This window comes from Trichomycterus rosablanca, chromosome 13, assembly GCF_030014385.1.
Source record: "Trichomycterus rosablanca isolate fTriRos1 chromosome 13, fTriRos1.hap1, whole genome shotgun sequence".
NCBI classification, from domain to species: domain Eukaryota; kingdom Metazoa; phylum Chordata; class Actinopteri; order Siluriformes; family Trichomycteridae; genus Trichomycterus; species Trichomycterus rosablanca.
This window is the reverse complement of record NC_086000.1, coordinates 14,532,839-14,677,017: the sequence shown is the minus strand read 5'-3', so window position 1 is coordinate 14,677,017 and position 144,179 is coordinate 14,532,839. Positions and strand designations below refer to the sequence as shown.

Below are 144,179 nucleotides of genomic sequence, written 5' to 3'. Positions count from 1 at the left end.
CTCTCCACCTATTTTATGGAGTTTTTTGGAAGAAGATTCAATACGTACGTGTGTTGTGGATTTGTATTAATGCTAAGCCATAAAGAAGTACATGTAACTATCGGATCTGAACTTCAAACTGGATCCACCAGTATGTGGATTACTGTGCAAGATACCAACCGCAGAATGAAGCAGGTAATGAGTCCATCTTTAAAAGACCATCAAAGGAAGTGATAGGAAAGTGAAACAAGTAAAAAATAATACATTTAGGAAAGTGGAAAATTTCAAACCAATAAAGGAGGACAAGGAAATTCCAACCTGGATGAACATACAGCATTATAATGAAATAATAAATAATGAAGACTGTTGAGAAACTGAATCACTTACTGAATTACACATGTGTTATTTTATATAACCTATAAGGACTAGATTTTATAGGCCAAGTGGGTAGCACTGTCGCCTCACAGCAAGAAGGTCCTGGGTTCAATCCCCAGGTGGGGCTGTCTGGGTCCTTTCTGTGTGGAGTTTGCATGTTCTCCCCATGTCTGCATGAGTTTCCTCCGGTTGCTCTGGTTTCCTCCCACAGTCCAAAGACATGCAAATGTAAATTGGAGACACTAAATTGTCCCTGTGTTTGATATAGTCTTGTGTAATGAGTAACTACCGTTCCTGTCATGAATGTAACCAAAGTGTAAAACATGACGTTAAAATCCTCATAAACAAATGGTTCACTTTCAGTACATATTACACTGAGATTACATTGATCAGGCATAACATTATGACTACCTCCTTGTTTCTACACTCACTGTCCATTTTATCAGCTCCACTTACCATATACAAGCACTTTGTAGTTCTACAGTTACTGACTATTGTCCATCTGTTTCTCTACTTACTTTTTTAGCCTGCTTTCACCCTGTTCTTCAATAGTCAGGACCTACACAGGACCACTACAGAGCAGGTATTATTTGGGTGGTGGATCATTCTCAGCACTGCAGTGACACTGACATGGTGGTGGTGTGTTAGTGTGTGTTGTGCTGGTATGAGTGGATCAGACACAGCAGCGCTGATGAAGTTTTTAAACACCTCACTGTCACTGCTGGACTGAGATGGTCTAGAAGATGACCAACTCAAACAGCAGCAATAGATGAGCGATCGTCTCTGACTAGGAGGACAGTGAGTGGACACGGTATTGAAAAACTCCAGCAGCGCTGCTGTGTCTGATCCACTCATACCAGCACAACACACACTAACACACCACCACTATTGTTACTATTGTCACCACATTGTCACTGCAGTCCTGAGAATGATCCACCACCCAAATAATACCTGCTCTGTAGTGGTCCTGTGGGGGTCCTGACCATTGAAGAACAGGGTGAAAGCAGGCTAAAAAAGTGTGTAGAGAAACAGATGGACTACAGTCAGTAATAGTAAAACTACAAAGTGCTTCTATATGGTAAGTGGAACTGATAAAATGGACAGTGAGTGTAGAAACAAGGAGGTGGTTTTAATGTTATGGCTGGTTGGTGTATATGAGATAACAATAACAATATATGAACTGTTATTTCAAAACCCATTAATCTAGGATGTAGTGCCGGTTATTAGCATACTATAGCGTGTGGAAGCTTTAAATGTAAATGCCAGTAAGCAGTGCACTAGCCTAATAGTATGATTTCTAAAATCACAGCCTCTACACACCATGTAATAAAAACCTAAACAGCCTAAAAGCTGCTGAAAAAGCTTTTTAACTCTCTTTGTGCTGCACTTCTGAAATGAAATTCACGTGTTGGCCACACGATGGCAGTAATATATAAGTGACGGCTTTTACTGGATAAAATTCAAATCGCTGCTTACTCACTGCGCAGTATTTACTGTTTTAGTGCACTAGCATATATCGACTTATAAAAGCATAACACCTTTAGTAGTGCACTTAGTCTTGGCTTATGAAGTAATAGGTTATTTTGTTTTTATAGTGTAATAGCCGCATGCCTTCTGAAATAACAGCTTTTAGAGCTTAATAATTCTTATTTGCAAGGCATTATTTTTAGTTGCTGTTTTATAGGGTGTACAAGTCAAATAAAAGGTATTATTAGTCATGATTTTTATAATTAGATGTGTATCTGTTTCATTGGCTAAAATCTAAAACCAGAGTTAATGTAATGTTTATTTGTGTTGTAGATGTGTAAAAAAAAATACAAAATACAGTTTTATTAAATAACAAATTGTGAAATGTAATATCCAGGCAGCCAGTCTATAAGCAACCTCCAACAAAAGAAAATTTAGAAGTGTGTAAACATAAAGTACATTCAAAGCTGCTCAGGTAGCGCAGCGGTAAAACACACGCTGTTCACTAGAGCTGAGATCTCGAATACATCGTATCGAATCTCGGCTCTGCCTTGCCGGCTGAGGCCGAGCGGCTACATGAACAACGATTGGCCTGTTGTTCAGATAAGGGACGGGACTAAGCCGGATGGGGACACTCTCTTAGACTGGTGCGATTACGACCTCTGCTGGCTGGTTGGTGGCGCCAATCAGGAGCAGGGACCAGCATAAGTGAGAGGATGATTGACGGGTAGAAATTGGATGCGCTAAAGTGGGAGGAAAAGGGGGAAAAAAAAGGAAACATTCAAGAATAAAGAATAATCCAGTGCAGATATGAGATGGGGAGTTCAGAATCCCCTCTGTCACCAGTTTGGACATTTTTTCATTTGATCACATATAATAGGTCCATGATGTAGCGTTTGGGGAATGTGGGAGCAGTTTGGATGACGTTTCTGTCCTAACTGAAAAAATATCTTTTAGCCGTTTAACATATGACTTTTATCACATATTTCAATTCAATGTGTTTTTATTTATTCAAGAGTTTATATGGGTCAGTTATGTGTTGAAACACACATATATTTTTATTTGTTACTTTTAATATGGTATAAATTTGTAGCTGAGCAAGGTAATTCTAATGTTTCATACTTATGCCAACTTCTGAGTGCAACACGAACATCTTTTGGGGGCCAACTTTATGATAAAGCACCGGTTCATTCTTTTTCTTAAAAGCATACCAAACAGAAGTCTATTTTATTCATTAGACTAAGTTAGAAGACTAAGTTATTCTGCATGACCAGAGTTTACAGACAAAAATGTCAAACTGCAACTGTAATTGTGCTGAATTATTGTTATTATAATTTTTTCCAAGGACCTTAATTTCCTCCTACCACGCATGCAAAATATAAACTAGATCTTCTAAACTGCACCTGCCTCAGAGTGTATTTATGTCTACTAAGCCACACTTTTGTATCTCGTGCAGAATGAGGCCTGACATCGTCCAGCTGAAATAGACATGGAATGTTTGAGAAAAGGCGTCGTCTTGGTGGCAGCATGTGTCTCTCCAAAATACCAGTATAAACCCTGCATTAATGGTACATCCACATATATGCAGATCACCCATGCCGTGGGCACTGATGCACCCCCACGCCATCACAGATGTTGGTTTTTGCATTTTTTCACCTGACTCCCTGAATCTTTTCGTGATATTATGAACTGTAGATGGTGAATGACCTAAATTCTGCTGGGAAACATTGTTACAACAAAGTTTGGCACAAAGTGGTGAACCACAACCCATCCTTGCTTTCAAAGACTAAGCCTTTAGTGGATGCTCCTGTTAGACCTTACCTGTTATAAGTTAAATAAAAGTTCAAAATACAGTTTTTAGTTTTCATGGCATTTGTATAAAAAAACGTGTCCCAACATTTCTCTGTAAATGGGGTTTGTACCTACCTACCAAATTTACAATCATCAGCAAATTCTTTTTGAACTGTATATTTGAATGTATATATTTTAATTTATTTTAATATATAATGCAAATTTTTTTTGCAATAGTTCAAAAAAAGTCAGGCAACTTTACAACATCACCTTTTTTTTGTTAACAATGTTCTGTAATCGTTTGGGAACTTAGGGAACCATTTGTCATAGTTGTAAAATATGCATTTCCCCCTATATATCCTTAATATAAAACATAAGCTGCTCAACAGTCTGGGAGCTCTGTCAATTGTGTATTGGTGAACCTCGACCCATCCTTGCACATGAATAACTGTTCTTTTGTTACTGCTTTAGCATGACAGTATCACATACAGCAAGTTCACCAGTGCACCTGTGTTTGTTTGTTTGTTTACTAGGATTTTAACATCATGTTTTACACTTTGGTTACATCATAACAGAAACGGTAGTTACTCATTACACAAGGTTCATCAGTTCACAAGTTTTTACGTCAAACACAATTTAGTGTCTCCAATTCACCTCACTTGCATGTTTCATGTTCCTATGGGAGGAAGCCGGAGCTCCCGGAGGAAACCCACGCAGACACGGGGAGAACATGCAAACTCCACACAGAAAGGATCCGGACCGCCCCATCTGGGGATTGAACCCAGGACTTTCTTGCTGTGAGGCACCGTGCCGCCCCCCAGTGCACCTGTGAAAAATGCCAAAACATTGTTGGCTGGTTTCTGAACATTCAACAAAGGAAGTCTAGTATGGCAGGCATTACATTAGGAATTAGCATATTTTTACAAAATTGTTGTTAAGGTCAAACATGTTATATCTCTTACATTTACATTTTTGGCATTTAGCAGACACTTTTATCCAAAGCGACTTACAGTACTGTGACAGTATATTATCTGGCAGTGATAGGGCTTGAACCAGCGACCTTTGGATTACTAGCCCAGTACCTTAACCACTAGGCTACAACTGCACTAGGCTACAGAGATGCTCGTCCGAGCTGCCTGAACTTCTTTCCCTTGTAAATGCGTGTTTAATAAAGAGGAATTGATTAACTTATCTCGGTTTGTGTGTGTGGTTGTTCCAGCCTCCAATCCGGACCTTACCGGGTTAACAAAGGTGGTGGCAGCATTACGCTACCTCGTTAAATCCAAATTATAAAACGGATAGTTCTGGTCCTAAAATCGGATTGGCTGAGCCGCGTTCGAAGCTGTTGTAAAATCCCCGATATACGCACACCTATGACCACCTCACATCATTCCATATTAATACGCCACTGAAAAGAAAAAGTACAAACTTGGTTGAACACTATTTTAAGTCATGTACTATAAATGGAAATGTCCAGATTAATATAAACAGTAATCCTAATCATTCGTCCAAGAAATAGTGTAATAGTGTTTGTGGAGGAATGTTTATTGCGAATGTTATGTTCGCCCTCATGTTGCCTAGCAACACTGTTAACGGACTACCTGATTTCACGGAAGAATGCTTTTTGTAAGTGTTTTTGTAAATAAAAACATTTATAAATTGAACATTGTTGTATTTTATTATATTTTATGTTGACCGCCGTTTTATAAAAGCAATAAGCCACGAGAGACCGTGCGTTACTGCTATGATTTTATCACGGGGAAAGACGTTTTAGGCACTCTGCTTCGCGTCGTGCCAAAATAGCCTTCCCCGTGATAAAATCACAGTAACGCACGGCCTCTCGTGGCTTATTGCTTTAACGCACGGTCTCTCGTGGCTTATTGCTTTAGTTTATTACATTGGACGAGCATCTCTTCTATGTACAGTTTAAATGGAATACCTGTAAAAGACAGTTTACATAAGACTGCTTTTTGTTTTTATTTAAATTTTAACAACCTTTTTGGAATTGAAATTGCATGAATATGATGTCTGTTAGCCATTAGAACGTTATAAGGATGCAGGTGGAAGAGTGTACAGTAGTTAGGCTAGGCTGGAACACAGCAGGAAGCACGTGTTGGACCTGCACACACACACACACACACACACACACAGAAAGAGAGAGAGGAGAGAGTCATCTTATTCCTACCCATCAGTGAGAACACAGAAGTAAGGTTGCATCACTCTCTACTGGTCGCTTAAACAGAACAGCGTTATGTTCAGTTGGGTGAACAAGGAGCAGGGTGGAAGAAACAAGGAAGGCGACATGTTTCAAACAGTGACTGAGGGACTACATGGTCTCTATACTAAAAAATTACTCCCTTTAGAAGAAACCTATCTCTTCCATGAATTCCACTCGCCTGCGCTGGAAGAAGCGGATTTTCAGAGCAAACCGATGGTTCTTCTGGTGGGACAGTACTCTACAGGAAAGACCACCTTTATACGGTAATTATATTACTAAATCTAACTATATACTGTATTATTACAGGTGAGGTCTTAGTGTTTCATGCATTTGAACTTCTGTACCACTTCTGTACTGTGTAATGTGATTTATAATACATTAAAGAGCAGTATAACAACAGAATTGGATGTGTTTTAAGGTGGAACGGTTATGCACTAGATAAACGCATGTTAACCCCACCAGCGTTATGTACAGTGAGACACGAAATAAATATATATTTTTTAATTTGACTGGTTGAAATGAAACAAACCAGGTTTTTAAAAAGGGACAAACTTTATGTTTGGTGTTTTAGACCGTTAATTCAGGTGTTGTGTCGTTTCACTAACCAAAAGTAAATGTGTACGGAATACAGTGACTATTCGTTCCTTTTATATTCCTGTCAGTTTTGTCTATATTTTTCCAAAAACAACAACAAAAGTGAAGTCAGTCGCTGGTATAATGTTCATATAAATGAATAAAACCTAAAGTTTGACAGAATTAGACGCTTAAACCTGAACAGTCAGCACGTTTAAGGCGGCTCCTCACAGTATTGATGTATAAATAACAGCTACCTCACAGTACTCTCACAGTCCTCACAGAGGAGGAAAAACATACACAGATCGGTGTACACTACATGACTAAAAGTGTGTGGACCCCTGACCATGATCTTGTTGGACCTCCCATTCTAAACCCATGAACATGCATAGGAAATTTGCTTCTAAAATAGCCTCCAGTTTTCTGTGAGGTAATGCACTAAGTTTAAATTAGAATTATACGGTGTATCACAAAAGTGAGTACACCCCTCACATTTCTGCAAATATTTTATTATATCTTTTCATGGGACAACACTATAGACATGAAACTTGGATATAACTTAGAGTAGTCAGTGTACAGCTTGTATAGCAGTGTAGATTTACTGTCTTCTGAAAATAACTCAACACACAGCCATTAATGTCTAAATAGCTGGCAACATAAGTGAGTACACCCCACAGTGAACATGTCCAAATTGTGCCCAAATGTGTCGTTGTCCCTCCCTGGTGTCATGTGTCAAGGTCCCAGGTGTAAACGGGGAGCAGGGCTGTTAAATTTGGTGTTTTGGGTACAATTCTCTCATACTGGCCACTGGATATTCAACATGGCACCTCATGGCAAAGAACTCTCTGAGGATGTGAGAAATAGAATTGTTGCTCTCCACAAAGATGGCCTGGGCTATAAGAAGATTGCTAACACCCTGAAACTGAGCTACAGCATGGTGGCCAAGGTCATACAGCGGTTTTCCAGGACAGGTTCCACTCGGAACAGGCTTCGCCAGGGTCGACCAAAGAAGTTGAGTCCACGTGTTCGGCGTCATATCCAGAGGTTGGCTTTAAAAAATAGACACATGAGTGCTGCCAGCATTGCTGCAGAGGTTGAAGACGTGGGAGGTCAGCCTGTCAGTGCTCAGACCATACGCCGCACACTGCATCAACTCGGTCTGCATGGTCGTCATCCCAGAAGGAAGCTGACGCACAAGAAAGCCCGCAAACAGTTTGCTGAAGACAAGCAGTCCAAGAACATGGATTACTGGAATGCCCTGTGGTCTGATGAGACCAAGATAAACTTGTTTGGCTCAGATGGTGTCCAGCATGTGTGGCGGCGCCCTGGTGAGAAGTACCAAGACAACTGTATCTTGCCTACAGTCAAGCATGGTGGTGGTAGCATCGTGGTCTTGGGCTGCATGAGTGTTGCTGGCACTGGGGAGCTGCAGTTCATTGAGGGAAACATGAATTCCAACATGTACTGTGACATTCTGAAACAGAGCATGATCCCCTTCCTTCGAAAACTGGGCCTCATGGCAGTTTTCCAACAGGATAACGACCCCAAACACAACCTCCAAGGTGACAACTGCCTTGCTGAGGAAGCTGAAGGTAAAGGTGATGGACTAAACCCAATTGAGCACCTGTGGCGCATCCTCAAGTGGAAGGTGGAGGAGTTCAAGGTGTCTAACATCCACCAGCTCCGTGATGTCATCATGGAGGAGTGGAAGAGGATTCCAGTAGCAACCTGTGCAGCTCTGGTGAATTCCATGCCCAGGAGGGTTAAGGCAGTGCTGGATAATAATGGTGGTCACACAAAATATTGACACTTTGGGCACAATTTGGACATGTTCACTGTGGGGTGTACTCACTTATGTTGCCAGCCATTTAGACATTAATGGCTGTGTGTTGAGTTATTTTCAGAAGACAGTAAATCTACACTGCTATACAAGGTGTACACTGACTACTCTAAGTTATATCCAAGTTTTATTTCTATAGTGTTGTCCCATGAAAAGATATAATAAAATATTTGCAGAAATGTGAGGGGTGTACTCACTTTTGTGATACACTGTATATGTTTATATTATAATGATATGTATAAGAAGGTGTTTTTTTTTTTTTTTTTAAATAATTAAGGTGCCATGTTTACAAACCTATTAGTGGTTTACCAATTAAATCAGAAATATATGCACAGATAGTATAATTATTTGTATTATACTGTATTATTAATCATTTTCACTAACTGCTTCATTCTGGTCAGGGTCATTGAGGGTCTGTTGCCACCCAAAACAAATTGGTGCATAAATAGAAACACACCCTGTACAGGGTGCCAATCAATTATAGAGGTTAGAGGAAACCAGCGTACTGTACTTAGAGGAAACCCACACTGACACTGGTAGAACAAGAGGTGCCCAGTCCTTATTTAGCTGTGTGCCACTCACTCTACAAGCTGCGGCATTGTGCTGCCTTAGAAATGTCATTTTTACCTTAATTTTCAAGTGTGTATAGTAACAAAACAGTTTCAGTATTTTGTTTCTAAAAGCACAACAAGCAATAAGACATAGAAAACCCTTAATCTGTAAACAGATTGCCTTAATTTTCACATAGACCAGATCCATTCCTCATCCATTCATTTTCATTAATCAATTTATTGGTCACAATTGTTTTTAGAAGGAGTCAAAGTTCGTCTAAGGCATCACAAACATACATATTTATTACTTGTATCACACCCTGAGACATTTTAAAGTAGCCAAGTCCCCTCCTGTGTGTTTGTCCTACAACAGAGTAAACAGTTTACATAACACAGGAACACAAGGAAACCTGTTTTTAACAGCAGATTAGTTCTAGCTTACTAACAAATAAAAACCTGCATGTAAAGTTCCTAACATTGTTTGCTCAAACAAATTTATTTCCCAAACTTTCTAAAACATGTATATCTAATTATTAAATGTCACCATACAGACTTAACATAAGGTCAGAATATGTTAAAGCAACATACTGTATATCCACATTTATAAACAGTAAAAGCTGCAGTAGGGGTGGATTTTAGGATGAAATGTTAATGTAAAGGAAAGATTAACCAGGTTTCTTTAAATTAAACAAATTAAGTGTTAAAATTTAAAAGTAATTCAGACTTTAACACAGCCCTTCTATTTTTATGTAGGCTTGGGACCAGCACTGAGTGCGCAAGTGCACCTTTCAATGACTAGGCTGTTTCAGCCATCCCCCCTCAGACACTAGCCAATCATGTTTTTTCAGTTGCTCGACCGTTTAATAGCACCACTAAGATTTAAAGCCCAGTTCCCCAGGTCTCCGGATCTCAGCAGTAGTGGGCTAGTGTACTTTAGCGGCCACGTGAGCACCCAAATACTGTAACTGTAGCGGTGCAGTAAAACGTCAAAGTGCGTATATGAGACAAATCTGCATTTGTGTGTAATAACAGTCAAATTCACTCTGAAAGCTCCACATGTATCTGTGTTTAGCTGGATTTTTTTCTCCTGTTTCACTTTTAAACTTGTGTTATAGCTTGGGGTTCTGAGAAATTGTAAGAATCAGCTTTGAGTTTAAAACGCTTGTTATTAAAAAGCAGTGCAAAAGCTAATGTGCTGCTTCTCATGTGAATGCGCATTTATTGAATGGAATACAGTGTTGCAGGTTTTATTCTATTTTTTGTAGATTTTTAACTGATCTCAATTGTATTTCAGTGTTTTATATTATATTGGTGTAATTTTCAGTGTATAAGTGTTAAAAACAACCCCATTATTTTACATAATCCTAAAATATATGCAGTTCCACTGGACCAAGAAACGCATTAACAGGTTTCCCATACATCCTTATGGGAAAAAATACCTTAAAACTCACCACTGTACCTAGAAGTAAATAAACTAAGATACATTTTTATATGACATGTTGTAGCAGCATTATAGCAATATAACAGACAGGTCTCGTAGCAGCAGTAAATAAAACATTTAACATTTAAGTCTAGTGTTTTTCCGGCCGCTCAGGTGGCGCAACGGTAAAGTACGGTAGCTCAACAGAGTTGGGGTTTCTAACACATCGTATCAAACCTCAGCTCTGCCTTTCCGACTAGACTGGGCGGCTGTATGAACAACGATTGGCTGTTGTTCAGGGTTAGGGGTAAGAAAGTCGGATCATAGGTCCTCATAACTGGTGCGACTGCGGCCCCTGCTGGCTGACTGATGGCGCCTGCACAGGGCTGTGATATAATGCTGATGGGGGTGTGGCCCTCCGTGCACAGTGCCCGTCAAGTATATGAACTCGACTCGTGCAGGTGAAAAATGCTCTATCTGTACTGACTGTGCGTACCGGAGGGGCGCATGTCAGTTGAGAGGCGTCCTCAGTCAGTGGTGAAGGGTCGAATCAGTATAGAGGACGCATTCAGGGTAATTGTACACAACTAGACTGGGGGACAAAAATTGGGGGAAAAAAGAGGGGAAAAAAAAAATATATATATAAAAAAGTCTAGTGTTCTCCTAAAATAAGGCGTTAAATCCAAGTGCCATTTTATTTAACTTTAATATATGTGGTAAACGAATATATTATGTGAACTAAAATTCTCAGTTTGGTTTAGATCATTTAACATCCAATAATGCATGTCATAAATGTAATAAATAGTCTATGTGTATGTTTTGTAATTTATATCACATCATATTTGCACAATACATAATATATATCTTGTAGAGGTTTGCAACATCAAAACAGCTGATCACACGTACAAGCAATTTTTTCCTCATGAAAGAAGATACTTTATAAATTTGCTCAGCACTGTCATGTTCATTTACTCACATTCCCCTGTTAGAGCACCTAGAGGTCATTGTGAGTCTGAGCACGGTGAAAACTGACTCCTGTAAAACAAACTGACTCTTTATATTCTCCTGGCATAAGGAAAAACATTAAAGAGCATGAAATAACTACTCACTCTGTTATAGGGCCAAATATATATTTTCCTTGCTCAACCCACCTAATTTATATATATATTGAATAAGGGTTGGTTTACCAGGGCAAGTGTTATTACTGAAGCGCAAAGTGAAGCCCTATACCTGCAAATAAGTTGAAAAACACAAGTGCAGGAACTACTGTGGCTGAAAAGACACTAACAAAGAAGGGACAGTGGAGAAATAATGAAGGTGGCCAAAATAACAAAAACTAGGGATGTCCGATCAAGGCATTTTTTAATTGATCGGAATCGGCTTTACTAAACCCGATCTTAATCCCGATCTTTTGTTTTACGTCAGCATGTCCGCTGTGTGGAAATACTTTAAATTGAAAAGTAAAACAAGTCCAACAGTGAAGTGTAACGTCTGCAGTGTGAGCGTTTCATGAGGCGGTGGGAGCAGAGCTGCGTTCATGTGTGAGAGTGTGTGTGAGTTAAGGATCACACCGGTTTACAAAACAACGTAGTGATGCACTCGTTTAATAAAGAATAAATGCACAGTATATTCACATATTGTCGGGAGCAGAACAGTTTATTAACTTCTTCTGTTACGGTACCGAATAGCCGACAGTTGAGTCAAGCACGCTATTTCATGTTCTATGGAAGGCCTAAAGGGTCAAAACACACTTACTTCGTGTACAAACGTCCATCAAACCATTGTCACAATACAAGCACTTTAAGAACTGGCTTTCCTTCATAACAAAAGAGCCTTTCCATTTTATTTTGGTATTCAGGTTTTACTGTAATGCTTTTAAGTAACTTTTTTTCTTATATTCAAGTTAAGCTGCTACACAGATTTCTGTTCATTTTTAGTGTATCACTGCATTAAACATCTTTTTTCTTTGAATGTAAAGTAAAACTAATTATCTCACTCATTTTGATTGATTTTGTAAAAATACAAAAACATTAAGCAATAGCTTGGATGCAGCATTTTTCCCTTCAGCACTGCAGAGCTATTCAGTTGTTAAACATATACATTGGATTAATTTGAATAATTGTAATGTACTTGAAGTGTGCACTGTGTGAACAGTATTATCTAGTTCTTATCTAGACAATATCTAGAAAATACAAGTATCGGTTTGAGAATCGGTATCGGATCGGGATCAAAATTAATAATCGGGATCTGTATCGGGAACAAAAAAACGTGATCGGGACATCCCTAACAAAAACCAAACAAAGTAACAAATGAAAGACACAAAAACATAGACAGCCTTGAAGATTGCTACGCTAGCAGAAAACTAGACTGTACCAAGCCCGGCATTACGATTCCAGAGAAAGGCAGATTTGCCAACAGAGGAGCTGGCAAATCTGTGAGGAAGAAATTGTGATAAATAGAATCACTCCCACCTGAAGCAAATTAACACTCATTGAGCTGCAAATGACTGACTGTTAAGAGGACCGACATGTCAATCATCCGTGCCTCATCAACTGGCCAAATTTAGAAAGGCATAAAGACGTTATTCTGTCACCGAATATTTCAATAAATAACCTGATGTATGTGGTAGATGTTACTGTTAACAGGGATTATTCACATGTGATTACTTTTTAGGCTGTAACAAGCAGTTCCTTATTGAGGGTTCGAACCATGTACTTGGCATTTAGGCTGTGCAGTTTAAATTTGTTACTAGGTCTGGGCTGGGCGGCCACATGAACAACGATTGGCGTGATTACGACCTCTGCTGGCTGATCGATGACGCCTGCGCAGAGTTGGGGAATAATGCTGATCAGGGTGTGGCTCTTCGTGCAAAAGCTGATCCGCATATGATCTCGCCTTGTGCAGGTGAAAAGATGCAGTCGGTACTGCACACGTGTCGAAGGGGGCGTGTGTCAATTGCGAGGCTCCTCAGTCAGAAGTGGAGGGTTGTATCGGTAGAGGTGAAACGTAACGCAATCAGGGTAATTGGACACGATTAGGGGAGAAAGAGAAAAAAATGGTTACTAGGCAGTTAATTTAAAAGTGTTTAGCCTTACCTAGTTAATCTGCGTAGTTTTAGAGTACTACTAGATTTCTTTTGCAGTATTTTGGCTAGTAATAGGCTCTTAATCTATTCAGTACGTTTAGGGTAATGTGTAGTTTTTAATGTAGAGATATTTTAGACAGATATTTTATGCAGCTTGTAGGCTAGTAGTAATATTTTATGTAGTGTTTAGTTGTTTGTAGGTAGAGCAAAAAGATTTATCCCGATATTTGGGGAATATTTATGCACATTTCATATTAGTAATGCACAGGTAATTTTATATATTAGCCCCTTTTCCTCAAGTATTGTTGTCCCATTTATCCTACATCCATATTTTAAAGAAGTTTAGAGAAACAAGAATTTTTAAGTACAGTGTAGCCATTGTCTAGTCTAACCATAGTCAGTTAATGTAATGTACTCTACACACATGATTATGTCTGTGCAGACTAAGGCATCTCAGTAGGCATGACATATTTGTATATTGAATATTGAAGTTTTTAGGCTAACACTAGGTAATCTGTTCTATATTACTGAACAGGTAATCTATACTGTGTTTGAGTTAAAATTAGGCACTTACTCTATGTATGGAAAGTCTCGTTAGGTTATGTAATTTTGAAAGCCTGTATGTTTTTTTTTTTTGTACATTTGAATGTGGGATGTGATTTATTAAGGGAGTTACATGAAGAACAAGGTCGAATATCTTTTAGTGTTGTAACTTTTTTCCAAGAGAGTAAGGAGTAATATTCTAGGCTTCTCACTATAACGAAGCCTGTAGTAGCTGGTGAACGTGCCCCGGGTTCCCAGCGAAACAGGTCTTACAGAGCTCAGAAAACAAAGCCCTAAGTAGTGGGTTACTCATTAGGGCTGATCGCCCGCAGCTGTGGGGCTGACTATTTAAACCAGCTCCACACAGCTGCGGGTGTCGCACCTTCTGTTTGTTTTCCGTCTCCTGTGGTAGCTCGTCCACACTATTTCTTAGCCGTAGGTGGTAGCCCTGGTGGCGCAAGGCCATTCGGGCAGGTAAAACCGCAAGGTTTGAGGTAGTGAGGGTTTTCTTTACTTCTTAGAAATTGGGTGGTGCGACGCCGGGCAGTCCGCGAACTGCTGTTTGTTTATCGCTTTAGCCATTAGCATTAGCGGTTGCACGCCGTGCCTCTGTGTGGCGCTGGTGTCTAGCTCCGCTATTAGAACTCTTATTGAACGCTGTAATCGAATTCGGTAACCGTTGGGTGGCGACCCCGTACAGCGTTCGGTCGGTCTGCCAGCGATCCCGGTTCGAATCCGCAAGTTAACCTTGCCTAACTGTGCTTGTCTTTTTTTCCTCCTTTCAGGTCGGAGTGCCTCTGCCCCGCGACCGTGAGCTCGTCGCACTCCGAATAGTTTTCCCCGAATGTCTACCGCTGTTCCGGGGTTGGCGTTAAGCGGAGCCTTTCCCTCTCGCCTCGGCTTACAGCAGCGTCTTCAGCGCTAACGCGCTTTCGTTTTGCAGTGCCGCGTTAGCGCGGTGTTAACGCTCCCGGCTCTCACTACGGAGACCGGGGTTCGCGTCCGTCCTGTTGTGCCTTTTTGTTCGCTGCACCCGCAGCCTTCCGTCGGAGGTTCCGATCGGTTTTTTGGTTTGCTTTATTATTTCTCTGTTTTATTTTTCTATTGATTATTATTTAAAAACAAAAATAAAAGCTTTTTTTTATCTTATTCCTGCGTTTGAGTCCTCCCTTCTTCACCCACGTGACACTCACTAGCTGATAGCCATACACATACTATTTTTTATCTCTTATTTGACCTAGAACTTAGTAGTGTAGTAGCTCGCGCTTTGTTTTGTGCTGTTGCTCAGTTGTTTGGCGTGTCTCTAATCTCCTTCTTTGCAAAGCGAATAATTCCTGCTTGGCAATATTGGAAAGCAGCTAATCATATGTGCATTATTTGCTTTGGTATTGTTCTTCTTGGATTTTATAAATGACCAGATTATCTTTTTGATATGCAGATCATATGATATCATACTGCAAACTGGTAAACACATGTAGTAAACTGCCCTTTTCTATACACGAGCTCAATGATGTTTAAAGCAAAATTACAAAGATTTTTGCCGTCATAGATAAAAGTCAGATTGTGAGGTTTTTTGTTGTTAATTAAGATTGGTGGTTTTGGAACTCACCAGTGGCCAATTTAGTGCCATTGCAACAAGAAGAAGGTTTTGACAGTGTCTAAAATTGTGTAATTTTTTCAAACAAAATAATTTTGCATTCTATTTTCATATATAGTATATGGCTGTAGTACTGTTAACACAGATGTTGATTTAAAATCTTCCCTTTTTACTTAAACATATAATTTTTAGTAGTTTGTTAGAGTAGGACTTGTGTTTCTAAAAAAAAAAAAGTCTGCAATACTTTTTCTAACTGGTAGATGTTCTCTGTTTGCTTCATCTGACTTCAGATATCTACTCGAGCAAGACTTTCCAGGTATGCGGATTGGGCCCGAGCCAACGACAGATGGGTTTATCGCTGTGATGTATGGGGAGAGTGAAGGAGTCGTTCCTGGAAATGCCTTGGTGGTGGACCCCAAGAAACCATTCCGCAAACTTAATGTGTTTGGAAACTGCTTTTTAAACAGGTAATGAGAATAATGACATTTACTGTTATTTGTTGAATGCAATGTATATCAACTTTACTATTAATAGCATTCTGTAATCATTAGCTAACATCAGTTGTACATCGATAGTTGTGAAAGTAGAAAGTTTTCCATTCTTGGCTGATATCAGACTTTAGCTGCTCAACAGTCCATTAACCACACATTTCTAATGGAAGGCCAGAAAAGCACCTGCACTCTCTTACTACAAAGCCACGGCAAAATGAAGCTTGGCATTGTCCTACTGAAACAAGAAGGGATGCCCCCTAAATAAGTGTTGCATAGACAGCTGCATATGCATATGCTAACTTTACAGCATTAACTTTGCTAAAGTTAGGGCACTCACTATTGCCTTGGCTTTTGGCCTTGATCTCTGCACACTGACATTTCTGTGGATTGTCTGAATCTTTTAACCATGTTATGGACTGTAGATGGTGTAATCCCAAAATTCCTTGAAATAGTGGCAAAACTTGATGCATTCTTGCTTGTAAACGAACATTTGTCTTTTTTACCCTATCATAATAGCATAATAGCAAGTGTTTTCACAAACCTTTTGACAAAAATCAGTGTTTATGAGGTAAAAAAAAAGTTTCTGTTTTTTATTTACAAATACTTTGCTTTCTGTTTTGAGATGAAATTCACCTACTGTACTATTTTTTAAAGTTGGGGTTGTATAAAAGTTAAAACTAGCATATATATTTGCACATTTAAAAATGATTAAAACCAGGTAGCCATATGTACAGTTCAAGTCAAGTCAAGTCAACTTTATTTATATAGACATTGTCTCAAAGCAACTTTACAAAATCCAGGACCAACAGATACAAAAACCCCTGTTGAGCAAGTCGAGGGCGACTGTGGCAAGGAAAAACTCCCTTAAAATTACTGGAAGAAACCTTGAGAGGAACCAGACTCAGCAGGGCCCATCCTTCTTAGGTGGCCTGGAGGATACTTTAAATAAGTAGGATTTACAGAAATAAATAAATAAATAAATAATAATAGAGTTATTATTCGGTCTAGTCTTCAATAAAGTCTGTAGTGAGTTCTTGTCATTCTTGGTGCAATTACTCCATTCCCGTCACATCCGGCAGGAGCAGCATCGTTGTCACGGTAGTCTCGACTTCAATCCTTAACCTCGGCGGATAAACAGGTTCCATCAGAATATGGATTCAGTGATATGTCATTTTAGACAGCTTCATCATTCACAGTAGATTGGCAGATTGGCTGTTTTGCATTGGCTTTATGTGTGAAAGAATATGTGCCTTGGCTCCCTTTCCATGGTGTACTCCTGGGTGTGCCTAGTGTTTATGGGTGGCTCAAGACCTTTTTCAGATTTAAGCAGTCGCTAATAATGAATGAATGAACAAATAAATAAACTACTCAACACAACGTATACATTTAGCTTCTAAAAGATTTGCATTTCCCCCCCCCCTTGGTGACATCATACGTCGGCATGGTTTACATTTCCACTGCTATGCTGATGATATTCAGCTTTACATCTCCTCCAAATCCATTAATACTGAACTTCACTCCACTCTGACAAATTGCATCACTGAAATGAAATTGTGGATGAAAGCTAATTTCCTCAAATTAAACTGTGAAAAATCAGATATGATCATCGTAGGTCCTACAACCCTGGCAAAAACCACAAAAAATTTTCAAATTACCATTGATAATGACACTTTGTCTCCGTCTTCTAACATCCGAAATCTTGGTGTAATTTTTGATAGCAACCTCTCTTTTGACCGCCATGTAAATCACATCACCAAAACTGCTTTCTTTCATCTAAAAAACATAGCACGTCTACGTCCATCACTCTCCTTTTCTGCCGCCGAAACCTTGATTCATGCTTTTATTACATCCAGAATTGATTATTGCAATAGCATCCTTTATGGTACATCTAACAAAATCCTAAAAAAACTTCAGTATATCCAGAATTCAGCTGCTCGCCTCCTTACTCATACTCGCTCCCGTGATCATATTACACCTGTTCTACAAAAACTTCATTGGCTTCCCGTTGCTCAACGCATTCAATTCAAAATTCTTCTATTCACTCACAAAGCTCTCCATAATCAGGCCCCATCCTACCTCACCGACCTGCTCCATCAGCACATTCCCTCCCGTAGCCTTCGCTCTTCTGAGGCTAACCTACTGTCCATACCCTCTAGGACCAAGCACCGGACCTGGGGTGACAGGGCCTTTTCCATAGCTGCTCCATCTTTATGGAATGCTCTCCCCAAACACCTACGAGATTGTCCTGACCTGTCCAAATTCAAGTCACTTCTCAAAACTCATCTATTCAGAGTGGCATTTAACTTGTAACAACACAAAATAAATGCTTTTATTTTTGCTATTCTTTTTAATAGTTTTTATACTTAGATCACGACAGAAATGTGAAGTCCTAGATCCTAAAACTTGTAAAGTTTTCAGTTTCCTGATTGCATGTAAATCTGTCCTGTTTCTGTCTAATTTTAAGAAATTGTTCTATATTTGTTGTTCTCTCTCATAATTTAGCTAATTTTTAATGAACTGTCTTATGCTGCTCTCTTTGTTTTTATCTTAATTATTCTTGATGTTGATGTACTATTTTGATTTTGTACTATGATTTGTATGGTGTATGTACGTATTTGTTTTGATTATTTGTCTTATGTAAAGCGTCTTTGAGTATCTTGAAAAGCGCTATATAAATAAAATGTATTATTATTATTATTATTATTTATTTCATGCAGCTAATAAGCAAAAAAGTCTTAAAACCTGTTAAAATTACTTAACACAAATGCTTAAAACATGCTGTCTATGCCTGCAGACAATCAGGAAAGCACTTCAGGGAGCAGGTCCTCGACAAAACAATGTCAAACAATGCTGCAGACCTCCAACACACACATTACAAATATTGTTTATGAATGAACACAAACAAAACATACTTTCACCTATTATGACATTCCATTTACTTACTACCCTGTCTACCCCAGTCTGATAGAACTTCTCATTGTTATATGAGTCTTACATATTGTCAGAAGTATCGTTGAAACAAGTGAAACTAAGTAACAGCTTTAAATAACTTTCACTTCCTTTTTCCTTTTCTTCATCACAATTCAGTAATTATTCCTTGTAAAACTGTACTTAAGCTATTACTGATTTAAGTGGGGGAACATTACAGTGTGCAGGGCTGTGGCTTTTCAGGACATATTTAGCAAAGTGATCTTGTCTGTTAGAGAAAAATTACTTTATTGTCCTTTAAATGTATTACTTCTTTTTCTGCAACACACTCAAAAAGTCAGTACAAAGCATATTTATTACTGTGTCACATCAACTTGCTTATTAATTACACTTTTTATTCATTTGGGATTTAAGCATGCTAATTGTTGCGGTTGTAAAACTTTATTTGATTATTTGCCCATTTCTGCTTGATACAAGACTACAGCTGTCATTCGGGCCAACTGAGATGAACCCAGGCCCAGAGAACACAAAATTTCTGCATTGAACTGCTAAGTGGCTTTCTCTTTGCATAACAGAGTTGCACATGACCATGAAACCCTGTTCTAGTCAAAATAGTGTTAGTGCCTAATGTGGCACTTGTGTGCTTTAAAGAAATAAAAGGCCTTCATCTAGAATTCCATTAAAAAAATTTGTTGGCATAAAGTTGGAGTCTAATTGTACATTTGAGGAATTGGTAGCCCCTAAATCAACTTCAAATCTTCAACTATGTTTTTGGAAAATGTGCCTGCATTGTTTTTAGACAGATCAGTTATAGCTTTAGACTTTTTCAAATGTGTTGCTTTCTAGCCATTGTCTGGTTTATGGTTTAAGGTCAAAACACTCAAATTGAGAGTCAAGGCCTTATCATACATCACATCACAATGCCTGAACTTACAAAATGCACACAGACACACTTTATTGATGCTCATTTGGAGTATGATATCCAAAGAAACTTATACTGACTCTTTATACACATATTTACTATAGATGCCAACATTTTGGGGCTAAATGTACAGTAATCAGCCATAACATTAAAACCACCTCCTTGTTTCTACATTCACTGTCCATTTGATCAGCTCCACTTACCATATAGAAGCACTTTGTAGTTCTACAATTAATGACTGTAGTCCATCTGTTTCTCTGCATGCTTTGTTAGCCCCCTTTCGTGCTGTTCTTCAATGGTCAGGACCCCCACAGGACCACTACAGAGCAGGTATTATTTGGGTGGTGGGTCATTCTCAGCACTGCAGTGACACTGACATGGTGGTGGTGTGTTAGTGTGTGTTGTGCTGGTATGAGTGGATCAGACACAGCAGCGCTGATGGAGTTTTTTAAACACCTCACTGTCACTGCTGGACTGAGAATAGTTTACCAACCAAAAACATCCAGCCAACAGCGCCCCGTGGGCAGCGTCCTGTGACCACTGATGAAGGTCCATAAGATGACCAACTCAAACAGCAGCAATAGATGAGCGATCGTCTGACTTTACATCTACAAGGTGAACCAACTAAGTAGGAGTGGACAGTGAGTGGACACGGTATTTAAAAAAAAAACACTAAATACCATGTCAACACACCACCACCACGTCATTGTCACTGCAGTACTGAGAAGGATCCACCACCTAAATAATACCTACTCTGTAGTGGTCCTGGGAGAGTCCTGACCATTGAAGAACAGGGTGAAAGAAGGCTAAAAAAGTATGTAGAGAAACAGATGGACTACAGTCAGTAATTGTAGAAGTACAAAGTGCTCTTATATGGCAAGTGGAGCTGATAAAATGGACAGTGAGTGTAGAAACAAGGAGGTGGTTTTAATGTTATGGCTGATCAGTCTATATACATTTATATATTACACATGAAGTCAAAATTTTTCTCAAGAAGTGACGTTTTTTTTTTTTTTTTTACTTCAAACTCTCTGTTGGTTGCAGTATCTGTAACCCAGGCATAGACATTCATTCACAGCTGGTACTGGTGTAACTGGCTTAACATTGTAGGTGCATTGTAGGTATTAATACCTTAGACAAAAGAATGCGTTGTATGTTTGATCAGCTGCTTGATACACCCAGTGCTTTCTCTCCTCCTTGCCCAAACATCCTTCTATAACTGGCATCACTTTTTATAAACATGTCAGCTCTGGAAATTGACCGGTCACTACCCTTTAAGTGGCTGTGAATGTTTGTGCTCTATTTAATGTTTAACTTCAGCATGTGGGCAGTTGTGGCCGGACTATTTTTCCACGCTGGCTGGATATTTATGCTCAGGGAAATGGGTAAGTGCTTTTTGACAATCACTGCTGCAGAGGTCAAAGACACACTTGGCAGAAAACATCTCCTCTTTTCCAGAGGAACCTCAAACAATGCACATTGTTTCCTGTGGGCCACTCTGTGCGTCATAAAAATAGCATGTTTTCGAGTGACATTTTTGAGTGTGCGCATGCATTTAAACAGGCTATTTGCTGGCTATCAGTATTTAGTAAATAACATTTAAGCAGGTCTGTGCTAACAATGTGGCTTAATTGGCTTAATCTACAAAATCCACTATTCAGCCAAAAGTATGTGGACACTTGACCATAAACTTATTGAAGTGTGTCTGCGTGTCTTGTGCCCATTCAGTCAAAAGTGCATTTGTAAGTTCAGGCTCTGGTGATGTATGATAAGGCCTTGGCTCTCAAGTCGAGTGGTTTGACCATAAACCAGGCAATGGCTAGAAAGCAACACATCTAAATAGGTCTAAATCTACAGTATACAACAAAATGAAAACAACTAAAGCAATAACTGACCTGCCTAAAAACAATGCACGTCCATTTACTATGGAAGCACTTTTGTAAGTTGCTCTGAATAAGAGCGTCTGCTCAATGCAGATGATCTAAAATGTAAAATGTGTGGCTGAGGGACTATGGTTTATGTTGCAACTTTCAGGTAGGCTCCTTACTTACTGGAATTAAGTAAAACGGAGAACCACACTATGTTCTTTGTATTCCTTTACCACTTATACCTTTTGTTATTCAGTGCCTTTACCCGCTGGAGCAGCTTGTTTGTTTACTTTGTTTGTTGCATTTTTAACATTAAGAATTTAGGCAACAGCTTTTCTGATATGCTCTTGTTTAAAAATATGAATCGTTTTCGACCCCCAAGAGGCTGATAGCTTTAAGAGGTCAAAACCCATTTGTGTAAAATGTGTAGTCTGTGTCTAATTCTTGTACAGACGATTTAAGTGTGCTTGAAGTTCACTTATTATAATTTTATTTGTATGACTATTTCCATATATTTAATGTATCCATGTGACTGATTTATACTAATACAAGAACTCTACAACTCAAACTCTTACCTTTAACATAGACTTATTCACAGTGCTATTCAAAATCGATTAAAACCTAAACAGTTAAAAGCAGTTGCTAGGTACAAATGTATTGAGTGTGTTCAATCCAGTCCAAAATCAGCCAGGGAAAACCTTGTTAATTAGCTGATGTAATCTTGAGCTGTGTTGTGAGCCTCCAGGCCTAAAGACAAACATCCCAGTGGATTATATCAGTTGTTGTACTTACCACAGCTTTCCACTGAGAGTTTACAGTAAACAAGCAGCTGTAGTGAGTATATACGAGTATACATACATCAGCATGCATTTTGTTTATGTACTTTCAGGTTCATTTGCTCTCAGGTGCCCAACCAAGTTCTGCAGAGTATAAGCATCATTGACACACCGGGCATCTTGTCTGGAGAAAAGCAGCGGATAAGCAGAGGTTAGTAACCACAGTGGATATTACATGTGTGGAATGTTTTTTTTCTATTTAGGTCGGTAGTGCAGGTTGGTTGTGGGAATACAACCAATCTACACACACACACACACACACACACATATATATATATTATTTTTTAATTCACAGTGTGCATTATGGAAGATTAAAAGGCTAGCTTTAAGTTAAAGCAACACCTTACTGTTCAGCTGACTAAATTTAAGTCAACATTTGTGTAAAAAATTTGTTTAATCATCCATCTCATTTGTTAGGTCTGTCAGTATGGTAGAGACTGTCCACAGAATGGAAAAAGTAAAAAAGCATTTACTATTAAGGGATCTTATCATAAGTAAAGGCAGATCTGGGGAAGGTACAAGACTAGATCAAACATTAATTAGAGCTCAGTTTAGTTAATATTAGAAACTACACCACACGGTCAGTTCAGGCCACCTCGCTAAGTGTAGTAAACTAACTACAGAAGAAGTTGTTTAGAATTGTACCTTGACTTTAACTGTCAGCCTGTCAGTGGCTGCTAATGGTGGCATTGTTCAAGGATTAACCATATTAAATGTTTTAACAAAAATGGCCTACACAAAAGGGTTGCAAGGAAAATGCCTTTTTTTCAAAACAATATCAAAGGACAGTTTAAAAGTGTGTGCATGTGTGGAGTCAATCAAACAAGACTTATCAGTCAAATAACACCATTCCCTCTATAACATATGATGGTGGTAGCATATATGGTGCTGGCAGTTTGGTTAGGAGTGTTTAGAAAATAAATTGTACTCTGTGCTAAGGAATTTGTAGTAAAACCTGCTTGCATCTGATAAAAAAGCTTAAACTGCCTAGAGCACACTGCCCAAGCTGGTTAATCACGTATGTTCTCAAGTAGCCCAGCCCTAATCTTAGAGTCCTAAGAGTCATAATCTTATACTGTATATACATGTATTTTTATAGTATATTTTTAGAGTCCCTATCCGGCTTAATACCCCACCCCTATATGAACAACAGGCCAGTCGTTGTTCATGTGGCCGCTCAGCCCAGCCAGAGTGTGTTTTTACCACTGCACCACCTGAGCGGCCATAAGAGTCATAATCTTAATTCAACATGGGAAGATCTCTGAGTTGCTATACAGCACCACTACTCAAATTAAATGGCAGAACTTGTAAGAAGATTGAGCCAAATTTGCTCCATCATGTTGTAAAAAAATAATTGAGACATATCCAGTAAAATGTCTGGCTGTAACATCTGTCGTTTGCCAGAGTTTATTATAAATTCCCAGTTCTGACAATCATCTATATAAAAGAAATAGAAGGATAAATACTTTACATTCATAAAGTATGTGGATACCCACCCTAATTATTAAGTGTTGTTGTTTGTTACCACCTTTGCTAAAAGCTGTTTTAAAACAGAAAAATACATAGCATAAATTATATACCTTCAATTTGTAATTATAAACTTTCAAACAGTTTGGTAAAGGCTTTTCCTGCGCCAGGATTACTGTCACTTGTGCGCAGAGAAGTCCTTTAATAGTCTCCACAGAGTCAAAAACTCAACCTTATTGAACAGCTTTGTGATAAATTGAAACTCTGATTTATCAAGCTAGGTTCATCATCAGTGTGAGTCCTCACAAATGCTTTTTTTTTAAATGAATGGGCACAAATTTTCAGTCACAGACCAAAATCTTTTGGAAAAATTTTCCAGCAAAGTGCAAGCTACATACTTTCCATCACATAGTCTATAATATACAGCCATACTTTTAAAACCAAAGCTCATTCTTGTCCATGGCCTATGATAGTGTTCCTATTTGAATGTATGCTAAAGAGCAGTGCCATGTTAGCAGAGGAAAGAGCATGTGACTGGATGTCACATGACCAGCTAGCTAGCCCTATGCTATCAGTTTTGTCACTGGTGCTGTACTGACTCACTTATGCTGTATCATACCAAATTCATCCCATGAAGGCCTTGGTAATTTATGTATGTTTTATTAAGCTCTGCCACCCTTGGTCCACACTATTTCTTTGCAAGAAATGAATCCTCACTCAAAATATGGCTAGATCTTCTGCAGGCCTGGGTCACGGGGCTTTGGTCATTAGTTTTAATCTCAGCCACCAGATGTTAGTCAGCCACTTCGTAACAAGGCATTATTTCCTTCTTTGCCCTACATCCTGTAACCTGGCAGCACAAAAAGCAGCTGTAGCAGCTGTGGCTATTTGCTGTCAGCAGTTCTTACTTTCTATTCCTCGTTTTATTCCATGTCTGCTTTACATTTTTAATACACCAGTAATCTTTATGTGACTTATTCCACACCTAAAAGTAGTACAGTACTATTGATAAAGCTGCTTTGTAATTAGCCACATACTACTGTACAATAGTCCCTGCAGTCCAGCAATTATACTAATTATATCCATTGCTAACCAGTTTATAAAATCATGCTTTAATATCTGTGGCAACAATTAAAGGAAAAGGCTTTTCCTGTTCCAGCATAACTGCTCCCCCTTGCACAGAGCAAGGTCATGCCTATGGTTTTGATATGCCAAAAGCTTATAGTCAGATTCCCAGATACTTTTGTTTATATAGTGTATTTACCAAGGCTGTAATCACAACTCAGTACCCAGTGACCAAATGTTTGGATATGCTGATAATGTCCACCAATATACTGATGTAAAAACGCTAAATAAATGTATTCCACTCACTGGCTTTGGATGATGTTAGGATCTGTCAGTGTTCTTATCAGTTATTGATTGCAGGAATGGAAGAATGGAAGGAAACCCCCCCCCCCCAATGGCTATGGCTTTGGTATTTATCTTTCCCTACAATTGTGTGAACAGATTAATACAATAAAATAGTAAAATATTATAGAACACTGTGCAAAAATATTTAGTATAAATATTAATTTAAACAATTATTTAAACGTGTGCTTAAAGATATGTTTTTTAAATATGATTTTAAGTATTTGGGTGGTGCAGCAGTGCTAGCCCACTGTCACTGGGATCCAAAATTCAAATCCCCAGACGTGCAAACGGCCAGTCAGGCATCTACACACAGACATGATTGGCTGGCTGGGGAGGGTGGAGGGTGTATTACTTCATTGTGCCCAGTGCTTCTGTGGCAAAGCCAGACTTCCCCCGAGACCAAATAAAACATGAAAATGATGATGATGAAGTTTATGCCAAAAATGTTATGCAAGAGTTTCAACATCCCTGATTCTATGTTTTGTGGATTTTGTAAGTAAAAATATGTGAACAAATTCTCTACAACAGTCTAACTCTAGCTGTACAGCACTGTATCTTTTATCCAGCCTAAAGGCTGGATCTGCCCTAAACTTGCCCCCAGCATTATTTGATAACACATTTTTTTGTTGTTGTTAAAGAATACTTACATAAAACTACATCTTTCATCTATAAACTATGTCTAAAAATCTACATTGTACTTAATGAATTGATTTCTTTAGAAATAAAGTTACATTGACTGCTCAACCATTTGGGTGGTGCCATGGTAAATCATGCTAGCCCATCACCGCTAGGATCCAGGGTTTGAAACCCCAACTGTGCTACTGGCCCATCAGCCATCTGCATACTGGCATGATTGGCTATGTCTGATGGCTGAGCCCACCAATAGATAGTGGTAAAACATGAAAATTAAATAAAATAACTGTCAATAGTAATTGCTCATGCAATAAATGTATTAATTCTCTAGTGTTTCTTCAAGAGTTAACACCAGTACTCTGAGAAGTCTGTGATAATGAAGTTGTGAGGTCTACAGGCATGTGTTTAACCCTTATCTTAAACCTTCAGGGCACCAGAAGCACAGTGCAGGCTAATGCTAGTTACCACGTGGTAGAACCTGCTGCAGATTATATCAGACCTCAGTGCTGTTATACTGAGCTTCTCTGGAGCTTTCATATCTGCTCTTGTTTGTAGTAATCCAGCTGAGCCTGCATTCCTTAAAAACTGACCCCTGAATTACATCAGCCTAAGACATATGAAGTATTTAATAACAATTTAGGTCTGTCCTCACCAAAATCCTTCGTAGTAGCCTCAGGGCCAAAGTAGTTAAAGCTTATTAGGCCAGTTCTCAGGGGACATTCAAGTTGACTTTTTTGAATTTTAGACAAAATGTATTTTAACTGAGTATGTTTTTATTTGGAGAGTTTTTATGTATACAGTACATTGGGCAGTTTGAGAGCTGCAATAATTATTTTTACACTCCAAAAAACAAACCCTCTCTATTGTGCATTGGCAGTGCTTCCCAAATATATAAAAAAACCAATATATAATTAATGTAAACATTTTTACAGCTTGTTTATGGTTTATGGTTTGTAAATAATTAACTATGATTGTTATATATATATATATATATATATATATATATATACTGTATATAAACTGCAGCTTTATTTTATTTATTTTATTTATTTATTGGTTTTTTTGGCTTTTAGGATTGAGGCTTTGGTTTCATCTATGGGCAAACCTAATTGGTTGTTAAAATGCTCCATTTAACTTAAAGCCATAATCCTTTACATGCCTTCTCCCAGGTGGACACTTAATATGATAATTATATTTGTGTGCCCAAGTCCTCGCGGGCATAAGCATGTAAAGCATGTAAAGCAGTTCAGTTAATCTGAAACAGTGCACAGTTAACAGGTCAAACCTTTAGTGTTGCCCAGAAATAAACTGCAGCACCAACAAACAAAAACACGTGTTGGCCGCTCAGGTGGTGCAGCGGTAAAACACGTTAGCACACCAAAGCTGACATTTCTGCCATCCGGCTGGGCTGGGCGGCTACATGACCAATGATTGCTGTTGTTCATACACGGTGGGGAGCCGCATAGGGATCTCATAACTGATGCAGTTATGACCTCTGCTGGCTGGTTGATGTCGCCTGTACAGAGTAGAGGAATGATGCGTTGATCAGGGTTTGGCTCTCCGTACACAAAGCTGATTTGCATGTGAGCTCACCTTGTGCAGGTACAAAGATGCAGTCAGCTACTGCACACATGTCAGAGGGGGCGTGTGTTAGTTTCGCTGTCCTTAATCAGAAGTGGAGATCAGCATCAGTAGAGAGGAAGTGTAATGCAATCGGGTAATTGGAGACTAGATTGGAAGGAAAATTGGGAAAAATGCAAAAAAACACATATGTTTATCAGGCAGTTTTGTGTAAATAATAATGTGTACATGCAAACCTTTTACAAGCTTTTATTTTTCAACTTTAGGCTATGATTTCTCTGAAGTCCTGCGATGGTTTGGTGAGCGCGTGGATCGCATCATCCTCCTTTTTGATGCTCACAAGCTGGACATTTCTGACGAGTTTTCTGAGGCCATCAAGGCTTTCCGCGGCCAGGATGACAAGATCCGTGTGGTCCTGAACAAGGCTGACCAGGTGGACACGCAACAGCTGATGCGGGTCTATGGAGCCCTGATGTGGTCCCTGGGCAAGGTGATCAACACACCAGAGGTGGCAAGAGTGTACCTGGGCTCCTTTTGGGCCAAACCACTGCAGAACACAGACAACCGCCGACTGTTCGAGGCTGAAGCACAGGATTTGTTTCGGGACATTCAGGCCCTGCCACGGAATGCTGCCCTGCGAAAGCTCAATGACCTCATCAAAAGAGCTCGACTTGCCAAGGTCAGTTAGACTAACTTTATAAGGATTGCTGTGTTTTGGCCGGCTGCTCTATACAAACCCACCCATTGGGCAGTGTTAGCTCTGTGCATCCTGTTTCACTGAGTTTAGGGCTGCACTACAGTCTCTTCCGTTTCATACATTACATTACGGAATTCCCACCGTTATCTCTTCCGCAACATTTCCCCCAAACCTGCCCAGCAAACAGTGATCCAGGTACTGCCGAATTCCTTCCTAATGTGCAATAGCCATATGAAGTGATTGCCTAAACAATTGTAGCCCTTTTCCTGGTACAAGGAATGCATCTGACCAAGACTAGCCTTTTATTTCCTCCCTTTTCACTTGTACCTCGCCTGTTTTTGGCCATTTGCCCAGTGTGGAAAAAAACTGAAAAAGACCATTCATAGTGTTGTTTTAGTCTTCCTAGCAGCACTATTTTTAGGAATGAGCTGTTCAAACGTTATTAATATTGGCAGTTTTCTTGGTAAAATGCGATGGAAGGTATTTCAGGTATTTCTGGAAAAATATCTATATCCTTTTAACCCTGTGGCTGCTAAGACATAAAATGGTGAGGAAAAAGTTACATTATTCTGTCTATTTTGTTTATGCATTTTCCCCTTTTTCTCCTAATTTAGTGTAGTCAATTCGTCTTCCTCTGCTGGAGAATCTGGTCGTGTCCGAGGAGGGTATTTTTGCCTGCCTCACACTCCCTCCGATGCGTGCGCAGTCCACAACCCCTTTTTATTTGCCCACATGTTCAGTGGATTCATGCCTGTGGCCAGTATTTGTGCACAGAGAGCCACGCACTGCTCCTCCGCGCTCCTACACTTCCTGTACAGGCGCCTAGGGCTACTAACCAAGGTCCTTACACAGTGTCGAAGACTCCACCCACATTAGTCTGGTCTTTTACCCACCTGGCAGACTTTAAATGGCCAATTATGTCTGCTGCAGGCATTGCCAATTATGCCCGCTAGAGGGCGCCCAGCCTACTGGTAGAGCTGAGGTTTGAACTCGAGAGTTCAGAATCCCAGCTTTGGTGTGCTAGCGGATTATCCAGCTGCCCACCTGGGTGCATTGTGTTGGGTTATGGGCTGTACTTTGGTTTGTTTACCCAAAAACAAAAATAATATATTGTTTTCCTGTATCAAGGACTTGAGAAGTAACCCCAAACCATAATGATACCCCCAACAAGCTTTACAATAGGAGATTGGTGTTGATATAAAGTCCATTTTTGCCTCCAAATGACTTTCTTTCTTTTATCTGTTAACAGAACATTGTCCCAGAATTGCAGAGGAACATGAAAGTGGTGTTTTACAAACTTAATGTATAGCAAAATTACATTAGGTGGCACAGCAGTAAATTATGATAGCCCATTATCTATCGACCAGTTGGGCGTCTGCATTGCACCCAGTGATTCTGGAAAAACCGGACCCAAAATGACACTGACCATGATAAACTGGTGTCAAACATGAAAATGAAATGAAATATTTGCATTTATTTTATTTTTGGAGAGCGCTTTTTCTGTTGCATCCTATAATCCTATCTTGGTTTAGTTCTTAAAATTTCTTTGTTTTTTTCCTCACTATTTTTAGTATTACAAACTGGTGTGATCTTTGCAAAATATTCAGCTCCTGCAAAGTGGCAAGTTATGAATTTCTTCCGTTTTAAGATTTTGAGACTTATTGAGGTTTCATAAACATTTATAAACAACAGGTTTAGACTCAGTTGTGTAGCCCTTTTCAGCTTTATCTTCACAGTTCTTCTCCTGATGTCCTGAAATACCTGGTGAAAAGTGCTAATTGGAGTGTAGCTCAGTAAAACATCCAGTCACAACATTTAACACACCTGAATTTAAGTCAAAATTGTTTGCTTAATTGTTTACACCTAGACTGAGAATGTGCTTAAATGTCATGAAATGTAAAATAGTTTAGTAGACAGTGTGTTTATCTAAAAATGACTTAAAGTCATTATGGTGTCATATATTTTGGATATAGGTGCATGCATACATCATCAGCTACCTGAAGAAAGAGATGCCTTCACTTTTTGGAAAGGAAAAGAAAAAGGAGGAGCTGATAACCAATTTACCTGAGATCTATCAAATGCTGCAGAGGGAGCACCACATCTCACCTGGAGATTTCCCTAATGTCACTAAGATGCAGGTGAATTATGTAATCAGTTGCTGTTTACCCCATTGCGGTCCTTGCATTTTATTTTCCTTACAACTAATGCACAGGATGTCCTTCTGAAATTAAAAACTGCATTTCACTTGTCTGTTTTAAATGTTTACTGATGCAATATAACAATACATATGTGGAATAATGATTAAGTGGTAAGTTAACTAGTTCACAGCTTAAAAAAGGAAAAGTATACTTAAAAAGTATACTTAATACACTATTTTTTTTATTTTTGCCTAATATGAAGAAACTTAGTAAGTTCAGGTGGGGCAACGATAAAGTAATCCAGTAACAACAAGCAGTGGTGCTATTGGCCTGTCAGGCATCTTCCCAGACATGATTGACTTAGGTTCAGGGTGGGGATGGCCAAAACAGCCTAGCCTTTGGGTGCACTGGTCAGTGTGCTCTCAGTGCCAGTCCCTAACCCCAGCCCAGATAAAAAGGTAGGTAAGATAGTATCAGAGAAGGCGTGTGGGGTAAAAACTGTGCTAAATCTATATGTAACTGTATATGGGCTAGGGGTGCCCAAACATACAATCTTATACAGATTTTTTGTGCATTCAATTTCTTGATTCTGTAATATAAACTAGTCACATGACTGGTGACAATAATTGTCTTTTCTGCTGACTTTATGATACTTGTATATTACATTATATAATACTGTAGAGTGAGATGATGGTGTAGAATGGTTGCCTTACAGCAGCAATCACTGATCACTGCCTATAAATAGTCTGGCATGTGTTTCCAGACTTTTTGGGCTTCCTCTAATTCACTGTGTATTGGCTATATTGTCTATAGCCGCAAACAAAGTAAAAGGGCAAGTGTAAGGTGCACATAAATGAATTGGTTCACTGTTTAGGGAGCATTTCTGAGCACAGTCAGTGTTTCCAGGTAGACACTAATCCCACAACTGCCCTCATTATGTTTAAAGTTGTTACTGAAAACTGTGGACAATGTCAACCAGGTCCCAGCGGATTTTAACTGATGACAGGTAGTTCCTGAATTACATTCTGACCATTTTTCCTTTTAGCATATAGAGACAGTTTGTGTTTTCCTCCTGACTTTGGCAAGAAACCAGTGTTCCATGTATTTTTTTTTACATTTTCGGTCTAGCTCTGATTAGTTGGCCACAGAGAAGTCACCAGCTATAGTCACTCATTATTACTTAGATGAAATTTGAAAGCCAAACACTATAAAAATACACTGCCTGTCCAAAAAAAAGGTCACCACCTGGATTTAACTAAGCAAATAGGTAAGAGCCTCCCATTGGATAATTACTGCATGGGTGATTATGTTTCAGCTGGCAACAAGTTATTTAGCTTGCTTCTCAAAAGCTTCTCATTTGTTAAACAACCATGTCGAAAGACACATCCTGTGGTCGTGGAAAAGATGTTAATCTGTTTCAGAAGGGTCAAATGATTGGCATGCATCAAGCAGAGAAAACATCTAAGGAGATTGCTGAAACTACTAAAATCTAGTTAAGAACTGTTCAACGCATTATTAAAAAGTGGAAGGACAGTGGGGAAACATCATCTTCAAGGAAGGAATGTGGTCGGTAAAAAATCTTGAATGATTGTGATCGGCGATCACTTAAACGTTTGGTAAAATGAAATGGTAGAAAAACTCCAGTAGAACTCAGGGAAATGTTTAATAGTGAAAGTAAGAGCATTTCCACACGCGCAATGTGAAGGGAACTCAAGGGATTGGGACTAAACAGCTGTGTAGCCTTAAGAAAACCACTTGTCAGTGAGGCTAACCGGCAAAAACGGCTTCAATTTGCTAGGGAGCATAAAGATTGGAACAAGGTCATGTGGTCTGATGAGTCCAGATTTACCCTGTTCCAGAGTGATGGGCGCGTCAGGGTAAGAAGAGAGGCGGCTGAAGTGATGCACCCATCATGCCTAGTGCCTACCGTACAAGCCTGTGGGGGCAGTGCTATGATCTGGGGTTGCTGCAGTTGGTCAGGTCTACAGTAGGTTCAGCAATGTTATGTGCCCAAAGAATGAGGTCAGCTGACTACCTGAATATACTGAACAACCAGGTTATTCCATCAATGAATTTTTTCTTCTCTGATGGCACAGGCATATTCCAAGATGACAATGCCAGGATTCATTGGGCTCAAATTGTGAAAGAGTGCTTCAGGGAGCATGAGACATCATTTTCACACATGGATTAGCCACCACAGAGTCCAGACCTGAACCCCATTGAGAATCTTTGGGATGTGCTGGAGAAGTCTTTGCGCAGTGGTCCAAATCTCCCATCATCAATACAAGATCTTGGGGAAAAATTAATGCAACTCTGGACAGAAATAAATGTTGTGACATTGCAGAAGCTTGTGAAAACGATGCCACAGCGAATGTGTGCCGTAATCAAAGCTAAAGGCGGTCCAACCAAATATTAGAGTGTGTGACCTTTTTTTTGGCCAGGCAGTGTAACTAGATATAATAGTAAATAATTGAAGATGCTGTATAAGTGCTTTATGAAAGAACATACATTGATAAAAGCATTTTCAAAAATTAAAAAAGTGTATAATTCAGTCTCACTTTCCCAATATCACGTCACATCCTTGGATGTTTGTACATTATCGGACATTAAAAAAATAAGATTACTTACATCGATTAGGCATAACATTATGACCACATTCCTAATATTTTTTTGGTCCCCCTTTTGCTGCCAAAACAGCCCTGACCCGTCGAGGCATGGACTCCCTTAGACCCCTGAAGGTGTGCTGTGGTATCTGCCACCTAGATGTAAGCAGTAGATTCCTTTGACTCCTGTAAGTTGGAAGGTTGAAAGGAACCATTCCTGAACCATTTTTGCTTTGTGGCCCTGACTGGTCAACAAACTGTGATGCACTGTGTATTCTGACACCTTTCTATCAGAACCAGCATTAACTTCTTCAGCAATTTGAGCTACAGTAGCTCATCTGTTGGATCGGACCACATGCGCTAGCCATCATTTCCCACGTGCCTCAATGAGCCTTGGCCGCCCATGACCCTGTCGCCGGTTTACCACAGTTCCTTTCTTGGACCACTTTTGATAGATACTGACCACTGCAGACCGGGAACACCCAACAAGAGCTGCAGTTTTGGAGATGCTTTGACCCAGTCGTCTAGCCATCACAATTTGGCCCTTGTCAAACTTGCTCAAATCCTTACGCTTGCCCATTTTTCCTGCTTCTAACACATCAACTTTGAGGATAAAATGTTCACTTGCTGCCTAATATATCCCACCCACTAACAGGTGCCATGATGAAGAGATAATCAGTGTTATTCACTTCACCTGTCAGTAGTCATATTGTTATGCCTGGTTGTGTACTGTAGTGCAAGGTACACCTAAAAGAACAAGAATAGGATCGAGTGGAAATGCCTGAGTCATTTGGGACTGGAAGCTTTCCAGGCAGCACTCATGCGCTTTAAATAGATTTACCCTTGAAGGGCACAATCGATTTGTAGTCTCAGTAATATCTATTGAAAGAACCTGTCGATGTTTGTTGATTTTTTTTCTTTTGCTCTTCTTTCTTTCAGGCTTGAGTTAGTATTGGTTAAATCCTTTTCATCATTTACCACAATTAATTAAGAAAAAAATTTACCTAATTTTCAAAAATCAACTCAAATTAATGTATGTATACTGTAACCTCTTTATACTTTATTAACATCTGTTAATATGTTAACAGGAACAACTTATGCACTATGACTTCAGCAAATTTCCCTCCCTGAAAATAAAGCTGATTGAATCCGTGGACAAGATGCTAAGCACCAAGATCTCACACCTCATGAATATGATCCGAGAGGAGGAGGGCAAGCAGCCGGCTCAGATGGTGTCAGGTGGCGCTTTCGAAGGCTCAAGCGATGGGCCGTTCGGCCACGGCTACGGAGAGGGCATCAGTGCCGGGGCAGACACAGACGACTGGATCGTGAGTCGAGACAAGCATCGTTACGATGAGATCTTCTACACACTGATGCCCATCAATGGCAAGGTAACTGGGGTCAACGCCAAAAAGGAAATGATGAACTCCCGACTGCCCAACACTGTGCTCGGAAAGATCTGGAAGCTGGCCGACTGTGACAGGGATGGAATGCTGGATGATGAAGAATTTGCTCTGGCACAGCATCTCATTAAGGTCAAGCTGGAGGGATATGAGCTGCCCTCAGAGCTACCGCCCCATCTGGTTCCGCCCAGCCACAGGAAGAACCCCACTGCAGATATTCTGTACAACCACCAGGATGACTGAGAACATGATGTTTTTACACCACACCCAGACACAGCTGTTTCTATATTAATAACAGCAACTAACTCACACCGCATAACAAGGATAATCCAACCAAAAAACTACTATTGCTATTAGCCAATAAATCCTACTTTTTTAAAAATACAATTATTATTATTATCATTGTTCAAAAGATAAAGTACAGATCATGTGCGCTACTTCGTGATTTACAATTTTCAAAAAGTATGTAAACAACTAGGGATGCAAATAGTTAACAGTTAATCGATAACCAACCAGCTTAAGGCATCCTATCAAAGTATGAACATATTACAGTTTTATATGAACTAGTCACAAATGCTTTATTGGTTAGTAACAGCACAACATAGTACACATGGCAGTAATGTGAAAGAGTAAGATGATCATAAATACAGTAAGCTGAACTAATTCATTATTCTGAATAAAGATTTTAATCAAAGTGTTAATTAAACATGCTAAGAAATAGAGATGCAGTCTGTATATTAAAGCTCTTCTTGACAACATTAGTGTAATTATTTAAAGAAGATAAGGCTATTTCTACTTTTCTACTGGGGCATGATGCAAAATATACAAACTTCATACTGGTGCAAAACAGCTTCACTGATTGTAATTTTGAACTATATATGTATATATAGAACCAGCAGCGCTCTTTCTGTGGATGTAAACTATCAACTGGTGCCTGTTCACTGAAGGTGGGTGAGGGTGAGTTTAAAATCAGCAGTCTAAACTCTCACTCTTTTAGTTCTGATCATGTGTCAGCTGTTGGAAATGAATTTATTATGACCTTATTTTAACTACAGCATTAATCTAACAATGACGTCTTTGTTGTTTATTGGTTAACTGGTCATTAATTACTATAAAAAAACCTTTAATTATTAAGTGTAAGTGTTTTAGCCACAGCCTTTGCTAACTGGTAAAAGTTTGGGGACAGCACATTCCTGGTTTTTTTAAAAAGATGCATTTTCTCCCTTTTCTCCCGATTTTTATCACGTCCAATTTGTACCCAAATGCATTAAGCTTCCTCTCTACTGGTGAAGACCCCCACCCCGATTAAGGAGACCAACTGACATGCGCCCCCTCTGACATGAACAGTAGCCAACAGCATCTTTTGACCTTCACGAGGCGAGTTCATATGCTGATCAGCCTTGTCCACGTAGAGAGCAACACCCTGATCAGCATTGTTTCTCTACACTGTGCAGACGCCATCAATCAGCCAGCAGAGGTCGTAATTGCATCAGTTATGAGGTCCCTATCCGGCTCCCTACCAGCCGGATGGCAGAGCTGAGATTCGACATGATGTATTCAAAATCCCAGCTCTGGTGTGCTAGTGTATTTTACTGCTCACCACCTGAGTGCAAGTTTAACAAGCTCATGGTCAGGTGTTTGCAAACTCTTGGCTGTATAAAGTATGCAGTTCAATGTTTCTTTCAAACGATTTGCTCTGACAAGCTGCTCAATGACCTGCCACTCATATTTTTTTAAATTGTTCATTATCTGAAAAGGGTTAGGGGAGTTCTTCTACACTCCATGTAAATGTCTGATGCAGCTAAAATGTAGCCAGATTGTAAACATTTACCAGTGACAGATAAACTGACTGACAGCGCTCAGTTTCTCTAGAATATCAATGAAGGTAACATGCATGATTTTGCCTGTCATGAGGCTACAAGCCAATAGTGATGGGCATACAAATACTAAAAACATGTCATACAAAGTCTTAGTTAGTTAGGATTTATTAGGATTTTAATATCATGTTTTACACTTTGGTTACATTTATGACAGAAACGGTAGATGCACAAGGTTCATCAGTTCACAAGGTTATATCGAACACAGTCATGGACAATTTAGTTGGACAAATAGTTAATTTATTTGGACTGTTGGGAAAAAACCCACACGGACACTGGGAGAACATGCAAACTCCACACAGAAAGGACTCGGACCACCCCACCTGGGGATCGAACCTAGGACCTTCTTGCTGTGAGGCAACAGTGCTACCCACTTAGCCACCGTGCCATCAAAGACTTAGTAAAGTACAACATGCAAGTTATGATGTTTCATTAATATTTTGAGCCAAAATCATTATTTCCATGTCTGTATGTACAGGTGGTAATGTACATGCATCTCTGTATTGGGTCACTTTGTTGTAGTTAATCAGTATTAAGATAATGAACTGCTTATCCAGAGCACCGGCCTTGTGTTTTTTGCTCCCAAAGTATTTGAATCCTAATTTTGAACAATGCTACTGACATTTATCTGCTGTTAGTGATATTTATTATACATAATATTTTTTACATTTATTGCATTTCACCTGATCCTAATGGTGTGGTCTAATTACATCTGACTAGATTCCACAATGAATTTTTTTTATACAAATATATGCATATATAGTCATACAAAACATTATGACTATACAACATGGGAGGGACGAACTTTGATCAAGGGAGAGTGAGGCAAACCCCCACACATCTTGTAGAGATGAATTAGAACCCTATTTGCAGATCTCAGTCCAAGGTAATATAAGGTTACAAATATAAGGTTTGTAACCCGCTACAGAGCAGCAAGATTGTACAGGTGTAGCAAATACTGTAGATGAGAGCTGGAATTGGCATTTCAGAGCACCTAAAACACTCTCTGACAGTAGGGCAGGAGAACTTTCAGCTCTTCCTTGCTCTGCCCTCGATGCCTACCTCCTGCCACTGTGGTACATTTACAGGACGAGTCTCATCTCTGGAAACTGGGACCCAAACCACCGAAACCCAAGTGAGTTTCCAGAAACCAGAGCAAATCACAAAGAAAAGCTGCACCAGCTAATGCACTGACAAAAATGATAGAGAGAGGTCAGGATATATAGGAAACCTTACACTTAAAGCGTCTCAGCGAGTTACAAGTCACAGGAGACTGTCATTAAGAGAATGATAGCTCACACTGTCACTCTGTGCTTCTTCCGCCAACCAGACTATGTCATGCAGAAAGGCACATTTCTGAACTGAGTGCTTTCAGCATCCACCCTGCTACATACTGACAATCTATAAGCCTATTTTTAATCACTGTCATCATATTTTTATTAGCAGTTAAGGCCTTCTAATAGTATATACTATCTGTAAATAGGTTTTGTTGTACAACACATATTTAGTAATATTTCAAAAAAAAAATTTAATTGTTTAGTAACAGTGGGTTTTATATATTTCAGTTATTGCATCATGTCTGTTAAATGCCAGTAAGTGGTTACTGGTAATAAGATGTATATGCAGAACTCATGGGAGCTCAGGCTCATAGAGCGGTGGAAAGTAAACAAGAAATACAATAAACTCATTTATTACAATTATTTCTTTTATTCATTTAGTTAATCCAATCCTTTAATACCTAATCATTTTGTTACAAAGTAAGTAATCCTGATGTGCACTGAGACTTCACCTGACAGTTATCATTAATCAGATGAAGTGTGGAGCCATAACTGACTGATACTAAAGTATAAAAATTGATGATAATTGTTGATACAGCGGTTTTAATTCCATCAGACTGTTCATCCACTATCCATTTGACATAAAGACATAAAGATGTTACTGAAGTTAAACAATAATAAATAAATGTTACAAAATATTTAAAGATTACAGTATTCTTTTCCAATAAATATCTACATAACAAAATTGTTTTATTCTGTCACAGGTTTTGTGCATTAAGGGATTTTGTGTTGTGACTAATAAGTTTTAACGTCTTATACCCACTAATCATTAAATTACTTTTCTTTGATACAGTCAATCATCCCTAATGAAGTTCTACAATTATGTTAGTTTTGGTATTACTGTTACAAATTAGAATGATATATAGTTAAATTAATTAGCTGGGTAAAATAATTGAGTTTGTCACACATTGGTGTATTTGATTTCAATATTGCAATGACTGTATTTTTCTACTCTACTTTTATGAGCAATTACTTTACAAAGGTATTTGTGTTGCTGAATGTAAAGAAATGGAAGTTTTATTTAGTTGATGTGGAATAAGGGATTGTAGATATTAAATGATATTACAAACAAAAAAAAACCTTGTTGTTTCTTTTATTCATTAAACAGATTAGAACGCAAGTGATTGGTTTCTGAACATATTGTATCATAATTCTGAATCTCATCATAATGCTAAATCACTAAAGTACAACATGGGGGCAAAACTTTTAATAGTGTTTGCTCCTTAAAAAAGTTTTAATATTGCTTATTTTACTATTTAATATCACTTTATTTGAACATTGCTCAGTAGTAAATGAATTTCTGGGTTAAATATTTCCTTAAAAAGTGCAAGTGTTGAATTGTGTGCAGTGCTAATTATGATTCGACCTTTAAACCTTTCTCTAACCAGAGTCAGGTGAGACAGTTACCTTCCCGTCAATCTACTATCCACACTGGCTTCAAAGTTCAGCTCTATCATTCATCTAGCAGCCTCAGAAAAAGTGCTGCTTATATCATGATTATCTCCACGTCTTAGATATGTCTCACTTTCCTCCGCGAGTGCAGAAGAGGACAGAGGAGGTATGTGATAGTTTTTTGTAACTAGTCTTTATTTAAAGCATCTTTAACATGCAAAGCTACATTACATACTATGCACAGTGTTGCTGTGTGCACTAAATGGTTACTGCACATGTAAATGAACTATGTATTGGGATAATATTATCATCATAGAATGTAGTTTATTTAAGCACATATTGCATAATTAATGCGAGTATCTAATATTTTAAATTACAAGTCAGTCTTAACTGACAAATGTGTTAGATGGTTTTATTGCACCATAGAGTAAGTCTATAAAGTCAAAGTAACTTTCATTGTTACACTGAGAATCTGCCTTAAAACATTTGCTTGACTTAAATATAGCATAAAAAGCACCTCTAAAACTGCCTAAAAGCCAGTTTTTTGTAAAATTATTGTTATATTTGTGCTCATTCTAAAATCCAAAACTTTTTATAGTGAAGGCTGAGGTTGCATTTTAATATGTTAGGTTTAATTATTAAACTCATCATGTGATGAAAGAATTTATAAGACATAGGTCATTAAATGAAGACTTGGACAGAGACTATCATGTTTAACAAGGAAGAAAATGTCCAAGCTTGGCATAATTGGCCACTTGGCATAATTCTGCCCTCATAATGCCAGCTGGCTTTACTTTAAAAATAGTAATATTGTGTACCTTGATGTTTACCAGTGTTGATCAAAATAGGGTAAATAACTTGAAACACACTGCAAAGAGCAGGTAACATGTTACCTGTAATAATTCTATATTGTTTTTGTATTTCCAGTCTGTACTGTATATTATTTTAATATTTAACAGCCACAGGTTGTTTGCTGCTTACAGGCCTTTGTTATGGTGTGTAAATATATAATAACAATAATAATAATAATGATAATAATAACAACAAATTATTTGTATACGAATTTGTCTAGTACATTAGCTAAAATGTGGTCATGTATCCTCCTGTAAAAAATTCAACCCTAAAACCCATAGTGACTATAGCAATTCATGAGAGAGTAAAAACCAGAGCTTGACACTGCAAATAATTTACATGCACATAACATGCATGTTAATACAGACCATGTTGAAGGTGAGAGTTATAAGTACACACAGCAACCAATTACAGGAATCCAAAACCAAAAACTATAAGGGTAAATGTGACTGCTGGACAGACAGTCCATAGAAATGAAGTTAGTGAAGATGAGAATCAGGATAACCCATTTTTAACTGAATTAAACTAGACCTATCAGAATTCTACAATAATCTGTCTTATGACTCTCATTCAAATAATAGTAACTGAAAAAGCCACTTTATCCACTTTAAGCTTTAAAATCTACAGAAACTATGTGATTCGTGTAGCTGGCCAAGGTAAGCAGAAGGTTGCTGGTTCAAACCATACCCTTGCCAGGTTGCCACTGTTGGGCCCTTGAGCAAGGCCCTTAACCCCCAATTGCTTAGACCAGTGGTTCTCAAACTTTTTAGACCGAGTACCACCCATTATCAAACCAAAACTTCCAAGTACCACCTATGTTTCTCATCACAGAACCACATATGGCAGAAATTAATTAGGTGTGTGTGTGTATGTTTATATATATATATACAGTGTATCACAAAAGTGAGTACACCCCTCACATTTCTGCAGATATTTAAGTATATCTTTTCATGGGACAACACTGACAAAATGACACTTTGACACAATGAAAAGTAGTCTGTGTGCAGCTTATATAACAGTGTAAATTTATTCTTCCCTCAAAATAACTCAATATACAGCCATTAATGTCTAAACCACAGGCAACAAAAGTGAGTACACCCCTTAGTGAAAGTTCCTGAAGTGTCAATATTTTGTGTGGCCACCATTATTTCCCAGAACTGCCTTAACTTTCCTGGGCATGGAGTTTACCAGAGCTTCACAGGTTGCCACTGGAATGCTTTTCCACTCCTCCATGACGACATCACGGAGCTGGCAGATATTCGAGACTTTGCGCTCCTCCACCTTCCACTTGAGGATTCCCCAAAGATGTTCTATTGGGTTTAGGTCTGGAGACATGCTTGGCCAGTCCATCACCTTTACCCTCAGCCTCTTCAATAAAGCAGTGGTCGTCTTAGAGGTGTGTTTGGGGTCATTATCATGCTGGAACACTGCCCTGCGACCCAGTTTCCGGAGGGAGGGGATCATGCTCTGCTTCAGTATTTCACAGTACATATTGGAGTTCATGTGTCCCTCAATGAAATGTAACTCCCCAACACCTGCTGCACTCATGCAGCCCCAGACCATGGCATTCCCACCACCATGCTTGACTGTAGGCATGACACACTTATCTTTGTACTCCTCACCTGATTGCCGCCACACATGCTTGAGACCATCTAAACCAAACAAATTAATCTTGGTCTCATCAGACCATAGGACATGGTTCCAGTAATCCATGTCCTTTGTTGACATGTCTTCAGCAAACTGTTTGCGGGCTTTCTTGTGTAGAGACTTCAGAAGAGGCTTCCTTCTGGGGTGACAGCCATGCAGACCAATTTGATGTAGTGTGCGGCGTATGGTCTGAGCACTGTCAGGCTGACCCCCCACCTTTTCAATCTCTGCAGCAATGCTGACAGCACTCCTGCGCCTATCTTTCAAAGACAGCAGTTGGATGTGACGCTGAGCACGTGCACTCAGCTTCTTTGGACGACCAACGCGAGGTCTGTTCTGAGTGGACCCTGCTCTTTTAAAACGCTGGATGATCTTGGCCAATGTGCTGCAGCTCAGTTTCAGGGTGTTGGCAATCTTCTTGTAGCCTTGGCCATCTTCATGTAGCGCAACAATTCGTCTTTTAAGATCCTCAGAGAGTTCTTTGCCATGAGGTGCCATGTTGGAACTTTCAGTGACCAGTATGAGAGAGTGTGAGAGCTGTACTACTAAATTGAACACACCTGCTCCCTATGCACACCTGAGACCTAGTAACACTAACAAATCACATGACATTTTGGAGGGAAAATGACAAGCAGTGCTCAATTTGGACATTTAGGGGTGTAGTCTCTTAGGGGTGTACTCACTTTTGTTGCCGGTGGTTTAGACATTAATGGCTGTATATTGGGTTATTTTGAGGGAAGAATAAATTTACACTGTTATATAAGCTGCACACAGACTACTTTTCATTGTGTCAAAGTGTCATTTTGTCAGTGTTGTCCCATGAAAAGATATACTTAAATATCTGCAGAAATGTGAGGGGTGTACTCACTTTTGTGATACACTGTATATATATATATATATATGTGTGTGTGTGTGTGTGTGTGTGTGTGTGTGTGTGATGGGAATTATGGCTCGGTTCCTTTCAAAGAGCCGTTCAAAGAGTGACTCATCGCGCTACTAGGTAAACTATAAGACACGCCCTATATTAACATCAAATTTGAATTTGCATTAAATGTAGGCCTAATTCAAGCATCACTTAAATTAGAAAGCTTAATTTCAAAACTACAGGGAAGAGACAGACTGTGGTTGCATTTCATTAAGTTTCGGAAAAATCCTCTCTTGTATAGAGATGTGATGTGAAATAATCAGATTTAACAGAATTAAACAAGTTTATAGTTTATTTCTCAATTATTTGTCATTATACTACCAGCTCTCTGTGTGTGTGTGTGTGTGTGTGCGTGCTCGTGTGTGTTTCGCTCTCCGCGATACTGAAAGTGTTTCGGATTTGAATATCGACAATAAACAGCTTTTATTACAACTTACGATCAATTTCCTTTACTGATGGAAGCTGAATGGGTGGATTACAGCCAATAAGAACTGTGCAGGAATAAATGACTCGGCTCCTTTCGTTCATTTCAAAGATCCGTTCAATAGAATCGGATCGTTCGTGAGCGACCCATCACTATATCTGAAGTTAGCACTGAGCATGTGAGTGAGTGCGCGTGTTTAGCGGAACAGCCTTGTGATGTCAGGAACGAGATCAGTGAGCTTCAAATGCAGATCTGCTCTGACAAAAGCAAGAGAGCTACTGATAACTTTACTTATAACTTTACTGATAACTTTTTATTTATAATGATTTATACAGATTTTTTTATTTATAATTATTAAATTATTTATTTTTTCGTTGCATATTATTACTTTTCCGAGATTATCTGGCGTACCACCTCGTGCTGCTTCACGTACCACCAGTGGTACGCGTACCACAGTTTGAGAACCACTGGCTTTGGATAAAAGCATCTGCTAGATGCAGAAAATGTAAATGTAGATATGTTCAAGATAGGTGCACAGTAAGTGTATAATGCATAGAGGTTAGTTTACCTCGTTAACTAGTGTTACCAATAGCAAACAACCCACTAAAGGGTAGTATGTTACAATAAAATAGAATTACAATAATTCAGAGTTCAAACATAAAAATTCTATTAAATTATTTGACTAAACTGATTAAGCCATTGATATTTAGTCTTATGTTTGCTTTGTCTTTGCTTTAAGTTCCGCATGTCTGACTACATAAAATTACGAGTAAATTTGGGATAGTCTAAAGTCTAAATGTTAATCACGACAATTTAAAATAATCACAGGCTTGTTTCTTAGGGCGATCGGGCGACTCACCACCAAAGGGCGAAAGGGAATTTTTCTATCACATTCAACCAGTGTTAAACTAGCTGTGACTGTTCTGGACAGTCTTCCTTGCCTCTGAATATCGTAGTCCAATCAGCGCCGAGTTGTGTTCCGTACAGTACCGCCCCTTTTGGGCGATTTTAGTCTGATTGCTCTCATAGACTCTCAAATTAAGGCACTGCAGTACAATCTGTATGGGTTCTGGGAGGGCTTGCACTTACGTGCTTGCATCACACGTAACCTAGTGTAGCAATAATTAGAGCAGCTAGCGAGCTGACTGAAGTAAATTGTTAGTGTGAAGTCTTTACTTAATTTTATGATTAATGGTAAAGCTGATCTCTTTCCATGTTCAAAGTTATTTGTAAGGGCAAACTGACAGATGACTTAAGATGTTAATTATTTAAGCTTTAATTTACCCATTGAACGGGTCACCCTGACCTTCATCGCAACAATTGCGCCCCCCTGAGAGATTTGGCAGGAGCCGCCACTGAGTAAAACATGCTAGCGCACCAGAGTGGGGATTTCGAATACATCTGGGCGGCTACATGAACAATGATTGGCTGTTGTTCACAGGCTGGGATGAGCCGGACCAGGGTTCCTCATAACTGGTGCAATTACGACCTCGCAGAGTTGGGGAATTATGCTGATCAGGGTGTGGCTCTCCATACACAAGGTTGATCCGCATATGAACTCGCCTCCTGCAGGTGAAAAGATGCAGTCGGTACTGCACATGTGTCAAAGGGGGTGTGTCAGTTGCGAAGCTCCTCAGTTAGCAGTGGAGGGTTGTATCGGTGGAGGTGAAGTGTTACACGATCAGGGTAATTGGATACGATCTATAAATTAGGGGAGAACATTGAGGGAAATTTGGAGAAAGAGGAAAAAAATCACAGTTAGCTCAATTAACTTAAGCTTAAATAATATTGTAATACAAGGGGGAAATAATGATTTAATATGTACTTCTAATGCAAAAGTCCACCTCCAATTTACACACATACAGTACGTGAATTTCTACTTTGTACTTACAAAGTACTTAAATAAAACTTTGTATTTATAAGCAAAAAAAAGCAGGAACAACAGTTACACAGCAAACAATGAGCATTGAGTCACGCACCAATCATCTTTGTTTTTACACCCCATAATGATGCACATACAATTTCAACACAGACATTTAAAAAACTAAAGAACAATGTTTAGATTAAAAGAGAAAGAATGTAGGTGAGAGCATCATGGCCTGCTTCTCTTCAAACACTGGTTGTTTTAACAAGACCCCAAACATACAGCCAATAAATGGATAGATTTTGAAATTGCATCATAGGGAAACTAGTGACCTTAGTAAAGAGGAGTTTAGGAGGAAGATAAAACTGAACCACAAGGCTGCAAAAAAAACTTACCATCCCTTTGTCAAAGCTGTAACTGCTAACATTGACTTTGCTGAAGCTTTTTGTGTGTAAAATTATAATGTACATGCAGCATGTTATATAGTGCCTCAAATAAGAAAAAAAATGTGTGACGTGATTCAGACAGGCTTAAACTTGACTGTTTTTTTTTTCAATACATTTTGCTGTGATCTCACAGATGTCTCAACAAGAAGATGTCTCTGAATATGAACATGGACGCATACGGGAGCTGCAGGAGCAGCATATGGCCATCCAGAAAAAGACCTACACTAAGTGGATGAACAGTGTCTTCTCCAAAAATGGGGTAGGCACAATTTTTAACTCATGTTACTATATAAGGTAAATTATTTATCTGCAAAAACAACTGTAACAACTTTTTGGAATGTGTCCGTAAAATTATGTGGCCATTTAGTCAAAAGATAATTTTTGAGATTAGCCACTGATGTTGGATTAGATTGTCATGTTTGCAATTGACTTTGCAAATAAACCCAAACGTCTTCAGTGTGGTGAAGCTCCGGTGTTATGGACCCACCTTCCGTGGAGATTGGCAGTGGGCTTGACTTACAGAATCATGCCCATCTGCCCTGTCACTAATGGCCAGCAAGGGGTATGGAGGTGTACACTGTCTGTGGCATTCTCTTTATTCAAATGGCAGGTGGCAGAGCCCTTGAAATACGGTTCTCATTGAGCTTTTAATTTCTGGCTAATTGGGGGTATGGTGACCCTCTAAGACCGAAATTAGAATAAAGTGGTTACTAAAATAAATACATTTTCAATTTTCAACTGTATATAAATTTTGATTGGACAAACATACAATACATGCAGCTTAACCAATATTTGATGTTATGAGGCGCTTCTGCACAGACGTCTCTATCCGCTAACCAGGGTATTTGCACAGCGTTTTAAGACCCCACCCACTTAGTCCGGTCATTTCCCCATCCCAGCAGACATGGTGGCCAATTTGTGTCTGCTGCAAACACTGCCCGCTAGATGAGGCTCAGAATTGAGACTGATACCGGGGTGTTCAGAATCTCGGTGCTGGTGTGTTAGCGGAATACCCCGCTGTGCCACCTGGGTGCCACTTAAAATGTTTTTAACTAAATAATAGATATACGATCCATAAATGCCTGCACAGACATACACATAAATAATTCATATATAACATCAGATCGTAACCTGCTGTCTGCATGAATCCACCAAAATATGGGCAAATAAGAAGGGGTCGGTGGACTACACATGCACCGGAGGGAGCGAGTGTCAGGCAAATATATCCTTTTCTGACGCGATCGTCAGTACTGTCGTTTATGAAATACTTGTGGTTGTTAAGCATTCACAGGCTCTAGCAGCTTATTGTTCAGTATGGGCATTATAAAATGCCCTGGCACATACACTCACGAGGAAATCACACTCATTATCATGGAATGACTCAGCTGACCACATATTTTCTTTGTCGAGATGACACATCTGTTATCAACCATGAGGTAATGGTTGTGTCTAAGTCTTATGACTCCTGTTATTATTTTACAGTTACATAATAATTTCAGAAGGTAATCTCTTGTTAGTAGCTTTTCACACTTGATGAACGTCAATCAGCTTACTTTACACTGCCAAGCCAAAACATTAAGATCACTCCCTAAAATAAGCATGGTGATGTCTATTTCATATAATACATGTTGGGCTGATGGTAGATATGTGAAGTACACATGTTCAATGCAGCATATTAAGGCAACATTAAGAACCAAATTACCCTGATATGGGCCAAATATTCATGGCTAGATGACTGATTTCAAGAATCTATGACAAAACAAGACATACTGAGGGGTGGTGAGAACCCACTGACAGTGGTCTGAGGAGGGACAAGCCATGAAAAGCCAACAGGTTGTTTGGCGGCCAAGATTTATCAATGCCAGAGAACACAAAAGCTATAAAGTCTGCAGATAATTTTAATACTGGTGATGAGGTGAATGTGTCACACCACACAGTCCATCAAACCCTTCTGCAAATGAGGCTGCATTGTCACAGGTCAGTCAAAGTGCCCATGCTAACTCTTGTCCTTAATAAATTAGCAGGCAGGCATTAGAACTGGAAATCAAAACAATGGAAGAATGTATATTAATGGCAGATATGGCAGAATGGATTAAAGGACGATCCACCTTACAACATAAAGAGGATGAAGGACCTACTTGTGGACACTACAGGATATAACAGAACTCCTTCATATGTCCTGTGGACACATCCATGGTTTACGTGTTCATCTGAAACAATAACTGTGCTTTTGTGTGTTTTTAATTGTTTCTAAGATGGAAAAATACATGGAATTAAATGGGTTCAGGCATTAGGTTCAAACGTATAGTAATTCTTGACTAAAAAAAGTAGGTGTACATTCATTGTTAACAGGTGTATAAATTTGATTATATAAAATCAGTTATACACCGCTCAGCCATAACATTAAAACCACCTCCTTGTTTCTACCATTTTATCAGCTCCACTTACTGTATAGAAGCACTTTGTGGTTCTACAATTACTGACTGTAGTCCATCTGTTTCTCTGCATGCTTTGTTAGCCCCCTTTCATGCAAATCTTCAATGGTCAGGACTCTCCCAGGACCACTACAGAGCAGGTATTATTTGGGTGGTGGATCATTCTCAGCACTGCAGTGACACTGACATGGTGGTGGTGTGTTAGTGTGTGTTGTGCTGGTATGAGTGGATCAGACACAGCAGCGCTTTTGGAGTTTTAAAAGACCTCACTGCCACTGCTGGACTGAGAATAGTCCACCAACCAAAAACATATCCAGCCAACAGCGCCCCATGGGCAGCGTCCTGTGACCACTGATGAAGATCTGGAAGATGATCAACTCAAACAGCAGCAATAGATGAGCGATCGTCTCTGACTTTACAACTACAAGGTGAACCAACTAGGTAGAAGTGTCTAATAGAGTGGACAGTAAGTGGACACGGTATTTAAGAACTCTAGCAGCGCTGCTGTGTCTGATCTACTCATACCAGCACAACACACACAAACACACCACCACCATGTCATTGTCACTGCAATGTTGTGAATCATCCATGACCTAAATAATACCTGCTCTGTGGTGGTCCTGACCATTGAAGAACAGAGTAAAATGGAAACAGATGGACTACAGTCAGTAATTGTAGAACTACAAAGTGCTTCTATATAGTGACTGGAGCTGATAAAATAGACAGTGAGTGTAGAAACAAGGAGGTGGTTTTAATGTTATGGCTGATCAGTGGATGTTACTCCATTAAACATCTTTGAAATGACCTGGAATGTCGGACAAGTTTATGGCCATGAGTCCATATATAGTTGACAATATAGTTAATGTATTATTGGCAAATATAATTTATTATTGTAGGTATAACAGAATATAACATTTTGCCAACATGTTATGAGGGTTTCAATAAGGCCTGATTTTAAACCTTCAACATCTTCATAACATTCTCTTTTATATCCTACACCTAAACAAGACTCAGGATAATCAGGGTGATTAACCTTTAAACTTTTTTAGAAACTTTAGTTATGAAACCCTTGGGTAGAACCCCTAGAGGAAGAACATAAAAAATAGAGAAAAGGATATAGCTCATAAATCAAGGTCTTGCATAAACATTTCAGCAATGTTAAAGCCAGGAAGGAAAAGGAAACATGGCGAGTGCCATCATTTCATGAGGGACATTCATTGTCATGACACTATGTTTGTGAACAAATAAGGAATGAGCCAGATGAAGATATTTAACTTAAAGTTTGCATTTTGGTGTTACTGTGAATCAAACATGTTTTCACATACAGTTGCTATAGTCATAATGAGTCAAACAATTAAAATGATCTGAGAGCTGGATATGTTGCTGCCATTAATTGTTCCTATTCTATGTTTCTGTTTTTTCCATTTTCATGATTTGTTCCTGTTATATAACACATTCAGTGGAGGGACATAAAAGTAACATATTAACAAGTGGCCATGCTTTATATTGTGCATTTTATTCATATCTGGTCATACGCTTGCAAGACAAAGTTGTTGCATAACTGAGAAGAAATTTTAGACCATTTGTAATTGTTTGCATGACCAGCCCTCTTCAGGTCATGCCACATTATGTCAACTAGGATGGATAGATAGAAGGTCCAGACTGGATCTCTCAAAAAATGCATTCCAAAACAGTTCTTGACACAATTTAATACTTTTGGTTGACATTAATTTTTAAGCATATTTTTAGTTTTTATGTTATAATACAAATACAAAAAATAAACTGTGTTATTAATGCAAGTTTATTGAATGACCATATTGTCTTTTTGGGACATTCATCTGTTGTTTTTTTATTAATTGCACCCTTGGTGTGGTCTTAGCAGGTTGTTCACTCTTTACAGTAGTAAATTCCCCTAATTTGCAGACAGTTTGTGAATGTACAAAAGTTCAGGTCTTTATTAATACTTTACTACTATCTAAGTCAATAGTTTACATACACATTTAAACATACACATTTAAAGGATGTTTGCAATTCATGCTAGTCTTAGGATTTATGTGCTCACTGCAACTGTTTTTCATTTGTAATGAAATACTTTTTTAGCATTTTTTCCGAAACTGACACACACCCCTTCCGACACGTGTGCAGTAACCGACTGCATCTTTTCACCTGCACGAGGCTCGTTCATATGCGAAACAGCTTTGTGTACGGAGATCCGCACCCTGATCAACGCATTACTCCTTAAGTCTGTGCAGACACCATCGACCAGCCAGCAGAGGTCGTAACTGCATCAGTTATGAGATTCCGGCTTTGACTCCCACCCTGTATGAACAACAGCCAATCATTGTTCGTGTTGCCGCCCAGCCCAGACGGATGGCAGAGCTGAGTTTCAAACTGATGAGTTTGAAATGTCAGTTCTGGTGTGCTAGCATGTTTACCGTAGTCCTGACTGACTTTCCTGTAAAATGCAGTTTTAAAGTGCAGTTATAGTCCTTCTAAAACTGAACTTATCTGCTTAATAAAATGGAACAGAACAGCTGAGAAAGTTGGCCCATTGTAGGCCTGTATGTTTACCACTTTGGCTACTAGGCAGTTGTAGCCTAGTGGTTAACATACTGGACTAGTAATCAAAAGGTTACTGGTTTAAGCCTCATCACTGCCAGGTTACCACTGTTGGGTCCTTGAGCAAAGCCCTTAACCTTCAATTGCTTGGACAATATACTGTCACAATACTGTAAGTCATTTTGGATAAAAGCGTCTGCTAAATGCCGAAAATGTAATAGAATATACAGTAGACTTCAAAATGTAAAGAATCCACCATCTGTGTGGAGTATGCATATGTTTCCTCTGGGTACTTTGGTTACTCTCACCTTTTAAAACATCATTGTAGGTTGCTACTTAAAATCACTCTTAAATCTGAGAAAGTAAATGAATGAGTGATACCTTGCAATGGACTGGCACAATTCTTAGGGTTATTACCTTACAACCAGTTGAATATATGCTAGAATCTGAGACATTCTGCACTTTATTTTTGCATAAATAGAATGCCTTTATTCGTCATAGAGGGTTAAATCCTTGCTCAAGGGTCCAACAGTGGCTGCATGGCTAAACTGTTATTTGAACTTTCAACCTTTTAATTGATAGCCCAAAGCCCTAGCCACTAGGCTACCACTGTCCCTATATATAGTAATGCAGCTTAACAATTTGTGCAATACAATACAATAATAATAATGTAGAATTGTACAATAATACATGTGTATCTGTGTGTAGGAAGAGGTGGCCTTAAATGATGTGTATACCGAGCTCAAGACTGGAGTGCACTTGGTTAGACTGTTGGAGCTCATCTCCAGGGAGAAGCTGCCCAACCCTAGCCGACGTATGCTCAGAGTACATTGCCTGGAGAACAACAGCATTGCCATAAACTTCCTCAAAACCAAGGTGCAGTTTGTAGAATGTAATCAAGAGTACAACTGACAATATACACCAATCAGGCGTAACATTATGACCACCTCCTTGTTTCTACACTCACTGTCTATTTTATCAGCTCCACTTACCATATAGAAGCACTTTGTAGTTCAACAATTACTGACTGTAGTCCATCTGTTTCTGTACATACTTTTTTAGCCTGCTTTCACCCTGTTCTTCAATGGTCAGGACCCCCACAGGACCACTACAGAGTAGGTATTATTTGGGTGGTGGATCATTCTCAGCACTGCAATGACACTGACATTGTGGTGGTGTGTTAGTGTGTTGTGCTGGTATGAGTGGATCAGACACAGCAGCGCTGCTGGAGTTTTAAAAATACCATGTCCACTCACTGTCCACTCTATTAGACACTCCTACCTAGCTGGTCCACCTTAGATGTAGATGTAAAGTCAGAGACGATCGCTCATCTATTGCTGCTGTTTGAGTTGGTCATCTTCTAGACCTTCATCAGTGGTCACAGGACGCTGCCCACGGGGAACTGTTGGCTGGATATGTTTTTGGTTGGTGGACTATTCTCAGTACAGCAGTGACAGTGAGCTGTTTAAAAACTCCATCAGCATTGCTATGTCTGATCCACTCATACCAGCACAACACACACTAACACACCACCACAATGTCAGTGTCACTGTAGTGCTGAGAATCATCCACCACCCAAATAATACCTGCTCTGTAGTGGTCCTGGGAGAGTCCTGACCATTGAAGAACAGCATGAAAGGGGGCTAACAAAGCATGCAGAGAAACAGATGGACTACAGTCAGTAATTGTAGAACTACAAAGTGCTTCTATATGGTAAGTGGAGCTAATAAAATGGACAGTGAGTGTAGAAACAAGGAGGTGGTTTTAATGTTATGGCTGATCAGTGTATAGTCTTATCATGTTTTCAACTAGCATTGCTGTCTGCTTGTATTTAAGAGTTTTTACCATCCCAACATTTTTGGAATTGGGTTTGTACTGACCAAATATGGTTCTTTGAAAAATATACTTTCCAATCTGGAATAAGATTAGAAATAATTTTGCTTAATTTTTCCTTTAGATCAGAGTAGATCTGATTGGCCCTGAGAATGTTGTGGATGGAGACAGAATTCTGATTTTGGGCCTCTTATGGATCATCATTCTCCGATTCCAGATTGGGGCAATCAATCTCGAGGAGGTAAAGTCCCAAAACATATTTGTCACATGACCGTATTTTCTGTTAATTCCTGATATAAGAAATATAGCTTATCCGTTGTAGCTAAAACATTCTGCTCTGTTTACAGGGCAGTGGTAATGCCAGCTCAGCACGGCGTTCAGCCAAAGAGGCTCTTCTTATCTGGTGCCAAAGAAAGACTTCTGGCTATAACAATGTTGATGTCCAGGACTTTTCCAGCAGCTGGAGAGATGGCCTAGCCTTTAATGCTCTCATCCATGCTCACCGGTATACTCAATTCTCATTGTATACTCAAACGTACACAGGGATTTTATCTGATTTGTTATAGCAACAGCAACTGATGATTCTATATATACGTTTTGTTTCAGACCAGATCTATTTGATTATAATCGACTCCATCCAGGTGATGCAAGGAGAAACCTGGATCATGCTTTCAGCCTGGCTGAGAGCAAATTTGGCATCATGCAGCTACTTGACATAGAGGACGTTGCAGTGCCACATCCTGATGAGAAGTCCATAATGACTTATGTTTCACTCTACTATCACTACTTCTCAAAAGTAAAACAAGGACAGACCATCCAGAAGAGGATAGCAAAGGTCAGTTAGAACATAGGTGATAGAATTTATAGGTGATAAATCAAAGACAACATACAGTTTAACATCTGGATTAATTTGTATTTGGAGGAAGCCAGAAGGTGTTTTAAGCACATCATTCTGCTGCCAACTGAAGGGTGGAGTATTTATTATGGCATGGGCAGCCATCTGGTGGAAATCATGAGCCCTTACACTTGCTTTGCATCACAGTAACAAGTGCATCACATACCTAAAACACTCTTAATGCCTTCATACATACTAATAAAGAAACTAAAAGTGAATGAAGAATATAGCCATGCATCTTTCAGAGCCTGCCCAATCCCCACATTTAAACATCATAACGTTTCAAAATGAGGTTCTGGGGTGCAGAGTGCAAAGTAAATCTACCACCTCCATGATATATCTACCACAAACATATCTCAAACAATTAAAAGATTTTAAGGAATAGTCCATCATCTGGCACAAACCACTTGAATGGCCTTGTATGACAGCAATCTAAAAGGGATTTAGTAGTTGTAAACCCTGGACTTACTCCTCTTTAGATTATTTATTGTTAAGGGTTTTTCTTATTTTGGTTTGCTAATTATCACATTAAGTGCACCTGTAAGCATCCAAATGCATGCACACTCAAGTGCATGTCTTACACTCAGATCAATACTGTTGCCCCAAATAGACATCTTATTACCTCCGCCCATTAATCCTGAATGAGGACAGCTTATTGGATTTTACAGCAGGACTAGGGGAGGAGTACAGGTCCTAATCACATAAGCATTATCTCAGCTCTGGTAAAACAGACAACCAGGAGAGTTAGACCTTTCCACAACACAGTAGGCTTTACCATGTTTCATCACCATGACAGAAAAGGTTCAGACAGTTGAAGGAAATGCGTAGGATTTGAGTTCGGAGGGCAAAAGATTTCATTTTCATTTTAACTCTGGCCAAGGACTCATGAGAGGGGCTGTAGTGAGAAGTGTCCAGTTCCGCCTTCACTCACCACCATGTCTCTATGTGTGAACAGGAGCTGTCAGAAAGTCGTGTTAAATAATAACGGACAAGTCTTTTGGACAACTACAACAGGTTTAGTTAGAGAGTGTGCTGTTCGGTGATGAGACAAGACAGTCTGCGAGTTTTTTTTGTGACCGGTGCCCTGCTGGGTCATTAAGGGGCCATGTCTTTTAGTGGCAGTTTTAGCCATCAGTGGCTGAGATGGCAGACTATGAGGGAGGCTATTATTAAACCACACAGGAGTCTGGGCAAGGTGTGTATAAGTAGCAGATGTAGTGTGCTGTGTTGATATGAATAACAACTGCTATATTGACTTTACCCAATGTGTTTACCACTAATGAATGATTCTGGTAATGCCACAGACTTGGTCTAGAATGGTCTGGAAATGTAATTGTAAAATTTTAAATTCTTTCTTACATAAGCTTGTCTTAAAGCTTAATACCTGTAAGATGTTAAATACACCATACATACAATGAGTATAACATGCATTGGTTACTAAAATATGTTTCCTATCCTAAAATCTCCATATGTACAGTCCTTTTAAAATAAACGACTGTTTTACACCAATCAGGCATAACATTATGACCACTGACAGGTGAAGTGAATAACACTGATTATCTCTTCATCATGGCACCTGTTAGTGGGTGGGATATATTAGGCAGCAAGTGAACATTTTATCCTCAAAGTTGATGTGTTAGAAGCAGGAAAGATGGGCAAGTGTAAGGATTTGAGCAAGTTTGAGAAGGGCCAAATTGTGATGGCTAGACGACTGTGTCAGAGCATCTCCAAAACTGCAGCTCTTGTAGGGTGTTCCCGGTCTGCAGTGGTCAGTATCTTTAAAAAATGGTCTAAGGAAGGAACAGTGGTAAACCGGCGACAGGGTCATGGGCGGCCAAGTCTCACTGATGCACGTGGGGAGCGAAGGCTGGCCCGTGTGGTCCGATCCAACAGATGAGCTACTGTAGCTCAAATTGCTGAAGAAGTTAATGCTGGTTCTGATAGAAAGGTGTCAGAAGGGTGCTCATGCTGACCCCTGTCCACTGCCGAAAGCGCCAACAATGGGCATGTGCGCATCGGAACTGGACCACAGAGCAATGGAAGAAGGTGGCCTGGTCTGATGAATCATGTTTTCTTTTACATCACGGGGATGGCTGGGTACGTGTGCATCGCTTACTTGGGGAACACATGGTACCAGAATGCACTATGGGAAGAAGGCAAGCCGGCAGAGGCAGTCTGATTCTTTGGGCAATGTTCTGTTTGGAAACCTTGGGTCCTGCCATCCATGTGGATGTTACTTTAACGTGTAACACCTACCACCTACCTAAGCATTGTTGTAGACCATGTACACCCTTTCATGGAAATGGTAGGATAATGCGCCCTGCTACAAGGCAAAAATGGTTCAGGAATGGGTTGAGGAGAACAACAATGAGTTTGAGGTGTTGACTTCGCCTCCAAATTCCCTAGATCTTAATCCAATCGAGCATCTGTGGGATGTGCTGGACAAACTAGTCCGATCCATGGAGGCCCCACCTCACAACTTACAGGAGTTGAAGGATCTGCTGCTAATATCTTGTGCCAGATACCACAGCACACGTTCAGGGTTCTAGTGGAGTCCATGCCTTGATGGGTCAGGGCTGTTTTGGCAGCAAAAGGGGGACCAACACTATATTAGGAAGGTGGTCATAATGTTATGCCTGATTGGTGTATATGTGATAATCTTGCTTCAAATTTATGTTACATCTGTTATACCTTTTTAGTAAACCTATTAAATAAATTAATCTTAGGTATGCTGTTAGTGAGTGTAACCTATCTTGTCTAATATAACTGGAATGATGGATCATTTAAAACAGAAATTATTTATCTACAAATAAAAATGGCCAATGACAGTTGGTACAGATAGGTATGCCTAATAAACTGGTTGCTAAGTATATATCTAGACATTAGAGATGATAGGCTTCCTTATGGTTACAAGCAGCTCAGTAATGTAATTCACTCTGCTTCCCTTGTGACCACTCTACTCTACTTTCAGATTGTGGACTTTCTGAAAGAGCTAGATGACATGAAAAGTCAATATGAGTGCATGGTCTCTGACCTACTTCACTGGATTAAAACCAAGATAATAGAGTTGGATGACCGCTCCTTCCCTAATTCCTTGCCGGAGATGAAGCAGCTAGTGGCTGCCTTCAAGAAGTTTCGCACTGTGGAGAAGCCCCCTAAGTACCAGGAGCGGGGTGCTATCGAAGCCCATCTCTTCAACCTGCGTACAAAATTGAGGGGCAACAACCAGCGTGACTATGTTCCTCCAGAGGGCAAGAGCCTTGGAGACATTGAAAGGAATTGGACCATGCTGGAGAGGGCAGAGCACGAGCGAGAACGGGACCTGCAGAGTGCGCTCCTGAGACTGGAACGCCTTGAGCAGCTGGTGCAGAAGTTCAACCGCAAAGCAGCACTCAGAGAAAGTTACTTGGAGGAGACGGTGCAACTGGTTAAGAAAGATGATCTGAAAGAGCTAGAAAGCTTAGAGAACGCACAAGCTGCAGCTCAGAGGCTGGAGGCCCTGTGCACTGATGTGTTGGCTCGAGAGCCCCGTTTTAAGGCCCTCAGTGAGATGGCAGCTGTCATTGAAAGGGAGGATTACCACAGCAAGAAACATGTTGTCTGCAGGTGAGTGGGTCAGTTTTAGAGACACACAAGGAACAAGGATGCATGCCTGGACACCTAAGTGTTTATTACATATATTTACTGTTATAAATAATTTCACCATTTTTGTGTGTGACAGGCAAATGAATATCTCAAACAAATGGCAAGCTCTGCTCCAGCAGTTGCAGCAAAAAAGAGATTCCATTCGAGATGCCATGAATACACTTGCTGTTCTCAAGGACATTGAGTTAATTTCCCAAGACCTCAATGAGCTACAGGTCATTATGAGCTTAAACAACCTTAGTTCATCAATTTCTATTTAGCTTAAATATAATAAACTGTATATCTATATTCAATTTTGCTTTTAGGTCCAGGCAGGGTCCTCAGAATTGGGAAAACAGCTACCAGATGTGGTGGAATTACTCCAGAAACAGGACCTGCTGGACACCAAGATTTCCTCCCTTGGTGAAATGCTAAGTACCATAAGCAACAGTGCCTTAAAAGGAAAACACAGGGATGTACTGCAGGTTCAGAGCAGAGTCAAAAAGCTCAATACCCAGTACAACTCGCTTCTGGCTCTCAGTGAGAACAGGTGAAGTATTTAAATGTTCCATCACAGTTTTATAGTCTGGTACAAACAATTCCTATCTCACAAACATTTACCATATTTAATGCTATGTTCTCAGCCTGGAATGCCTTACCCACATGAAAATGTGATATAGGACTTATATGCCCCTATTTCAATAATGGTTTTTCCACATATGTTAGCTGTAAGGTGATATGTTATTATAACATACATACTGCCTCTGGGGCAGGTGAGGGCTAGTGGTTAAGTTACTGAACTAGTAAGCCAAAGGTTGCTGGTTCAAGCCCCACCACTGCCCGGCTGACACCTTTTGGGCCCCTGAGCAAGGTCCTTAACCCTCAATTGCTTAGACAATATGTAGTCGCAGTGCTGTAAGTCGCTTTGGATAAAAGCGACTGCTAAATGCCGAAAATGTAAATGTAAACGTCCTCTGGATGTACAGTACAGGCCAAAAGTTTGGACAAACCAGCCAAAAGTTTGGACACAACTTCTCTTCAATGTTTTTTCTTGATTATTTTTATTTTCTACATTGTAGTAGATTAATACTGAAGACATCCAAACTATGAAGAATTATGTAGTGAACCAAAAAGTGTTAAACAAACCAGAATATGTTTTATATTTTACCAACTCTACCTCTGCACAACCCAACTGATGGTCTCAAACACATTAAAAAAGCAACAAATTCCAAAAATTCACTCTAGACAAGGCACAAACATTCATTGAAAACCATTCCAGGTGGAAACCTAATAAAGCTGGTTGAGAAAATTTCAAAGAGTGTGCAAATCTGTCATTAAAGCAAAAGATGGCTACTTTGAAGAATCTAAAATATAAAACATATTCTGGTTTGTTTAACACTTTTCTGTTTACTACATAATTCCATACGTGTTCCTTCATAGTTTGGATGTCTTTAGTATTAATCTACAATGTAGAAAATTTAAAAAAAATTAAGAAAAACCACAGGAATGAGAAGGTGTGTCCAAACTTTTGGCCTATACTGTATGTAAATGTAAGTTTATACCATATATGAAATACCCACAACAAAAGTGTGTATGTACATATACTAAATATATCTATAGGATTAATGTTTATATGGTATTATATGTTGTATCCATATATGTTTTATATATATATATACACACTACCGTCAAAAGTTTGGGATCACTGTGAAATTTTCTGTGAACACACATGAGATTTGGAAATATAGCAAATAAACAGGACATGCAGACATTGTCAGAGTAAGAAATTTTGATTTTAATGGAAATGATGACTGATGTACTGATGTGATTTTGTCTTCATAAAAAAAGCCACCTTTTGCAGACCAACTGCTCCCACAACAGCTCAATAGGGTTCAGATCCGGAGACTGGAGAGTGCTGGCCACTCCATTACAGTCAGAATTCTGGCTGAATCCTTATTTCTTAAATATTGCTGGCACATTTTGGAGGTGTGTTTGGGGTCATTATCCTGTTGTAGGATGAAATTGGCCCCAATCAAGCACTGTCAACAGGCATGGCATGGCGTTGCAAAATCTTGTGGTAGCCTTCCTTCTTTAAGGTCCCTTCCACTCTATATAAATCTCCTATTTTACCACCTCCAAAGCATCCCCAGACCATCACGCTGCCTCCACCATGCTTGACAGATGGCATTAAGCATTGGTCTTGCATCTTTGCATTGTTCCTGCGCCTCACAAATGTTCTTCTGTTTGATCCAAAGACCTCAAACTTGGACTCATCTGTCCACAACACCTTCTTTCAATCTTCCAGTGTCCAATGTCTTTTCTCTTTGGCCCATCGCAGTCTTTTCTTTTTATTGGCCTGTGTGAGGTATAGCTTTTTCTTGGCAATTCTGCCATGAAGTCCAGCATCTTGAAGTCGCTTCTTCACCGTTGATGCTGACACTGGTGTTTGATGGGTTCCATTTAGTGCAGCTGTCAGTTGACAACCTGTGAGGCGTCTTTGTCTCAAACTGCACAGTCTAAGATATATATCTTCTTGCACAGTTGTCAATCGGGGCCTCCCACTCTTTTTTCTGTCCTTGTTAGAGCCAGTTTGTGCTACTCTCTGAAGGGAGTAGTTAACAGCATGGTAAGATATTTTCAGTTTCTTTGCAATATCTCGCATTGAGTAGCCTTCCTTTCTTAACACAACAATAGACTGACGAGTCTCTAAAGAAAGTTGTTTCTTTCTGGTCATTTTAAGCCTGTAAGCAGGCCAACAACTGCTGATGCTTCAGCACTACTAAACTAACCAAGAATGTCGTGCTCCCTTTTAAGCTCCCTTATTAGTATAACGTTTTATAGCTGTGCAACAAAATTAAAAAAGGGTTTCCTAACAATCAATTAGCCTAATAACATTCTTAACTTGGATTGGCAGCCATACCAGGAGATTGAGGCCGAGGACTGAATTGCTGATAATAAAACTATATGCAAAATAGGCCTCTATACAAAAATAGGCTTTAATGCAAACATTTTCATTCTTAAAAAAATCATCGGATACATTTAAATTAATTGTGTAATAGACAAAATTGTTTGTGAATGAAAATGTGTTTTTCTTTGGAAAAGAGGGAAATTATATATATATATATATATATATATATATATATATATATATATATATATAATATATATAGAATGTTTATATATATATATATATATATATATATATATATATATATATATATATATATATAGAATGTTTGTATAATATTTAAGTATAAATAATTGGGCATAAATGTTTTTTTTTTTTCTTGTTTTTTTTTTTTACGTATGGGTTATTTCCATCACATTAACATTTCATCAATTTCGGAACTAGTCATGTACCCTGGACCCTTGCATTCAAACCAGAGATTGTTTGGCAAGGTCATTGTACCTAACACTGTTCGTCTGATCAAAAGCAAGCATCACTGAATGCTAAATGCGGGCATGATGCAATTTCTGCCAATAGTACAGTATTTGCCATAAACGCTAATAATTTATTTCTTTTTTTTTTACTGGAATCTGAACCTATTTCCAAAAGGAGGAAAGCACTTGAAGGGCAGCTGAAGCTCTTTGAGTTCTTCTACGACTGTGAAGAAATGGAGGCATGGATCTATGAAAAGTGGCTGTTGGTGCAAGCAGCATCTTTAGGCAGAGACCTCAGTCAGATTCAACAAGCAATTCAAAAACACAAGGTTTGCATCTTTACAAAATTATCATAAAAATGCCAAAGACGGCCTAATAAACTAGAATGAAAATCTGACCAAATAATCGGAAAACAACCTTGAATGACCACAAGAGTTTACTGTAATATTATTCGGATCTAATCTTGTTTGTAGACTCTGGAAGCCGAGGTGCAGTCACAGGAAGCTCTGTGCTCTAGAGTTGTGTCCAGAGGTCAGGAATTGTGCAGAGGGAGACACCCCAACGAACGAGACATTCAAAAATGGATTCGGACCCTGCAGAAACAGTGGCAGCAGCTCAGTGACCAAGTTACAAACCGCAAGAACAGACTGCATGCAGCCATAGTCATCAAACAGGTTCCATTAATTGCTAATTTCTTACAACTTGTGCAGAATATGTATCTGCAGCAAATGCATATTATTAATGTGTGTGTGTGTGTTTGCCCTGTGATGGACTGGCAACCTTATTGGGGTGTTTTCTACCTTTTGTCCAATGTATCAGGCTCACTGTGATCCTGACCAGGATAAAGAAACCCTAAAACAAATAAATGAATGAATTAATAAATACATGTATATACAAACTTTTGGAAAGGCCATTTCTTGTTTTAGCATGACTGTGCTCCTGTGTACAAACAAAAGAGCCAAAATGACGAGTTGTGTGGTGAAACTCCAGTGACCTGCACCTTCACAATGAACTGAAACATTGAACATTGATTGCAAGGCCTTTTCATCCCTGACTTCATGAATGTTCTTTCACGTAAATGTGTACAAATTCTTATAGACACACTTCAAAATCTTGTGCAAAGCCTTTCAAAAAGTGTAAAGGCTATTATAGGGCAAAGGGGCAACAACTTTATTTGAATGCCCATGGTTTTGAAATAAATTGTTCGACAAGCCGGCATGGTGGCTCGGTGGGTAGCACTGTCGCCTCACAGCGTGTCTGCGTGTGTTTCCTCTGGGAGCTCCGGTTTCTTCCCACAGTCCAAAAACATGCAGTCAGGTTAATTGGAGACACTGTATACAGTCTGTTAGAACATTAAACACTGTTTTCCTTACAGTACTTTGCTGATGCAATGGAGGCAAACTCATGGCTAAATGACTGCAGGCCATTTCTCATAGATGAGGATTATGGGAAGGATGAAGTGAGCGCTACCACCCTGCTTCAGCGACATCAGAGACTGGAGAAAGACATGGAGGCATATGCTTCAGAAGTAAAGAGGCTCGGGGAACAAGCGCAAAGTGCGGCCCAACTTGCTACTCTAACTGTAAGTGATAATATCTACAGCCCAAAAGCATTAGTATTTACATTACAACCACAGACCAGAAGCATTAGCATTTACATTATATTCACAGCCAAAAAGCATTAGCTTCAGTCTATTAGGTAATTAAGGTGTAAATATTGTACAAAGCAAGTCTTTGGCAAAAGCCATCTTTCACCATAACAATAAGAAACGTGTTGTGTAACAAGCACACCTGCCGTGAACCTCAGCAGCGTAGCTCTGTTACAGAATCATGTCCTTCTGCATTCCCAGTGGTAGCCTAGTGGGTGGAGCTTTGAGCTATCAACTGAAAGGTTGAGAGTTCGAATCCCAGCTCTGCCAGACAGTCACTGTTGGGCCCTTGAGCAAGGCCATTAACCCTGTCTGCTCCAGAGGCGCCATACAATGGCTGACCCTGCGCTCTGACCCCAGCTTCCAAACAAGCTGGGATATGCGAAGTAGAAATTTTGTTGTACTGTATACCTGTATATGTATATATGACAAATAAAGGCATTCTATAAATTACGTGTAACCTGTAACTACCTTTTGTAGGGCAGCTGTAGCCTAACGGTTAAGGTACTGGACTAGTAAGCAGAAGGTCGCCGGTTCAAGCCCCACCACTGCTAGGTTTCTGCTGTTGGGCCCTTGAGCAAGGCCCTTAACCCTCAATTGCTCAGACTGTATACTATCACAGTACTGTATGTCGCCTTGGATAAAGGTGTCTGCTAAATGAAAATGTAAATGTAAATTTGACCAGCAAATTGGACAAGGAACTGCAAATCACTGATGTGTCCATTTTTCCTGACTTTCACATGCACCTTGTAGATAATTAATTCTATATGTCACTTTTTATCTGCAAAAGTGATGCTGGGCCCTTCTGGTCCAGTTTTCAGCTTGTGTATAAGGCCATCACACTTTTATCTATTTCGGGGAACTCACCTGGTGTCCCCACATGACAGAACTGCCATGACAGAGCAAGCTGCCTAAGAGGCAGAATGACAGCACTTTTAAGGACATGTACCATTTGGTCATGTGTCCCATAGTGACTCTTCCCTGTATCAGCCACTTTTAATAGCTATCACCAAATTTCTGGCACAGCTTTGGCCACTATGCTTGGTGAAATTGGTTGGGGTTCAACACAATTTGCTGGTTATCAGACCCCACCTGTAAATCCACATAGGTTGGTAGGGCTGGGGTGCTACGTGTATATTGCTGTCCCATGCTTGTTTTGAGGGTTACCTTTGATGTTTCCTCTTTTCCCAAAAACTGGGTTGTCGCAGATGGCTGAAATAGCCTCTCATAAAGTGACAACCAGTTCCCAGTTCCTTGCTATTCTTTCTCTATCCACTTTTTGTTGTGGACTCCATGTTCTACCCTGGTTAAGCATCCTACACTTGGACTTATTTTCATTCTTCCAAGTGCAGGGCTTTACCTTGGGCTCTAGTAGTGAGGTGCGACCTCCCTCATTACATTTTGTTTATGGTTCAGAAACAACCTTTCCTAGAAATATACACTATAAACCACCATATTACATCTTTTAAACATTGTTCTAGCACTATAAAAGCACTAACAGTAATGTTTATGCTCCAATTTAGACAGAACTTCAACAGAGCAAAATGGTCCACTACAGTGATTCATCAGGAGATGAAAACGACGCTGTGAAAGTAAAAGAAGCAATTACCATTAAAAACAAGGAAACTTTTAAGGTCTCACCACAGATGCAGGAGTTTAATGCAAAAATTAGGTTTAAATACAGAGGTATGAAAACCACATTCTTAAAATGCGAATTTGCTGCTTTGATTGTGATGTATTCTAGGTTGTACAGCAAATAACTATGTTTTTTAAAGGTACGTTGCTGACCTGGGATCGTGGGGAAATGCTGACGATTTTCAGCAGAGAAAACGATGACAAGTTTCTTGTGCAAGACAGTAAAGGAAATAAACAAATAGTGCCTTCTACATACATTACAGTGCTGCCTTCAACTGTAAGACTCTTACATTCCACAAATCATTATTTTTCATTCTTTTCTACACTGATGAGCCCAAACATTATGACCACCCTCAAAGAAATTTAATGTCAACATTTTTTAATGACCATTGCGCATGGTACAGTCAGGGGTACATTATTAATGTTGGGGCTGATAGTACTTACTTATAGTAATGTCCCATTGCCCTGACTAAGACCTGACTAACTTTAATGAGAGCCAAATTGTTATAGCCAGATGACTGGGTCAAAGTATTTATTAGTACCTATTGACAGACTACCACAAACTACCAACATGGTGTTGGACTGCCAAGACTGCTCAAGTTGCAGATAATTTCAATACTAGTGATGGGTGGCTTGTGTCAAAAGTTGTGTAATGAACCCTTCAGTGTATACGGCTGGAAGGTTAATTGTTGAACGCACCTACAATGGGCATGTGAAGGTCGGAACTAGACATTTAAGAAGGATGTGTACGACCTTAGCCCACATGTGTCATTTGCTTAGAAAGAAGGCCCCAGGATGCACAGTGACGCACTCCATCTCACAATGTACAGCATTTGTAGGACCTGCAGCTAATGTCTTGGTGTCACCCTCAGAGGTCTTGTTTACTCTATGCCTCTGTGGGCCTGTGGGTTTTGACAGCATATTAAGGTTCCGTTCATAACATTTGGCTCATCAGTGAGTAATCATTAACATTTTAACATGACCAACTAATAACAAGCCCTTTATTATGAATTCTGAAAATGTAGCAAGCACCAGCTGTGCCTAGAAATGGGGTTCCAGAGAGCCCAAAACAGAAAGTAAACCGACCACGGCGTACACGTTCCATGCGCCGGGGAACTGCTGAAATCTCAGTTACATCGATGCCTGACCCACACTTCCAGAGGGATACTATAGAGAATACACAGAGCAGCTTAGAGAAAGACTTCAACAGTGTCTTTCAGCTAGTACAGGTAAAGTATTAAAAATTAAGACCTATAAATAAACTTATAAATGAGTACAATACTTTAAAATACTTAGCACATATGGCATATCATCCAATATGTACTTGATTATTATAGATACCCTTATTTATTAGATATGAGTAAAAAAGCTCAACGGTCAAATGGCAAGTTTAATCTAATACAATACAGTGTAAAGGCTTGGCTCCATCTGTTGGTGGAAGTGGTGAAATGCAAGTTCTGTTAAAACGTAAATAAAGAAAGAAATACAAATTATATTCAGTTACAGATAACAGGTAGCTACACAATTTTGGAAAACCTGCATTCCTAGAATTGTTTTTTCGTAGGCTCATAATATCTGTTTTTTCACCTCTAGTCAAAGAGAAAGATCCTGGATGAGACTGTTAGTTTGCTTAGGTTTTACGGTGCTTGTGAGGAGTTTGAGTCCTGGATGGAAGACAAGGAGAACATTCTTAACACCTTTAGCTCCAATACTGATGATATTGATATTGTGCAGGCCAAATATGAGGTGGGTGTTAACAAAACAGGAAATATACACTTATCAGCCATAACATTAAAACCACCTCCTTGTTTCTACACTCACTGTCCATTTTATCAGCTCCACTTACCATATAGTCAAGTCACATTTATATAGCACTTTTTTACAATAGACATTGTCTCAAAGCAACTTTGCAGAATCCAGGACCAACAGACCAAAACCCCCTATTGAGCAAGCCGAGGGCGACAGTGGCAAAGAAAAACTCCCTTAAAAATACACGAAGAAACCTTGAGAGGAACCAGACTCAGCAGGGACCCCCATCCTTCTTGGGTGGCCTGAAGGCTACTTTAAATAAATAGGATTTACACAAATCATACAAACACAAAATTAAATTGAACTGAAAGTTATAACTAGCAAAAAAAAAAAAAAAAAAAAAAAAAAAAAATAGAAGCACTTTGTAGTTCTACAATTACTGACTGTAGTCCATCTATTTCTATACATACTTTTTTTTAGCCTGTTTCACCCTAATCTGACTCCCACAGGACCCCTCCCACAGGACCACCACAGAGCAGGTATTATTTAGGTGGTGGATCATTCTCAGCACTGCAGTGACACTGACATGGTGGTGGTGTGTTAGTGTGTGTTGTGCTGGTATGAGTGGATCAGACACAGCAGAGTTTTTAAATACCGTGTCCACTCACTGTCCACTCTATTAGACACTCCTACCTAGTTGGTCCACCTTGTAGATGTAAAGTCAGAGATGTACTCATCTATTGCTGCTGTTTGAGTTGGTCATCTTCTAGACCTTCATCAGTGGTCACAGGACGCTGCCCACGGGGCCCTGTTGGCTGGATATTATTGGTTGGTGGACTATTCTCAGTCCAGCAGTGGCAGTGAGGTGTTTAGAAACTCCATCAGCATTGTTGTGTCTTATCCACTCATACCAGCACAACACACACTAACACACCACCACCATGTCAGTGTCACTGCAGTGCTGAGAATGATCCACCACCCAAATAATACCTGCTCTGTAGTGGTCCTGGGAGAGTCCTGACCATTGAAGAACAGCATGAAAGGGGGCTAACAAAGCATGCAGAGAAACAGATGGACTACAGTCAGTAACTGTAGAACTACAAAGTGCTTCTATATGTTAAGTGGAGCTGATAAAATGGACAGTGAGTGTAGAAACAAGGAGGTGGTTTTAATGTTATGGCTGATCAGTGTATTTAAAATATACATTTAAATATCATCTATTTTAACTGTGCTAAATGTATAATTATTTCCAAATGAAGAATTTTCTTACTGAACTTGCAAGTGGAAAGGGGCGGCTTGATGACATCACCAAACTGAGTGAAGAACTTGTGAAAAAGAAGCACAGCAAAATGAAAGAGATTCTTTCCAGACAAGCTCAGGTTGTTCAGAGGTAGGAGGAACTGGTTATATGACAACATTAACTTGAAATATATCTGCTATCTATGTGCAGCTATCTCTGTCCTGCTGAAGTTCAAAAGAATTCTAGAAAACAAACCACTAAAGTTGGCAGTAAACGTTGTGAACAATAAGAAATAGAATTAAATTCACAGGTTTGCATACGCTTGGGGTCTATGCATCAGAGCAGGCTTTGGACAATAATGATTTAAATAAAACTGTTCTATCTGTTCTATAATGAAACAAATACTTCTTTGTTAAAGAAAACCAACAAACAAAAAACAACTAAAAACTTTAGTTACAGTTTAGTTTACAGTTTCTTCATAACATATTAACAAAGACCAAATTACAATATACAATAAACATAAAAATATAAAATGCAAAGAATATAAATACAAAAATACATAAATACAAAAAATATTAAACAAAATACGATATACAATGTCAAGTCAATTATATTTGTATAGCGCTTTTTACAATGGACATTGTCTCAAAGCAACTTTACAGAATCCAGGACCAACAGACCAAAATCCCTGTTGAGCAAGCCAAAGGCAACAATGGCAAGAAAAAACACATCAGACACAGCAGCGCTGCTGGAGTTTTTAAATATTGTGTCCACTCACTGTCCACTCTATTAGACACTCCTATCTAGTTGGTCATCTTCTACACCTTAATCAGTGGTCACAGGATGCTGCCCACGGGACGCTGTTGGCTGGATACTTTTGGTTGGTGGACCATATTCAGTCCAGCAGTGACAGTGAGGTGTTTAAAAATTCCAGCAGCGCCGCTGTGTCTGATCCACTCATACCAGCACAAAACACACTAACACACCACCACCATGTCAGTTTCACTGCAGTGCTGAGAATGATCCACCACCCAAATAATACCTGCTCTGTGGTGGCCCTGTGGGGGTCCTGACCATTGAAGAACAGGGTGAAAGCAGGTTTAAAAAGTATGTAGATAAACAGATGGACTAGAGTCAGTAATTGGAGGTGGTCATAATGTTATGGCTGATCAGTGCATATTGTCTTTCTGTGATTAGTAAAAAGCTTAATACATTTTTCTATTGTAATGCATGTAATTCAGTCTAAAGGCACAGTGAAACCCAGCCTTATTTATATGGCCACAGAGAAATAACTAGATGTTGTCAATCAATTTTAAATAACAAGGAAATATTATAAGTCCATAAGTCCAAGTTAAATGTCATTACAGAACTTTTTACCACCAAAATAATCTTATTGGCTGTGCATATATTTTTGACCCAAATTCTGTGACATTTTCAGAAAACGCAAAATAAATTCAGAAGGTATTCAATTATTTAATATGTATAGACAAAGTATGTATGTCCCAATCACTTACATTTACTAACAATCTTATTATTTTTTATCGTATGCTCTTTATCATCAGATGGCAGCACATTCAAACCTTGAAAGATGAAAAGGGTCACAAACTACTCAGCTCAGCTGACATCAACTCTTTCTTGCATACCTGTAAAGATGCCAAAGTCCAGCTCCTGGACAAGCTGGACCAGCTGGATACTAGCGATGTGGGCAGTTCTGCTTCAGCCCTACAGGCTAAAGAACGCAGTCAGGTTCAGGTTGAAAGGGAGATAGAGGCACTTGAAAGGAAGATTGAATACCTAAAGAGTGTGGCAAAAATGTGAGTCTCACATCAGTCAAATGATTCACCCTTACTAATTGGTTCATGTATAAAGTAATATTATAATTTATTTATATGTTATATATCTTATATATAAATTTTATAGGAAACAGGATTGTAACCCATTGGAGAGTGCTGCCATCATGCAAGAGGTAGATGCTTTGGAGGAGTTACTGCAGCAAGTCAAGGTCCAGGCTGCAAAAAGACAAAGCCTGCTGGACAAGGCACAACAGATGCAGCTTTTACAGAAGGAGCTTAAAGACTTGCTGGTGTGGACTGAGACAGTGGAGGAGCGCTTGGTGGAAGAGGAAAACAGCTTCGACGTAGCCTCTGCTCAAGCCCTGTTGAAGGAAAACCAGGAGCTAAGGACAGAGATTGATCAGCAAAGAGAAAGGTTTTGTAACAGATTCCAGCATTAAAAGTAAAGTAAAAAGAGTTAACTAGGTTAAAAATTAAGAGGAAAAAAAGAACTGTTTTGAAATTTGTAAAAATCAAGGCAAAGAAGCACTCCCACCATCCAAGTCAAATTGCAAGCTGTAATGGCTATTTGTTTTCAGGTTGAAAGAGCTGGAAAAGCTTGCTGGCTCCTTGGAGATGTCATCCGGAGGTCGAGACACTAAAGATGTTCAAGAAATTCTGAACAAGTTAAACCATGAATGGGACAGGCTGGATAAACTGTGGTCCAGTCGAAACAAAAGGCTACAACAAGGACTTGAATTCCAGAAGTGGAACAAAGAAGCAGATAGGATCGATGCGACAATTGCTGGTCATGACGGCAGGTTAAAAATCAAAGAACTTGGGGTGAGTTATACTTAAATACAGAAAGGACTTACTTAATATCATTCACATTGGCTAACTGATAATAAGGTCTTGTGTATATGTAGGACTCTGTGGATGGCGTTCACAGTTTACTTGGCAGGCAAGAAGAACTGGAAGGCTTGCTTGGAGCTCTTGAGCAAAATATAATCGTTTTTCTAGACAGGAGCCAGGAACTTATCAACAAACACCACTACGCATCCAAACAGTAAGGATAACCCTTATCTTCTATTTTAGTGTCCATTTATTGTATACAATACATACAGTGGGGTCAAAAAGTATTTAGTCAGCCACTGATTGTGCAGGTTCTCCTACTTAGAAAGATGAGAGAGGTCTGTAATTTTCATCATAGGTACACTTCAACTATGAGAGACAAAATGAGAAAAAAAAATCCAGGAAATCACATTGTAGGATTTTTAAAGAATTTATTTGTAAATTATGGTGGAAAATAAGTATTTGGTCAATAACAAACAAGCAAGATTTCTGGCTCTCACAGACCTGTAACTTCTTCTTTAAGAAGCTCTTCTGTCCTCCACTCGTTACCTGTATTAATGGCACCTGTTTAACCACGTTATCTGTATAAAAGACACCTGTCCACAGCCTCAAACAGTCAGACTCCAAACTCAACCATGGCCAAGACCAAAGAGCTATCGAAGGACACGAGGAAGAAAATTGTAGACCTGCACCAGGCTGGGAAGAGTGAATCTACAATAGGCAAGCATGTTGGTGTGAATAAATCAACTGTGGGAACAATTGTAAGAAAATGGAAGACATACAAGACCATTGATAATCTCCCCTGGGGTCAAGATCTCATCCCGTGGGGTCAAAATGATCATGAGAACGGTGAGCAAAAATCCCAGAACTACACGGAGGGACCTGATGAATGACCTGCAGAGAGCTGGGACCAAAGTAACAAAGGCTACCATCAGTATACACACTACGCCGAGAGGGACTCAAATCCTGCAGTGCCAGGTGTGTCCCCCTGCTTAAGCCAGTACATGTCCAGGCCCGTCTGAAGTTTGCCGGAGAGCTTATGGATGATCCAGAAGAGGATTGGGAGAATATCATGTGGTCAGATGAAACCAAAATGGAACTTTTTGGTAAAAACTCAACTCGTCGTGTTTGGAGGAAGAAGAAAAACCCAAGAACACCATACCTACTGTGAAGCATGGGGGTGGAAACATCATGCTTTGGGGCTGTTTTTCTGCAAAGAAGACAGGACGACTGATCTGTGTTAAGGGAAGAATGAACGAGGCCATGTATCATGAGATTTTAAGCCAAAACCTCCTTCCATCAGTGAGAGCATTGAAGATGGAACGTGGCTGGGTCTTCCAGCATGACAATGATCCCAAACACACCGCTCGGGCAACGAAGGAGTGGCTACGTAAAAAGCATTTCAAGGTCCTGGAGTGGCCTAGCCAGTCTCCAGACCTCAACCCCATAGAAAATTTGTGGAGTCCGTGTTGCCCAGCAACAGCCCCAAAACATCACTGCTCTAGAGGAGATCTGCATGGAGGAATGGGCCAAAATACCAGCTACAGTGTGTGCAAACCTGGTGAAGACTTACAGGAAACGTTTGACCTCTGTCATTGCCAACAAAGGTTATGTTACAAAGTATTGAGTTGAACTTTTGTTATTGACCAAATACTTATTTTCCACCATAATTTACAAATAAATTCTTTAAAAATCCTACAATGTGATTTCCTGGATTTTTTTTTCTCATTTTGTCTCTCATAGTTGAAGTGTAGCTATGATGAAAATTACAGACCTCTCTCATCTTTCTAAGTAGAAGAACTTGCACAATCAGTGGCTGACTAAATACTTTTTGGCCCCACTGTATACACATACACCGATCAGTCATAACATTAAAACCACCTCCTTGTTTCTACACTCACTGTCCATTTTATCAGCTCCACTTACCATATAGAAGCACTTTGTAGTTCTACAATTACTGACTGTAGTCAATCTATTTCTCTACATACCTTTTTAGCCTGCTTTCACCCTGTTCTTCAATGGTCAGGACCCCCACAGGACCACCACAGAGCAGGTATTATTTAGGTGGTGGATCATTCTCAGCACTGCAGTAACACTGAAATGGTGGTGGTGTGTTAGTGTGTGTTGTGCTGGTATGAGTGGATCAGACACAGCAGCACTGCTGGAGTTTTTAAATACTGTGTCCACTCCCTGTCCACTCTATTAGACACTCATCTATTGCTGCTGTTTAAGTTGGTCATGTTCTAGACCTTCATCAGTGGTCACAGGACGCTGCCCACGGGGCGCTATTGGCTGGATATTTTTGGTTGGTGGACTATTCTCAGTCCAGCATTGACAGTGAGGTGTTTAAAAACTCCATCAGCAATGCTGTGTCTTATCCACTCATACCAGCACAACACACACTAACACACCACCACCATGTCAGTGTCACTGCAGTGCTGAGTGTGATCCACCACCTAAATAATATCTGCTCTGTGGTGGTCCTGACCATTGAAGAACAGCATGAAAGGGGGCTAACAAAGCATGCAGAGAAACAGATGGACTACAGTCAATAATTGTAGAACTACAAAGTTCTTCTATATGGTAAGTGGGGCTGATAAAATGGACAGTGAGTGTAGAAACAAGGAGGTGGTTTTAATGTTATGGCTGATCAGTGTATACTGTATATACATATACAATATGCTGTGGTGGCTTAACCCCCATTTGTTCTCTTAGAATTCAACAGCGTTCTTTGACCATAGAGGAACGGAACCGAAATCTAAAAGAAACCTGCAAACAGAGAAGACTGGAGTTACTTGCCTCCAAAAAATGCCAGGTATTACCGTGTATAATAATGAAATGGCACTCAAGTGGCATAGTGGTAAATTATGCTAGAACCACTACCGCTGGGATTTATTATCCCCAGTGGTGCTACTAGCCTATTAGATGTCTACATAGAGACATGATTGGCTATATTTGGGGGTGGGGAATCATGCCTTGCAATGGATTGCCATTCATTCTGGGGTATATTACTGCATTGCACCCAGTGATTAGGGGAAGCCAGACCCACTGCAAAACTGAGTAGGATAAAATAATGATATAACATGTAAACAAATAAATCAAAGTATTAAACAGTTAGAAAGCGGTCAATGGATGTATACTCAAGAAAGTTTTAGTGTAATTAATTCTCTTATAAAAAGAGAAAAATACAAAGAAGCTTAATGCTTATATTTAAATATTTTCTTCCTGGTAATGCTAGGAGTTTCACAGAGATGCAGAGGAGCTGCTGATTTGGATGGAAGAGAAGTTTAAGATAGCTGAAGATGAATCATACAGAGACCCAACCAACATTCTTCACAAACTCAAAAGGCACGAGGCAGCAGAAAAAGAGATGCAGGCCAACCAAGTCCGTCTGGACAGATTGATTGAGGTATACTAAGAAAACATACTGGAAAATACACTGCTCAAGAATTTAAGGGAACACTTAATCATCACAGTATAACACAAAGTCAGTTAAACATCAGGGATATTAATCTGCCCAGTTAGGAAGCATAAGCGATTGTGAATCAAGTTCACCTGCTTTGGTGCAAATGAAAGTGACAACAGGCGCACCGGAGAGGCAACAGCAAGACAACCCCTTAAAAGGGAATGGTTTTGCAGGTGGTGGCCACAGACAAATACTCTCTTCTTATCCTTCCTGACTGATTCTTCTCTAGGTTTGCATTTTGCTAGTGTCCTTGTCATTACTGGTAGCATGAGGCAGTACCTGCAGCCCTGTCAGCTTGCACAGGTAGTCCAGTTTCTCCAGGATTGCACATCCATACATGCTGTCGCAAGAAGATTTGCTGTGTCTCCCAGCACATGGAGGAGATACCAGGACACAGGCCATTACATGAGGAGAGCAGGACAGGGCCATAGAAGGGCATCAACCCAGCAGGAGGACCGGTATCTGCTCCTTTTTGCGAGGAGGAACAGAAGGAGCACTGCCAGAGCCCTACAAAATGACCTCCAGTGGGCTACTGGTGTGCATGTTTCTGAACAAACTTTCAGAAATGAACTCCATGAGGGTGGCCTGACATCCTCTAGTAGGACCTGTACTCACAGCAGCTTAATTGGCATTCGCCAGAGAACACCACCATTGGCGCCCCGTTCTCTTCACAGATGAAAGCAGGTTCTCACTGAGCACACGTGAAAGAGTCTGGAGATGCCGTGATGATCGTTATGCTGCCTGCAACATCATCCAGCATGACCAGTTTGGAGGTGGGTCACTGGTGGTCTGGCGAGGTATATCCTTGTAGGGTTGCACAAACCTCCACGTTATAGCCAACGGTATCCTGAATGCTGTTAGGAACCGAGATGAAATCCTCAGAGCCATTGTCAGACCATACGCTGGTATAGTGGGCCCTGGGTTCCTCCTGATGGAGGACAATGCCCGGCCTCATGTGGCCAGAGTGTGTAGGCAGTTCCTCGATGATGAAGGCATTGATGTCATTGACAGACCCTCATGTTTCCCAGACCTGAATCCAATTGAGAACCTCTGGGACTTTATGTATCAGTGCATTCAACATCGCCAAGTTGCACCACAGACTGTCAAGGAGCTCACTGATGCTCTTGATTTTCAGTATAAATTTGATCCAGCCCTCCATGGGTTGATGATTTTGGTTTCCACTGACTCTTGTTGTGTCATTTTGTTCTTAACAATTACACAATTTATATCAGTAAAGATTTTCAACTTGAATCTTTTGTTCATCGAGATCCAATGTGTGATGAAGCGTGCCCTTAATTTTTTTGAGCAGTGCCCCAATGCAGTAACAAAAAGTTTGCTCTGGTTTTCAAGAAGCAAATCATTTACTAGTAAAGCACAAGGGTTGGTCTCTAAGACCACAATGCAATAATCTTATGCTGCTGTTTTATAAAGAAACACAGTTCATTAGTACTTATTCCATAATATATTCCTGTTGTCTGTAAATATGGTTTCATATCCAAGACAGGAGAACTAATGCTGACTGAAGACCATTATAACGGTCCGAGTATTCAGAGAAAATCTTGGCAACTGCAGAGCAGATGGAATGAGCTCGAAAAGAAAATGACAGATAGAGGGGATAAGCTAAGACAGGCTGGCCAACAGGAACAACTTATGGAGTTACTTCAGGTATGATTTACTGCTGAACACATCTGGTTCACCTTTATAACTGCTTTTAGTTTACACACTGATCAGCCATAACATTAAAACCACCTCCTTGTTTCTACTCTCACTGTCCATTTTATCAGCTCCACTTACCATATAGAAGCACTTTGTAGTTCTACAATTACTGACTGTAGTCCATCTGTTTCTCTGCATGCTTTGTTAACCCTTCTTTCATGCTGTTCTTCAATGGTCAGGACTCTCCCAGGACCACTACAGAGTAGGTATAATTTGGGTGTTGGATCATTCTCAGCACTGCAGTGACACTGACATGGTGGTGGTGTGTTAGTGTGTGTTGTGCTGGTATGAGTGGATAAGACACAGCAATGCTGATGGAGTTTTTAAACACCTCACTGTCACTGCTAGACTGAGAACAGTCCACCAACCAAAAATATCCAGCCAACAGTGCCACGTGGGCAGCGTCCTGTGACCACTGATGAAGGTCTAGAAGATCAGTGTATAAGGTATATGCAGAGAGATAATACTGATTAAAAAGCAGGGATTGTTCAAACACAGAACAAGTCAAAGGTTACATAGACTTATAGAGAATACCATGGAATTTGATTTTGAGGCATGGCCTCCTAATTAAGAAGTTATGATTCACTACACCTAGTGATTTTTCTGTGCCCAGATATACAGCACTAAATTGATTGTTTCCATTACAAAGTACAGGGATTAGTCTCTTTACCAGTGTTTTGCCAGTGGTATCCTGTGGTATCCTAGTGGGTAGAGCTTTGGGCTATCAACTGAAAGCCACTGCTGAACCCTTGAGCAAGGCCCTTAACCGTCTCTGCTCCAGGGGAGCTGTACAATGGCTGACCCCAGCTCTGACCCCAGCTTTCAAACAAGTTGGGATACGCGAAGAAAGAATTGCATTATACTGTACATCTGTATACAGTGGGGTCAAAAAGTATTTAGTCAGCCACTGATTGTGCAAGTTCTCCTACTTAGAAAGATGAGAGAGGTCTGTAATTTTCATCATAGGTACACTTCAACTATGAGAGACAAAATGAGAAAAAAAAATCCAGGAAATCACATTGTAGGATTTTTAAAGAATTTATTCGTAAATTATGGTGGAAAATAAGTATTTGGTCAATAACAAACAAGCAAGATTTCTGGCTCTCACAGACCTGTAACTTCTTCTTTAAGAAGCTCTTCTGTCCTCCACTCGTTACCTGTATTAATGGCACCTGTTTGACCTCGTTATCTGTATAAAAGACACCTGTCCACAGCCTCAAACAGTCAGACTCCAAACTCAACCATGGCCAAAACCAAAGAGCTGTCGAAGGACACCAGGAAGAAAATTGTAGACCTGCACCAGGCTGGGAAGAGTGAATCTACAATAGGCAAGCAGGTTGGTGTGAATAAATCAACTGTGGGAACAATTGTAAGAAAATGGAAGACATACAAGACCATTGATAATCTCCCTTGGGGTCAAGATCTCATCCCGTGGGGTCAAAATGATCATGAGAACGGTGAGCAAAAATCCCAGAACTACACGGAGGGACCTGATGAATGACCTGCAGAGAGCTGGGACCAAAGTAACAAAGGCTACCATCAGTATACACACTACGCCGAGAGGGACTCAAATCCTGCAGTGCCAGGCGTGTCCCCCTGCTTAAGCCAGTACATGTCCAGGCCCGTCTGATGTTTGCCAGAGAGCATATGGATGATCCAGAAGAGGATTGGGAGAATATCATGTGGTCAGATGAAACCAAAATGGAACTTTTTGGTAAAAACTCAACTCGTCGTGTTTGGAGGAAGAAGAAAAACCCAAGAACACCATACCTACTGTGAAGCATGGGGGTGGAAACATCATGCTTTGGGGCTGTTTTTCTGCAAAGGGGACAGGACGACTGATCCGTGTTAAGGGAAGAATGAATGGGGCCATGTATCATGAGATTTTAAGCCAAAACCTCCTTCCATCAGTGAGAGCATTGAAGATGGAACGTGGCTGGGTCTTCCAGCATGACAATGATCCCAAACACACCGCTCGGGCAACGAATGAGTGGCTCCGTAAAAAGCATTTCAAGGTCCTGGAGTGGCCTAGCCAGTCTCCAGACCTCAACCCTATAGAAAATTTGTGGAGTCCGTGTTGCCCAGCGACAGCCCCAAAACATCACTGCATGGAGGAATGGGCCAAAATACCAGCTACAGAGTGTGCATACCTGGTGAAGACTTACAGGAAACGTTTGACCTCTGTCATTGCCAACAAAGGTTATGTTACGAAGTATTGAGTTGAACTTTTGTTATTGACCAAATACTTATTTTCCACCATAATTTACAAATAAATTCTTTAAAAATCCTACAATGTGATTTCCTGGATTTTTTTTTCTCATTTTGTCTCTCATAGTTGAAGTGTACCTATGATGAAAATTACTGACCTCTCTCATCTTTCTAAGTAGGAGAACTTGCACAATCAGTGGCTGACTAAATACTTTTTGGCCCCACTGTATGTATAAATGACAAAAGGCATTCTATTCTATTAAATTGGTAAGAAAGCATAAATGTTCAACCTATGTTGATGGGAAATTTGTCTGGATGGTCAGATGTAAAAAAGAAACTAGAAATCCACCTGAAATGTATTGCCTGTATTATATCAATTACTCTGCATTTAAAATGTACATTTAAGGCATTAGCAGATGCTTATAACCAAAGTGACTGACAATTTTGACCACATACAAGACAAGCTTCAGAGTTTTAAGGAACTTGCTTGGGAACCCAACAGTGGAAGCAGTGGTGGGGACCATTGACCTTGTAAACAGTTTCCGAACTGTTTAGTGATCACTGTCCATTTTTGGATGCAATGATAACTATTAATAACTATTAACAAATGTTGTGATAACTGATAAATAAATCCTAATGATGTTAAACATGCATATTAATGTAGATAACTCTGAGTAAAAAAGCCAAAGTCATTACTTATTAACATTTAAATGTAAATAACTTAAATAGAAATGAATTATGTTTTAGGATGCAAAACTGAAAATTGAGAAAATCCAGCTGATGCTGCAGCATGCACCTAGAGGCCATGATCTTCGCTCAAGTCGAACCCTTCTGAAAGAACACAAGCAGGTAGAGCAAGAAGCTCAGGAGCTAGCAGACAAGATCAATTCTATTGTCACTCATGCCAAACACCTGGCTACGAACCATTTTGACTCCCAGAGGATCCTTCGCGAGACAGACACCTACCTGAATCTGTAAGCACTTTAGACCTATTTCAAAATCTTATTTTCAGTGTTTAATATAACCATTAACATAATGTTTTTGTTTGTTTGTTAACCTCATACATTTGGCAGGTTTAAATCTCTGCAAAAGCCTTTGGATCATCGCAGAAGCCAGCTAGAATCAGATGTGGCCCTGTTCAGCCTCTATCATGACATGGACCTAGAGCTTACTTGGATATCTGAACATGACCCTGTAGCAGATACCAGCAGCTATGGAAAATCCCTGGCTGGGGCTATCAGCCTTTTACAGAAACATAAGGTACAATTCCAATTTCAAGTTGGAGCACACAATACATATTTCTTTGTTTGAGAGAATTCTAGATTCCCTTTCCAATTGTATATATACAGTATTTTCTCCAGTGATTTTCTTTGAGCTTTTAAAATAGAGCTCTGTATTATTTTCACAGTGTTTCAGTGTGTAACGTATTAGGGCTAGAAGAGACAAGAGGGGGCGGACACACACGCAGAGATGTTTTACAAAGTTTAATGATAATAAAACACGACAGGATAGAACAAGACAAGACAGACTAACACATGACCTAAGCTAACAATGCTAATCTAAACACACATGAACTAAGCTAAACCTAAACCTGAGCCCTAAACTAATGTTAAATATGATCATAAAAACTAAGCTAAACAAGAACTAGACTAAGACAAACAGAAACAAGACAAAACACGGCATGAACAGTAACAAAACAGACAATAACAGACAGACGGGAGCTGACAGGAGCTAACAGACAAACAGGAGCCAACAGACAGACAGGAGCTGACAGTAGCTAACAGACAAATAGGCGCTAACAGACAAACAGGAGCTAACCAAACCAAACAAACATGGGCAAGGCAAGGCAAGGCAAGGCAAGGCAAGGCAAGGCAAGGCAAGGCAAGGCAAGTTGACAGCATCAAACCAAAATAGTCTCCAAAGATTGGTCCACCACAGCCTGTTTAAATCCTCTTAGCTCAGACGAGGTTTAGCTGTGGTTAATTAACCAGAGACCAATCACAAAAGGGGCGTTGGCTCCAGCATGTGCTCCTGGAGAGAGGGGCGCGGCACCTACACCAACAAACTCCACATGCTTCGGGAGCACAGTGTCACGTGCTAATAATCATGACGGTATTAACAAAGAATCTTTTCCAGTTAGTCTTTGAGGAAATTTCACTTCAAGTTCATTCAGAACTTCAGCTAAAATAATATAGCTAAATATAAATATAAATATATCAATATTAAATATAGCTTACAACCCTTTTAGGAGCTGCAAGCAGAGGTTAACACCCACAGACAGTTTCTTAAGCGTGTTCTGGACAGAGGGAAGGTCATGTCCAACCCGGAGGTGCAACGTAGGTGCAATCACCTAAATTCGCAATGGGAGGAGCTGGAGGACACCTGTGAAAAATGCTCTGCCTACCTTAACAAAGCAGTTATACGAGAACAGGTAATATCTACGCCTTTTTAAATTGTTCTCTTTGTGTGCTTTGTAATGAAATTAGCATTTTCAGTAAATAATAATAATTTTATGTAGATTTTACTGGACTGTGCTGAACTGGAAACTCAGTTATCTGAAACATCAGCTTTGGTCAGCACTGACTACGGAAAAAATGAATTAGCAACACAAAGTCTTATAAAGCAGCATCAGGTAAGTAAAACTGTAACATGCTTAGTAAAATGACAATATGTATGTCTGGGTTGCATTAAAATATCTGGTTTATGTGGCAAAACCTTTGTGCCCATAGATGGTAGAGGGGAAAATTGAGGTGCTCTCGGCCCAGGTGGATGAACTCAAGTCCAGTGTGGACAATGCTGTGCTTGCATGGGGTTTAGAGGAAGTAAAGAGACCTTACAAGCACATCAGATCTCAGCTAAGTGAACTACAGCACTCAGCCACAATCAGGTATTTACTAAATCTATAAACTCTGTAACTACATTTTACAATGCTGTTAAAAATGACTATTTTAGATTTTTCTCATGTTTCACATTGCTGTTAAATATTTTTTGGCACACACGTTGATTCACTACTTTGATTCCCCATAGTGGAGAGCTTGACCTGCACGACCTGTCGGTTTTAGATCCAGCATGCTTATGGGGTTCAGTTAGGGACTTTGCCACTTGGTTTTCAATTTGCAACCATTCCATGGATACCATTTTGCCCAGTCTGTTTTTTTTTCCTGTAGGCTGAAATGGCAGTAAGCAGCATGGTGACTTGGTGGGTACGACCTGTCGGTAGCACTATCACGTCACAAGGAAGTCCTGGGTTTGACTTTTGTGTGGAATTTGTATGTTCTCCTCATATTTGAGTGCGTTTCCTCCGGGTGCTCTGGTTTTCCAAAGACAAGCAGTCAGGTTAACTAGAGATACTAAAGTCCCCCCAGGGGTGAGGGCGTGTGTGTGCTTGCCCCATGATGAACTGGCAACCTGCCATGGGTGTTTCCTGACTTTCGCCCAGTAAATCGCATCCACTGTATCCCTGAATAGGCTAAAGCATGAATGACGGTTGGACTACTGCAACCCCCTCCTGGCAGGTGCTCCCATGTCCACTATGAAACCCTTGCAACTCATCCAAAATGCAGCTGCTCGCCTGGTTTTTAACCAACCTAAAAACTGCCACATCACCCCATTGCTGCGTTTTCTTTACTGGCTTCCTGTAGCTGCACGCATTCAGTTTAAAACACTGATGCTTGGCTACAAAGCCAAAAATGGACCAGCTCAAAACTACCTTAGAGAACTCATCACACCCCGCTCTGTATCACACAACCTTCGAGCCACAAGTCTCAATCGACTAGAACTCAAGGAAGACAAGCATAAAGGCTCTTCTCTGTACTTGCACCCAAGTGGTAGAACGAGCTTCCCTGTATCCGAACATCTGAGTCTCTCGCTGGCTTCAAAAGACGATTAAAACCCACCTCTTTACTAAGCACTTAAGCTGATGTATTTACTAATGCACTTATTTATTTCTTGCATAAAAAATCTTTAGTTCTAACAGCGTTTCAGCAGATTTGTATTCTTGGACTGTTGTCTACTTAAACTAAAGTAAGGTAATGTTCACTATGGAAGCACTTCTGTAAGTCGCTCTGAATAAGAGTGTCTGCTACATGCCGAAAATGTAAATGTGAATGAATGAGTGAAGTGGCCTAAAGTGAAGGTTTGAAAAGTGTAGGACACCTGTATAATCCAACTGACGAATTTATCAATTAAAATAAGTTCTTTGGTTGATTAAGTAACCAAGGAAAGACTTAATTATTTCACACAGAACTTATTGTTTTTCAATAAACAATACAGCCATGTTCTAATTTTGTGTTACAGACATGGTAAAAAGGCAAAAAGGCATTTATGTGATTTATTTAACTCATGTTTTTTGATACAACAGAGCTCAAAGGCTTCAAGAAGCCCTCCACCTTCATGAATTTAAGCGTGAGTCGTCAGAATTAGAAGACTGGATAACTCAGCAACGACTAACTGCCTCCTCTGATGACTATGGTTCTGAATATGAGCATGTACTGGTAAGATGGCTGGTCAGCAATATAAAAAGCTGCTTTTTATCATTAACATACTATAAGAATTAATGAATGCTGCTCAGGTGATGCAGCGGTAAAACACACTAGCACACCAGAGCTGACATTTCGAACTCGTCAGTTCAAAACTCAGCTCTGCCATCCGGGAGGCTGGGTGGCTACACGAACAATGATTGGCTGTTGTTCATACAGGGTGGAAGTTACGACCTCTGCTGGCTGGTTGATGGCGCCTGCACAGTCGAGGAATAATGCGTTGATCGGGGTGTGGCTCTCCATACCCAAAGCTGATCCGCATATGAACTCGCTTTGTGCAGGTGAAAAGATGCAGTTGACTACTGCACACGTGTCGGAGGGGGCGTGTGTCAGTCTTGCTCTCCTCAATCAGGAGTGGAGATTAGTATCAAATGTGTGTAAACAGTGTAAATCAGCAAAGTGACTGCATGTCACGTGTTTTGTAACAGCAACTGCAGGTTCGGTTCGAGCTGTTCCTAAAGCAGTTAGATGCAGGTTGGGAGAAGATGCACACATGTGAAGAGCTGGCTCACAGGCTGGTCAAAAACAACCACTCTGAAAGCAGCTTTATTCAAGAAACACAGGATCAACTCAGGTACCAGCACCTAAATTAAAGCAAAGAAAATATTAATTGTGCTCATAAAGTAACATTAGTGACCTACTGTACTTTAGAGAATCATGGGATGAGCTGCAGCATTTGGCCATGAGTCGTAAAGAGAGCTTAGGTAAATCAGAGGAGTGTCACAAGGCCTATAAAGACTTGATGGATGCCCTAGGAACCATAAAGGTAAGCAAATTTAAAAGCATGAACTATAAAACCTCAATAGTTCTGTCTGTGCATAACCTTTACCATAAACCTGTACCTTTCACCCAACAGGATAAGCACAAAAGCATTCCTGATGACATCGCCAAAGACCTGCAGGGGGTGGTCCTGCAGCTGAGGAAGCATGAAGCATTGGTGAATGAGCTTGCTGGAAATGAGCAACAGGTACCAATACCCCCCTCCCCCCCCCCCTCCCCCCACCCCCAGAGCACTGCTCCGTAAGATGCGATTGTCCGACACAGTGAGGTTTTTTTCCAGGAGGTGCAAAAATATACAAAAATGCAGCACTAAGATTCACAAAAGTGCTAAACATACACATACGATAAACAGTAAACTGAACAGTGTAAATAAATATGTAAATATGCAATGTAAAACCTGTAAATAAATATTAAAGATTAATTTTATTTACCTTGTGTGGTGGTTTTTTGCCGTGATCATATAGTGGGGACTCTACTACTCATACTGGTGGCTACTGGACACTGGTGGAGAACTAAACACTAAAACTTGAAAAAAATGAAGCATAAAACACTGAGAAAAAGGCGAGAACAAAGTGAGCCTCTCGACAGAATGAAGCCTATCACTCATGTAAACAGAGAGATGTCGCCGGCTAGTGGACAATTACTGAACTAATCTTGTTACACTTGGCACTGGAATTGGGCAGTGATAGCTCAGTGGTTAAGGTACTGGACTAGTAATCAGAAGATTGCCGGTTCAAGCCCCACCACCACCAGGTTGCCAGGGTTCAAGGCCCTTAACTCTTAATTGCTCAAAATTGTGTTCAGTCATAATTGTAAGTCGCTTTGGATAAAAGCGTCTGCGAATCGGACTGGGCACTTGGTTTTCCAGATTTTGTCCGTTAAATCTGAAATCCCTTTAATAGAGGTCTGTTAAATTGAGGTTTCACTGTACTTCTAAATGAGATTACACTGTGTGTGGTAAAAGGTCATGTATCAAAATTTGTCTTAATATTATGCCATTTTTAATTTGTGTTTTTTTTTATAGCTCCAAGAGTTGCTGGATGCTACAGATTCTATTTTAGAACAGTGTTCCACAGAGCTAGGAGAAAAGATCCAGGAGACACAGCAAGAGGTGGTGGAAAGTTGGGAGAGACTCCGTACACGGATAGAACATCGAGAGGAAGAGCTAAGACTGGCCAAACAGCGCTACCTCTTCCTCAACACAGTAATTTATGTTACAATTTACAATTAATGTTACCTCGAAAACTCAAAAAAATGAAAAACCTTTAATTTCATGACAATAATGTAATTTTCACTTTTTTGCAAACTTCACTGTTTTGTGTAAATATACACCGACCAGGCATAACATTATGACCACTGACATGGGAAGTGAATAACACTGATTATCTCTTCATCACAGCACCTGTTAGTGGGTGGGATATATTAGACAGCAAGTGAACATTTTATCCTCAAAGTTGATGTGTTAGAAGCAGGAAAAATGGACAAGCCAAAAATGGATTTGAGCCAGTCTGACAAAGGCCGAATTGTGATGGCTAGACGACTGGGTCAGAGCATCTCCAAAACTGCAGCTCTTGTTGGGTGTTCCCGGTCTGCAGTGGTCAGTATCTATCAAAAGTGATCCAAGGAAGGAATAGTGGTAAACAGGCGACGGAGTCATGGGCGGCCAAGGCTCATTGATGCACGTGGGGAGTGAAGGCTGGCCAACAGACGAGCTACTGTAGCTCAAATTGCTGAAGAAGGTAATGCTGGTTCTGATACAAAGGTGTTAGAATATGCAGTTCATCACAGTTGCAGGGCTGTTTTGGCAGCAAAAGGGAGACCAACACAATATTAGGAAGGTGGTCGTAATGTTATGCCTGGTCGGTGTATGTTTATTTAAAATGTTTAATAAACACCTTATTCAGTAAGGCTTAGTCCTTTATGAACATAAAAAGGCCAAGTTTTGCCAATAATTACATTCTAAGACAAATGTTTTGGAACAAAATTCCTCAGTGAGTGATTACAAGTTTTTTATTATTATTTCTCCTTTACAGTGTAAAAAACCCATTTCCACAAAAGTTGGAATGTTTACTAAAACACAATAAAAAGAATCCGTGATTGTAGATTCTCTTAATTCGTTATTCAATTTAGAAATGATAATCATTTCAAAAAGAACATTTGCAAGATTGCAAAGAATTTACCACTTTCACCATTTTCTGTTCATAGTATTGTGAAAAAGCCAACATCTGTCATGGTATTGGGGTGCATCAGTACCCATGGCATAGGTGACTTGCATACACCGATCAGCCATAACATTAAAACCACCTTCTTGTTTCTACACTCACTGTCCATTTTATCAGCTCCGCTAACCATATAGGAGCACTTTGTAGTTCAACAATTACTGACTGTAGTCCATCTGTTTCTCTACATACTTCTTTAACCTTCTTTCACCCTGTTCTTCAATGGTCAGGACCCCCACAGGACCACCACAGAGCAGGTATTATTTGGGTGTTGGATCATTCTCAGCACTGCAGTGACACTGACATGGTGGTGGTGTGTTAGTATGTGTTCTGCTAGTATGAGCGGATTAGACACAGCAGCGCTGCTGGAGTTTTTAAATATCGTGTCCACTCACTGTCCACTCTATTAGACACTCCTACCTAGTTGGTCCACCTTGTAGATGTAAAATCAGAGACGATCGCTCATCTATTGCTGCTGTTTGAGTTGGTCATCTTCTAGACCTTCATCAGTGGTTACAGAATGCTGTCCATGGGGCGCTGTTGACTGGATATATTTTTGGTTGGCGAACTATTCTCAGTTCAGCAGTGACAGTGAGGTGTTTAAAATCTCCATCAGCATTGCTGTGTCTTATCCACTCATACCAGCACAACACACACTAACACACCACCACCATGTCAGTGTCACTGCAGTGCTGAGAATGATCCACCACCTAAATAATACCTGCTCTGTAGTGGTCCTGGGAGAGTCCTGACCATTGAAGAACAGCATGAAAGGTGCTTCTTCTAATTGGAGCTGACAAAATGGACAGTGAGTGCAAAAACAAGGAGGTGGTTTTAATGTTATGGCTGATCAGTGTATGTGTACAGGTACTATTGACATGGAGGCATATACAGTGGTACTCTGAAACTCAACGTTAGTTGGCTCTGGGAATGGCGTTAAGTTTAAAAGGCGTTAAGTTTTAAGGTTTTCTTTTCCCATAAGGATGTATGGGAAACCTGTTAATGCGTTCCATGGTCCTGTGGAACTGCATATATTTTAGGCTAATGTAAAATAATGGGGTTGTTTTCGACACTTATACACTGAAAATAACACAAATATAATATTAAAACACTGAAATACAATTAAAAACAGTTAAATACAATAAAAAACAGTTAAATACAATAAAACCTGCTCTTTACCTTTACTTCTTTATTGAACTTATGAGCAGTTATAATTAAGAATTAGTGTTTTTATGTCATTTTTTTAATACATTAGGTCACGTTTTTTTAACGATGCACATTTTAGACTCTCTGAAAAGCTGACTCTCACAATTTCTCAGAACCTCGAGCTGTAAAACAAGTTTAAAAGTGAAACAGTGAGAAAAATCTAGATAAATACAGATACATGTGGAGCTTTCAGAGTGGATTTGATGGTTATTCCACACAAATGCAGATTCGTCTCTTATTCGCACTTTGATGACATTTTACCGCATCACTCAAGCCGAGCACTGAACAAAGCAGCAGTCGTACACACATTGAGTTTAAGAGAAATGTTGGGTTTAAGGGTACACATTTTTTGACGAAGGGTCAAAAATACAATGTACGGTTGCAGACACCATTAAAAATCAAGGCTTTTATTTAGCAGACCAGGTCTTAACAGATATCATTATTTACTTTCTTTGCCACATCTGTCCACTGTACCCTAGGTTCAGGACTATTCTTTGTGGTGTTCTCAAGTGCTGAGTGGCATGAAGGCAGAGGAGTCTGTTCGTGATTTGGCCACATGCAACCTTCAGCTCTTTCAGCATCAGCAATTGTGGGCTGAAATCGCAGCCCGAGAGGAGACATATGCTCAGGTCGTATCTATGGGTCAACAACTACTGGAACAGGACATTTTAAATGCTAGAGAGGTAAATATCCTAGAGGAATGCCTTCCTAATTAGAAAAACCTGATGTATATAAAATATAAATTATAAGTGTTAAGTAAAAGCTAAAGTCTGTTATGTATGTCTTTTATCACCAGGTTAAACAAAAACTAAGAGCTTTGCAGAATGAAAGAGAAGATTTGACAAATAATTGGGAATCCAAGCAAAATTGGTTAGAAAACACATACCAGGAACATGTGTTGTACAAGGACATTGAACACATGGAGAAGATCACCAACTCTCAAGAGGTGGGCACTCAGTCAGATACATGTTCAAACAAAATGCTGAAAATGTTCATAGAAAATAGAAAAAACATTTAACCTGGGATTATGTCTGAGCTTGTGTTACTTAATTGCAAAGCATAAAGAGTGTTCTGTTATTCTACAGGTCCAGTTAAAAAATAGTGACTTGGGAACAACAGTTGAGGAGTCAGACATGCTAATCAAACGTCATGAAGCCTTTGAAAAGCTTTTAGGCACTCAGGAGGACAAGGTTGGGTACCATATTTGTTTAAGTAGTCGTTCAGTTTATGCATAATATGAACTATGTTTTGAACAGCATTCTCAGAGTTCCCAAAAGATATTTTGTCCATCAATTTTGCGAAACACTGATTTGTTACTGAAAAAAGAAGTAATATTTATGGGGCTGCATCTGTGACCATTATATCTAATTTATATTACATACCAATGTTATATTAAACAACTGTTAGTTATTTTTTATTATTCTGTACTGATAACCTGTAAGAAATTAACTCAAGTACTTTTGTATAGAAGATTATTATTTAAAATATTATTTAAATATTATTTAAAATAATTTTTCTGCATGTTTTTCCTCTCTTATATTACATTTTTTATAATGATATGAAATTATTTAGTGTGGTGAATAAGCTAATATACAACTAAAAATTAGAAAAAGTTGGGACAGTATGGAAAATGCAAATAAAATAAAAATGCAGTGTTCCTTACATTTACTTCGACTTTTATTTAATTGCAGACAGTTTAAACCTGAGATATTTCATGTTTTATCTGCTCAACTTCATTTCATTTGTTAATAAACCTTCATTCCTGCATTTCAGTTGGGACAGGGGCAATTTAGGGCTAGTAATGAGGTGAAAAAACTAAATAATGGTGCTGCTTTTTTGGTACAAGGCTAAAAGAGTCTTTGATGAGCAAAGATGATCAGAGGATCTCCAGTTTGTCAACAAATGTGTGAGAAAATGATTGAAATGTTTAAAAACAATGTACCTCAGAGAAAGATTGGAAGGGATATGCATATTTCTCCCTCTACAGTGCATAATATCATTAAACAATTCAAGGAATCGGGAGATATTTCAGTGCGTAAAGACCAAAGGCGAAAGCTGAACGCCCGTGATCTTCTATCCCTCAGACGGCACTGCATCATGAACCGCCACTCAACAATAGCTGATATAACCACATGGGTGAGGGATTACTTTGGCAAACCTTTGTCAAGCACTACAATACAGAGTTACATGCACAAATGCCACTTAAACCTTTACTGTGCAAAAAAGAAGCCTAATGTTAACCATGTCCAAAAGCGGCGTCGACTTCTCAGGGCTCTGAGGCATCTAGGATGGACCATCACACAGTGGAAATGTGTATTGTGGTCAGATGTATCAGCAATCCAGGTCTTTTTTGGAAAAAATGGACGCCATGTGCTCTAGACCAAAGACGAAAAGGATCATCCAGACTGTTATCAACAACAAGTCCAAAAGCCAGGGTCTGTCATGGTATAGGGCTGTGTCAGTGCCCTTGGCAAAAGTCATTTACACTTCTGTGATGGCAGCATTAATGCAGAAAACTACAATGAGATCTTAGAGCAACATATGCTGCCTTGCAAGACGTCATCTTTTCCAGGGACGTCCATGCATTTTTCAACAAGACAATGCAAAACCACATGCTGCACACATTACAAAGGCATGGGTGCGGAAGAAGAGGGTACGGGTACTGGACTGGCCTGCCTGCAGTCCTGACCTGTCCCCAATAGAGAATTTTGAAAGGAAAAATGCGACAACGACGACCCTGTACTGTTGCACATCTTAAGACGTGTTTGCAGGAAGAATGGGACAAAATAAAAGCTGAAACACTAAATCACTTGGTCTCCTTGGTGCCAAAATGTCTTTTAAGTGTGGTGAAAAGGAATAGCAACATTACAAAGTGGTAAATGCTTCACTGCCCCAATTTTTTTTGGAATGTATTGCAGACCAGGAATGGATGTTTATTAATGAATGAAATAAAGTTGAGCAGATAAAACATGAAATATCTCAGGTTCATCCTGTCTGCAAAATCATTAAAATACTAAGTAAATAGTTAATAAATTGCTTGTTCATATGTTTACAGATGATTGCACTTCAAGATTCCGCTGACTGTTTGATGAATAAAGGAATAAAAAGAGAAAAATGCAATCATATAAAAAACAAACTTAAATCTCTCAAAGAGAGGAGGCAATGCATAAAGGATCTGTCCATGAAACGCAGAGAAAAGCTCATGCTCGCCCGGCTTCTGTTTATCTTCAACCGAGACGTCTCTGAGGTACTGCTTCTTACATCTACTGCAAGCTAGCGAAGCAGTTGATTGTTCTGTTTTGTAATCAGTCTACTATAATGTGTACTTCAGGCAGAGGAATGGGTAGAAGAGCGCATGCAGAAGATGCAGGAAGATTCCAAAATGGACTTGAGCAACCTTCAAACCAAAATGAAATTGCTGAAGAAGCATCAGGTGTTTGAGGCAGAGATTCTGGCCCATGGCAAATTTATTGAAGCAGTCCAACAGGTAAGGTCTCTTTATCACTGTATATTGCAAAATACAAAAGCTAATATCAGATCTGTAGGGTCTACCTTGGATGTGTTTATCGACTTTGATTTCCTCAACTCCAGACAGGAGATAAGCTGGTTTCCCTTGGTCATCCAAAGTCTAAAAATGTAAAGCAGAGCATGGCTGCTTTGAATTCTCACTGGGACATGCTGAAACAAGCTGTCTCAGCTCGGGGAAAACTTTTAGAAGACCACAGAGACTTTCTGGAGTTTCTTCAGAAAGTGGAACAGGTTGAAGTTTGGATCAGGCAAAAGGTAAGAAATGAGAACTTTAGAATCAGTGTAGTTTAGATGTCACAACGGTCTATTATGCTAGTCTACCATGGCTGAGATACAGGTTCGAATCTCAGCGGTGCTGACAGCTGGCCAGGCATCTACACAGACATGATTGGAAATGTCTTGGTCGCTGAGGCTCTGCCTTGGATTGGTATTTGTTTTTTTTACCCAGTGTTTCCCAGTAAAAGCAGTTAAAATTACAATGAATAATCGGTGTAGGCATCCCAAGATTTCATCTCCAATGTTACTTTCTGTCCTTGGTGTTACAGGAAGTCATGATTAATGTTGGAGATCTCGGGGAGGACTATGAACATGGTCAACAACTTCTGAAAAAGCTAAGTGAGTTCAGAAGTTCCAGCCCTGGGGTAAGTGCGCTGTAATACAAGATTTTAATTGTCACAACATGTTACAACAATACTAGATGGATTTAATCACAGTCTTAACCTTTTCCAAAATGTCATTTACAGACTTTTTTTTCTGGACAAAGTTTGGTTTGTGTATACATGTCTAGAACTAGTTTAAAACTCAGGGGCAATCCCACATACTAGGTCCACTAAAAACAGGGTTTTTAGATTTAAGTAAACTTGTCTGAGTACTTTTATTATTGATTGACTGTGTGTAGCAGTAATAAAAAGTTGCCGTATTTGCCTTTTGCCAGGATGTGACTGTAGATGATGCTCACATTAAGGACATCAACACCCTAGCAGCTCGACTAGAGAGACAGAACATCGATGAGCTGGCTACTGTGAAAAAGCGCAAGCAACAATTAAACGAGAGGTCTACCAATACTTTTCTTATTTTGATTTTAAAGCTTTGGGGATGCTTAGTATTTTATAGAATAAAATAGAATAAAATCTTCATTATTACTACACACCGATCAGCCATAACATTAAAACCACCTCATTGTTTCTACACTCACTGTCCATTTTATCAGCTCCACTTACCATATAGAAGCCATATAGAATTTGTTGTTCTACAATTACTGACTGTAGTCCATCTGTTTCTCTACAGACTTTTTTAGCCTGCTTTCACCCTGTTCTTCAATGGTCAGGAACCCCACAGGACCACCACAGAGCAGGTATTATTTGGGTGGTGGATCAGTCTCAGCATTGCAGTGACACTGACATGGTGGTGGTGTGTTAGTGTGTGTTGTGCTGGTATGAGTGGGTCAGACACAGCAGCGCTGCTGGAGTTTTTAATACTGTGTCCACTCACTGTCCACTCTATTAGACACTCCTACCTAGTTGGTCCACCTTGTAGATGTAAAGTCAGAGACAATCGCTATATTATATATCTATTGCTGCTGTTTGAGTTGGTCATCTTCTAGACCTTCATCAGTGGTCACAGGACACTGTCCACGGGGTGCTGTTAGCTGGATATTTTTGGTTGGTGGACTATTCTCAGTCCAGCAGTGACAGTGAGGTGTTTAAAAACTCCATCAGCGCTGCTGTGTCTTATCCACTCATACCAGCACAACACACACCAACACACCACCACCATGTCAGTGTCACTGCAGTGCTGAGAATGGCACACCACCCAAATAATACCTGCTCTGTAGTGGTCCTGGGAGAGTCCTGACTATTGAAGAACAGCATGAAAGGGGGCTAACAAAAATGCAGAGAAAGAGATGGACTACAGTCAGTAATTGTAGAACTACAAAGTGCTTCTATGTGGTAAGTGGAGCTGATTAAATGGACAGGGAGTGTAGAAACAAGGAGGTGGTTTTAATGTTATGGTTGATCAGTGTACAAAGGTACAGTGACGTCTTCGAAAGGCTGTGCACAATATTACCTAGCATAACTTTTAAGGAATGTTAGAAGCATTGACCAATATAGGTTAAGACTGATTACAACATGTGATGTGCAATAATTAACTATTGACACACTGAACTTGGTGACAGGTGGAGTAATTTCCATGGAAATCTGAGCACCTACAGGAGAAAGTTGGAAGCAGCATTGGAGGTCCACTCTCTAATACGGGACCTTGAGGAAGTGCGGGACAGGGCAAGTGAAAAGGTAAAAGCTGTACCAATGGTTCATCAGTTCTATTTGAATATTGGACCACATTCGAAAAACAATGACATATCTAAGCATGTGCCAATATTGGTCTTAAGTCCCAAAACATACAACCTACCATGCATTGCATAAACTTAACAGAATATACACTGACTAGGCATAACATTATGATCATTGACAGGTGAAGTGAATAACACTGATTATCACCTGTTAGTGGGTGGGATATATTAGGTAGCAAGTGAACATTTTATCCTCAAAGTTGATGTGTTACAAGCAGGAAAAATGGGCGAGCATAAGGATTTGAGCGAGTTTGACAAGGGCCAAATTGCGATGGCTAGACGACTGGGTACGTGATCATTAGAACTGGACCACGGAGCAATGGAAAAAGGTGGCCTGGTCTAATGAATCACATTTTCTTGGCCGGGTGCGTGTGCATCGCTTACCTGGGGAACACATGGCACCAGGATGCACTATGGGAAGAAGCAAGCCGGCGGAGGCAGTGTGATGCTTTGGGCAATGTTCTGTTGGGAAACCTTGGGTCCTGCCATCCATGTGGATGTTACTTTGACATGTACCACCTACATAATGCATTGTTGCAGACCATGTACACCCTTTCATGGAAACGGTATTCCCTGATGGCTGTGGCCTCTTTCAGCAGGATAATGCACCCTGCCACAAAGCAAAAATGATTCAGGAAGGGTTTGAGGAACACAAAGACGAGTTTGAGGTGATGACTTGGCCTCCAAATTCCCCAGATCTCAATCCAATCGAGCATCTGTGGGATGTGCTGGACAAACAAGTCCGATCCATGGAGGCCCCACCTCCTAACTTTATAAGTTAAAGGATCTGCTGCTGACATCTTGGTGCCAGATACCACAGCACACCTTCAGGGGTCTAGTGGAGTCCATGCCTTGATGGGTCCGGGCTGTTTTGGCAGCAAAAGGGGGACCAACACAGTATTAGGAAGTCGGTGATCTGTGTATTTGATAAACAGCATCCTTATTACTGAAATAATTCATTTCTGTGGTGTTGCAGATGCGCCTGCTACAGGGACAGAACTGTGGAGAGGATGTAGAGAGTGTAGAAAACCTCATACGTAAACATGAGGAGATGGAACGAGAAGTTCAAGTAATCCAAGAAAGAGGGAATGTAAGTATATGTATTATGCAACAAACTCATTAAGTACACCCCCCCTTCCCCAAATTTTACAATTTCCAGTAACAAGTGTAGCTGCAGAGTTATTCAAGTTACCAAGAATTTGTAATTAATTAAAACAGGTCCTGGAGAAGGAGACCAAAGATCAATTAAGGAGGTATTCTGAACTTTCTGACAAACTAAGTAAGAAGCATAGAGAAGTAAACACCACCCTATCAAAGCTGGACAAGGAAGTCAAACTAAGGTGTGCAATACAGAGTATACTGTTTATCACCAAATTGTTGGCTAGGAATAGCAAATAGCAATATTCACTTTGTCATTATAGGAAAGAGCGTTTGCAAGAGTCACATCAGCTCCAGCTGTTTAAAGCTAATCAGCGTCTGTTGTTGGATTGGATGTTGAAGCAGACCAGAGAAGTGGAAAAGAGGGGCTTGCCTAAAAGTAAAGCTGAGGCAGAAAGCCTTATAGTGGAGCATCTAGACTGGAAGGTAAAATATCTCAACCTTGCTTGTGGTATTTATTATTAAAATCACATGGATCCTCATGATTAAACTAATTTCATTTAAAGCTTATATGACTCTTATATCATATACACCAATCAGGCATAACATTATGACCACCTCCTTGTTTCTACACTTAATGTCCATTTTATCAGCTCCACTTACCATATAGAAGAACTTTGTAATTCTACAACTACTGACTGTAGACCATCTGTTTCTCTACATACTTTTTTAGCCTGCTTTCACCCTGTTCTTCAATAATCAGGACCCCCACAGGACAACTACAGAGCAGGTATTATTTGGGTGGTGTGCCATTCTCAGCACTGCAGTGACACTGACATGGTGGTGGTGTGTTGGTGTGTGTTGTGCTGGTATGAGTGGATAAGACACAGCAGCACTGATGGAGTTTTAAAACACCTCACTGTTCCTGCTGGACTGAGAATAGTCCACCAACCAAAAATATCCAGCCAACAGCGCCCCATGGGCAGCATCCTGTGACCACTGATGAAGGTTTAAAACATGACCAACTCAAACAGCAGCAATAGATGAGCGATCGTCTCTGACTTTACATCTACAAGGTGGACCAACTAGGTAGGAGTGTCTAATAGAGTGGACAGTGAGTGGACACGGTATTTAAAAACTCCATCAGCACTGCTGTGTCTGATTCACTCATACCAGCACAACACACACTAACACACCACCACCATGTCAGTGTCACTGCAGTGCTGAGAATCATTCACCACCTAAATAATATCTAGTCTGTAGTGGTCCTGTGGGGGTCCTGAACATGGAAAACAGCATGAAAGAGGGCTAACAAAGCATGCAGAGAAACAGATGGACAACAGTCAGTAATTATATAACTACAAAGTGCTTCTATATGGTAAGTGGAGCTGATAAAATGGACAGTGAGTGTGGTTTTAATGTTATGACTGATCAGTGTATAAAGCTTATATTGCTTATAATGTTTTTACTAATGACAAATCTAACTATAGGCAGAGATAGATACACGTGGTGAGCGCATTGATTCAGTGAAGAATTTCGGACAAAAACTAGTAATGTCTGGCCATAGTAAAGCACCAGAGATCAAAAATGCTTTAAGAGAACTGGAAGATGCCACAGCTGGACTTACTCAAGCATGGGAGAAGAGAAAGACAACATTGGACCAAGCTCTGGACCTTCAGGTATAATAAAATTAAATATATATTTGTTAATGTCATTTGCCATTGTCCTAACATGGGGTGTTGATTTGTTGCAGATATTTCTTGGCAACTTAGAGCAAAGTGAGAGGATTTTGAGCAACATGGAATCTTTTCTGTCCAATGAAGATCTTGGGGTAAGTGGTATATTACATAGTATCTCAACTCCAGTCCTGGATGGCCTAGTGGTTTCTGCATCCACTACACCTAAAGTCATTAATGGAGGGCTTAACGGTTAGCTGATGACTTTAATAAAGTGTGAGCGAGTTTGACAAGGGCCAAATTGCGATGGCTAGACGACTGGGTACGTGATCATTAGAACTGGACCACGGAGCAATGGAAAAAGGTGGCCTGGTCTAATGAATCACATTTTCTTGGCCGGGTGCGTGTGCATCGCTTACCTGGGGAACACATGGCACCAGGATGCACTATGGGAAGAAGCAAGCCGGCGGAGGCAGTGTGATGCTTTGGGCAATGTTCTGTTGGGAAACCTTGGGTCCTGCCATCCATGTGGATGTTACTTTGACATGTACCACCTACATAATGCATTGGTGTAGACCATGTACACCCTTTCATGGAAACGGTATTCCCTGATGGCTGTGGCCTCTTTCAGCAGAATAATGCACCCTGCCACAAAGCAAAAATGATTCAGGAAGGGTTTGAGGAACACAAAGACGAGTTTGAGGTGATGACATGGCCTCCAAATTCCCCAGATCTCAATCCAATCGAGCATCTGTGGGATGTGCTGGACAAACAAGTCCGATCCATGGAGGCCCCACCTCCTAACTTTATAAGTTAAAGGATCTGCTGCTGACATCTTGGTGCCAGATACCACAGCACACCTTCAGGGGTCTAGTGGAGTCCATGCCTTGATGGGTCCGGGCTGTTTTGGCAGCAAAAGGGGGACCAACACAGTATTAGGAAGTCGGTGATCTGTGTTTCTAATAAAGTGTGTCTAGAAGCAGGTAAACCATCAAACTCTGTAGGTCCTTGGCCCTCCAGGACTGAATTAAGGACACTATGGTCTGTTAGAAACAAACAACAATAAAACTGTATTTAAAACAGGGGAACTAGAGATATGAGGGATCTCTAAAGACTATCAGTTGTTAATTGTTAGGTCATTGTTTCAGAGCTCCTTGTTGGAAGTTGAAGCTCTCCAGAGAACACATGCTTTATTTGAAAACTCCGTAGATGCTCAGCTAGAACAGCTGGAAAAGGTAGTAAGATATGGTCAACAGCTGACTCTCAGGAAACATTATGACTCAGACAACATTAAGAAGAAGAGCAAAGCAGTTCAGCTCAGGTATGCTGTTACTCTTTATTTTATTAAAACAGATTTTGATTAATGGTTAAGTATAGACTCAGGTTCAATACTGGTTTGTTCCAGAAAGGAGACGATCTTGGAAATGAGCAAAGGCCGAAAAAAAGCTTTGGAAGAATCTGCCCAGCTACAGAAATTCTTAGAGAGTAGTTACGAGGTAAGCAGATTGAATAGATGCTGGGTTTCTTACATTTACTTTGACTTTTATTTGATTGCAGACAGGATGAACCTGAGATATTTCATGTTTCATCTGCTCAACTTCATTTCATTTATTAATAAACAGCCATTCCTGCATTTCAGGCCTGCAACACATTCCAAAAAAGTTGTGACAGTAAAGCATTTACCACTTTGTAATGTTGCTATTCCTTTTCACCACACTTAAAGAGGTTTTGGCACAGAGGAGACCAAGTGATTTAGTGTTTCAGCTTTTATTTTGTCCCATTGTTCCTGCAAACACGTCTTCGGGATCATTGTTGTCACATTTTTCATTTCAAAATTCTCCACAAATTCTCTATTGCGGACAGGTCAGGACTGCAGGCAGGCCAGTCCAGTACCCGTACCCTATTCTTCCACAGCCATGCCATGTTGACAATGCATGGACGTCCCTGGAAAAGATGACATCTTAAAGGCAGCATGTTGCTCTTAAATTTCAATGTACTTTTCTGCATTAATGCTGCCATCACAGAAGTGTAAATGACCTTTGCCAAGGGCACTGAAACAGCCCTATACCATGACAGACCCTGGCTTTTGGACTTGTTGCTGATAACAGTCTGGATGGTTCCTTTCGTCTTTGGTCTGGGGCACACAGTGTCCATTTTTTTCCAAAAAAGACCTGGAATGCTGATTCATCTGACCACAATACACGTTTCTACTGTATGATGGTCCATCCTAGATGTCTCAGAGCCCAGAGAAGTCAACGCTGCTTCTGGACATGGTTAACATAAGATTCTTTTTTGAACAGTGTTTTAAAGTTTTAAGTGGCATTTGTGCATGTAACTCTGTATTGTAGTGCTTGACAAAGGTTTGGCAAAGTAATCCCTCACCCATGTGGTTATATCAGCTATTGTTGAGTGGTGGTTCTTGATGCAGTGCCGTCTGAGGAATGGAAGATCACAGGCGTTCAACTTTCTTTTTTGGCCTTTACGCACTGAAATTCCTCCTGATTTCTTGAATGGTTTAATGGTGTTATGCACTGTAGAGGGAGAAATATGCAAATCCCTTTATATCTTTCTTTGAGGTTCATTGTTTTTAAACATTTCAATCATTTTCTTACGCATTCGTTGACTAACTGGAGATCCTCTGATCATCTTTGCTCATCAAAGACTCAGCCTTTCCTGGATGCTGCTTTTGTACTAAACCATGATTGCAATCACCTGTTGACATCAACTGTTTGAAATCATATCAATATTTAGTTTTTTCATCTCATTATTAGCCCCAAATTGCCCGTCCCAACTTTTTTTTAAATGTGTTGCAGGCCTGAAATGCAGGAATGGAGGTATATTTATGGTATATTTGAAAGAAGTTGAGCAGACAAAACATGAAATATCTTGGGTTCAAACTGTCTGCAATCAAATAAAAGTCAAAGTAAATGTAAGGAACACTGCATTTGTATTTTTTTGCTACATTTTGCAAAAAAATGATTTAAAGTATAAGGTATTTATTTATTTAAAAGAATGTATAAAATTTGTTTGATTAGGGATCAAATTCATGAATGTAGTCAAACTCTTTAATATTTTATTTAGCTGTCCTCATGGTTAAATGAGAAGAACACAGTGGCTCAAGATGAGAGCTGGAGAGACCCTATCAATTTGCAGTCCAAGATCCTGAAACATCAGAGCTTTGAGGCAGAGATCTTGGCCAACCGCAACTGCTTTGAAGCCTTAATGAAGGTAATGGGTTAATGCCATCACTTTTCAATACATGTTAAAACATTACAGATTTGATTATATTTCTGTATAGCTAATATTCCTGTGCATTTATTACATACGATCTGATACATTTTAAAACACTGTGGGCACGCTTTCAATAATGAACTGTGGGGCACAGTGATGTTGGCCCAATACCTACAGCAGCCAATAAAATTAATTTACATATGCCTACATCATTATTTATGGTATCAGCATTGCTACATAGATAGCGATAGTTATCCCAGTGATGAATCAAGTCCACAATTTAATACAAGTTAAAAAAAATGCATTCATGAATTGGTGGACAAGTTTGCCCAGATAAAAGACTGTTGTGCGTCTTTTCTTTTTAAGCAAGGAACGTGACTGATGAGAGTGTTTTGCATTATTACCAGGTGTGTTATTTTGCCGGTAGGTTAAGTCACAGGCAGCATTGGGTTTTCTTGCTCTGTATGTGTTCTTACAGTTGAAGACCACAAGGATTGTTACTGCTTGAAACTTTGGATCTGTAACGTGATGCTCTATAGAAAGCTAATATACCAGTTGTGTGAGATCAAATGCCTTTATTGGTGATGTCTGGCCTCAACTTCTGCTAACTACTGTTTTATGTTTATGTGTGCATTTGTGATGGGGTGCATTTTTGTTTGGAATCATTGATTAAGTAGGTTTGTGTGTAGTTTCACTGATTAGTTGGACACTGGCCAATGGGACAGTGCCCATACAGAGTTTATTGTGCCCCACCAGGCTTTCTTTGCCAAAAATGCCATTGAAGGCAATTGGGAAAATGTTTTAGTATCAATATCATGCTGATCATACTTAACCAACAGGAAGGGGAGAAAATGCTAGCTGTTGGACATCCAGCCAAGGACAAGATTAAACCCAGAATGATGGATCTCAGTGATAACTGGGAACATCTCTTAATTAACTGCAAGGAGAAGAAGTCACGTTTACAAGAAGCATATCAGGTAATCATAAATAAATATTTAAATAAATAAATAATAATATAGATAATAAAATAAAAAAATAAAGATTATTTAAATTGAAGTACATTGTTCTAGGCTTTAAGTTGGCTGGTTGGAAATCCAGATCTAGCCACAAGGAATGCATGTGAGCTTTAGTTGCCAAAACAATACTGGCACTATGACAAATAACCCTATGTAGAAGAAGAGGTCTCTGGTTAATTTCAATATAATATTGTGGCGTTTGCGAAGAAGAGACGGAGTCGCGAGTTGCCATGACAACAGGATCAGCTCTTTATTGTTTACACGGTTTAAGACATGTGTGAACACACACACAATTCCCCGCTATTGCAGCCACGTTATTCCTAGCCCCGTGCTACACAGTCACGGTAGGTTTTAGATTCAACATGTAATTAAACAAATACACTATGCACAAACTAACATCATTAAACAGAACACCAAACAACATAAACAAACCGCATAAACATGTACACAAAGAACGCAACAGTTATTAACACCGCGGCCGCGAGTCCCTCTGGGTAACGCTCGCTCCGCCCTCCCCCCTAATCCACAGTGGCGGACGCCACACAGCCCCCCTCCCAAAAGTCAACCGTCCCGGTGACTCACTCAACCCCCAACAAAATCCCGAAACCTGCACGGCGGTCTCCGTTCGCGCCGCGGTCTATCCACCACGGCCTCAGGGCGTTCTGGAGCCGGTACTGTAACTGCCACATTCGAACTCCGCTCAGTGTCTGGTACCTTGGGCCTGTACGGGGCCAACCGATCACGATGCACCACCATACGCCTTCTCCCCCAACAAATACGGTAGACCACCTCCCCTAAACGACCCTTCACGGTGCAGGGCCCGACCCACGCGGACTGTAGCTTTGGGCAACGACCTTTCTTACGGCGAGGGTTGTGCAGCCAGACCTCGGTGCCAGGCATGAGAGGCTCCCCGACACAGCGCATATCGTAGGCCCGCTTCTGCTTCACCCCTGCATCCGCCTGATGTGTCCTGGCCAGCTTGTGCACTCTTTGCAAACGGGACATGAGCTCTGAGACAAAGATTGGTCCCGGTACAACACCACTTTCCCCATCCGGAGGTGCCCCAAAAACTAGATCCACAGGTGTCCGTAGCTCTCGCCCAAACATTAACATTGCTGGAGTGAACCCTGTCGTCTCTTGAACGGCCGAGCGGCACGCGAGAAGTACCACAGGCAATTGCTTGTCCCAATCCCGCTGGTTCTCTGCGGTCACTACGGCTAATTGCGTGGCCAAAGTCCTATTAAAGCGTTCCACTAGGCCGTCGCTCTGTGGATGAAGTGGGGTTGTCCGGGTCTTGCGCACCCCAAGCCGGCGACAGACTTCACTCATCACCTCGGACTCAAAGTTCCGGCCCTGGTCGCTGTGTAGTTCTTCAGGGACTCCAAACCGGCAGAAAAACTCCCCTACCAGCCGCTCTGCTGTTGTGTTTGCACTTTGGTCCGGCACAGCATAGGCCTCCGGCCACTTGGTGAAGTAGTCCATGGCCACAAGCACATAGCGGTTCCCCGAGTCTGTCACCGGAAACGGCCCCAAGATGTCCACAGCCACTCTCTCCATCGGTGCACCTGACCGCATGGGTTGAAGCGGGGCCCTTGCTCGCTGTGGCGGCCCCTTCTTTGCCGTGCACGTGTCGCAGCAATGAACAAACAGTTCAACATCAGTACGACAGCCAGGCCAGTAAAACCGCTGCCGCAGTCGCCTCAGAGTCTTGGTGACCCCAAAGTGCCCCGAGCCCGGTGTACCATGCATGACCCGCAGTACCAACGTTCTCAGAGTGCGTGGGACAACAGTCTGTACAACACGGCCCCCTGGTACTGGTTCTTCCCAAACCCGGCACAAAAGTCCTTTTTCGAGCCTAAGACTGTCCCAGTTCGAGCGCAGGGCCTTCGCCACTGGTCCGTGCGGTAATATCTCGGCCCAATCTAGTCGGTGTGATGCGTCCAGCCCCTGTAATGCCCAGGCGAGCTCTGGGTCAGACATCTGTGCCAGTCTAAAATCCTCAAGAGACATCTGTTGGAGACAAAGAACCGGTGGGTCCGCCACTGTCACGGCTGCACACTGTCCAACATATCTGTCCTCCGCGCGCAAACAGTAGCGGCAGTCAGTGTCCACACAAGGCCGACGGGATAAGGCGTCTGCGTTGCCATGCCGCTGGCCAGCCCGATGTACGATCTGGAAACTGTACTCCTGCAGCCTGGCAATCCATCTCGCCAGCTGCCCCTCTGGTTCCCGGAATCTCATCAGCCACATGAGCGATGCATGGTCCGACCGCAACACAAAGGGTACTCCGTACAGGTAATGGCGGAAATGCCTCAGGCCAGCAACAACAGCCAGCAGCTCCCGACGTGTCACGCAATAGTTCCGCTCTGCTTTGTTCAGACGCCGGCTGAAGTAGGCGATGACACGCTCGGCTCCATCCTGCAACTGGGACAGTACAGCCCCCAGCCCATGGTTACTGGCGTCGGTGTCCACAATGAAACCCTCACCCGGCCTCGGGTATGCCAGGATCGGTGCGTTACACAGCCGCTGCCGCAGAGAACAGAATGCATGATCGGCGTCCTCCGACCACCGGAATTTGACCCCATCCCCGGTCAGATGGTGCAAAGGAGCCGCGATGTCTGCGAAGCCTTTCACAAACCGCCTGTAGTAAGACGCGAGGCCCAGGAAGCTCCGCAGCTCCTTGAGGTTCCTGGGGGTCGGCCAGTCCTGCACAGCCTCCGTCTTCCCAGGGTCTGTCTCAATACCCGCCCCACTGACAACATGCCCAAGGAAGTTCACGCGCCGCTGAAGGAAAGAGCACTTCCCGGGGTGCAGCTTCAGATTGGCCGCTTGGATCGCTGTCAGGACTAGTTCTAGATTAGACATGGCCCCGTCGAACTCTACTGCGTGCACGAGTACGTCGTCCAAATACACCACATACTTGTCACGGGGGATGTCTGCCAGGACCCGATCCATTAGGCGCTCAAACGTGGCCGGGGCATTGCAAAGTCCGAAGGGAAGGACGTTAAAATGCCATAGCTCCGTTCCCAACGTGAAGGCGGTCTTTTCCTTGGCACCTGGGGCTAAAGGCACCTACCAATACCCACTGCGTAGATCCAGAGAGCTGAACCAGGCAGAACCAGACAGTCGGTCGAGTGCATCATCAATCCGCGGGAGTGGGTAGGAGTCCATTTTGGTCACAGCATTCAACCTGCGATAGTCAACGCAGAATCTCCAGCTCCCATCCTTCTTCTTGGCTAGCACCACCGGAGACATCCAGGGGCTGTGTGATGGCTCGATGACTCCGGAGGCTACCATCGCCCGGATCTGTTGCTCGGCCGCCAGTCGTTTCGCCAGGGGAAGACGGTGTGGTCTGAGACGAATCGGGGGGGCGTCGCCCGTGTTGATGTCGTGCTGCGCCAACCCGGTCCTGGTGCAGTCCTGTTCCGAAGCTGCGAAGACCCCTGCAAAACGCTCCAGCAGGTCCCACAGCCGCTGTTTCTGCACCTCCAAAAGGCCTGCACCACTGCGTTGCCATAGGTCACGCAGCGCTTGGGTGTTGGGGGACTCCTCTGGCCCCCTTGGTGGTCCGCCCGTGTCGGTGGACCCTGCCGGGAACTGTGTGTTCGAGCAGTCCCACACCATAACCCCATCACAAACCTTAACTGTTAACCCATTCAGTTGCACGGTTCCCCTGTTAAAGTTGATTATAGCGCCCAAGCACCCCAAAAAATCCGCCCCTAAGATGCACGAGTCTTTGATGGGACATAACCAGAAATCATGAGTTACCGGCCCACCCCCGAAATCGACCGCAAGTGCTCGGCAACCCAGTAATCCAACACGGTCGCCGGTGACCGTCGACAGTTCAGTTGGGACCTGCTTCCATTTTGCCATGTCCCCTGCCATGTCTGTTGGTACCCCCAGCCCTGGTATTCCAACACGGTCGCCGGTGACCGCCGACAGTTCAAATTGGCCCCCGATGTCCGGTACAACTCCCGGTCGGATCAGCGACACCGACGACCCGGTGTCCACGAGCGCCATGACCGGAGTCCCATTAATTAAACATTCTACATATGGGCCGCTACGTCCGCCGACCCTGGCCGACGAAAACCAGGAGGGATTGACAGGTGGGTCAGGAGCCACCACGCCCCTCATTGGGCGGCTCCTGGGTCGTTTCCCGCAGGGCTAGCAGTGGGGCACTGGGTGGCTCTATGTCCACGCTCACCACACAGCCAGCACCCCTGTTGCCGAGGCGCAGACCTGGCTACTGCTGTCGACTGGCGAGCATGGCTCAAAAAGATAAGCTCTACACGTTCTGCTTCCTTGACTGCCGCTCCCAGGGAACTTGGAGCTGCTAGTTGCACATGCTTCTGTAGCTCATGCGGGGCCAGTGCATTTATGAAGTAATCCAGAGCTAGCTCCCGTTGCACGGAACGTGGGAATGTCGGGTATGCTTGCCGCACCAACAGCGCCACCTCGGACGCCAGCACACTGATCCGCTCACCATGGCGACGTCGTCTTGCCGCCAACAGCTGCTTTGCCGCCGGTTCCGCCGGGTACCGCCCGAAACGGCTCCGCAGGGCCGCCGTCAGCTCAGCCAAATTACCCCGGCACTCTGGGGGAAGCTCCACCAGAACCCTCAGAGCCTCTCCTTGCAGCGCGAGGCAGAGATGAGCCGCCGTGTCGCCGTCCGTCCATCCGGAGCGGGCCGCGACGATCTCCAGCTGGGCCTCATACGCCTCCCAATCCGCTCCACCATCGTAGCTGGGGAGACGAAGCTGCGCCGCCACTGGTGATACTGCTGCTGCCTCCGCTGTTGTCACCACCGGACTCGGCCGAAGCTGGCTTGATCCATCCGGTTCGAAAGAGAGCTGTTTCCTGGTCTTCGCCGTGCCGTCTTTTCGCCGTGCGCCAGAGAAGCCATCTATTTGCCGTTGAAGAAACTTTATTTCTTCAGCAATTACCCCCACGTCATCTAGAGGGCAATGCGATCCCACTTCTGACACCAAATGTGGCGTTTGCGAAGAAGAGACGGAGTCGCGAGTTGCCATGACAACAGGATCAGCTCTTTATTGTTTACACGGTTTAAGACACGTGTGAACACACACACAATTCCCCGCTATTGCAGCCACGTTATTCCTAGCCCCGTGCTACACAGTCACGGTAGGTTTTAGATTCAACATGTAATTAAACAAATACACTATGCACAAACTAACATCATTAAACAGAACACCAAACAACATAAACAAACCCCATAAACATGTACACAAAGAACGCAACAGTTATTAACACCGCGGCCGCGAGTCCCTCTGGGTAACGCTCGCTCCGCCCTCCCCCCTAATCCACAGTGGCGGACGCCACAATATATTATTTTGTCTATTCCTCCCTCATTATTTGTCTCCCAGGCCTTGCAGTTCAAGCGCGCCCTAGATGATGTTGAAGAGTGGCTGGATTCAGTGGAAACTGAGGTAAACAAGAAGGATTGTGGGGAGGACCTGGCTTCAGTCAGCAGACTGCTGAAGGATTTACAAGGGTTGGAGGAAGTGGTGGATGGGCACATGGAAAAAGTTCAGGGTCTAGTGGACACAGCCAAGGACCTCAGCTCCAAGGGCAATTTTCAGGCTAAGGAAATCCAACAACAAGTTTGGCACATGGTCAACAGGTATCCTGTGTTTAACTGTATTTATATTGTTGCAAATTTAAAAAACCCCTTTTCCAGAAAAGTTGGTACATTTTGCAAAATGCATTAAAACAAAAAAGCTGTGATTTCTTAATTCCCTTGAACCATTATTTAACTAACATAATTACAAAGTGCTCCAATGTTTTTACTGACCAACTTTTTTGTAAATATAAACAAACTTTAAATTTGGCATCTGCAGCACACTTAAAAATTGGGACAGAGGCATGTTTACCATTGTGTTACATTACCTTTCCTATTACAATTTGTCACTAATTGGGCGGCATGGTGGGTAGCACTGTCGCCTCACAGCAAGAAGGTCCTGGGTTCGATCCCCAGGTGGGGAGGTCCGGGTCCTTTCTGTGTGGAGTTTGCATGTTCTCCCCGTGTTTGCTTGGGTTTCCTCCGGGTGCTCCGGTTTCCTCCCACATTCCAAAGACGTGCAAGCGAGGTGAATTGGAGACACTAAGTTGTCCATGACTGTGTTTATATAACCTTGTGAACTGATGAATCTTGTGTAATGAGTAACTACCGTTCCTGTCATTAATGTAACCAAAGTGTAAAACATGACGTTAAAATCCTAATCAAACAAACAAACAAACAAACAAATTGTCACTAATTGTTGCTATTTTGCATGTGTATTTTTTGCTTATCCTTGCTTGATACAAGACAACGTTGTCTGATTCTCCTCTTCACAATGCGCTATACATTTTCAGTAGGATGCAGATCTGGACTGCAAGCAGACAGTCTGTGAAGCCATGCTGTTGTAGTGTAGAATGAGACCTGGCATTTTTTCTGCCTTAATAGTACTTGTGGTCACCTTAATGGCAGTACATGTCTCTCCCAATATACGCCTCCACATTAGTTGTACCTTCACACATGGAGAACTCAATGTACATTTTTCCCCAAAGACATACTGAAACATAGACAATTTAAGTGACAATGGTTTTCCGAAGTACTTCCAAGCTTATGTGGCTATTTTTACAGTTTTTTATGCAGTGCTATCTGAATGCTCGATGGCAATGCTCATTCAACAGTGGTTTCAAGCTTTGCCCTAAATGGACTGAATTTTGTTTGGATTCCTTGAATATCTTTCTTAATATTATGTCTGGTTGATGGTGAAACTGCTTAATTGTATGCAATCTTACTTAGACTTAGTCTTTAATGGATCCTCCTTTTATACCCAGTCATGATTTCTTCCCCTGTTAACAATCCACCTGCTTATTGTGGTGTGACTTGAAAATTTTATAATGTTTTATTTATTAAAGGTTCAAGATAATTAACAATTCACTTATTCTTGGTTTTTACTGCATATTGTAAAATGTCCCAACTTTTCTGAGTATGGGGATTATACCAATGTGTGTCAAGGTAGAAACAGAATATGAATTGTTTGCGTACACATTTTTATTTAGGTATAATAGCATGGCTGAGCCTCTCCAAGCTCGCAGAGAGACACTGGAGTCATGGCAGCTGCTGTATCAGTTCTACAGGGACATAGAGGATGAAATAATGTGGATTGAAGATAAGCTGCCGACGGCAACTTTGAAGGACTATGGGACATCCCTAGAAAGCACACAAGCAATGATCAAAAAGTGCCAGGTTAGTTTGTAAAACTTTTTATCATGGATTAAGATTGTAAACTTGTTTGTGTGGATAGTTAAATTACTTTGCTTTAAATGTCTCATTAAATTTAACTGGTGTTTTTTTTTAATTTTGTTTATGCATTTTCTCCCCTTTTAGCGTGTCCAATTGCCCAATTGCGTCATGCTTCCTCCCCACCAATGCCAATCCCCGCTCTGATTAAGGAGAATGAAGCTAACCCACGTCCCCTCCGACACGTGGGCAGCATGCTGTATGCATCTTGTCACCTAGACATTGACGAGTGCAGTGCAGATCAGCCCTGTGTATGTAGAGACACACCATGACAGCACTCTTTTTCCCATCCCTGTGCAGGCGCCATCAATCAGCCAGCAGAGGTTGTAATTGCATTAGTAATCAGAGATACCCTATTCGGCTGTTTAAATATCCCACCCCTATCAGAACAACAGGCCAATCGTTGTTTATGCGGCTGCTCAGCCCAGCCGGCAGGCAGAGCTGGGACCCGATACGATGTATTCGAGATCACAGCTCTGGTTCCAGTGTGTGTTTTTACCGCTCCGCCACCTGAGCGGCCTAACTGGCGTTTTTAACTGCTAAAGTTGTGAGACATTTTCACAAACAGCATGATTTGCTTAAAATCCTGGGGCACCACTGACTTGCTGATTTATAGAGTATTCTTTTATTCATTCATCCATTAATTCATTTAATTTTAATCAAGCATTTCTTTTTATTTGATTCTTTCTTTTTTATTCATTTATTCGAATTGTTGTATTTGTTATTTTCAGTTTTGTAAAGCACTTTGAACTGCTGCTTTATGAAAGTAGATATTTAAAATTATGATATTGTTATTATATTTGAAGACGTAAATTACATTTAAGTTTCTGATAAAAATTAGGTTCCAACATTTATGCCTCAATTTAAGAAATGTATATCAGATGTGGCATGGGTTCTTGTTTTGAGTCAAGTCAAGTCCATTTTATTTGTATAGCACTTTTTACATTGGACATTGTCTCAAAGCAAATTTACAGACTCCAGGACCAACAGACCAAAAACCCCTGTTGAGCAAGCCGAGGGTGACAGCAAGGAAAATCTCCCTTAAAATTACAAAAAAAAAAAACCTTGAGAGGAACCAGATTCAGCAGGGACCCCATCCTCCTTGGGCGGCCTGGAGGACAACTTAAATGAACAGAATCCACACATCATACATACACAAAATTAAATTGAACTAAAAGTTATTACTAGCAAAAAAATAATTGGAGTTCTTAATTATTCAGTCCAGTTTGTGATAGTCTGCGGTGAGTTCTTGACATTTTTGGTGCAAACATGCCAGGTTTCCGTCAAATCTAGCAGGAGCAGCATTGTTGGCATGGCAGTCTCGACAACCTCGGGTGGGTAAACAGGTTTCCGTCAGAACCACCTTGGGGTAAAACAACAGAAAATGTAGTTAGGAGTAAAATATCAGTTCTGCAGAAAGTAGCATGAGACTCTGGCACCCCTAATTATTACAGCATAACTTTGTGACAGAAATACCTGTATGTATTTACCATGTATTTATCTGTCATTCTTTTTAGGTGTTGATACAGGAAATTGCAGGTCGTACCCCTCTGGTGCAGGTAGTACTTGAGGCAGGACAAAACTTGGTAAGAGGAAGACACTTTGCATCCCAGGAAATCAGTGCAAAACTGACTGAGCTGAAGGAGCTCTTTCACATTTTAAAAACAGAGTCAGAGAACAAGGGCAGACTGCTACAAGAAGCACTGAAAATCCACACCTATCTTTCAGAGGTTTGAAACCAAGTTCCTGAATTTAAGATACAAACAGACCTTTGCTGTTGTATGGTACAATATTATGTTCAGATATGTTTATTATTAAATAGATCTCTGAAATGGAGTTGTGGATAGATGAGCTGATGCCTGTGCTAGAGCCCAAAGACTATGGGAAAAGTGAGGAGGCCACAGAGATACTCCTCAGAAGGCTTGATGCAGTAGATCTGGAGTTGATGAACCGTCAAAGGAAAGTGGAGGCCTTACAGGAAACTGGAGTTAAAATGGAGAAATTTGACCATCCTAACAGGTGCAAACAAGTAGATAAATATCAGAGTTGGATTAAGTGTGTAATTAAAATATGCATAACTTACAGCCATATATTCCCTCTATTGCAGCCACTTGGTTGGAGAGAGAATTGCAGACATGAAAAAGAAGTTTGAGATGCTTCAGCTGTTGTCTTCAGAGCGTCGAGCAGCGTTGGAGGACCAGTACGATCTTCATGTGTTTGAGAGAGAAACCAAAGATGTGGAAAGCTGGCTTATTTCTCGAAAGACCCTCACAGAGTCAGATGATTTGGGACAAGATCTAGACGATGTGGAGGTACTTTAGCTTGCACTTCTAATATATGCAAAACCATAATGTGGGTAAAATGAGGTTTGTGTGTCAATAAAGGTCTGTACAGATCGTAGATAATCTTATTAGACTGATAATACAGTGCCTCATTTGTTGTTATACTATGTTTGTGTTTTGTGCTCTTTATTTGTGTACTTTTTTACTAGGCTCTACAGAAAAAATTTGAGGATTTTGCAGGTGAGGTCAACTCTTTGGGTCAGATCAAACTTTCTACAGTTGAAAAGCTGAAGCAGCAGGTGAAACTCTCAGAAGCCCAGCGAAGAGAGAAGGAACTCTTAAAATTATGGGAAGATTTAAAAAAGACTCTGGAAACACGAGCAAAGGTAACTGGAAAACATAATAAAATTGTGTATATGTGTGTATATTCTGTATGGCCAAAAGTACTTGGACTCCAAATAAGCTTGTTGGACATCCTATTTCAAAAACAAATACTATTAAATAGTGACCTCCATAACAAGAGTGGAATCTTTGCCCATTCTTCTCATGAAAAAGCTTCCAGTTCCTTGAGGTTTGTTAGCTTTCATGCTGCAACTGACAGTAATGACCACAAGCCTTGCCCTTCTTATGACAAAAAATGCTGATCCATATGGCCAGTTTCAGTTTTGCTGGGTGGTGTTTATATAACAGATCACAGGTGAGGCAAATTAAGGGTCACTATTAAGTTTTTTTAATGAATGGTTTATGGTTTATTTATGTTGTAACCCAACTTTAGGTGATAAAAAAATAGCAAGGCTTTGATATTAATGATTACACTTTTAAAAGAATGAACTGGGACAAGTTTAAACCTCCCTAGAGTTGGTCATCCAGCTAAATCAGGTATGTGAGCCAGAAAGGCTTGGTCATGGAGGAAACAAAGGTAAGAAAGGTCATCCAAATATTGTGAGACAGAAAATCATCTTTACAGCACTCAAGAAGTCAGGCCTTTATGCCAGAGACAGAAGCAAAGATTTACCTCTTTGCCTGAATACCTGAATACTACTACCCATGTAATGAAACATAGTAATGGCAGTTAAATGCTACAGGGGTGTATATCTGTGTATATACAGAATTTGCTAAATAAATTTGCTCAACCCCAATCAGCAAAACTGACTAATCCACTTCTCAAACATTTCACTTTAGTTCACTAACTCCAATATAATGATGAATCCACACTTGTGGCAGAAACAGAAGGGGGTTGGTGAGGAGAATAAGAGGAGAGAGATTGATACCACAGTTTATACAACAGTTAGTTCCAACCTTACAATCTGATTGGTTGAGAAGCGTTCTAACCGTGCTGATATTCGTGATAACAGCACGGTCTTTTCACACCACAACTGTATTACTCCGCTGACGTGTTGCCAGTAACGACAAGCTTCATGCACACAAACGCGCACGCAGGTGACACAGACTTTTTTCCAGATCGCGTATTAAATCCGTTATCTGATCCGTTATCTAGCGCACTGTGTAGGGAACATAAATCAATTGCCTTTTTCCCTTCGGAGGTTCTTGCCTTTTTCTTCTTGTTGTTCTTACCTCCCTGAAATGAGTTTTTGCAACTTGGGATGTCTGTTTTGTAGTGTTAAACTTTATATTTGTTGTGGAACTACTTTTTGGCGGAAGGTATTGTCAATATTAAAGCATATTTATTATGAAATTCAGGGCTTCTTTGATTTATTTTCTTTCTTTATTTTGTAAAAACTGTTGTATAAAAGCAATAGAACACTTGAGGTTGTGTGTTATCGCGAATAACATCACGGCTGTGATGATCTACTGCACTCACCTTCGGCTCGTGCCTGCGACCGAATCACAGCCGTGATGTTATTCGCGATAACACACTCCCTCTCGTGTTCTATTGCTTAAGTATCTAAACAGTAAAGCACGATGGTGGCCATGTTCAGGTCTGGGGGTGTTTTGACTACTCTGGTTCTGGGTACCTGCATAATATGAAATGCACCTGAAGGAAAAGTAACACTGTATTTTTCTTTGACATGGTATAGCCTCTGTTTTGGATATTTGTGGGAAATGATTGATACTACAGCAGGATAAAAGCCCAAACATATTTGAGGACCAAAGATTAAGGAATGCTGCCATTAACTTTCTTTCAAAAAATGCCAAAACATTCAGTAACAAGATACTTTAAAATATAGTACAGCCATGCTGGGATCATGGATCAGATTTTGCACAAATTTTAATACAACCCCAAATCATAAAAAGTTGGGACATTGCAAATAAAATAAAAACGCAGTGTTCCTTACATTTACTTTGACTCGTCCGTTATCTTCGATCTCTCAGATGGCACTGCATCAAGAACCGCCACTCAACAATAGCTGATATAACCACATGGGCAAGGGATTACTTTGACAAACCTTTGTCATGCACTACAATACAGAGTTATATGCACAAATCCAATTTTTCTGATTTGGGGTTGTATTAAATGAATGTCTACCAATTTGGTATGTATTTACAACAAGTTTATGGTCAGATGTCCTAATAATTTTGGATTATTTTGCATACATACATACATACATACAAATTCCCTTTAGTGGCATTTGTAGCCTGGCTTTCCACAAGTATGTATGAATCTTTGGCCATTTAGTCAAAAATCAAGCACTAATGTTGTACGTGAAGGCTTGGCTTGCATTCAATGTTCCAATTCATCCCAAAGGTTTTCAGTGAGATTGAGGTGTTAGGGGTCAGCTGTTGTTGCTCCTAGATGCTGTCCTTTGAAAAAGGTGGCATTCTCTGAAATTGGCATGTTAAAAGTCATTGTCACTTAACATACTCTTCTGCCAGTGTTTGTCATGGCTATGTCCTTAATTTCAACACCTGTTAGCAACAAGTGTGTCTGAAACACCTGAATTCAAGGACCAGGAGGGGTGTCTACAAACACTGTATGGCAAAAGTATTGGGGCCCCCTTTCTAATTACTGATTTAATGTGTTTCAGACACAACAACTGATAACAGATATAATAAATCAACTATGTCTTGACCTCAGCCCAGCTTTGGAATGAACTGGAACATCAATTGAGGCTTTCTTGACCAACATCAGTGCCCAGTCATACAAAGTGCATCTGACTGAAAGGGCACTGATTTCCACAGACAAAGTCTTGTGAGAAGCCATCTCAAAAGAGGCTATGTTAAAGCTAAAATATAATTTTCACTCTATTTCAACACCATTTGTTTTTTAATGGAATATCCAACAAGCTTAAAGTCAGGTGTCCAAACATTTTTGGTCATATAGTATACTTTCGGCCATTTAGTGCAAATATATTATACAGTACATTATATTATGCTACCTCTTAGAAACATGGTAAGGGTGGCATGGTAAGGGTGTTTATTTACCGCAGAATCTTCAGTCGGCCCGTGAGGTTCACCAGTTTGACCATGATTTAGATGAGCTGAAGAGCTGGATTAGTGAGAAAGAAGTGGTGTTGGACTCACAGGACTGGAATAATGACCTGTTTAGTGTCCAAGCTCTTATCCGACAACATGAAGGCCTTGAGGTACTGCCTATCCATTAACAAGTCAGTTTAAAACGAATGGCATGGAAATGGGTAAATAACTTGTTTTTGTATTTATCCAGAGGGATTTGTTGGCAATAGATAAAGAAGTGCAGCGCAGACGGGGAGAAGGTAGGGCTTTGGTCAGGCAGTATCCACAGGTCAAGGAAAGTCTATCTGAGAGGCTGCGAGAGGTGGAGGAAAGCTGGCATAGCCTGTTGGAGAAAGCCAGCCAGGTCAAACACAGGCTCCAGCAAGCTGAGACAGTACAGAAATATCTTACTGACTGGAGGGAGCTCATGTAAGTAATGTATTTATTTATTTATTTAATATTATTTTTTTAACAATACTTTATAATGTTGTAGGCACATGTACAGTATATATTACATATTGTTGTTGTCTATACAGGGCATGGCTAAAAGAGTCACTGTCTTTAGTGACAGGGGACGGATTCAGAGGTGAGGTCAAAGACTTAGCACAGCTAATTAAAAGGCATGGGGAATATCAGGCTCAAATTCACCGGCAAATTGACAAATCAGAAATTGTGAAAAATGAGGGAAGACATCTAATACAGGAAGGAAACTTCATGAGTAAAGAGGTAAAATAAACACACATTTTTTATTACCTTCAGTGGAAAATATGGAACCTTGTGGAATGCTTATTGTACAACATGATTAACAAACAACCTAATAAAATTGAACACTGGTAGATGCACATCACCTTTTCTTTTATTTATACTTTTTATTGGTTTGGGAACTGAGGATACTAATTCATTTTTCCTGAGACAATTGTGTCTTTTGGTCCATCTGAGATCAGTTCAGACCCAAAGAACTCTGTGGCATTTTCATAAAATTAATGTACTGCTTGTTGCATTTTTTTGATATAGCGGTGGACTGGGTTAAGTGACAATGGTTTTCCAAAGTATTCTCAAATAGTAATATCACAGTGCCATGAAGGTTTCTTATACAGTGCTGTCAGAGGGCTTGAAAGTCACACACATTCAATAAAAGTCAGCCTTGCCCTACACAGACTGAGATTTTTTGGGGATTCCCTGAATCTTTATTATGTATTTTAGATGGTAAAAGACTTATTATTTGCAATGTTGCGTTAAAATGTTCTTTTTTTAAATGACTGATATTTATCTCATAGAAGTCTATCCTTCTTATAGCCAGTAATGATACCCTCACCTGTTACAATTCATCAGATAATTGTGGAATTTATCAAAATGGTGTAATTGTATAAACTGATCCAAATTTTGCCCTGTCCAAATGTTTATTGAGTGTGTTGCAGATAATTTTCTTTTAAGCATATTTGTTAATGCTTATACACCAATCAGCCATAACATTAAAACCACCTCCTTGTTTCTACACTCACTGTCCATTTTATCAGCTCCACTTACCATATAGAAGCACTTTGTAGTTCTACAATTACTGACTGTAGTCCATCTGTTTCTCTGCATGCTTTGTTAGCCCCCTTTCACCCTGTTCTTCAATGGTCAGGACTCTCCCAGGACCACTACAGAGCAGGTATTATTTGGGTGGTGGATCATTCTCAGCACTGCAGTGACACTGACATGGTGGTGGTGTGTTAGTGTGTGTTGTGCTGGTATGAGTGGATAAGACACAGCAGCACTGATGGAATTTTTAAACACCTCACTGTCACTGCTGGACTGAGAATAGTCCACCAAACAAAAATATATCCAGCCAACACCACCCCGTGGGCAGCGTCCTGTGACCACTGATGAAGGTCTAAAAGATGACCAACTCAAACAGCAGCAATAGATGAGTGATCGTCTCTGATTTTACATCTACAAGGTGGACCAACTAGGTAGGAGTGTCTAATAGAGTGGACAGTGAGTGGACAGGGAATATAAAAACTCCAGCAGCACTGCTGTGTCTGATCCACTCATACCAGCACAACACACACTAACACACCACCACCATGTCAGTGTCACTGCAGTGCTGAGATTGATCCACCACCCAAATAATACCTGCTCTGTAGTGGTCCTGTGGTGGTCCTGACCATTGAAGAACAGGGTGAAAGCAGGCTAAAAAGGTATGTAGAGAAATAGATGGACTACAGTCAGTAATTGTAGAATTTCAAAGTGCTTCTATATGGTAAGTGGAGCTGATAAAATGGACAGTGAGTGTAGAAACAAGGAGGTGGTTTTAATGATCAGTGTAAATGCATACCTTTTTGCTCAAGTTTACAAGTTCAAAATCAGAAAAACATTGTGTGTTAATGTTTTCACTGGAAGTATACTAAATAACACAACTAAAGTTGTTGAACATACAGGGGTTGGACAAAATAACTGAAACACCTAGTTTTAGACCACAATAATTTATTAGTATGGTGTAGGGCCTCCTTTTGCGGCCAATACAGCGTCAATTCGTCTTGGAAATGACATATACAAGTCCTGCACAGTGGTCAGAGGGATTTTAAGCCATTCTTCTTGCAGGATAGTGGCCAGGTCACTACGTGATGCTGGTGGAGGAAAACGTTTCCTGACTCGCTTCTCCAAAACACCCCAAAGTGGCTCAATAATATTTAGATCTGGTGACTGTGCAGGCCATGGGAGATGTTCAACTTCACTTTCATGTTCATCAAACCAATCTTTCACCAGTCTTGCTGTGTGTATTGGTGCATTGTCATCCTGATACACGGCACCGCCATTGGATGCACATGGTCCTCCAGAATGGTTCGGTAGTCCTTGGCAGTGACGCGCCCATCTAGCACAAGTATTGGGCCAAGGGAATGCCATGATATGGCAGCCCAAACCATCACTGATCCACCCCCATGCTTCACTCTGGGCATGCAACAGTCTGGGTGGTACGCTTCTTTGGGGCTTCTCCACACCGTAACTCTCCCGGATGTGGGGAAAACAGTAAAGGTGGACTCATCAGAGAACAATTCATGTTTCACATTGTCCACAGCCCAAGATTTGTGCTCCTTGCACCATTGAAACCGACGTTTGGCATTGGCACGAGTGACCAAAGGTTTGGCTATAGCAGCCCGGCCGTGTATATTGACCCTGTGGAGCTCCCGACGGACAGTTCTGGTGGAAACAGGAGAGTTGAGGTGCACATTTAATTCTGCCGTGATTTGGGCAGCCGTGGTTTTATGTTTTTTGGATACAATCCGGGTTAGCACCCAAACATCCCTTTCAGACAGCTTCCTCTTGCGTCCACAGTTAATCCTGTTGGATGTGGTTTGTCCTTCTTGGTGGTATGCTGACATTACCCTGGATACCGTGGCTCTTGATACATCACAAAGACTTGCTGTCTTGGTCACAGATGCGCCAGCAAGACGTGCACCAACAATTTGTCCTCTTTTGAACTCTGGTATGTCACCCATAATGTTGTGTGCATTGCAATATTTTGAGCAAAACTGTGCCCTTACCCTGCTAATTGAACCTTCACACTCTGCTCTTACTGGTGCAATGTGCAATTAATGAAGATTGGCCACCAGACTGGTCCAATTTAGCCATGAAACCTCCCACACTAAAATGACAGGTGTTTCAGTTATTTTGTCCAACCCCTTTATATTCCTTACCAATGTATGTATTAGTGCACATACAGTACATGTTTGTGTTTTAAAGCTGGAGGAACGTCTAGCAGAGCTTGAGGAGCTAGAGATCCTGGTTCTGCAGGGCTGGGAAAAAAGAAAAGATCAGTATCAACAGGAGCTGGAGCTGCAGCAGCTACAAAAAGAGCTTGAGCAAGCTGAACACTGGCTAAACACCTATGAGGGGGTGTTTACTGCTAAAGATTATGGGGTAAGGATGCGAGTCTTTAGGCAGTACAGAATGGTAATTTCATAGGAACATTGTTTAGAAATTAATAATATTTGTTATTAGGTTCATAAAAATCTATTCACGAGCTTTGCCTTTCAGGACTCTGTTTCAGATGTTCTGGAGCTAATGAAGAAACAGGAAGATCTGGAAGCAATGATGCAAGCTCAAAGTGACCGATTTAACACCTTAAATAAAAGGACAACAAAGGTAAAAGAATGAACATGTCGCAAATATTTAAACTATGTTGCTTTTAGGACAAGGCTCACACCCACACATAATTGACCTTGTCATTTGAAATTACCATTTTTTAAACCTTGTCATTGATACTTTGAAGCCATTGCAATACTTTTGACAGCTTGACCTGTCACCATCAATAGTGTTACATTTAATGTTTGATTTAGACTGAACATCAATTTAAATAGAACTAGTTTAATTCAGAGTTTGCAAATGATAAAATAATAAAGTTCCCCAAGTGTTTCATCTTACTGAGTGAATCATTATGTTCAGTTTTACATTATGGACACATACTTAAATATACAGTCATGTGAAAAAGTTAGGACACCCCATGAAAACCTTTGTCTTTTTGAACATATTTAAACATATTTAACATTTTTTTGTTTTTGTTTGAACAGTACGGAGAGATGGAGCTTATATAACTAAACAAATAAATTGAAAAAAATACTTTTAAACACAAGTTGTAAAATGTAATGAACAAAAATGGAAATTTCTTGTGAGGAAAAAGTTAGGACACTGCCACATTTATTACTACTTAAAATGTCTAAAATTAGATATGATTAGACCATCGTTAGAGGACATTGGAGTTTTATTGAAACCTCAGACATTAGTTTGGTTTGCTCTTGATTGTTGAAGTGAGTGGTATCACCATGGTGAGATCTAAAGAGCTCTCTGAGGCCTTCAGAAAGAAGGTTGTAGATGCATATGAGTCTGGGTAGGGATTTAAACAGATCTCAAAACAATTAGAAATCAGCCATTCCACTGTCCGAAAAATAATTACAAGAGGAGAACATTTAAAACAACTGCCAACATGGCCAGATCAGGTCGTCCTAGCAAGTTCAGCCCAAGAGCAGATCACAAGATGTGTAAAGAAGTCTCCAATAATCCTTCAATGTCATCACGGGACCTACAGGTAGCTCCTGCAGTTGATAGCAAGGTACATGCATCTACCATTCATGCAAGGAGGAAATCCTTGCTGTAAAAAAAAAAACATCAGGGCAAGACTAAAGTTTACCAGAGAACACCTATAGACAAAGACCAGGACTTTGCTTTGGACAAATGAATCCAAAGTTGAATTATTTGGGCACAGTAACAGAAGACATGTTTGGCGCAACCAAACACAGCATTTGAGCACCAACTGTGAAGCATGAAGGTCGAAATGTCATGGTTTGGGGCTGCTTTGCAGCAGCAGGGCCTGGCATTATCTCCATTATAGAATCCACGATAAATTCTTCACTGTATCAGAGGGTGCTTGAGAAAAATGTAAGACCATCTGTCCAAAAACTGAAGCGGAAGTGGACCATGCAACATGACAACGACCCAAAACATTCCAGTAAATCCACCAAGGAATGGCTCAAAAGAAAGAAATGGAGAGTTCTGGAATGGCCAAGTTAAAGCCCAAATCTTAATAATAATAATAATAATACATTTTATTTATATAGCGCTTTTCAAGATACTCAAAGACGCTTTACATAAGACAAATAATCAAAACAAATACGTACATACACCATACAAATCATAGTACAAAATCAAAATAGTACATCAACATCAAGAATAATTAAGATAAAAACAAAAAAATCTTAATCTTAATCTTAAAAATCTTAATTCTATTGAGTTGCTGTGGGGTGATTTGAACCGGGCTGTGCATGCAAGAAACCCCACAAACCTCACACAGCTAAAGAAATTCTGCATGGAGGAGTGGGAAAACTTTCTCCCAGTCGATGTCAGAGACTGGTAGATGGTTATAGGAAACGTCTAATTGAGGTTATTTCAGCCAAAGAGGAAAATACCTCATAGGGTGTCCTAACTTTTTCCTCACAATAAATTTCCATTTTTGTTCATTACATTTTACAACTTGTGTTTAAAAGTATTTCTTTTTTCAGTTTTATTTGTTTAGTTATATAGCTCCATCTCTCAGTACTGTTCAAATGAAGCTCAAATGTCCATATGTTTAAATATGTTCAAAAAGACAAAGATTCTCATGGGATGTCCTAACTTTTTCACATGACTGTAGCATGGGTAGAGTATAAAAACATTTTGTCATCATGACTTTCATGAAAAAACTGAATTCACCATTGGTGTATTTTAGTGCAAATAGTTCAATATAATAAGTTTGCTTTATTTGTAACATTATTAAATGTCAATATAATGTGCAAAGTTTATTAAATATAACTTTCATTTTTAACTTCTCAGAAAGAGCAGGTAGATGGTGGAGATGATGTTTTCATCAAAAAGCCTTTTCATGTGACTTCCCTAAAGAGAAAACCATCAGATCACACTTCCTCAACTTCTCAGTCCTTCACAGAAAACTCCATCTTGAGAAGGAATAACAGTGGAAGAAGTGATGGTCCAATGCTGACCTCAACAAAGCCAGTGCTGTTGAGGAGGAAAAGTAGTGGCAAATGTAATGGAGTTAACCGAATGGCATCTGTACTGAGTAAAAGCATCAGCAACAACAAGGATCCTGTGATCTCTATGACGTCTTCTGACACTTTGGAAAGACAAAACATCTCTACAGAATCTCATCAAACCCCTCTTTACAGATCACACCCAGTTTCAACCACTAATCCTAAATGTGAAGAAGAAACCACTGGCCAAACATATTTAGCCTACAAACACTCCTCTCTTGACACTTCAATGCAAATCACACCTGAGGTGAAGTTGCCAAGTTCTAGTGAAGTGATTGAGGAACCTGCTACATCAATACATCTTAAATCAAACACAGCATTTGATGAATGTTCCAAATCCATACCTCCTGAAACATCTGTAACATCTTCAGAGATGACAACCAAAGAGAAGGCAACTAAAGCTGTTTTAGTAGTGAGTGACCACTGTCCATCACCTCCACCATCACCTCCTTCATCACCTCAATCAACTCCACCATCACCTCCTCCATCACCTCCTCCATCACCTCAATCACATTCACCATCTCCACCCCCACAGAGGATTTTAACTGAGGAGGTTGCAGATTTACCAGAGAACATTCCTGCTGATTTACCAAAGCCATGTCCGGAAACTAGAATGGTAAACTAAATAAAGTACAGTAAATCTTTAGCTTAGCTGCACGTAATTTGCATCATGTTACATTTTCTTTTTAAATTTGATTTATGTGCTCTTTAGGTTCGAGAAGACCTTATCAAAATGGACGGACCACTGGAAATTAAACTAAAACAGGGGGGAATTAAAGTAAGAAAGATAAAAAATGCACATTTTCATAAGTAGTTTTATAGTGTATTAGTAATTCCTAAATAATGGAATACTGGTGTGTTTATTTGGCTTAGGGTATGGAACACTGGGAAACCATCTATGCTGTACTGAAAGAAGAGACACTTAATCTGTTTAAAGACCAGATGGCTGCTGAGGAGGTATATACATAAATAATTTTAAGACACACTGTAAAAAGAATGAAACAGTGTTAGTCTTAATAATTATCTTTTAAACAATTAAATCGTTAAAACTATCCCTTACCTACCTTGTGAATTTCCCCACTGTGGGACTAATAAAGGATTATCTTATTTTATCTTAACCTTAATAACTAGCAAAAAAAACTCTAAATAGAATTTTAGTTTACAGGATGCTGAAATACTGTATGATTAAACAGTACTGTGGCTAAAAAGCAACAAAGGAAAGGGGCAATGGCAAAATAAGGGAGGTGGCCAAAAGAATGGAAACAAAGAGTCAAAAGAACGTTTCCGTAGCCCATAGCAGAGGTAGTGGACAGAACCATAATTCCTAAAGTATCCATTTTTTTACAATAAAACTTGCTGCTTAGGCCGCTCGGGTGGCGCAGCGATAAAAACACATGCTGGAACCAGAGCTGGGATCTCGAATACATCGTATCGAATGTCAGCTCTGCCTGCCGGCTAAGGCTGAGCGGCCACATGAACAACAATTGGCCTGCTGTTCAGATATGGGCGGGACTAAGCCGGATTGGGTCTTTCTCCCATAACTGGTGCAACTCTGCTGGCTGATTGATGGTGCCTGCACAGAGATGAGAAAAGAGTGTTCTCAGGGTGTGTCTCTCCGTACACAACGCTGAGCTGCACTGCACTCGTCAAAGCGCAGGTGATAAGATGCATACGGCATGCTGCCCCCGTGTCTTAGGGGGCGTGGGTTATCTTCGTTCTCCTCAATCAGAGCAGGGATTGGCATTGGTGAAGAGGAAGCATGATGCAATCGGGCAATTGGACGCGCTAAAAGGGAGAAAAAGGGAAGAAAATGCATAAACAAAAAAAATATAAAACTTGCTGCTTAATTCACCAGCCAAGTTCTCAGGGACAGCTATAAAATAAGTGAGGCAGCCACTCCACAGACTGGCATAGCCCCGTCCAGCATGAAGCCAAACATGGGGTCCACTCATGAGGGGATAGTCTGTGATGACTAAAAAGTGCACCAACACTGGGATCCCAGAAAAAAGATAAAGAGTGCCACTTTAACATCTGTGAAAAACCGAACCAAATCAAGCCTGCTTCAAGGTTTACAGAGAAAGGCAGTTGGCCACGCAGAGGAGTCAGCAACTCAGTGGGGGGGCACTGCGATTAAATAAAGGCGCCTCAACCTTGAGAAAATTAATGGCAAGGCAAATGGGAATGATTCTGTAACTCCTACTCTACTGTCGATCTCTTTGGCTGGCGGACCTGTTAAAGAACTAGTAAAAAGGGGTGCTTTGATACATTTTTTAAAAACACCCTGTGTATGGTATAGTTGCATAGTTGCAGGCCAAAGTGCCTTACTCCTGTTTAGAACTGGACATTTGAACTGGACATCGGAGCAATGGAAGAATCCTCCTTTCTTCAAGATCATGTGGACGGCCAGGCATAGCGCATCATGATGGCACCAGGATTCACTGATCTACCTTGCAACATACAAAAGATGAAGGACCTGCTGGTTGTGTCCGAGCACAAGATACTACTTTTTTAAAAAATATTTTAGTGTAGTCAATTTGTCTTCTGCTGCTGGGGATCCCCGATTGTTGGCAGTTGCTGCTCACGCCTCCTCTGACCCACGCGCAGCCCTTAACTGAACTCTTTTCCACTGTTTAAAGACTCTGCCCACAAAGTCCGGGCATCCCTCCCTGCAGGCACTGCCAGTTATGCCCGCTAGATGGCGCCCAGCCGACCGGTTGCAACGCCGAGTTTCGAACCGAGGAGTTCAGAATCTCGGGGCTGGTGTGCTAGTGGAATATTTTTTCCTGTTTTGACAGCATATTTAGCAGGTGGTACAAAAGTTTTGGCTCAGGTTTTGGTGTAAGGCAAGGCAAGTTTGGTTTCTAATTGGTTTTTATAAGATACCCATACAAAACATCTACCTACATACTTTGTATTGCTTACGTGATGCTAGTATGTTTCAGGTGTATATCTTTTACAGAATTGCACTCTATGGCCACCTATCACCATGGCTGGAGCAATTTGTAGAGATAACCCCTATTTTAGGAGAAAGAACTACACCTTTAAACTTATGTAAGTGGGTTTATTCATATTTTCTTTTCTTTTCAAGACATAATTGTCCAGAATTTCTTTGTTAAAATACACATATTGCTAATGACGTTTATGTATACGTTTATGTATAATTAATATGATTCTCGCTGGTTAAGACTTAATGATGGCAGTCACTACCTGTTTGCTGCTTCGTCTCAAGCGGAACAGCAGATGTGGGTGGAGAAGCTACAGCACTGCACTGGTCAACAAAGAATCTCTGGGTAAACATAATTATGAAAGTGCTTCTGTCAATTCTATATGTGTAGATTCTTTCATATTCTGTTTCTTCTATTATCCATGTTTGTTAATGTAGCAGAATTTTTTTAGCTGTTTTATTGACATTATTGATGTACAGTGTATCACAAAAGTGAGTACACCCCTCAAATTTCTGCAAATATTTTATTATATCTTTTCATGGGACAACACTATAGAAATAAAACTTGGATATAAGTTAGAGTAGTCAGTGTACAACTTGTATAGCAGTGTAGATTTACTGTCTTCTGAAAATAACTCAACACATACCCATTAATGTCTAAATGGCTGGCAACATAAGTGAGTACACCCCACAGTGAACATGTCCAAATTGTGCCCAAAGTGTCAATATTTTGTGTGACCACCATTATTATCCAGCACTGCCTTAACCCTCCTGGTCATGGAATTCACCAGAGCTGCACAGGTTGCTACTGGAATCCTCTTCCACTCCTCCATGATGACATCACGGAGCTGGTGGATGTTAGACACCTTGAACTCCTCCACCTTCCACTTGAGGATGCGCCACAGGTGCTCAATTGGGTTTAGTCCATCACCTTTACCTTCAGCTTCCTCAGCAAGGCAGTTGTCACCTTGGAGGTTGTGTTTGGGGTCGTTATCCTGTTGGAAAACTGCCATGAGGCCCAGTTTTCGAAGGGAGGGGATCATGCTCTGTTTCAGAATGTCACAGTACATGTTGGAATTCATGTTTCCCTCAATGAACTGCAGCTCCCCAGTGCCAGCAACACTCATGCAGCCCAAGACCATGATGCTACCACCACCATGCTTGACTGTAGGCAAGATACAGTTGTCTTGGTACTTCTCACCAGGGCGCCGCCACACATGCTGGACACCATCTGAGCCAAACAAGTTTATCTTGGTTTCGTCAGACCACAGGGCATTCCAGTAATCCATGTTCTTGGACTGCCTATCTTCAGCAAACTGTTTGCGGGCTTTCTTGTGCGTCAGCTTCCTTCTGGGATGACGACCATGCAGACCGAGTTGATGCAGTGTGCGGCGTATGGTCTGAGCACTGACAGGCTGACCTCCCACGTCTTCAACCTCTGCAGCAATGCTGGCAGCACTCATGTGTCTATTTTTTAAAGCCAACCTCTGGATATGACGCCGAACACGTGGACTCAACTTCTTTGGTCGACCCTGGCGAAGCCTGTTCCGAGTGGAACCTGTCCTGGAAAACCGCTGTATGACCTTGGCCACCATGCTGTAGCTCAGTTTCAGGGTGTTAGCAATCTTCTTATAGCCCAGGCCATCTTTGTGGAGAGCAACAATTCTATTTCTCACATCCTCAGAGAGTTCTTTGCCATGAGGTGCCATGTTGAATATCCAGTGGCCAGTATGAGAGAATTGTACCCAAAACACCAAATGTAACAGCCCTGCTCCCCATTTACACCTGGGACCTTGACACATGACACCAGGGAGGGACAACGACACATTTGGGCACAATTTGGACATGTTCACTGTGGGGTGTACTCACTTATGTTGCCAGCTATTTAGACATTAATGGCTGTGTGTTGAGTTATTTTCAGAAGACAGTAAATCTACACTGCTATACAAGCTGTACACTGACTACTCTAAGTTATATCCAAGTTTCATGTCTATAGTGTTGTCCCATGAAAAGATATAATGAAATATTTGCAGAAATGTGAGGGGTGTACTCACTTTTGTGATACACTGTATGTTCTATTTGTATTAGGTTTAACAGAGAAGAAAAAAGAGAGACAACTGAGCAAAATGTTCTTAAATTAGCTGCTGCATCAGACACACAAACCTCCACCACAGAGTCAGTCCTAAAAAAAGGTAAGGACATTAGGACACAATGTAAATATTTGTATTAGTGATTATATCACTAACCCCATATCACATTTTCTAAACCATTAACAGATTCTGCTGAAAGTTCAGAAATTGAAAGGGAACCCCCTCCAAAGCCACCACACACATACTACAACAAACATCGTTACCCAGAGGGAGGAGAGGGCAGACACTCAGGTGAGCATTCAATGAGGATTTCCAAATTTGAAAAATCTATATGCTGTTTGTAAGAGATGGACAGTTAGACATATTCACCTGCTTGCCTAAAAGACGAGTATTCCTCCTCTTCAGTTAGAACAGTATGGCATAAAATTAATGCTTTTTATCATATTTTTTTAATTACTATTAATAATTCCCCTCAAATAAATGTCACTTTTACTTGTGCATAGCTGAAATAGGGTGCATACTGGCACTAATTGAACCTCACACACGCTAATCCAAAAGTAAATCTCATATGTTTCCTATTTTAGTGAACATTCTGTGTTAATTTAAGTCACATGCACATCTGACCTGGAAATGTAAACCATTCACATTTTTATTTAATATGCTGTTGTTTTTGTTTACTTTCAGTTACACTGAGAAGTATCAAGAATGACCAGCCTCCCTCCTTCCCTCCACCCCCTCCTCCACAAAATCAGCAGGAGAATGGAATCAAGGAGAAGTCTAAAAACAAGAGTGTTTTTAAGAAATTTTTTAAAATATAATTTTTATCTGTAAAATCTACCAATCTAGCAAATTTGTCTCATAAACTCTTGATTTTTATTTGAAATGAATAATTGTAATATGAACCCAACATGGTCTTAATGACTTGTAAGTGTTCATTTGTCATTTGTCTTTTTGGTTGTAAACATTCAAACACCAATTAGAAATATCTGATTATGCAAAACTAAGTCTTACATAATTCATACACCTTTTACTCGCAGTATATGATAAAATCATGTTTAATATGCCTTCTCATTAAATGATGATGAAACTATACAGACCTTTGTTGTTGTTGTTATTATTATTATTATTATTATGTGGAACATTAAATCCTTGTCTCCTTGTAGGTTATTTGTACTATGAAAGTGACAATGGTAATGTAACTTCGATTGTTTTTTGGAATGGAAATACATACACATATAGGAATCTTTGGCTATGATATAAGATGTTAGTAATGATAAGCCCCAGTGGCGTATTTGTGGTTAACTTTTCAAATGATATGAAGGTGTTCTTGTCATATACAGGTTTGTATATATGTATTCAACCCATAAAAGGTATTACAGTGATGTGTATAGAACTAGTGAAAATACACAAGAAGTCTCAGTAAACAGATAAATTATTTGAGTCAAGTCAAATTTATTTGTATTTTTACAATGGACATTGTCTCAAAGCAACTTTACAGAATTCAGTACCAACAGACCAAAAATCCCTGTTGAGCAAGCCGAGGGCAACAGTGGCAAGGAAAAACTCACTTAAAATTACAGCAAGAAACCTTGAGAGGATCCAGACTCAGCAGGGACCCCCATCCTTCTTGGGTGGCCTGGAGGATCGTTTGAATAAACAGGATTTACACAAATCATACAAACACAAAATTAAATTGAACTAAACGTTATAACTAGCAAAAAATAATAATAGAAAGAATTGGAGTTCTTCATTATTCAGTCCAGTCTGTGAACAGTCCAGTCCAGTGTAGTGAGTTCTTGACATTTTTGGTGCAAACATGCCAGGTTTCCATCACATCTAGTAGGAGCAGCGTTGTTAGCAAGGCAGTATCGACTTGCAAGATTTAACCTCGGGTGGGTAAACAGGTTTCCATCAGAACCACCTCAGGGTAAAACGACAGAAAATGTAGTTCTGCAGAAAGTAGCACCCCTAATTATTACAGCATAAATAAAAGGGAGAGCGAGCAGGTAACAAAGTCACCCACCTCCCCCACCATCATCAAACCTGAGTGATCAGACAAGAGAGGCAGAACGACAGCAACCCAACATCCCTGATCACCACAAGTTTCTATGACCAAGAACCCCCAAGCTCTGCCCCTTTGTCTATAATCTGGGTGGGCAGCTCCGGTCCTAGAGGACAGAAATCAGGCACAGCCAGAAGCCATCACGCCGTCATTTATTGATGCATACGTTGACATTTGTTTGAGCTTAATAGAAATACATCTTATTCTCTTAACAAATGTGCATGTGCACTATTATTAAACCCCTATCTAAGATTTGTCTGATGCAAAAAAGGCGAGGCTTATGACAAGAAGAAGAATATGCACATAGTCGAGCATAGAGGTAGGTCAGTAATTATGTGGGGATGTTTTTGTGCTGCAGGAACTGGCAATAGTGACTGTGTATATTTTAAACTTATTATATACAGTATTTTCATTCCGGCAGCACGGTGGCTCAGTGGGTTGCACTGTCGCCTCACCGCAAGAAGGTTCTGGGTTTGATCAAACGATTGCCTAGAGCTTGAACTGATGTTGTCCCTGACGATGTGACAATGAGCCATTTCCTCTGGTAAGCTAAAAGAAATAAAAAGAACAAGGCTAAAGTCGCTGGAAGAATGTACAACCCCAAATCAGAAAAAGTTGAGACAGTATGGAAAATGCAATTAAAGTAAAAATGCAGTCATTTCATTTGTTAATATACCTTCATTCCTGCATTTCAGCCCTCCAAAAAAAGTTGGGATGGGGTCAATTTAGGGCTAGTAATGAGGTGAAAAACTAAATAATGATGTGATTTCAAACAGGTGATGTTAACAGGTGATTGTAATCATGGTTTGGTACAAAAGCAGAATCCAGGAAAGAAGGAGTCTTTGATGAGCAAAGATGATCAGAAGATCTCCAGTTTGTCAGCAAATGTGTGAGAAAATGACTGAAATGTTTAAAAACAATGTACATCAAAGAAAGATTCGAAGGGATTTGCATATTTCTCCCTCTACAGTGCATAATATCATCAAACGATTCAAGGACTTAGGAGGAATTTTAGTGCGTAAAGGCCAAGGGTGCAAGCTTAAGCTGAACACCCGTGATCTTCGAACTCTCAGACGGCACTGCATCAAGAACCGCCACTCAACAATAGCTGATATAACCACATGAGTGAGGGATTACTTTGGCAAACCTTTGTCAAGCACCACAATACAGAGTTACATGCACAAATGTCACTTAAAACTTTACTGTGCAAAAAAGAAGCCTTATGTTAACCAAATGTGTATTGTGGTCAGATGAATCAGCATTCCAGGTCTTTTTTGAAAAAAATGGACATGGTCCGTGTGCTCTGGACCAAAGACGACAAGGACCATCCAGTTATCAGCAACAAGTCCAAAAGCCAGGGTCTGTCATGGTATGGGGCTGTGTCAGTGCCCCTGGCAAAGGTCATTTACACTTCTGTGATGGCAGCATTAATGCTGAAAAGTACATTGAGATCTTAGAGCAACACATGCTGCCCTCAAGACATCACCTTTATAGGGACGTTCATGCATGACTACTTAATCAGGATTTGAACCTAACAACCCAGGGCTCAAGAGAAGATTGCAGCATTAGAAGGGTGCATTCAGACTTTAAAAAAGACCAATGATAACAAGGAGTGCTTAGAAACAGTTTTAGCAGACCTATATGCCATTAGTACAGAAGTAGAGCCTTCAACTACAGCACTAGAGCCCTCACAGCCAGGAGAATAAGTGACATCTCTGCAACATAGCTGTAGGGCTAAGCATCAAACTCTTCAGGTCCACATGTCTAACAGCTGTCTTACCTGCTAAGAAACCTGTTAATAAAAGTGTTCTGGTTAAAGGAGACTCTCAGCCTCAACATATAAAGACACCAGCAATCACAGCCACCTGTATTTATAGGCACCCAACATCAGCGCAAACCTGAATGATCTGGCTACTGCTAAACATAAATTTTTAAGACTGTTATTCACTTTTGGCTCTAATGATGGTGTTCGAGACAGTCTGAGATTATGAAAAGTCATACTCTGGCCCCTTACCAATTTGATACAGTGGTAAAACATACATCAGGTTATTGTCACTGAACCGCTGTATGTCCAAATGCTGCTCAAAAAACAGCATTGTTTTTTTGATAACTGGTCCAATTTTGATCCCCTCGTGGATTGATGCTGCTCTCAGTTCTTGTAATAGCTGCCAGGCTTTGTAGTGTCAGTATAGCAGCAGATAGTGGTGACTGACTATCCATAGCCGAGTCCTGGCAGCAGTCAAACAAGCTAAACCGACAGTCTGAGAGTTGCCATCAGATGTCACCTCCAAACTTTAGGTCCATAACTACTGAGAAGGTGTCTGTTCCCCCTACCATTTCTAATCACAACATTTAATAAGTATGTTTTAATAACCTCATTAGCATTAACCTAAATGAATTGATAAAAACAGTAATAAACTAAAATTAGGAGTACTAAATGTTGTGAACTCAGAGAGTTTTTTTTTTGAGAACTTGCTTATTTTCTTTTCGGTTTAGTACTATCAACTTATAAGGATGTACAACCCCAATTTAGATGCAGTGTTCCTTACATTTAATTTGACGTTTATTTGATTGCAGACAGTTTGAACCTGAGATATTTCATGTTTTATCTGCTCAACTTTATTGCATTTATTAATAAACATCCATTCCTGCATTTCAAGCCTGCAACACATTCCAAAAAAAGTTGGGACGGCGGCAATTTAGGGCTAGTAATGAGGTAAACAAAACTAAATAATGATGTGATTTCAAACAGTTGATTATAATCATGGTTTGGTACAAAAGCAGCATCCAGGAAAGCCTGAGTCTTTGATAAGCAAAGATGATCAGAGGATCTCCAGTTTGTCAACAAATGTGTGAGAAAATGATTGAAATGTTTAAAAACAATGTACCTCAAGGAAAGATTGGAAGAGATTTGCAAATTTCTCCCTCTACAGTGCATAATATCATTAAACCATTCAAGGAATCGGGAGGAATTTCAGTGCATAAAAGCCAAGGGCACAAGCTTAAGCTGAATGCCCATGACCTTTGATCCCTTAGACGGCACTGCATCAAGAACCGCCACTCAACAACAGCTGATATAACAAGGAATATAACAAGGGATTACTTTGGCAGACCTTTGTCAAGCACTACAATACGTAGTTACATACACAAATGGCACTTAAAACTTAAAGCCTTTTGTTAACCATGTCCAGAAGCGCTGTCGACTTCTCTGAGCTTGGAGGCATCTAGGGTGGACCATCACACAGTGGAAACATGTATTGTGGTCAGATGAATCAGCATTCCAGGTCTTTTTTGGAAAAATGGACGCTGTGTGCTTCAGACCAAAGACAAAAAGGACCATCCAGACTATTATCAGCAACAAGTACAAAAGCCAGGGTCTGTCATAGTATGGAGCTGTGTCAGTGCCCTTGGCAAAGGTCATTTACACTTCTGTGATGGCAGCATTAATGCAGAAAAGTACATTGAGATCTTAGAGGAACATATGCTGCCTTCAAGAGGTCATCTGTTCCAGGGACGTCCATGCATTTTTCAACAAGACAATGCAAAACCACATGCTGCACACATTACAAAGGCATGGCTGCGGAAGAAAAGGGGACGGGTACTGGACTGGCCTGCCTCCAAAATAAACCTGAAACACTTGGTATCCGCAGTGCCAAAATGTCTGGTACCAAAAAGTGTGGGGAAAAGGAATGGCCTCATTACAAAGTGGTAAATGCTTTACTGTCCCAATATTTTTTGGAATGTGTTGCAGGCCTGTAATGCAGGAATGGATGTTTATTAATAAATGAAATGAAGTTGAGCAGATAAAACATGAAAGTAAATGTAAGAAACTGGTTTTTTTTTATTGCCATTTTCCATACTGTCCCAACTTTTTCTGATTTGGGGTTGTAAATGTTGAATTAACATTTATTATTATGATACTCAACATGATTCATTTAAAATTGAATTTGAGTCAATTTTTAAAAACTCTGTGTATCACTCGAACTGAAACCTACTCACTGCTATAAACCTGCTTTATACTTATTATTAACTCTTGGTATTTACATAGACAAGCTTGTTGTAGAACCACACGATGACTTAATCATGAATTACCTTTATCTTAAATTATTTCTTTCTATATGGACTGTGTTTAAATAATACTATTTATCTACCAATTAGCTATGAATTTAAGTTCACAATTTCATCTGCTATTGCAGCTGGGTTCAACTGAAATAACTTTCCACCGCTTTTTAAAGTTCAGATCGCCTCAATCTTCAAGTCCAGATTAACAACATACTTGCCACTGTTGCCCTCTTCTTTTTTTGCATTCCCCCAATTTTCCTCCCAGTCTAGTCAGATCCAAATACCAGATTGCATTACGCTTCCACTCCACTGATGTTGACCTTCACTCCTGACTAAGGAGAACCGTGACTAACACACGCCCCCTCCGACACGTGTGCAGCAGCCAACTGCATCTATTCACCTGCACGAAGCGGGTTCATATGTGGATCAGCTTTGCACACAGAGAGACACACCCTGATCCCATTATTTCCGGTCCCTGTGCAGGCGCCATTAATAGCCAGCCGAGGCTGTAATTGCATCAGTTATGAGGCACCCAGCCAGGTGGTAGCACAGCTGAGTTTGCATGTTCTCCCCGTGTGTGCGTGGGTTTACTCCAGGTGCTCCGGTTTCCTCCCACAGTCAAGTGAGGTAAATTGGAGATACTAAATTGTCCATTACTGTTTGATATATAACCTTGTGAACTGATGAACCTTGTATAATGAGTAACTACCGTGCTGTCATGAATGTAACCAAGGTGTAAAACATGACGTTAAAATCCTAAAAAACAAACAAACATTGTGGGTTTGTTGTACTGCTGTTGTACTGCTCTGTTATAATATAAAGTTTGTCCACTTAAAATCATGAAATGGGTGTACCCCTGCCAGTGATTGACATTCCTGTGCCCTGGTCTTTTCAGTGAGTCATGACAATTGGCTGATTCTTACCAGTTAGAGTAGCTCAAAGGGCTCTGGATTCAGTGGAATTGTATTGTTATTTTTTTTTTTTTTATCACGGCGTAAAAACACAGTTTTGCCGCACGATGGAGCCAAAGACAATCCAAAACAGCAACATTACTACACGCGTACTAAAGCGTAATGCTATTGGTATTAGTATACTACTACTACTCCTACTATATGTAGTAGTAATCATATAATTAAAACATCACATTAAATGTAATGTTTCTAATCGATACAGTTTAAAAGCAACGTCTCAGATTCCAAAATTAAAAACCCCTAATAAAGCCGTACCAGGTGGCACAGACCATAAACGCATCAGACTGCCCAGATCCCAGCCCCACAGGCCCTTAGATACCCCACTGGTTTACACAGACTAATCAAAAACTGCATAAGTATGTTTTAATCTGTGTGAATGATATACATTTAATGTGTAAAAAGAAATAATTGTAAATTCCCTCATACTTTCAATAATAATAATAATAATAATAATAATAATAATAACAATAATAATAATAATAATAATAATAATAATAATGCAATAACAAGCCAATTTCTCTTACCGCTACGAGGCGCTATTAGTTCATCAAATGCGTAAAACACCTTAAAGCGAAGGTCTCTGGCACAAAGAGGTAACACTTCTAAGCCTCTATATGTGCATTGACATACAGGGATATTCTGTTTATCTAATAAAGTTTAAATTAATATATCCAACTCTATTAAATAAAACAAGGCTATTTTATTCAACATTAGTTTCTCTTGATCATAGGCCTTTACTATTATTATTATTATTATTATTGTTATTGTTATTATTACTATAATTATTTTTTTTTTTATTGTAGTAGTTGTTATAATACATTTAATGTATTACATTTGTTTATAGCTCAACTAGTCGCTTCGGCTTACTAGAAGTAGAAATTCAATGCGTCAGATGTAGTCTGTGCGTCAAATATCTATGTACTAGTCTAAAGGTAATACAGCGCTCATTCTACATACATACATATCAATGTTACATGTTATAGCTTATAACTGTAATAAATGCGTTATTAGCTAAAACTGGGGGGTGAAACAAGCAAGAAGCAATGATCGAAACAAACATTTCTTATTCTGTAACTTGTTTTAGTATAAAGTTGCTGTAAATCGTAAAATGAATATTTGAAGATTAAAATTAAAACACAAAAGGATCATATGTTAACATTTGCACATGTATATTCTGTTTACAAAGTAAAACATCCTAGTCTAATATTCAATAGGGTAACACGATTTCCTTGAGGTATTTTCCATGATCAGATGGATCTACGTGTAAATCAAAGTGAGGGCGAACGCATTAATATCTATGTCTCATATTTATTCGTGCGATAAAACTCTTGTCAAAACTCTGGTTTCACTTGCGAAAAACAGAATGGGACAAAAGGGGGAAGACTTGAAAAAAATTCCTTCCTTTAAAACAAACTTAAACTTATTGTTGTTTTGTCTGGCAAATGAGATTTATGTTGTTATTATTATTATTATTTTAGTATCAGTCATAATAATAATAATAATAATAATAATAAATGAATAAAAATTATTGTGTTTAAATATAAAATAGATAATACAGACTTTAAAATAGTAAACAAAAACATCAGCATAAAACATGTACTATGCTACTACTACTACCACTACGATTTTTTGTTGTTGTTGTTGTTATTATTATTATTATTATTATAGTTATTTATTAAAGTTTATTCCTCTAATATTTTTTTCTCCTTTCCTTTAACCAACTCAGGTGACAGGTGGAAACAAATGACAGTAACCCCGAGGGTGTATCAAATCATTTGTGTTTCTAGTAATACATATTACTAAATACGTTAACCTAAAATAATAATAATAATAATAATAATAATAATAATAATAATACGTATGTCCAAACTATTATTTAACAAAGAAGGGGTGGGTTGTGTATGTTTAGCGTGTGGACAATTAAAGCATGTGTGTCATGTGTCCTTCTAAAAAACACATTTCATACATTTAATAATAATTTAATTTGCTTATAAATTATTTTACTACCTCTTTAACCAGGCTAGATATTTACGGTTAACTAATTTCCCTACATTCTGAATCAGCAAACTGATACATACAGCCTACATTTAACCTCTAGAATGTGTAATTGAAACTTGACGAAAAGCTGTAGTACCTGTCTTCTTTTTAGTTAAGAGTTACTGCGCTTAAAAAAGGTTTTTTAATGTTCTTTTCTTTTAGTGTGCATATATAAATGCATTTAGCAGTTCCACTTCTTTGATTCTTAATCCTGTCACCTGATGTGTGTGTTGTTAAAGTTGTTTCGACATCGTTGCAACATGTTTCTTTTTTTTAATTAAATTATTGTTCACAATTCAGTTATCTTAAATATTCTAAAAGCATCCAAAAGCGCAATCTGTTAAACTAATAAATGAGTAATGTATTGATAATGCATTTTGGAATACAGTTACAAAAACGCTTAAGTCACGTTATTCCTCAGTGCACTTTACAGGATAGTGCCAGTGTATTAACAATATTATTTAATTTAAACGAAAAAAACAGCTCTCAATTTTAACATAAAAAACACGCATAACACTAAAACACAAATAAATTTATATGTATTTGATAAAGTAAAAATATTGAAAGAGCAGTTTTGGTGAACATTAGTGAACAGCGCTTTTATTAGGAAGGCCGGAATATTGGAAGTAAAGTTTAATAAATGCGTAAAAAACAGTTCAGTGAGTAACATTTTAAACATGAACTGTTACTGTAAAATATAATGGAACTAATTATAAAAACGCATCACTTAAAATACTAATGTTTCACAACTAATTTGTATTTTTATGTCACATTAGAGACAAATCATATTCATGCCAGTATAGAATAGGCTTATTGCTTATAGCTTTGTTGTGTAAACCGTTATCGTTTTATTTTCAGTGTTACATCACCAGACCACTGATTTATTATTAGCACTATTGTTACTATGGCTTTCGTATAATACACAGCACCACGCACTACTGTTTAGTGTAAACAGACAGTCCTGTCAAGTAAATCTCTGCGTAGGCTTTGCTAAATGTAAGGACACGCTGCTTTCATATAAACAGACAAATAACGTGTGTGTTTTTTTAATCATATGCAATGTTATAATGTAATATAAAAATAAGAAAAATAAAATAAAAAAAATAATAAGGCAAATTGCATTTTAGCCTAAGGTAGTTTATGAATTAGCCTACTGCAGGGCTGCACATGCTCGTGTTGTATTAAAATATATTGTCCGATACAGGAAGTAGTATCTGTGTCCACCCCCTCCACACACACACACACACACACACACGCGCGCGTGCGCGCGCCCGCGCGGCATGGAAACAAATGTGAGGGCGTGCGGCTGTGTTGAAACATCACTCTAAAATTATCTAAACCTGCGGAACGGATCGAGCTTGTGTGGTGTGTGTTTTTTTTTTCATGGTGGGGGTTTAGTGCACAAACGCGAGCTCAGTGTTGACCGTGTGAGTGAGTTTCCGTGTGTATCCTTACGCTCTGGCGGCCGTTAAGAGCTGCGCGCTGATTGGCTGCAGCCAAGGAGGACGCTTTAATACTTATGCTGCTGTGGTTGGCTGCAGTCTGTAAAGGTTCAAGCAATTTTTTTACAGCTTAGTGTCTGTGGCACCATAATTAATTGTAGCTGGCGGTCTCTTATCGATGCGTTTGCCGGGAACATGAAATAGTTGTTGTCTTGTGGTGTTTCTTCATTTTTTTTTCTAATCGAAAGACTTTACCGGGCGGCCTAAGAGACTAGAGACCCAACTGTGCTGCTGCTACTACTCTACTGCTGCTGCTATTTCTACCCAAACGTGTGATGTTGGATATGGGAGAACGGAAAGAAGTAAAAATGATTCCCAAATCGTCGTTTAGTATAAACAGTCTGGTACCCGAAGCTGTCCAGAGTGACAACCATCACAGGACCTTGTCCGAAGAAGAGAAGATTTCTTTACCTCTAGTGGAGGAGCAGAAGTCGGAGAACACTTGCGCTAAAAGTGACAATCCTGAACCGACCTGCACGGACGATAAGGAGAAGCAGGAGGAGAAAAAAGACTCCAAAGAGGGCGACGGTGGTAAAGATGGCGAAAAGAAAAACGGCAAGTACGAAAAACCGCCTTTTAGCTATAACGCGTTAATCATGATGGCCATCAGGCAGAGTCCAGAGAAACGATTGACGCTTAACGGCATTTACGAGTTCATTATGAAAAATTTCCCGTACTATCGGGAAAACAAGCAAGGCTGGCAGAACTCCATTAGGCACAACTTGAGTCTGAACAAGTGCTTCGTTAAAGTTCCAAGGCATTACGACGATCCGGGCAAGGGAAACTACTGGATGCTGGACCCGTCTAGCGACGACGTCTTCATAGGCGGGACGACTGGAAAACTTCGGCGGAGATCGACGACTTCACGGGCAAAGCTGGCGTTCAAGCGGGGAGCGCGGCTCACCTCTACCGGCCTCACGTTCATGGATAGAGCCGGCTCACTGTACTGGCCCATGTCACCGTTCCTTTCTCTGCACCATCCCAGGGCGGGCAGTGCCTTGAGCTACAACGGCACCTCTTCGGCCTACCCGAGTCACCCCATGTCCTATAGCACTATGTTGACGCAAAATAGCTTGGGCAACAACCACTCGTTTCCGACCTCGAACGGCCTAAGCGTGGACAGATTAGTGAATGGAGACATTCCGTACGCAACGCATCACCTGACAGCGGCCGCACTGGCCGCATCCGTGCCCTGCGGCCTCTCTGTGCCCTGCTCGGGCACCTACTCGCTCAACCCATGCTCGGTAAACCTGCTGGCGGGACAGACCGGCTATTTCTTCCCCCATGTCCCTCATCCGTCCATGAGCTCTCAGGGCAGCACGTCCATGAGTTCACGCGCGGCTTCGTCTTCTTCCCCGCAGGCAGCCATGTCTCTACCGTGCGAGTCTTTACGGCCCACACTACCGAGCTTCTCATCGGGACTGTCCGCCGGACTTTCTGACTATTTCACACACCAGAATCAAGGCTCTACGTCCAATCCGCTTATACACTGACTAGCATCCCAAGGATCAAGACTGTAAGTGAACATTTTACACCCCATTTCCACTGTAATATATATATTAAGAAAAAAGACTGGGAAGGGAAAGGAAAAATGCAAGCGGCCGAACTCCAGGTATTTTGTATTATTCTTCTCCTTTATTTCTGTACACAAAAAATGTCGAGTGTCGCGGAATTGTTTATTATTCAACTGTCAGCAACGTGCAATGTGACAAGATTTTTAAAAAAAGAGGGTGAAGTGTAGCTTTTTATTTGAAAAAGCAGTAAAAATTACATTAGAATGTGTATTTAAATAGTGGTTGCAGATTTGTCTAATTTTAAATGTTAAAATATCTAATACCATCGCATCAACTATACCAGTCGTCATGTTTGCAGTATTACACGTATCATGGGCGCACTGGTGAAGTATGATTTTTACAAAATTAACAATTTTTTTTTTTTTTTCTTTATTGTTTAAATAAATGTGCTCCAAGTGCAGAATACCCGTTCGAATTCGTGGCTCTTTCATTTTTTTTTCTTTAACACAAAATGAAGCGTTAACTTACATTTAACTGATTCAAATTTTTACATAATTTCATCAAAAATAAAACGTTACGCCAACACAATTGCTGCCAAAAGTAAGTTATGTCAATGTACGTCTTATTCAAAAGTTTGGTATCACTGGCCAAATTTCATGTTGTGTGGATTTGCTAAATGAAAATATGTTAACACATCATCTACAGGGAACTCATAATGTAAAAGCACTACACTGATTATTTGCACAAATGAACGTATTGAGAAAAATTGGCATGTGCAAAAGTTATTGCTCAATTATAATTTGATATTTAGTTTTTCTTTTTAATATTTTTAATTCAGCAAATAACTTAAATTTGAGCAGTATTATTTGCAGAACATTGCTACGATTTTCCCTGTAGCTAATTTGACTGATTAACAAATTATGTCCAAATTCTTGCAATTTTTGTGTGTGACAATTATCACACAGTACAGTACACAGTTGAATAATGTTCAAAATATTAGAAACTCAAAGTGACATTTCTTCTCTGTCTTTTGGCTTTTAATAATTAAATACATGCATTTATAACGCATATTTCAACATTTTAAGAGTACAGTTTCTTAATAGACCAAAGAATGGGTATCAAAACAAAGTTTTCAGTATTTCACATCTGACATCAGATATGAAGGAAGCAGAATGAGTAAATGAATGCTTTTAGCTTGTGTTTTTGCGTATTTTAGGCAACTGTATGTGGTCACCACCAGGTCACATGCTTTTTGTAATTAGTAAAATGTCGATTCCTGTTGTAATTATAGGTTAACTTTGCGAAGTGTAACCGTGTTGAGTAAATGGCTCATGAAATATGAAGTGAATGTCTATGTCGTCTTTAAATTTCATGGTTGTGATTTTGTGGTCTATATGCCCGTGTTTGTCGCTTAAACTGTTAAACCTTACAAAATAAAAGGAATAGGTTACGTTCATATATAGCGACCGTTTTGTCGTTTTTTTGAAAGAAAAACCTAGACAAATTGCTTTGATCTTATGCTGTTTGTTTACTTAATCTGATTTAAGCGATTTTAAAGGGACAGTGAGTATAAAGATGGATTAAGCTTCTTTTTATTGTAACCCTCCATCAAAATGCTAATTTAAATTAAGCGGCCAAAAATTATTGTCTCTTACCACTGTCTGGAGTAACTGGAATAACAAAATAACTGATAAATCCAAAAAACGGCACATGTCGTGTATCTTTAGCAGAGACTATTAACGTGACCACAGAGATTTAATGTGTTTATTTAATGTGTTTTGATTCCCCTTCAGCTTCTGCAGCTTCTGCCAAAATTTTCCTAGTCTCCTGCGATTGCTTCCTTTGGCAATAACATTGTAGTTTTTATTCATAACATTTTTCCTTCAAAAATGTAATTACACACACACACACACACACACACACAATATATATATAATTTTCTTTTCTTTTCAACGAGAACCTAATCATTCAACACCTTGGAATGATTTGTAATTTGTCTATTTATGCGAGGCATAATGTTAAATTTTACCAACTGTAAGACATGAAATTTTGTCTTGCAAAATGCTATTTCTTAACTGTTAAATGAAGTGACCACAATAAATAAAAACGTAAAATTCTAAACACGAAATGTAAATTATAAAACAAAGCTGGTGCCAATTTTAGGCTTTCCACACATTTAATTATAATCTAACAAGTATAATTTAACAGCAGTACTTTGGCGCACTAAACGACAGATATATTCCCCGTAATTTTTGACTGTAAAGGCGGCTCTAATAGTCTTCATTTTTTGTTTTTAATATTTCAAATAATGTAAATTAATAAGCTTATTTTGGTACAAATACGTTATATGTTTTACATGTGCATTATTAGGCATTAGTGCTGGAGAAGTGTAGCATCTAAAAATTGTAGCACTTCCACTGAAGAAGGAGTCTGCTTGTGTGCTCCTGTGTCAGTAAGCTTTAATGAGGACAAAGCGATGATCCCAAAGCAGTGATTGCTGTTCTCGGTGCTTAATTAGGCCTTACCTGCCTGCAACTTCGCTTTCACACCGAAATGACAAACAATCAGCCATCACCTAAGATACAAATCATTAAAAAAAAAAAAAAAGATCAGATTTGTGCGCTGATCGATGAGCATACTAATTATAAGAGGGCTGCTATAAGCTATATGCAGTCTTAAACTGGCAAAGCAATGTAGGATTTTGTAAAGAATGTGCATCTTGTTAGGAAGATGCATTTGAGTTTCATTCCTTCATTTTAGAATGAAGCTGTATACAACTGTACAACCGTTTAACAATATATGTATACATTTATCTTGCAGTGAGGTGTGTGGTTAAATATTAACTAAAATTAACTTTAAATAAAAGATCTGAAGATGAAATTGGCATCGCATGGATCGCATTTATCTAGGTATATTTTCTAATAATACTTTCAATCGTAAATAAATATAATTTACATTTGATTGTCACTATACAAGTCTTTCGTTTACGCCTGTAAATAGCACTTATATTTAAGGAAAAAATTAAGAGGATTTGTGCATGGGTTCACTCTTTTAAAGAATAAAATCACTTGTCTTTCCATTTAATCTAAAAATGCTATAAAACCTTAGGAAATATCTAAATGAATTTCTCAAAATAGTGTATTTTAATGACATTTTATGTAAATGTAGACAGTCCGTTTTCAAACTCACTGACCTATGGATGTAGACTATTTAAAAATATTTTAAGAACTTTGCTTACTAAGCTTATAACTAATGAAAAAGCCATATAGAACCACTGATATTACTGACGAAATAATACTCATTAGTTTGGGAATGTTCATGGAAAAGGCATATATTGTATAAAATGTAAAACACTGCTAACGTGCTGTACTGATAGATCTGTTACCTTTAACATCATTGATTACACGCTTATTGTTCATGTGACTATTTCGGTAATGCGACTATAGATCTATGTCTATAAAGACAACAACTGCGTACACTATGTTTAGCTTTCTATTGCTTAAAATAAATGTTGTTTTATGTTTAATAAGTCGTTAAATATATTATTGATAGTAAGTGTACTTAATATTATGTAGGCGATATGTTAACTACAACCGATTACAACCGAGCCATAATCCTGTAACGCCTGAGGCCTAATATTCTTACGTGCACCTTTAAAACCATTTTACACAACGTCTTTCATTTGCATGATTTATTCATATATTTATAGTTATATCTAAGCACTGAGTACAGAACAAACTATACATGCAGAATAAACGTTTCTAACATCGTTCGTCACCAATAAATGTATGTAAAAAATCGCTAGTATTAATCTATAAAAATCTATAGCAACAATCTACAGTGATTGTGTCCACCAACACACATACATTCTAGTCGTTTAGACGAGATTAGAATTTACCATGCAAATCCCTCTAAGTGGTAAATTGACGTTTCCTCTCTTAGTGTAATACGAGCTGAGCAGAGTGAGGGCGCTAGAATAACACAAAGTGCTGCACACATTCTCCTCACACCACTGCATATAGCCTTAACTGCGTCTCAGATCAGATAGTTAGTTTCAGCCCCATGGCATGTAAATAAATCTACACGCTTTAGACGTACACAAAACAAACAAACAATAATGGATATGGATTATGAATAAGGGCATGCTTTAAAGCAATATTTCTAATAATAATAATAATAATAATAATAATAATAATTACAACAATAATAATAATAACAACAATAAAACAATAATATATAAAACATTTTACAGCATTTTAAAACATATTTTAAAACATATTATGATTGTTGTTGTTACTGTTATATTGTTATTATGTATAATAAAACAATAATAATACAAAAATAATAACAATACTAATGTATTCAGATAATAGTGATTATTATCATAGACATATAGAATAATATAAAAAGTAAACTTTAATGTGTCGAATAAAAACAATATGTATTCAAATACATTCTACATTAAAATATCATGCAACTTATTATTATTATTATTATTATTATCATTATGTATGTATTTATATAGTTTAATAGTTAATGTACATACATAAATTTAATAATAATAATAATAATAATAACATTCTACATAGTATTAATAGTAACAACACTATAAAATTATAAATAAAATATAAAACAACATAATATAAAGTTTAATAAAAAGCATACCACATTATTATATTTCATAAAATGTTGGTAAAGTAAAATGTTGGTAGCAATTGTGCTATAAGAAAGCTAAAAGATTTTTAACAAATACAATTTCTGTGTAAGCGGTGTGGTTCTATAAAGATTTTTACATCTAACTGTAACGTTGTATTCATGGTGTAAGTACGCACATTACAACTTTAAAAACAAAAAACCGAAAAACGCATACATTTCACACTACACAACATCTGCAGTAGTTACGATAAAGCACATTTTTACTTTTGGCTCTAAGTGAAAATAAACTTAGATCTTGAATGTATTATAGTACTAGATTTTCGAACACCTCTGACAGAACGTGAATAATCGTTTTAATTAGACTGTGCACCGACCTGTCGGGTTAAGCAAACATTTTGTCCCAAGACGAAATCGCATTGTTTAAGTGCAAACTGGTGTCATTCCAATCCATCGCCTTTTCACTCGGTCTAAAGATCAGACAACAGAGTATATTGCATCAGTGACAAAATTATAATTTTTATTTCAATTTAAAACCACAAACTTAATTAATTTTAAACCGATGTCATGACAGTGGGGCTATAACGTGTTTTCTGTAAGTCGTTTAAAACACTATAAAACGATTATATATAGATGTTTTGATAACAAAAACACATCTTTAAGTAAAAATAATGTATATTTTGCGAGACATTAAAATTTACACTCGAAATAAATGTACCGCATTGCTTTTGAAAACAGTCAATAAAAAACGTCTTAAATGTTTTGTTTTCATAAAGAAGCATGTACAGAGGTGCTAATATTGAAGCGTGCCTATGTCATTATGGGTAGAAGAGCTCTATAATGACAGTAATGAAATACAACTGCTAAATTAGGGAAATGAAGTTTTGTGATTTATATAAAGTTTCTGCTGAACTGGATGGCGCGCGCATAGTGGCCGTTTGGCTTTTTGACCTGCGCGCGCCTCCTTCTCTCTCTTTCTAGCTCGTGCCCGCTTACACTCTCTCTCATCTTCATTCATGCCTCTGTTTCTGTACAGACCGAACCTTATCATTCCCATCGTGCACCATTCGTACATATGCAGGACGCATTTTGTGTGTCGGATAATAAAAATATGCAGTGCCATTACTCTCAAAAAATACACCACTTCAGAATCTGTTTCTACGTTTAATCCAACAACATTTATCGGTGCGTTTATGTTTGTTTATCGATGCCATGGATCATTTTGTTGACCGGGCAGCAGTGGTGCAGGTCTCTGTAAATGTCATGTTCTTTCATGTTCACGATTTTGTCACACATAAAACAGATCCATATTGGCCCTAAGTATGAGGGAGAATGTAACTAACTGGTGTACGATTCCCAACGATGATGGAGCCCCGTACAGAGAGAATTCCCGCTATCCTCCCAGTGTTGCCGAACCCTCCGCAATATGAGAAGTTGTTCAAAACGAGTGAGTGAATGTTATTGGACATATATAAATGTATTAAAACTCCACATGCTACTCAAGTACATCAAAAATCCCTACTGAGACAAATAAATACATCTTCGCAACTGTGAGGCAACTTTGCAAGTCGACCCGAAGGTCTTACATGTTGTCTTTTTTACAGTATTGACTCAAACATATTTAGATACATTTTCATACATACAGACACCTTGTTCATATAATTATCCATGTCTTCGGGCCATGTCTTTTACTTGTCCAATAGCTTAGGAAAGGCGTCTTCAGTATAATGCGTTATGATATGTTAATTACACTATGGTGTCTGTACATATTATTATTATTATTATTATTATTATTATTATTATTATTATTATAGTTATTATTATTATTATTATTACTATTATTATTATTATTGTTATTGTTATTATAACAATAAAAAACTCATGTTCTAGTATGCGTGTTCTAGTATTAGAATACAATTATCAGTTTGCTATTATTATTTATGCATATTTATCTATTTATTTATTTGCACTACAATTTATGCACATTGTCTTGCTGTGAAGACTCGGTTGATCGGGAAGAATCATGGCTGTATGTGGATAACTTGACACTCCTAAACCCAACCAACAAGCCACCGGTGATAATTCCCTCTGGTGAAAATCACACGCCAGCTAACTACTACAGCAAGCACTTAGCCTATTTACCATGCTCTGACATATATCTGAAATGAGCTACCTTTTTAAATAACCAACGTCCCATGGTCCTCCAAGCCACCTTTGTCTTAAATCATGTGTAGGGCTATAACCAGCAGTGATGTATAACAATATAAACCCTGACGTCAGGTTTAATATCCTATCACATTCAGGCAGTTACCATTTCTGGCTTGTTTGTTTACAATGCATACCGACCTACTTCCTAGTCTAGACTGTTTCCTTTACAGCCCTCTTTTAAGGTTTCAATACTTTTGCTTACCAGAAAAAATACCTATTAGTTTATACTTATTTTATTGATCGATTATCAGACATGTTGTATAGGTGAATAATATCCAACAATCACATTTACCAACATAAAATTAAATCGTTATCAGAGCTTGACATGTGGGATAGTACTATAAGCATCAATATGATAAACATAATCTTTAACAACGAGAACAACAACAACAACAACAACAACAACAACAATAATAATAATAATAATAATGACGATATTATTACTATTCAAATTCAACTCATTTTGTCTCTTTCTTATTTAATGCCCTTACATATGTATTCATAAGCAATAACAAGAATATGTTTACATAACACTATAGAAGACGTATTAAGACAGAGAATAAAAAGAAAAACAATGGTTTTACACAATCATTATAAGGTTTAGAGAGCTTATCTCTATTCTAAAAGTCAAAATTAATAAACAGCAATAGAACCATAGTTAAGACCTCAAACATTCCTGTCAATAAAATTGGTTTGATAATCTGCAAGTGGAATGTTCATGGACCCACAAGTAATCATCAATGGATAGATGAGTCACACAAGTTTTCACAACATGCTCTCATATTTATGATGAGAGAAAATGAAAGAAAACAACCCAAAAGCATCTGGAACAACAGTTACACAGAGAACGACCAGTAAACTGCACTGCCTTCGTCTCTGTTCCTACAGCTCACACAAAACTCCCTGCTCAAAAAGAAACACAGTTATAATAAGAGTTATGAACGAAATTTTGGAAAAAAAAGAATTTTGGTCAGATGAAACAAAAATAGTACTAAAATATGGTCAGCTTGTTGTCTTAGAAATAAAGAATGTGGGTATGATCTTAAAAAAAGTGAGAAATAAACGATGTGGGCATGATTCCAAGAACATGGGAGCATCATGATGTGGGGCTGCTTCTCTCCAAACAGTGCTGCATCATCACATGCCACTAAATTTAACATGAATACAATGATGTATCAGGGCATATTAGGGGACAATGTAATATCACCTGACAGAAAACTACATCTGGAAAAAACATGAACATTTTCAACAAGGAATGAAACCAAACATTGAGGCAAAATGACTAATAACAAATCTCCTGTCTTAAATACCATTACAAATGTATAACCCTAGGGGATTTTTAAAAATGTATCAGTCTATCATCCTCACAAGCTTGGGTAATTACAGATAAAGGAATGGACCCAAGAATTAATATTGTTAATTTGAATCCCAAGTATTAATGTATTAATGTTTTTATTTATTTTGTTTTAGTTCAGTTTTCTAAACGTATCTTTAGTACAAAGTCAAAAGACATTGTGTGTAAACTGTAAGGACACACTGCAAGTACATTAAATAAATAAACAAATGCAAATTTCACAGTACACGTAGGTTAAATGAAATATATTTCTGCTCTTCAAAAGTCTGCAGCAGCACATTATTTCACTGACTGAAAAGACAAACTTAGATGAATAGCCCGTCGTGCCATTATTCATTGTCACTTTTTCCATGTTGTCTCCCACCTTAATAGAGCACATATTTAAGTGCAAGCTACTTTCACCTGTTTTTAACCCCCTCCCCGGTGGAAGAAGGGTGATTTTTTCATTATTTTGTACTTTTGGGGTGAAGCAGGTTGTGTGTGAGTGCAGCAGAGGCGACAGTCTGTCTACAAGCCGTAAACTGATCTGCGTCGAGCTGCAGGGAAACCGGGCAAGATTCCTGGCTCGCGAGCCGCGATATTGATCTACCTCAGGCACCTAAACAAAGCCTCACCTGTTCCCCTTGTTCATACTTTATTTTATGCCGTCTAATGCTTGTTTTGTTTGACATTTCTTTTATTTCCCCGGATCTGAGCTTTGATACACGTTTGGGGAGTAGCACATAAACACGGTGTTTTTGTACCTGGAGCGCGCGGATCTCCAGAGCTGCCTCGCGGCATACGAGACCACCCTCCTCCTCCTCCTCCTCCTCCTCTTTTGGAATAATCACCCTTTTTACGATTAAAGAAGCCGGAAAAAAAGTTTTCCCTGCTTCGCCGGCGGGGCCGTGTCCAATAACATTCAACGTGAGATAAAGCTAATTACTTCCATTATGGCTCGTCGGTTTGCGTTTCATAAAAGCGGGACCGCTAAAAGCTCCTTTATTATTTATCGGGCCTCTCCTCGAGCTGCTTGTTAAACATATCAAGATTAGCAGCGGATCTTGTAGAGCTCGTTTGCGCAGATTTTCGCTCATACAGCGACGCTTTATCAGGCCGTTCCGCACACGGCACTGCTGACACACCGCCAGCAGCATGAGGACAGACATGTGCCCATCGCCCTTGAGCCTATTCACATATTCCTGTGTAAATAATGTATTGTCAGAAGAAAATATTAGCCATTTGTTCCCGGCATAATATTTGTAATACCCTTGGAAATAAAATAGATCTTTTATATTGATATTAGAACCACCGTGACACAATGTTAAGATGTACGTAGGTAACGGGTTTGAAAATGGAAAGAGGACCTGCCTGTGGTATAGTAATATTTGTACGGATTT

At 39.9% G+C, this 144,179-nt stretch overlaps 3 protein-coding genes across 3 annotated transcripts; all 3 read left to right on the top strand.

Moving 5' to 3' along the window:
* The first annotated feature begins 5,656 nt into the window (after nucleotides 1-5,656).
* Nucleotides 5,657-35,183, top strand: ehd4 (EH-domain containing 4). The gene is made up of 6 exons (XM_063006951.1): nucleotides 5,657-6,093; nucleotides 15,730-15,906; nucleotides 22,538-22,635; nucleotides 27,842-28,254; nucleotides 30,246-30,410; nucleotides 34,102-35,183. Exons 1-6 carry the CDS (start codon nucleotides 5,864-5,866, stop codon nucleotides 34,657-34,659), a joined length of 1,641 nt encoding a protein of 546 aa, XP_062863021.1. The 5' UTR covers nucleotides 5,657-5,863; the 3' UTR covers nucleotides 34,660-35,183.
* A 10,130-nt stretch (nucleotides 35,184-45,313) lies between these two features.
* On the top strand, nucleotides 45,314-123,320 carry sptbn5 (spectrin, beta, non-erythrocytic 5). Its single transcript, XM_063007925.1, has 71 exons — nucleotides 45,314-45,439; nucleotides 50,883-51,050; nucleotides 52,132-52,248; nucleotides 52,355-52,512; nucleotides 52,614-52,842; nucleotides 55,874-56,508; nucleotides 56,624-56,762; nucleotides 56,853-57,076; nucleotides 60,083-60,236; nucleotides 60,381-60,581; nucleotides 61,283-61,489; nucleotides 63,079-63,241; nucleotides 63,331-63,467; nucleotides 64,216-64,419; nucleotides 64,784-64,936; nucleotides 66,199-66,329; nucleotides 67,742-67,993; nucleotides 68,100-68,387; nucleotides 68,551-68,794; nucleotides 68,878-69,017; nucleotides 71,519-71,618; nucleotides 72,042-72,212; nucleotides 73,770-73,934; nucleotides 76,941-77,167; nucleotides 77,267-77,453; nucleotides 78,442-78,624; nucleotides 78,712-78,825; nucleotides 78,923-79,080; nucleotides 80,554-80,686; nucleotides 81,160-81,305; nucleotides 81,383-81,497; nucleotides 81,588-81,698; nucleotides 82,536-82,715; nucleotides 85,416-85,619; nucleotides 85,733-85,882; nucleotides 86,022-86,126; nucleotides 87,992-88,183; nucleotides 88,268-88,423; nucleotides 88,528-88,719; nucleotides 89,010-89,105; nucleotides 89,399-89,517; nucleotides 90,641-90,755; nucleotides 91,791-91,904; nucleotides 92,033-92,154; nucleotides 92,236-92,398; nucleotides 93,403-93,591; nucleotides 93,666-93,743; nucleotides 94,737-94,909; nucleotides 94,994-95,084; nucleotides 96,670-96,816; nucleotides 97,659-97,796; nucleotides 103,220-103,476; nucleotides 104,904-105,090; nucleotides 106,662-106,874; nucleotides 106,967-107,163; nucleotides 107,252-107,456; nucleotides 107,636-107,812; nucleotides 110,816-110,971; nucleotides 111,052-111,269; nucleotides 111,377-111,566; nucleotides 114,567-114,743; nucleotides 114,861-114,968; nucleotides 115,839-115,859; nucleotides 117,198-118,019; nucleotides 118,116-118,181; nucleotides 118,277-118,360; nucleotides 120,363-120,454; nucleotides 120,589-120,693; nucleotides 122,436-122,539; nucleotides 122,624-122,728; nucleotides 123,122-123,320. The coding sequence occupies exons 1-71, from the start codon at nucleotides 45,314-45,316 to the stop codon at nucleotides 123,253-123,255; spliced, it is 12,222 nt and encodes a 4,073-aa protein (XP_062863995.1). The 3' UTR covers nucleotides 123,256-123,320.
* A 10,026-nt stretch (nucleotides 123,321-133,346) lies between these two features.
* foxg1a (forkhead box G1a) lies at nucleotides 133,347-134,588 on the top strand. The gene has a single exon (XM_063007931.1). The coding sequence runs from the start codon at nucleotides 133,347-133,349 to the stop codon at nucleotides 134,562-134,564; it is 1,218 nt and encodes a 405-aa protein (XP_062864001.1). The 3' UTR covers nucleotides 134,565-134,588.
* Nucleotides 134,589-144,179: the final 9,591 nt, after the last annotated feature.

Excerpts from the sequence above, each read along its gene's own strand:
- ehd4 (XM_063006951.1), top strand. The coding sequence starts at position 5,864 with ATGTTCAGTTGGGTGAACAAGGAGCAGGGTGGAAGAAACAAGGAAGGC. Across the intron at positions 15,907-22,537 it reads GGAAACTGCTTTTTAAACAG|GTTCATTTGCTCTCAGGTGC; the intron begins GTAATGAGAATA and ends ATGTACTTTCAG. Across the intron at positions 28,255-30,245 it reads AAAGAGCTCGACTTGCCAAG|GTGCATGCATACATCATCAG; the intron begins GTCAGTTAGACT and ends TTTTGGATATAG.
- sptbn5 (XM_063007925.1), top strand. The coding sequence starts at position 45,314 with ATGTCTCAACAAGAAGATGTCTCTGAATATGAACATGGACGCATACGG. Across the intron at positions 92,399-93,402 it reads TGGAGCATCTAGACTGGAAG|GCAGAGATAGATACACGTGG; the intron begins GTAAAATATCTC and ends ATCTAACTATAG. Across the intron at positions 111,567-114,566 it reads GAAACTTCATGAGTAAAGAG|CTGGAGGAACGTCTAGCAGA; the intron begins GTAAAATAAACA and ends TGTGTTTTAAAG.
- foxg1a (XM_063007931.1), top strand. The coding sequence starts at position 133,347 with ATGTTGGATATGGGAGAACGGAAAGAAGTAAAAATGATTCCCAAATCG.